The sequence below is a fragment of the Marmota flaviventris genome, chromosome 2 (assembly GCF_047511675.1).
Source record: "Marmota flaviventris isolate mMarFla1 chromosome 2, mMarFla1.hap1, whole genome shotgun sequence".
NCBI lineage: Eukaryota > Metazoa > Chordata > Mammalia > Rodentia > Sciuridae > Marmota > Marmota flaviventris.
In genome coordinates this window covers 202,000,113-202,135,098 of record NC_092499.1, presented here as the reverse complement: position 1 = coordinate 202,135,098, position 134,986 = coordinate 202,000,113, and the positions used below count along the sequence as shown (strand labels likewise).

Here is a 134,986-nt window from a genome sequence, read left to right as displayed (position 1 = left end):
AAGCCATCCCGAGGGAGAAGGAAGCCAAGGGAGTCCCTGACCACAGCTGATGGTCCCAGGAGCCCAAGGGACACCAAGAGCTGCAGTCCCTCACACAGCAACAGTGGCCTGGAGGAGACCTAGCCAGGCCAGGCCAAGGGGTACCACACTTGCCCAGAAGCGACTCTCCACCTGACCAGCCTAGACAGGCCACCCCACCAACCAGCAGATGGCCTGGCAAGTGGCCCTTCCAGACGGGCCGTCAAGATGGAGACACGGCCTCTGGCTGGTGTCCCACCCTGCTGTTCTCCCATCTCTGCAAGCCCTGCCACCTGCCCCACATGTTCAGCTGGGCACCTGCTCTCTCTGGGCAGCAGAACAGAGAGGCAGGGGCAGGGGCTGCTGGGGCCCCAGCCCAGCCCCACCCCTGCTCTTTTGGGCAGCACCTTCACCTCCAGATGCCACAAACCACTCCAGGCCCTGGAGACCCTGCCTGCGGACCTCTCCCAGCCCTTCCCACCAGGTGTGAGCTCCGGGCTTGGTCTCAGGCGCCTCCTAGTGGAGTCCAGCAACGTGGACAGAGGGAAGCCCATGTCTGGTAGAGCCCTCCCGGACAGGGTCCCAGAGCCTAGAGAATAAACATGCGAAGGAGGTGGGCCATCCAGCCTCACCCACCTAGGCAGGTGACCCAAGAGAGGCTGGACTGCACTGGGGTGGACGAGCCGAACTGAGCCAGCCCTCTCGCCGTTGAAGGGACCAGGTGCCCTCTGGGAAGGGCTGGAAACAACAGCAGGGCACCCATCTGGGCAGAGCCCCTTCCTCGCTGGCACACTCTGAGCCCCTGGCCCCACTCCTGCTGCCAGTACACCCACAGAGCAGCACCCAGGACGGTTTTCCTGCTTTTGCCTCTGCCTCTGGCTCCTCCAGGGGAGCCTGAGACTCAGACTCCTGGGCCCTGCTCCAGATCCACCAAACCAGGACCTGAGAGCGCTTTAAGCAACTCCCAGGCATCTATGCACAGCTCCCCTGCACAGAAAGAGGGGCAGAGACAGAGGCCCCAAGATCTCAGCTGGACTTCAGGGAGCCTCAGTTGGGCAACTGGACCAAGGCACAGGGTCAGGGCTCAGTGTGGGGAGAGATGAGGGAGAAGCCATCCCTACGAAGGCCAAGGAAGATGGCATCTGAAACCCAGATTTGGGTTTTGAGGGATGAGCAGGAGTGTGATGAGCAGACACAGGGCTAATGTGTTGTGGAAAGTTTACTAAAATCAGAACTCTAGGAAAGCAGACCAAAAGTCAAGCAGGAAAAACAGGTGGGGGATATGGAGCGATGTTGAGGTGGACACTCAGGGGGAGTCAGGCAGAGGGAACAACTACAAATCACCTGAGGGCTGATCTGCAGCCAGGATACTCCCTACCATGCCCTCAGTGACCTCCAGACACAGCCCTACACATAATGCCTGATAGGAAAACTCTGACCCTAACTGAGTAAGGAGGACCCACTCTGGCCAGGATGAGGCAGGAGTGGCCACAGCATCAAGGGTGTTATGGATGCCCATAGCTGGGAGTCTGAAACTCATGCCTATAGGGATGGTGGGACACGGGTAATGACCAAGGAGGTAAGGCTTGGGCCGCACTAACAGGCTTCACACCTTGCTGACTGTGGCCTGTCTGCTTACTGACCTGAGAGGCCAGAGGGACTGAGACCCAGAAGGGAAGTCCAGGTGTGTGTGTGTGCGCGCACGTGTGAGAGAGAGAGGGAGAGGGAGGGAGAGGGCAGAAGTCTTCCAGTTCTTAATCCAAAATGGAATAAAGCGCAAGCTGTGTCCTCCAACCACTCTGCTGGCCAGCTTCAGCCTCTGGCCACCACCTGTACTCTCTGACTACCACTGGATGGGGAGCACACCAGGCCAGGGAGGGAGCCCCGCTCCTGCCTCTGTGTGCCTCCAGCACCTGCAGGCTCAGCACAGCATCAGCCAGACGCAGAAGAGCCGCGAGCCAGCTCCTCACCACCTGGCAGACCAGCACAAGGAGGAGCCCAGAGCACCCTGAGGGTGGCCCACACCTCCTCCTCCCCACCCCGAGCCTACTGACCCTCCCCAGGGTGTCCTCGTGAGAGCAGCAAGGGTTGAGAGCCGCTGTGAGCCTCACCCCAGGCTCTGCACTCCACGTATCAGCTCCCTTCTCCCAGAGGAGCCCCAGGTATAGGGTTGGCATCCCCCCATTTTACAGAGACATAAAACTCAGGGAGGTGAGCTGCTCTGGTGGCTGGACCAGTGACCACTGGTGGAGCCGGAGGCTGAAGCCCATAGTGGCTGCTGCACTCCCCAACACTGCAACTCTCCACATGCAGCCCTGTTCCAGAAACGTCCCAATCAAGCGGATGCACATCCCCAACAGCCCCTGGGACCAACCCCACATTCTTTCAGATAGCAGAGCTGCTCACCTTCCCTCCCTGGCCTGGCAGAGTCCTGGAAGGCCAGATTGGAAGGGCAGGGGGAGATGCAAAGAGGACTGGACACAGAGAGCCTGCCTGCCCTGGCAAGTGAGGGCAGACCCAGGGAGAGCGCCCGGGTGATGGCAGGGATGGGGCCTGGACAGCAGAACTGGGTGAGGATGCAGTCTTCACCCGCTCTCCACCTCACCCAGGCTGCCTCTGCGACCCCACCCACCCCACACACCTGGCACAGGGGCCTGAGACAGGTGACAGGTGCTGAGTGACTACACAAAGAACATTTGCTGGACTTCCTGCACCTGTGTCCCCTCTCTGAGCCAGGCTCATCCTACTGTGGAGATGAGCCGGACAGGGCAGGGAGGTGGCAGTCCCCTGAACAGCCAGGCCCTGACACAGATGATGTGGGCTAGCCTCCTGACCCAGGAGGCAAACCCGCGGGAAATCGGGCCCAGGGGCGGGAGGGAAATGGAGGCCAGGGCACAGCCTTGGCTCACAGCCGCTTTGCCCCGCACTGTCGGACCTGGCCACCTGGACAGGTGTCTGCTGCCTACAGACCCTCCGTCTCATCTTCAGTCAGCGAGGAAGCCAGGTGGCACCACTGGCCCTCCCTGGAGCGCTTTCGGGACGGGAGACCCTAGAGGAAGCACACAACCTAGAAGGGGAAGTGCACCCGGGTGTGGTCCACGCCCCGGATCTGAACCTACGATGCGCGCTTTCTGAAAACCGAGCCGCACGCCGGCCCTGCCAGGGGTCACGGCCGGCGAGGCAAGGTCTCGAACCCGGAGCACCTCAGGCCGCCCAACGCGCGGCCCCTGCGCGCGGCTCCCAGCTCCCCGGCCACGCGCCCAAATTAGCTCTAACACCCGGGAGCGCGGCGGCGTGGCGCCCGCCCACGACGCCACTCTAGCCAATAGGCGAGCGCAATGGCGAGTTATTTGCATGTGGGCGCGCCGCGACCGATGGGCGGGCGCAACGGCGAAACATTTGCAAGTGGGCGCGCCGCGGCCAATGGGCGGCGCGCGGCGCGCGGCGGCGCGCACTCGAGCATGGCCGCGGCCGCGGCGGGAGGAGCCCCGGGCCCGGCCCCCGGCCCCGCCAGGCCCTCGCCCGCCACCCGCAACCCGCCGCCCGCGCCGCGGAGACGTGGGGACTCGCGGCGCCGCCAGGCCGCGCTCTTCTTCCTCAACAACATCTCCCTGGACGGAAGGCCCCCGAGCCTGGGCCCCGGAGGCGAGAAGCCGCCGCCCCCGCCGCCGCCGCCCGCCGAGGCCCGCGAGCCGCCCGCGCCGCCGCCGCCGCCGCCTGCCGGCCTCCCAGGGCTGCCCGCCCGGCCTGCGCCCCAAGGCCTGCTCAGCCCCACGACGGCGCCCGCCGGCCTCGCCCTGGACGGGCAGCGCCAGAGGTGAGTGGGGTGGTCAGAGCCATCAGCCCAGGACGTTGGGCCAGGGGGGCCTAGACTGTCGCTCAGGATGCACGGGTGAGGGTGACCCGAGCCCCATCAGCGCAGGATGCAGGGCTTGGTGTGACCTGGACCCCATCAAGGTGGCCAGGGCCATCAACCCAGGATGCAGGGGCCAGGGTAGCCGGGACCATCAGTCCAGGACACAGGCATTAGAGTGATCTGAACCCCATCAGCCCAGGTCGCAGTATCATGGTGAACTGGGAGTCCATCAAGCCCAGGACACAGGTGTCAGGGTGATCTGGGGCCCAACAGCTCAGGATACAGGGGTCAGGGTGACCTGGAGGCTAGTAAACCCAGGACACAGAAGTCAGGATGGCCTGGGTCCCAGCAGCATATGACTCAGGGGTGGAATGATCAGGCACAGTCAGATCCAAAATGCAGTAGTCAAGGTTGGGGTGACCTGGGTCCAACAGCCCGGCCACAGGGGTTGCAGTGATCTGGGCTGTCAGACCAATTCAAGGGACAGAGTTTGGGTGACCGAGGGCTCTGTCCAGGGTTTCCTCAGATTTTGTCAACTCCCACATATGGGGTTAGAATGCTCTTAATGCTCTCAGCCCCTGGATACGGGTTCTTCTCTACCTTGGGGAGTACCCAGAACATGGGCCTCAGGATTCCTTCAGTCTTTATCAGCCTCCAGACCCAGAGCCTTGTCAGCTCTGGACACACCCCTTCCCCAGTCCACTTTATCAGTGCTCTGGACATAGGGACCCCAAACATCCATTTTATGCCCGGCCACGTGTCCATCTTATGACTCCCGCCCACATGCTGGGGTCTTCCCCACACTTGTTCATCCATTCTCAGAGCCTTCTGCACCCATCCAGACCTCCCTTCCTCTGTCCATGGCTGCTGGACTCTGCAACCCCATACCCCATTGCCTCTTAGTTCAGCACCCCTGGACCTGCACTTACTCCCTGCCCTGACTCCATTTGGGGAACAACCCAGAACAGCCCCTACCCCTGAACTCTGCTCCTCTAGGCTCTGACCCCTGCCCAGATGGCCCTGATTGCCTGATACCCTGTGTTCTTTCAGAGAATTCTGCCCCCCAGGTGACCCTGTCTCCCTGGCCCCTTCTGAACCCTACAGCTCTCACTCTGAGGAGTGACTACAGGAGTCAGGCCTGGCTACCTCTGGTCCCTTCTGAAAGACTGCTTCTTGGTCCTTCACTGACTGCAGGACAGAGCCCCTGCTGGGCAGCCCCGCCAGGAAGTCCCTGAACTGTGCAGGGAGCCGCTGGTCAGGGTTGGCATGGGTGGACTCAGGGCAGAGACAGCTCTTCACACTTGGAGGTCACTGGGCAGGCCCCTGGGCAGACCTTGTGATGGTGTTCCTCGGAGGTGTTTGACTGAGGAGGTTGAGTCCAGAACCTAGCACTGTTCCCAGGCTCCCAGCCTCACACCCAGCATGTTCAGGAGGCCAGAGGATGAGCCTGTGCTCGCTGAGGCACCCCCACTGTGGCCATTCCGAGGGCTAGAGCCTTTCCACCAGACCTTCACCCAAGGTGAGCCTGGCCACTGCCAGGGGACAGTTAGAGGGACCAGCTGGGGCAGCAGATGGACTTGCCCTGAATGTGATAGCTAAGCACGTGCACATGGCATGCCCAGTGACTCTGCAGACCAGCAGGAGGCCCTGTGAGGGCCCCAGGGAAGGCAGCCCCCTGCAGCCAGGCCCATCTCTGGGGTTGGCACAGAGCTCCTTCCCCGCTCTGGCCATGGGCACACCTGCACTGGGAGCCTTGGGTCCCCTTCAGCCTAGAGTTCACACGCCCTGTGAACACACTAGCAGCCCATGGGCCAGTCCAGGGAGCAGGTGGGACGCCAACACCAGAGTGCGGTCACTCCAAGAGCTGCCCCTCCTCATTCTCCAGCCGTTCAGCTGGAGGTTCACCTCCCTGAGGCCTCTGGGGAGTGGCCACTTCCCCCCAGCAGGCCAGATGTGCTGTGGAGGGATGCCTCTGGTCTTGGCCAGGCCCTCCAGCAAACCGTCCCTCCCTCCTCAGCCTGCCTTCAAGTCTCCACTGGGATGTCCTTCCTGCACACTGCTGGGCCCACTGTGGCAGAGTCTCCCCTCCTTGTGCTCTGCTGCTGAGTTCACAGCCCTTCCCCTGATGAGCAGTGGCCCCTAGGAAGAGGACCATCTGCCCTCCTTTACTCCCAGGCCTGTTGCTAGGGCAGGGAGCTGTGGCCAACCTGGCTAAGGAAGCCACTGGCCGCTGGTTTAGAGCTCCAGGACCCACTGAAGTCCTGGAGGCAGCCCTAAAGTTCGTGTTGTGAGGGTGGCATCGGACCCAGCTCTGGGGACCCAGACTCAAATTCTGTCTTCACCTTTCAGTAGCTCTGTGATCTCCAACAGCTAAAGGGGCCTCTCTGAGCCTCAGTCTCCTCCTCTGTGAGAGAGGTTCACATGAAACACCACCTCCCTGAGGTAGATGATTCCAAGGGCTCAGCAAGGTACAGGACAGCAGTCAGGGCAAGGCAAGCAGGGCCTCCCGCTACAGCAAGGCTGCCAGGATACCTCTGTGTCTCAGTCTTCCAGGAGTTTGCGTTTACACTTGGCCCTCAGCAGCGCCTGCTACGCCAGGGACTCACCAGACCTTTGTTTTCCTCACAGAACTCCTAACACTGTTTATTCTCAGTTTGGGCAATCCGACTACTCCATGCCCGAGAGCAAGCTGCACCCCTGGGCTCCCTCACGGGGTAGAAGCAACTGTTCAGGGGCCCTGCCTGGCAGCCACCTCACCCCACGCTTCTGTCCAGATCCTTTGAAAGGCCTGCGTGGGTCCCCTGGGCATGGCAAAGGCCCACCGACCACAGCTTCCCACAGCAGCAGTGGCCTCCTGCTCCAGCCTCCAGGGCTGGGCAGAGCTGGAATCTCTCTGGGCCCCCGAGCGTCCTTCCTGCCTCTTCAGCTCCGAGCTGCCTCTCCCTGGGTGTCCTCTTCCCGCCTCCTCCCCTCCCCAGGACCCGTTGTCCTCATCTTAACTTGATCACAGCTAAGGTGCGAGGCCTTGAGCCTCAGCATATCTTTCTGGAGGACTAAGTTCAACCAAAACCGCCCTGGTTACTGCCCCTCACAAATGAGGGATGAAGGGTATCCCCACAGGCAAATGGCCTTCTGAAAATCGCAGCCAGATGTGGCTGGGTGCAGCCTTGAGCCAGAGGCAGCTGTGCTCCAGGAGCAGGTCCCCTCTGGGGAGAGGCCTGGTGGCCTCTGCAGGCTGCCGCAGGCCAGGGCCAGCTGGGAGCATCTGGCAGTCAGTGCCTGAGTTGGTTCACAGCTGACTGGGGTTTCTTCTGCCCAGCTGGAGGGGCAGCTGAGGCTGCAGCCCAGGGGCCTGGCCCTCCTGCCCCACTGCAGGCCTTTGATGGAGGCTGTGACGCTCCAGGCCCCTGCTGGGAGCTCTGGAATTGGAGCTTCTGCTATGCCTGGGGCTCAGTGGGACAGGCACCCGGACCACCCACCCATTCGACAGCTGTGTGCAGGGGGCTCTGACGTGCTAGGCCCACTTCTCGGGCCAGGAAACAGTGGTAGGCAGGCCAGGCACTGTGAGTCCCTGGCCAGGTGGTCACATGCCACTGGTGTTGGTGACAGTGCAGGGTGAAGCGCATGGCCTCTGGAGGGCACCCATGCTCACTGAAGCACATCTGCAGCCCCTTCATGTGCCATCCCAAGCTGAGTCCAGCCCACACTGAGCAACCCTCCACTCCCCTGGTTCCTAACGGGGACACAGTCCTCCTTCTCAGAGAGGTGGCCCTGCCTTGGCCTCTCCTGGGCATCTCTAGCCACAGCAAGGAAGCTGTCCCACAGGAGAGCAGCAGTTAAGGAGCAGTGGTTTCTCTGCTCAGCACCCTTGGGGAAGTGTGTTGGTAGCAGGGGTTGGCCACCCCTTATTCTGGGGACATTCAGGGGTGGGGTCGGGAGGTCTGCTAAATGGGTGGGCACACCCTGCCCTCTTGGCCTTGGCAGCCTCCCTCTCACCTCAACCCCCGACTCCAGGCTGGTGGCTGCCACAGGCAGGGAGTGCCAGCAGACCCCAGACTCGTTCCTGTAACTAGTGGAGCTGAGCCCAACAGGGCGAGTGGGCGCAGCAGGCTTTGGACTCACCAAGACGTCAGGGGCAGGAGGTACGTTTGGTGGCCAAGGTGGCAGAAAACCCCAAATACTCTTGTCGGTTTGTTTGTGTGTATTTAGCATTTTTTAAGTTGAGATGTCAACAGATGGGCATGGCAGGGCGACCGTGTGGCATGTGATTGCAGTTTCGTCATTCACCTGGGCAGGGGCCCCTCATGGCCACTATTCGCTCCAGAGAACAACCCCCAGAAGATTTCCTGGGGCCCTCCTTGGCCATCCCCTCACCGACTCTCTGGTGTGTGATACCATGTGACGTGGCTCTTTCTGCCCCAGTCATGTCTTTGCTCACTGCAACTGGATGGCCTGTGTGTGTGTGTGTGTCCGTCCGTGTCCACCTGCCCTCCTGCTGACTGGTGTGCGCTGCTCCCAGTGGGGCCAGTCCAGTTCAGGCTGCTCTGGGGCAAGCAGTCCTGCCCTGTCCCCTGGATGTGGGTCTGCCGGAGGGGCTGGGCCCTAGACTCTGGCCCCTGCTTCCCCTCTTACTGGCTGTGTTACCTCAGGCCAGTTGCTGCCGGGCTCTGTGCCTGTGTGCCCACGTGTAAGCTGAGAGTGAGCACGCTGCCTGCCCAGCAGAGGTGTGAGGACCGGGTTTACACATGAGTGCTGTGGAAAGTCTCAGAGAGAGGGATCTGTGAGGCCAGCTGGGAAGGCTTGACAGGCTGCCCAGAGAATCCCTGGAGTGTCCAGAAAGCGGCAGGAGGAGCCAGCCAGGCAGCAGAGGTCAGTGTCTGCCTACAGCTCCTCTGCAGGCCACCAGGGGCCCTGGCTTCCGCTGCCACTTCTGCAGGCCTGCAAATGAGATCCCAGGCGCACTGGAGTCACCTGGGCATCACTGGGTAATTACCTAAGAGAATGAGCCTGAGGAAGCCACACAGGAATGGCCCTCACGTTTCACCTCAGCCGGCTGCTCCCCAGCTCCAGGCCTGTGCATCCAGCAATCAGCTAGGCACCTCCTCAGGGCAGGCCCAGCCCCTCACCCAGCATGACACTCACCATCGGGCAGTGCTCAGAGGGCATCCCATGCCTCCTAGGTGTCTGCTGGGTGTCTGCCAGACATGGTTTGGCCTGCAGCTGGGCTCCACTGTCTGAAGAGGCCTCTGGGCCCCTCTTCCCCTCTGCCATCCTGGATGGCCCAGCCTTTCCTGGACAGGCTTCCCAGGCCAGGTGTCTAGGGCCCTGGCCAGGCTGGCACCCTGCCCCCCACGAGCCAGAGCAGGCGGATGCACAGACCTCTCTAGCGGTGGCCAGTGAGCGGCTCCTGCACTCCCTGGGTGTGCCTCCGCTCTCAGTCCTGGTTTGTCTTCTGGCAACCTTTGTCATCTAGGAGGCCCACGTCACTACACAGTGAGAAAGGAAGCCTATGCATGTGGGTCAGGGTGACAGCAGGGGCCCACCAGGACCTGGACACTCTGCTGTGTGACCTTGTGCCAGCCTGCATGCCACTGCCACATGATGTGACTAATGTCCTGGCCTCACAAGTGTTGGTGTGAAGTGGTGGCTCTGTCCCTAGCGCCAGCGCCTATGTGGTGAGGGTGTGGTGTGGGCCTGCACTCCAGGATGGCTCTGCCAGAGTCAGAAGGTGGCCTGAGCATGCCAGACCTCGCTCAGGTCAGGGGTCCTGCTGGGAGATGCTGCGAGGAAGGTGCCGGCTCGGCACCCAAAGGCTGCAGCTCCCATGAACTCCCTCTCCCTTCCCCAGGACTTGGCCTTGGCTCACGCTTAGGGAACAGCTCCTGCTGACAGGTGGACACAGGCCCACCCTGCTGGGAAGTGCACACCCAGCAGCCCTGCAGGCAGCCCCAGGCCATACAGCACAGGCTACAGAGCACATCAGCCACTCTGGGTCAGCAGTCAGTGGATAGGTGGACCCTGTCATGTCTTAACACCCAGCCGTGATGCACAGTAGGTGCCCAGCTGTTCTGAATCTTGTGCAGACAGTGGGCTGAGGCGAGGTGAGCTCACAGACCATCTCAGGCCCAACTCCACCATGTGGCTTCCTGCCAGCTGGGTTAGTCAGCTGGGCTGCTATGACAGCGCCTCCACCTGGTGGCTTGAACAACAGACAGACATCCGTTCCTCTCATTCTGGACTCTTGAGGCCAAGACCATGGTGTGGGCAGGGTTGGTATTTCTTGGGGCCTCCTCTCCAGCCTATGGCCTCTCATCCCTCTTGTTATGTTGTGTCCTGATTTTTTTTTATTTTTTGGTACCAGGCACTCGACCACTGAGCCACATCCCCAGTCCTATTTTATATTTTATTTAGAGACAGAGTCTCACTGAGTTACTGAGCACCTCCCTAAATTGCTGAAGCTGGCTTTGAACTTGTGATCCTCCTGCCTCTGCCGCCCGAGCCCGTGGGATCACAGGCATGCCAGTCTGCATGCCACTGCCGTGCCCGGCCCTGGTCTTTTCTTATAAGGACATCCTTCAGGTTGGATCAGGGCTCGCTCTAGTGACTGGTTACCCTCATCATCTCCTTGGAAACCCTGTTTCTAAATGCAGTCATACTCTGTAGTTGAGGGGAACACAGCTCAGCCCCCAACACCCCAGAGCATATTAGGGTCCGTTTCTCCTGCTCGGCTCTGGGTGCTGTCACTGAAGGCCACAGGGCTGCAGCCTGCACAACAGTACAGACACCATGCAGGGCTCTCGCCTTTCTGCAGCTCGTGTCTCGCATGTCAAACCAGTTGTTCCTTTTGTGACCAGAGGTTTGTGCTCTTGTTCCCATGCACTTTTCGCCTAGCAGCACCTCTGTCCCCTTGCAGCTGGCTTGAGGTCTGCGTGGACCCTCATCCAGTCAGAGACTTGCCTCTCGAGTCTCCACTCTGGCTTAGGTCAGAGGGCAGACAGGCTGGGTCACGTGTCTCCTGCACGCGTGCAGGAGTGCCCCTGTCAGTGTGAAGTCTTTGGTCCTGCACAGGAGCTCCCCATCAGTGCCCTCTGGGGAGATGGACGTGGGCAGCCCCAGGCTACAGAGCCAGCAGGTGCTACAGGAGCTGACAAAGCAGCCCTGCAGGGCCTTCTAGCTTAGTAAGCCCTCTGCCCCAGCTGGCCCCAGACCCTGGAGAAAGACGTGATGCTCTGTAGCTCCTCAGGCACAGGCACAGCAGGTCAGCGTCCAGCACAAGCCTTAATGGCATTCTGTCACCTCACTGCCAGTACTGTCATCACCAACAACACCACAGTCACCAATACCATCACCAATACGTCATCACCACCAATTCAGTCAACACCAGACCATCATTAACAACACCATCACCACCAGTACCATTGTCACCATCACCACCGTCACCTGCAGCACTCACTCTTGTCATCATCTTGACTGGTATGCTTCTCCTTATAATGCCGTGTGGTGTGAACCATAAACCGCACTCCAGAAACATTGGGTGCCCAGCATGTTCGTCATGGCTCCTGGGACAAGGACAGGAGCAAAGCTTTGCAGTCTCAAATAGACCTGGGTTCAAGTCCCAGCTTTGCTCTCTGCTGCATGGGCCTGAGAGCCATTTGATCTCTTTGCGTTCCTGTGCCTATGTCAGGAAGACCTCCAGCGTGGTCCTGCGCACCTGGGGGCCAGCAGGTGCCATGTCCTGGCAGGAGCAAGTATGCGGCTCAGCCCTTCACTTATGGAAAATTTCTGGGGGTCCTGGAGTCCAGGCAGGAGGGTGTGGCTCATGTATGGGTCTTCAGATTCTGTTTGGGGGCTTAGCTTTCCCCTTGGGCAGAGCCTAGAATCTCTGGCTCAAGGAGCCGTCCTGGGACAGCAGTTCCTCTAGGGGCCTCCTTGGGGAGTCGTCAGGCAGGAGTGCCGAGGGCTGGCGCGTGCGTAGTGGTACTCAGTGGGCCCAATGCCCCGGGACACAGGGTTGCCAGTCCAGGGCTCTCTCAAAGTGGGACAAGCCCAGCCCACACTGGGAGTGCACCTGACACCAGGTGTGCAGTCTACACAGGGAGGTGGCTGCAGCACGGTCACAGCATGACCCTGAGAATTGCAGTGACCCCGTGTCAGGACAGTAGCACATTGGCCTTGGGAGGAGGATTATGAGTGATTGGGTGAAAGGTTTTTAAATGTTTGCTTCTCTATATTTTCTAGATTTTTCTTTTAAAATATATGCACCACTTGTTTAAAAATGAAAGAATAGAGCTGGGGATATAGCTCAGTTGGTAGAGTACTTGCCTTGAATGTACAAAGCCCTGGTTCATCCCCCACACCACAAAAAAAAAAAAAAAAGGAAGAATAAAGCTAAAAGTAAAGCCCCTCACGTAGTAAGCCTAGTGCTTGAGAGCTATGACAGAGAACTTTGGGAGGGGTGGTGCCCAACTTGGTGCAGCCTCAGCACTGACCCCTGATGTCTCTGTCCTCTCAGTGGGGCCCTGGCTCAGACTGCCCTGGGGCAGACCCACCTGCCTTCCATGAGGTCCTTTCCATGTGCTGCTTGGCCTCTGGGAGCTGCGTTGGTAGCTTTGCTGTGAGCCCCCATCTTCCTGTGAGGTCCAAACATTCTCCCCTGTGAGGACCAGGAGGTCACTGGTGACCTTGACAGTCTTGGTGCAAAATTATGACCATGCAGGGTTTCTGAGATCTCCAGCTTGTGAAGCCCCGTTCCCAGCACCTGGTGCAGGGAGGCCACCTTCTCGGAGCCCTCTTGTGTGCCACTCAAACTCTGCCTCTGCATCCTGGCTTCTGGGCATAGGCACTGGGGGCCAGCAGTGAGTAGATGGCCCCTGCCACATCCCCTGGGACTGCTGCTCCTGTAGAGGAGGCAGGGAGATCCATTACTGATGTTGCCACCAGACGTCCTGTGCCCACAGGACAGCACGGTCCAGCAGTGCTGAGGGGCAGCGTACAGCTAAACCCTAAAGTCCAGAAGTACGGGGCCACCAGCCGAGCTGGAAAAGAATGTTCCAAACCCAGGACTAGCCCTGTGAGGCCTGAGCCAGGTGGGGGTGCTCCTGCGGGAGCAGCTGTCTGTGAGAGGGCTGTGTTGTGCCTGGTGGTGCCTCTGGGCTGGGCCACAGTGTGGGGCCTGCCCTGCAGTGAGGAGAGGCAGGCTCCCTCAGCCCCAGGTGGCCCCCACAGGTGGAGCACTTAGCACCCTCCAGGGCCCGGAAGCTCAGTGTGACTTGTTCTGTTTACAGAGCCTGCCCAGCAGGGCCACTCCTCCCTGGCAAGGAACCCAAGGACTGCTCCCTCCTCCTCCTCTCAGGCCCTCAAAGCCTCTTAGCCCAGAGGTGTGTGGCCTGGCCTCTCCTCACCCCACAGCGGCTCTGCCCTGCACAGCTGCGGCACCAGCTCTGCCTAGGTAGCACAGCTGTCAAGGTGGCCCTGAAGCCTGTGGTGGGTCCTGAGGCTGCACTGTCTTCTTCGCAGGCGGCGAGTCACGTCTCAGCGCTGCTCCCTTGAGTTTCTGGAAGATGCAGTGGGATGTGCCTCAGTTCAGAGGTAGGCATCCTACCAACCCCTGGGATAGACAGGGTTCCAAGAGGACAGGAGTGACCTGTTTGTTTACCTGCAGGACCAAACACGCATCTGGATCACCAAGACACAAAGGGCTGAAGAAGACCCACTTCATCAAGAACATGAGGCAGTATGACACCAGGAACAGCAGGTGACGGCTCCAGGGCCCAGGCCAGGGCAGCCAGGTCTAGCCTATGGTCCCTGGAGGCCAGCTGCAGGAGACCAGGCTCCTGTCCCTATGCCCACAACCCATCCCATGACCATTTAGAAGCAGACACCTTCCCCTGTACCCACAGAGCACAAGCAGGTGTCCCTCCTGCCCAGAAAGCCCACTGCGCAATCCCTGGGGAAGAGCCTCCAGGCCGACTCACGCCTTCAGGAAAAGAATTGAAGGGAACACTAGAAATGCAGAAATAGGCTCAGCGCTGAGATGTGTCCCGAGGCGGGGCTGGTCATATTTGGAAGCACATGGGGAGGCTGAACTGCCCGAAGAGTACCAGGCTGGTCCCCAGGAGGATGTGTACCGCCTGCCCTGACCCAGAGGATCCCAAAGAGCTCCCCTTCCCCCGGAGGCCACCTTGGCAGCACTCCTGAGGCACCATAGCCATGGTGGAGATTTCCCAGGAGACAGTGCACAGGGCAGCTCCAGGCAGACCGAGTGCAGAGCTGCGGACCCCACTGGGAGGCACCCAGTGCAGGGGTCCGAAGTTGTGGGAGCAGCTCTGTCTTCCCTGGAGCCTCATGTTGCAGACACTTCTAATGCCATTAAGCTGTCTCTGCTCAGGACCTCATGCCTGGCTTCAAGTGGACCTTCTGCCTTTACAAAGGAGGCCTGGCCTTCCCTGAGGCGGTGTCCTCTGCCTGCCTGTTGCAGTCCTGCCCACACTCCTGCAGCAGCACCCAAGGGAGGGGTGCCCTGTTAAGCACATCCTAGGGAACGGGGAGCTCGGCCTGGTGCTGAGGTGCAAGATCTGCTGACCAAGGCCCCAGCTTCCTGGGCTGAGCCCCCTTGGGCGGCTGGCGCCATCCCCTCACATGGATTCAGGCAGAATGGAGTTTTCCTTTGGAAATGCCCACAACCCTGGAAAGGACACTGCCCGGCTCTGACCCTGCCCTCCCCACAGGATCGTGCTCATCTGTGCCAAGCGGTCCCTGTGCGCAGCTTTCTCAGTCCTGCCCTATGGAGAAGGCCTGCGGATCAGGTGAGCACTCACCAGCACTCTCATCTGGGCAAGTCTGAACCCCCAGCACAGACTGAGGTGCCAGCTGGACCCTGGATGTGCAGACCCAGGGTCAGCATATCCACTGCTTCCAGAGCTCAGGAACTCTGGCCATTTTGGGTCCTCATTTTCTGGGAGGACCCTTGGTTTCTGCTCAACCTGTCTTTTGTTTTGTTTTTAGTACCAGAAACTGAACTGAGGGGCACTCGACCACTGAGCCACATCCCCAGTCCTATTTTGTATTTTATTTAGACAGGGTCTCACTGAGTTGCTTAGCACCTTGCTGTTGCTGGGCTGGCTTTGAACTCACGATCCTCCTGCCTCAGCCTCCTGAGCTGCTGGGATTACAGGCGTGAGCCACCATGCCTGGCTTCTTTATGTAGGTTGCCTGTGAGGTTCCTGTCCCTCTTGCAGACAGTTGTGCCTCCTTGTGACTAGTCCAGGCAATTGTGTCCTGAGCACACTTCAGGGAAAAAGGAAATGGCTGTTGGGTGGGGAAGCATGATGTGTAACTCTGGCATAAAAACAGTTGGCAACAGGGAAACCTGCGCCCCAGTGGAGAGGCTCCAGTTCTCAGGGTCCAGGCTGAGCCGCACCGAGGGCTGTGGCTGCAGGTGAAGGGGTGGCTGAAGATCGTGCTGAGCTGGGTCACTGCCACCAGCACCCAGGTGTTTGATAATGTCTGAGCCGGGGCAGGAGCCAGGCTCAGCCGGCCTGACAATGAAAGCCTGGGGCCATGCCTCCTGGCCATTCCTGTGCACTTTTCTTCTGACAAGAGGGGCGTGAGCACCACTGTACAGATGGACGGGTGTGCTGAGCTGTCAGTACTTTGTGGGCCCAGCTCCCACCCACCACCAGCCACAGGTAGCAGGGCCACAGCCCCTCCCCTTCTGTGCTTTGCAGTGACCTGAGGGTGGACAGCCAGAAGCAGAGGCATCCGTCTGGCGGTGTTTCCGTTTCCTCTGAGATGGTGTTTGAGTTGGAAGGTGTTGAACTGGGAGCAGATGGAAAGGCAAGAGCCCCAGGGCCAGCCAACGGCCAGCACAGTGAGGGCTGGGTGGGCAGGAACAGCCCTGTAGCCAGTACCCACAGAGGGACATGGGAAGGAGAGTGTGCGGAGTGGGCCACCCAGCCCTGGGGAAATGACCATGCCTGTCAGCAGATGCCCTGAAAAATGACCTGGGGTCAGCCAGGCATGTGCTGCACTGCCCCTCTGCAGCCCAGACTCTCCATACTGTCTGGCCCTACCTCTGGGCCTGTAGGCTAAGGCTAAGGGTCTTCAGAGGCAGGGGATGTCACATCACTACAGATCCAGACTAAATATGGGAAGCTGGTGGCCTGAGACCACCAGCTCTGGGTGAGCCAGTGGCATGGTGCCCACAGCTGCTCCCTGGCTCTGAGATGGGCTCCTTCTCTGTGGCAGCTCAGGTGCACTACAGCGTGGAAAACAACTCATTTGCACCTCTGCTCTCGGGAAGCAGGACTGAACCCCAGTGTGACTGCTTTTCCAGGTTGTCTCTTATGCAAAGTTCCTGTACCCTACCAACGCCCTGGTCGCACCCAAGAGTGACAGCCACGGCCTGTTGTCCCAGCCTCGGCCGAGCATCCCCCGGGCTCTGCCAGGGTCAAGACATAAATCTGCCACTGCCAAGTCGGCACCCGCTGGCACAGAGCTAGGTATAGTAGCCTGCCTTCCCACAGCACAGGGGAGGCAACAGCACCAATAGGCCACACTCAGGCCGGAGCTCATGGCCGTGCCAGGCTGCAGAGCAGGGCAGCAGAGCCTCTCGGGGGAGAGGAGGCTCCAGGCTGCACACAGCTCTGGGCTCTGCCCAGGCCAGGTGGGGAAGAGGCACCCTGCCCCAGGCTGCTTCAGGAAGGGACCTGACCTCTCAATGTCCCTACAGGACACCTGTCCCTTTAACCTGGGCTGGGGACAGGGAGGGAACTAGGGCCTGGGGACCCTCTCAGACCCAAGGTACTTGGCTGTGATGCCTCTCCTGTGGACTGGACAGTTTCCACACAGACTCTGGTGGGTCAGGAGCTGCCTCTACTTACAGGGAGTGACGTGGGAGATACCCTGGAATATAACCCCAACCTCCTGGACGACCCGCAGTGGCCCTGTGGAAAGCACAAGCGGGTCCTCATCTTTGCCTCATACATGGTGAGCACCTGCCACCTGTGGCCTGCAAGCTGCCCACCTCAGGGCACATAGGTGGGCTGTGGGCAAGCCACCCTGGCACCTAGAAGCCCCAGATAGCCAGCCCACAGGGACCTACCCCACCTCAGAACACCAACAGCAGCAGGAAAGGGACCCAGGCCATAGACAGGCAATGTGTAGGGCAGGCCAGAGAGCCAGGCTGGCCATGCTCACCTGGGGTCAGCCCTCAGAGACTGGCAGCTGGGGCCTCCCCACCAAGGACAGATGGGCTCTTCAGCCATTTCATTCTCGGAGATCCAGGTGCCCCTCTGAAGCTCCTCATGTTCATGTGTGCAGACCCAGGCTGTGCCAGGCTACCCCAAGGTGGGCTGGCCCTACCTGCTTCACTTCTGTTGCAGACCACAGTGATAGAGTACGTGAAGCCCTCAGACCTCAAGAAGGACATGAACGAGACCTTTAAGGAGAAGTTCCCTCACATCAAACTGACATTAAGCAAAATCCGGAGGTAAGGAGTGCCAGGCAGATGTCCCAGCCTGCTCCCCAGTATAACCCCAAGGGCACGTGGCACAAGCCGTGGCGGCTGCCTCAGCAGCATCAGAGCCTCTGCCCTTGGACACGTTCTCTCCCACCAGTTTGAAGCGGGAGATGCGGAACCTGTCGGAGGAGTGCAGCCTGGAGCCAGGCACTGTGTCCATGGCCTACGTGTACTTTGAGAAGCTTGTGCTGCAGGGCAAGCTCAACAAGCAGAACCGCAAGCTGTGTGCTGGCGCCTGTGTGCTGCTTGCAGCCAAGATCAGCAGTGACCTCCGCAAGAACGAAGTGAAGCAGCTCATTGATGTGAGTAGGAGGCCCTGCTGTGGTGGCCCAGACCAGTCCAGCCCCAGGAGCTAGGCCATGCCGGAGGGAGGTCTGCCAGCAGCTTGCCTAGTAGGTGGCTGACACCCAGTCACTGCTCAGGTTGGGGATGCAGTCCTGGGGTTAACCTGTTGAACCTCTCTCCTCCACACAGAAGCTGGAAGAAAGATTCCGATTCAACAGGCGAGATCTCATTGGGTTTGAGTTCACGGTGCTCGTGGCTTTGGAGCTGGCCTTGTACCTCCCCGAGAACCAAGTCTTACCTCACTACAGACGGCTCACCCAGCAGCTCTAGGCCAGGCATGGACGTGCAGGAAGGCTGCTGGGCAGAAGCACAGCCCTTGGCCCAAGCATAGGCCAGCAGTCCGCCCACCTGCCCCCTCCCAGCCCACGCAGCTTCTCTTATTCTGGGTTTCCTTGGAAAAGCATGTCACTTTCATTCCAAAGTGCACCACACCTCCAAGGATGTTTTGAGAGGTTTCCTAGAGTACTGCACGGACAGTGTGGGGGTGTGGCGTTTCTCATGTGCCTGAGATGGGCCTGACACCAGGACCTGTGGTTTACGTCACATGGAGGTGAATCCAAGTTCTGGCCTCTCTTTCACCTTGCCTTCCTTGCCAACTTTCACAGCCACAGCACTGGAGATCTGCATGTCAGACCTCATGTCACACCTGAATTGCCATGTCTAACTTACTAAGCATACATATTGGGTATTACGTTTTCCCAGAGGCACCTCCCAGCGTCCATGCCCACTGGCCACTGCTTCCTCCAGAACTCCCCATACTTGCACAGGCAGCTCTTGGTGCTGGGCTGAGCCAAGGGCAGACGCCTGGTTTGTTTTGATCTTTCTTTTTGACTCAGACCTGTTTTTGAGCTTTCATGTCACTGTGAAACCCCATGCTGTGTCACATATCCAAAGGGATTGGCAGACCTCAGCCCATCCCATGCCAGGACCACCTGTGCCTCTTGCCGGGAACACCTGTCTATCCATGACACTGGACCGTGAGGAAAACTGCTGGCTCTTGATTCTCCTAAGCAATATTGTAACAGTGAAAATGTTATTTATTATGACTTGGGATTTGGTTGTGTGGGACTTTTAAGGGAACAACTGGGTTCCTTCCACGAGGTCTGCCAAAGGTGTACCTCAGAACCATGCTTGACCCTGAGGCAGGAAGGCATTGCCACTGCAGAGCCCACACATCCTCAGACTCAGGAGGTCAATGCCCTTCCTTCCTAAGCAGAAAGTAGATGCTGTCTCGACCAGTGCAGCCTGCTGTGCCAGAGGGCCATCGCTGTCCCTTCTGTGCAGGTCTATGCTCAGAGCACAGGGCCATCTTCAGCTTTTCCAGGTTCAACATTCTTGCAGAGGACCATGTACTCCCGTTCCCCAGGCTGCTGCCCAAGAACACTGAGCAACCAAGAAAGGCCATCTTCCTCACAGCCCAGCTGGCCTCAAACACGGCAACTGTGGCTGCTGGGCAGAAGGCTGTCTATCCCATAACCTGTCACCAGCAGGGACTAAGAATTCTGTTCATAATGCCTGTGTTCTTGCAGAAAGGAGACATCAGTCCACTGCTGGAGGCACCCAGTTCCATACCCACCCTAGGAAAGGTACAGCACAGCTGACCACCCCAGCTGAGGAAAAGGAATGGCTGGAGGTCACAGTCAAGGCCAAGGAGAGTCCAGAGACCTTTTATCCACCAAGACTACAGCCTGCAAACACTGGACCTGGGCCCCACCAACTCTGAAAAGCACTGATATTAAGGAAACGGCTGGTAAACACAGTAGTAACTAGGTTTGTGTATTTATGTCATGAGATTTAGTCATTGACCAAACTGGTGTGTCTGAAGCCCTTCCTTCTGTATGTCCTTTTCAACAATGCCCAGAGCTACTGCCATGCGGTACCCAAAGCTGCTGCAAAAAAGCCAGTACTTAAACCAAACAGCTTGAACCTGTAACCTTTTAGCCCAAGTCAAGTCTGGGCTGTGACCAAACAAAGCCAGACCTGGTGTCATGTCCACACCCCGCAGCAGTCCTGGATGTGAATGTGTGTACACGAGTATCTGACCTCAGAATGTTCAAGTTTATGTCACAGATTGTTTTCAAATGGATAATGTATTTGTTGAAGTAAAACTTGGTTTTGCAACACACTTCAGTTTCTCCTTTCAGCTAACTACATACATTACTCATCCTAGTCACCCATCCACAGCGAAGGGCCTGTTCCAGGACCCATAGGGACAGAACAGACCCACACAGGTGGCTTTTCATTATTTATTTATGACAAATATTCTGCATCTCCAATTCTCTCCAGTCAAAAATTCCTACAAGAAAACAAAGCCAGTATTAAACCATGTCTCTGGTGAAGTCCCTGGGCCACTCCATCCACATGCAACAACTGCCTTACTTTGAGACGATGCAATCTGCCTTGGCCAATCGGAGAATGGAGTCATCGGACTCACCCTTTAAAAAAAAAAACACTCAAAGAATGTTTCCACCTGAGCTGGCAGGAAGTTCTGCATGCCCCGTCAAACCCACATTTGTGCCCAAAAACCAGCCAGGAGAAACGCGCTGGCAAGCTCCTAGCCACTGAGTCCTTTCTCAGAGTCGTCCTTTTCCTGGGCTCCAGGAAGGACAGGATCCAGCAAACCTATTCCACGCACAATCCACCAGCCTGAGGCAGAAACCACCGTACACTCATAAGGTCCAGGCCGAAGCACACAGTGCTGGGGACGGGGACCGTGGCAAGCCACGCCGAGGGAAAACTCACCATCCTGCGAATGGCCCCGCAGATAGCGTAAGTCTTAAACTGGCCGTTAAACCTGCCGGTGACCTTGTCCACCTGTTAAGACATGGAAATGCCACTCACCTGGGGTTTGGAAAGCAATGCACAAAGCTAAGCCCAGAACAACGTCCCGAACCGGGGTCCCCCACGGGACAGGCCTTGCAAAACCCAGCTCACCTCGGCCACGTTTATCTGGATGGACGCGTGGTCCTTGGCACCAATGATGCGGTTGCTGGCGGAGCTGCGGGGAACGGGTCGCACAGTGAGCGAGCGGGGCCGCGGGGCACCGACCGCGGCGCAAGGGACGGCAAGGGGCAAGGGCGCTCACCATTTCCGCGGCACGTACAGGTCCACGAACTCGCCAGCGTCGTTCTGCATGCTGAAGCGCGCCTGCGGAGCCACCGCGCGGCCGTGAGGTCGGCGTTCGGGCCCCACCCGGCCCCCGGCCCCGCACGGCCCCGGCCCGCTCGCCCACGCCCCCGCCCCCGGCCCCGCAACGCCCCGGCCCCCGGCCCCGCACGGCCCCGGCCCCCGCCTAGACTGCAGCCCACACCGCGAGGCCCACCTGCTGCCTCCACCACGAGCGCGAGAGCAGAGAGGAAGAGACACGTGCCCCGGCAGCGATATCGGTGGTGGGCGGGGTCCCGGCGAGCGCTTCCGGGTCGGCCACCGCCGCTGGTCTGCGCGTGCGTCCTGCGGCGCGGTCTGGCACGCCCCGCTTCCGCTTCCGGCCTCTCCCGCGCTGTGAGTGCAGCGGTGAGGGCGCGGTTGGTTCCGGCCGGCGAGCTGGGCCGAGGGCGTCTCGGGACGCGGGCCCTGCTGGGTCCCCCGGGCGGCAGGGGCAGGCGGAGTACCCCGAACCGAGGGCCTCGCGGCGGCCTGGGCCTGAGACCCCAGGACGGAGAAGCCAGCGCCTGGAGAATCCGCGGCCTGGGCGGGAGGAGCTCTGCCCGGACCGGGGCAGAACTAGGCCCACAGCCCTTGCCCGGTACCGTCATCGCCGCCTCGAGGACCTCCTTTCCTAGCTGGGCGCGGTGGCACTCGCCGGGAGTCCCAGCTACTCGGGAGGGTCCCGGGGCCAGCCTGGGCAACTTAGGCTGTGTCCCAGAGTAAAGAGTGGGGCAGGGTGCCCGGTGGTAAAGTGCCCAGGTTCAGTCCCCAGGACCTAAAAAGGAAAAGCCCTTCTCCACAGCAGTGTGGACTGAGAAGTGCTTGTGCCAGGCTCTCCTGGCGCCCGGCCGTTAATGAAGAAAATGGAAAACTCCCAAACTGCAAGTTGCATCCCAGAGTCGCCCACCCCAGACACCCTGGAATCAGGGCCAAGGCCTGCCCTGGCCCTCAGCTCCCACGGGCTTTTCACCAGTTTCCCTCAGATCATACTGTTGAGGGCCCTCCCAGAACCACCCTCCCTCACATGCTGATCTGCCCAGCATGGAACTGTGTACCTGAGGTCCTGTCCTGCAGGTCCTCTCCTAGACCTGCTCACCCTGTGGCCCTGTGCCCAGTAGGGCTGCAAGGCCTGGTGTTGATGGAGTGCACCAAGAACTCTCAGCCTGAGGCAGCATCATGACCATTGTGAGAGAGTTTAGCACCTGGGGTTGGTTGGATCTGAGCTGCAAGCTCCCGATTCACACCTGGAAACCAAGTGTTCGTGGTGTCTGTCTGCTGGTGCTTTCACTGGACTACAGCCTGGAGTCAGAAGTGATTGCCCTCTGGGAGTCTTGATTTGTGCAGGCCCTAAAGCATGTGCTCTTTCCAGAAGTCCAGCACCTGTGCAGAGATGACTTGGTGTTTTTTTTTTTGCAGTTGCAAATCTGCAGTTGGCCTGCCCTGTGTCTAGGTTGGCCCAGCAAGGCCTGGGGATCAAGAGAGTGTCTAGCTAAACAGCCAGAGATGCGGCAGCTAGAGTGCCAGAGAAGAGATTGGCAGGATGAGGACCACAGAGCCAGCCAAGAGCTGTCAGCACAAGGCTGGGGAAGAACCATCCTAGCTGGCCTGTAATCCCAGCAGCTCAGGAGGCTGAGGCAGGAGGATTGCAGTTCAAAGCCAGCCTCAGCAACTCAGCGAGACCCTGACTAAATAAAATACAAAAGAGGGCTGGGGATGTGGCCTGGTGGTAAAGCACATCTGGGTTCAATCCCCAGTACCTCCAAAAAAACATTATAAACTTAAGGGGCACAGTATCCAGTGGACCACTGGACTGGACTGGACCTGTGCCCATCAACTACACAGGAAAAACTCAGTCCACAAGGATTAGGTAGAGCCTCAGCAATGGAAAATAATCATACCTGTCAAATGGTAAAAGCAAGACCTCAAAGGGTCTACTCTTTGCAGGTAACTTGATTGCGTCCCAGAGGGAAAAAAAAAAAAAGCTTAAGAGGGGCCGGGGTTGTGGCTTACTGATGGAGCACTTGCCTAGTGTGCTTGAGGCACTGGGTTTGATCCCCAACACCAAATAAAAAGCAAAAACAAAGGTATAAAAAAGAAGCTTAAGAATGAGGGTTGGCCCATAGCTCAGTGGTCAAGTGCTTACCTAGCACAGCTTCAATCCTTAGCACCACATAAAAATAAAGGTATTCTATCCACCTACAACTACAAAATATATATGTGTGTGTGTGTGTGTATGTGCCAGGCACAGTGGCGCACACCTGTAATCCCAGCAGCTCTTAGGCTGAGACAGGAGGATTGTGAATTCAAAGCCATCCTCAGCAATTGCAAGACTAAGCAACTCAGTGAGACCTTGTCTCTAAATAAAATATAAAATAGGGCTGGGGATGTGACTCAGTGGTCAAGTGCCCCTGAGTTCAGTCCCCAGTAACAAAAAAGAATGTGGGATACTGTCACATTGCATGCCTCGCAAGATAGAATGTGTGTCATATGGCATCCAGTAAAAGATGCCTGGCCCTATACACCTGTATAATTCCAGCAACTGGGGAGGCTAAGGCAGGAGGATGGTAAGTTTGAGGCCAGCCTCAGCAACATAGCAAGTCTCCATCTCAAAAAAAGCTGAGGAGGTAGCTCAGTGGTAAATTGTCTTAGGGTTTGAACACAGCATGTCAAAGACTGTCAGCCACATAGAAAAGCAGGGTCACTGCTGCAGAACTGACACAGCATCAGAAATACAGGACACGTAAGGGTTTTCTGAAACGTGTTTCTCTGTAAGAAGGTTTAGAAGAGGAGTGTATAAAGAAGATCCCAGGTAGGGTGATGGATTGAGTTGATCCCAGGTAGGGTGATGGATTGAGTTAATCCCAGGTAGGGTGAAGGATTGGTTGCCTTGCTGCCTCTGTGAAGCTCAGTGACACTGAGGCCGTGTTGGGACGAGGCTCCCACTGCATGCAGTAGCCAGCACCAGGCCCAGCAGACAGCAGCCCATGCTCACCCATGCCCTGGACTCCATCCGCAGCTCAGCTGCACCTGCACAGTCCTACTCTTGTGTGACCATAAGTGACCCTCAGAGGAGAAAACCAGGACAGTGGTACACACCTGTCATCCCAGCAACTTGGGAGGCTGAGGCAGGAAGAGGGCAGCTTCTAGGCCAGCCTGGGCAACTAACTGACACCCTGGCTCAATTTTTTTTTCTTTTAAGTGGGGGGTGGCAGCTGGGGTTGAGGCTCAGCCGTAGAGCGCTCACCTAGCACACGCAAGGCCCTGGGTTTGCTCCTCAGCACCACATAAAATATAAAGGGGTTGTGTCCAACTACAACTAAAAAATATATTTTTAAAAAAAGAGGGGATGGAGACTGGGGTGTAACTGAGAGGCGGAGCAGCGCTGGGTGCGACCCTCAGAACATCAACAGAACAAGGTGAGATGAGGGCCCTCGCTGGGGCAGCCAGTGTCCATGTCGGGCCTTCCTGGGCTGGCTTGTCTGCAAGGTCTCTGCTCCATGTCAACATGGGAGCCCCGTCTGCAATGGACTAGACCTGCTGCAGCGGCTGGAGCTGCTGCCCACCACCACTGCAGTCCAGCTGGAGAGAAGTGGGGCTGAGAGGCCTCGACAGCACAGGCTGGGGGGCTTGTGGTTGTTTGTTTGGGTTTTAATTTTTGGTGCTGGAGATTGAACTCCAGGGCACTCATCACCGAGCTACGTCCCCAGCTCTCCCCGCCCTTTTTAATCTCGAGACAGGTCTCACAAGTTACCCAGCTGGCCTCAGAGTTGTGTCCTCCTGCCTCAGCCTCCCAGTGTAGTGTAGCACCACACAAAACATGTTCTGGGTCTTTTTTGAAGAGGGCAGCTTCTAGGCTGTTTGTTTTGTTCTGCTTTTGAAGTATTGGGGATTGAACCTAGGTGCCTTGCCACTGAGCTGTATCCACAGCCCTTTTCTGTTTATTTATTTCAATTTTGTATTTGTTTGTTTGTTTTGAGACAGGGTCACCCAGGCTGGCCTTGAACTTGTGATCCTCCTGCCTTGCACTTCCTTTCTGTCTTCTCACCATACTACCTGTTAAATGGCTCCAGTTCATTTAAAGTTGTATTCAAAAGATTGATTTTATTTTAAAGATTAATGTGATCTCAAACGGGGTATAATGTATGATCAGCCAAATTCAAGACAGCTGTTACACAAACTAAATATGTTTTTACTCTTGTTAATTTCATTTGTATTTTCCCTATAACTGTTGCCTGTTGATATTTTGCAGAGGTACTGCTTCAAGAACACAAAACCTGGGTTGATTAATTTATTTTGTATTAATCTCATTTCGGTACTCATGTCTTTTTATTTCTTTCATAGAAGAACCTACTCCCAGGTGAATTTACAACTGTTCTTCCCAAACCAGACTTTTACCATGAACCCCTCGACTGACCTGATTTCTAAAAAAGAGACTCCAAACTGCTTGACCCACCACACATGGCCCCTGCCCCCTCAGCTCGAGGCAGCCCCCTTCCCTACAGCAGTAAGAAGTCCCTAGGGGGCTGTGGTTGTGGCTCAGTGGTAGAGCACTCGCCTAGCACAGGCGGGGCCCGGGTTCGATCCTCAGCACCACATAAAAATAAAAGTATTGTGTTGTGTCCATCTACACCTAAAAAATAAATATTAAAAAAAAAAAGAAGTTCCTAAAATCAGAGATTGATAGGTAATTGCATCAAATCACAAAATGGAGCCTGGTTTGGGTCCAGAAAATGTTTGCCATGTTTTTTCTCTTATCAGAATATGTTATAAGGCCTGAACTGCTAAACAAAATATCTTGTCAATCTAGTTAATTTATATGCATGGCCATTACAACCTCTTACTTAATTTAAAAGATAAGGTTTGATTGTTTCTAAAAAAGGGGGGATGTTATGGGCCAGGCTGTAAGGGCAATGACCAAACAGACTCCATTTCACCCTGAGACTCCAAGTCACATGAGAAATGCTTCTCCCATGAGAACACCCCACCTCTGTACCCACCAACAGTTGCTTAGCATAGCATGTTTGGCAACACAAAATGGCAATTCTTTTTTTTTTAATATTTTTTAATTGTAAATGGACACGATGTATTTGTTTTTATGTGGTGCTGAGATTCTAACCCAGTGCCTCACACATGCGAGGCAGGCGCTCTACCACTGAACTACAGCCCCAGCCCAAAATGGCAATTCTTATACAGTGTAAAATTGTCCTCTCTTTGGTTCCCACTTTTCTTGGACAATGTGCCCTGTCAGAGAGTGATGGTCTAGATGTTAGTGACCATTCCGTAACTTATAACTCAACTAGGGCCATTTTGGCCCACTCCCTCTTCTGCTTATGATTTTAGATCTTATGATGTTTGTTTGTTTTGAATCGTAGCAACAGCCACTTATGATTAATTTGGTTTTGTACTATAAAAGGTGTGCTCAAACCCCGGGAGGAGGTGGAAGGGTAGACTTCAGCCTGCCTGTTGGCCCATCAGTTGATGGATGCAGCTGGGGAATACAGGTTTCGTTCCTGCTTTAAGATGGACTGGGTGGGCTGGGGCTGGGGCTCCGGGGTAGAGCGCTCGCCTAGCATGCACGAGGCACTGGTTTTGATCCTCAGCACCACATACATGTAAAATAAAGATACTGTGTCCACCTAAAAATCTAAAAACATTAATAAAAAAAAAAGATCGACTGGGTAATTTATTGCAATCTTGCCATAACAGGATCACAGGCTGCCACCACGCTGTGTCGGCTGCTGTCTCTTAAGTAATAATGTAACAAGGTCGTCATTCACCTAACATGTGATCACTACCTGTGTACAGCTGGAAATGCACTTAATTCCTTCCCCTGAGCAGGAGGCAAAGCTTTCTGAGTGATGCTTACTCTCTCCTGACATCCCACAACCTAAACACTACAGTGTAGATTTAACAGCACCCAGTGCTGATGTTGTCAGTCAATGTCAGGTGATGGGGGCACAGCCTCCTGCACAGCACCTGGACCTGCTGGAGAGCCTCTGTTCCAGGCCCCACTCAAAATGAGGAGGCTTTGGAGTCCCTCGGCAGATGCCCCCTCGCAGTGCAAGATTGCCTCTCACTGGCTGTTTCCCAGGTGTCGGCAACGCTAATGCTTCCACTTGGCCGTTGCCGCCGTAAGAGTGCTCACTCCACAGTGAGGAGCCAATGTGGGGTTCTGCCGAGCGCTCAGCACATCTGTGCTGATTATGTTCTGGGACTGGGGAATAGCAGGATGAGTTCAGGGGTCCTGGACCCACTGTGAGTCAGACTCTGGCCGAAACTTCACTGATCACCTGACTTTCATAAGCCCCTGCTTTTACTGGAGGGTCACAATGACATTGGATGCCCCAGTACCAATGTCAATTCAGAGCCTGTGTTTGGTAGTCCCTGAAAGTTCTGGTCATTGTCTTTTCCCCAATGTACAGTTACCTTCGTAAAAGGCCTTAGGTCCCTTTGTTGAAGGATGAGAGAAAGATTAACAGTAAAGTTTTTTGGTACCATACCAGGGTCTTTCCTCAAGGGGACCTGACCTCCCCTTCATTTAAGGGGTTTGGGGTCTATAAACTGGCTCAAATCTGGGAAATGGTGGAGGGGTGATGAATCTCTGCTGTTGTGATCTAAGGTAGAAATTTGTACATTTGCCCTGGAAATTTTCTGCTTATATAAGTTGAGTAAGAATTTGGTGGGTTTCCCATCTATTTGGCTTCTAGAGACACCCGGGTTAATTAGCCAATGCCAAAGATCTACATGAGTCAGAGCATGTGTCCTCCCTTCCCCTGTGCAGTCCTATGCTAACGACCACCACCTGTCTCTGGTCACTGAGCGCTTCCTCTCGGCCGCTTGCTCCCGGGGCCCAGTGATTCCCAGGGCATGTAAGCGATTGGCAGCAGCTCCACAGCAAGCTCAGGCACACAGAGATGCTGCCGCACCCCAGATCTGTTCTCCTGGTGCTGGGGATGGGCACCCTGTCTGGACCCCCCAGGGTGGAGAGCAAGGTCCGCATGACAGCCACTCCAGCCTCCCAGCCTTCCTGAGCCTGGGCCTCCCAGGCCTCCGTGGAAGGCACACCAGGGGACGTGGGCAGGGCCTCCCAGCAGGGCGCCTTTCAACCTACACTCCAGCCAACCATCCAAACAGACCATCCCTGCCTTTCAACACTGAGCTACCTTAAATCTAGAATCTCTGCTCAGTGGGCGTTTATCAATAAGTTCAGCCTGATCTGATTTTTTGTTCCTTCCACTTTATCCCACACTGTTCCCAGACCTGGGCCTGTATGGATTAGAAAGCTAAGGAGTTGCCGGATGAAGTGGCACGGCTTTGGAATCCCAGCAACTTGAAGGGTTGCAAGTTCAAGGCCAACCTCAGCAACGTAGCAAGGCCTTAAAAAGCTCATCACGACCCTGTCTCAAAGTTTAAAATTTTTAAAAAGGGCTGGAGATGGAGCTCAGTGGTGACCCTTGGATCAATCCCGGTACCAAAAAAGGAGACTCAAGGGGTGGCCTTGGTGTGGTCACACGGCACACCTCACCTCTGCGCCTGCTGAGGTCTGGAGGTAGCGGGGGCCTGGAGGTGGAAGGAGGTGGCGAAGAGGTCCGAGGAGCCACGGAAGGTCATTCCTGTTTCCAGAGGCAAAGCAGGACCCGCGGGGGCAGTGTGAGGCCAATCCATAGACAGCAGAGGTGGGGTGCCCTATGCTGAGGGCGGGAGGCCACTTCCTCAGAATCACCTTCGGGGGCCTCTGCACCCCAAATCACAGGATCCCTCCTTTCCAAGCAGCGCCCCCACTTTGCAGAGGCTCTCTGAGGCTGACGCTGAACTTGCCCTGTAACTCAGCAGCATGACAACCTTGGTTTTCAGCAACCTCAGCCAGTGACCTCAAGTCCTCCCTCAGGGCACACCGAGGTGCCTTTGGCCCGCAGGGTGTGCCTGGGACACTGACCCTCTCCTTGGTTCCTCAGTGCAGTGCAGCAGGGGCCACCAGCCACACCTCAACATGGCTCCCTTTCTAGAAGTGCTCCTCTGTTCCCGCGAACAGGCGGCTCAGCCCCTGGCCTCTCATGAAGGGCGCATCCCAGCACCTGATGCATTCTGTTACCAGTTCACAGCGGGGAGTGCCAGTGCCACCAGCTTAGAGAGCCCACCCCGGTCGCCACAGCCAGCTGGGAGCCAGAGGAGCAGGAGCTGTTCAGGCCCAGACTCTGGAGCCTCGGAACAAGAGGGACCAACCGTGCGGCCCCATCTGGGACTGAAGCCTGGGAGCTCCCTGGGGAGTCGTCAGTCAGAGTCCAATCTGAAGGGCGAGACAGATGTCCTCAGGTGAGGGGCAGTGACCACTCCCTCAACAGCCCAGCTCCAGAGCCTCTTCTGCCTCAGCCTCTGTTCCGTCCCGCCCAGCCTGTCAGCCCCCCACTTTCAGTGCACCTCAGTTTGCAGCCCCATGTGCCCTGTCTCTGGAAACACAGTCATACACACCCCAAGTCTCTTAAGTCCTAGGAGTGTTCTCGATCTGATCAAATTGACAATCCAGATTAACCATCACACAAATTATAGAAAATCAAATGCAAGAACACAGGGAAAGAATGATGTATCATGACTGAGTGTACCCAAGAATGCAAGGTTGACTTACCATTAAAAAGTCAGTCCAGGGCTGGGGATGTAGCTCCGTTGGTAGAGAGCTTGCTCCACATGCACAAGACCTTGGGTTCAATCCCCAGCACCACAAAAAAAAAAAAAATCAATTCAAGCTGGGCAGGGTGCCACATGCCTGTAATCCCAGCTACTCAGGAGGCTGAGGCAGGAGGATCACAAGTTTGAGGACAGCCTCAGGAATTTAGTGAGGCCCAAGACCATGTCTCAAAATAAAAAATAAAAATGACTGGGGATATGACTCAGTGATAGAGCACCCCTAGGTTCAATCCAAGGAAGGAAGGAGGGAAAGAGGGAAGGGGGGCAGGAGCGGTGGTGGGTGGTGCTCTCCTGGAATCCCAGCAGCTCAGGAGGCTGAGACAGGAGGAGGATCAGGAGTTCAAAGCCAGCCTCAGCAAAATCGAGGCACTAAGCGAGAGGGGGCTCAGTGGTTGAGTGCCCCTGAGTTCAGTCCCTGGTACCAAAAAAAAAAAAAAAGGGAGGAAGGGAGGGGGGGTGAGAGTGAGGGAGGGTGAGAGGGAGGGTGAGAGGGAGGGAGGGAAGGAGGGAGGGAGGGAGGGAGGGAGCAGGAAAGCTCTCCTTGCAGGCCTCGGGCTTGTGTCTGTGTGGCTGCCCAGGCGCCTTGGGCATCTGCCTGAGGCTACCACTCTGCTGCTGTCACCTTGAAATCCTCACCTTCCCTCCAGGAACGCCACATCGACCTCCTGCCTGGGCCAGGCTGTCACTGCCCGTGGGAGTGTCAGTGGCTCAGCCTCTGTGGATGGCGGGTGGTGCTGGTGTGAATCTGGAGTGTCCCCCAAAGCTCCAGTGCTCAGAGGTGGCCACCTAGGAGGTGCCTGGGTCACAAGAGCTCCAGCCTAACCGGTGGGTCCTTGGTGACAGTGGGCCCGGCTGCAGGACAGTTGGGGAGGTGGCCACTGGGTGTCTGGGCAGCTGCTTTGCTGCTCTCACCCAAAGGCCTGACAAGAGCAATTTTAGAGGAGGAAAAGCTTATTGGGGCTCCCGGCCTCAGAGTCTCAGTCCCTAGACGGCCAATGCCATTGCTTTGGGGGACACCTAACCGTGGGTGTGCCTGGAGGGGTCTCTCCTCTCTCCTGCGCCTCCCCTCCCTCTGCTCCCCAGCAGCCTGGAGCTCTGGGCCCCGCCCCCCGCTGTGATGCTTCTGCCTTGGAACAGCGGAACAGCGACCACCACGGGCCAGACCCTCGGAACAGCGGACCACAGGCCAGACCCCCGGAACAGCCGACCACAGGCCAGACCCCCGGAACAGCCGACCACGGGCCAGACCTCTGAAGACCTCTGGCCAAAAGGAGCCTTTCCTCCCCTGAGTCGCTGTCCTATGTTGGACACCGTGGTGCAGAGCCGACTAACGGGGCAGCTTCTCAGAGTGCCAGGCACTCCACCAGGCACGTGCCAGGAGCACAGGAGGCTCCGGCACAGACGCTCACTGAGATGTCGGAGAAGCTTTATCTAATAGCCTCCGGTGGGTTCACCACAAATGTCCACTGATAGGCGGCGGCTGGACAAAGCATGGGCGCCCTGCAGTAGGTGGTAAAAGGAGCCCCAGGCCCGCCCAGTACACGGACAACTCTCAAGGTGACAGAGTGAGAAGACCAGGACACCCTGTCCCTCCCACAGACAGCATGCGTGTGACCCATCTGTATCACACCAGGAGGTGCAAGCTGACTGGCGCTGAGGGGAGTGGCACAGGGTGGCCTTGCCGTGGAAGGGTGCTGCACCCGGGGTGGCGGTGGTGGCCTCGCGGCTGCACACGCCCATCAGACTTACCAGTGGGGTGCTGAAAGGATGCGGGCTTCATTGTATGTGAAACAACTGGTGGTAGCTGCTGGGACTACAGGACTCGCGCACACACACACACACACACACACACACACAGCACTCAGCCGTCTCCCCTGGCACAGGATTGCCAAAGCCACGTTCTTTAAAGGGACGGCAGCTCTCTCTCCCCCCCTGGAGTCCATGAAATCCAGATAATCCCTTTTCTGAAACAGAGGGGTCAGTGTCCTGCCAAAGGGCAGCCACCATGAGTCTCCATCAGCCGGGCTTCGGGGAACTCAGCTGCTGCAGCGACACAACTGGGGGGATCCTGAGGATGTCCACGCCTTCCCCTGCTCTGTCCCCATTGGCCACGTGGAGGCGCCCAAGAGCCACACCGGTGCAAGGGCAAGGGTCACCTGTCTGCTGAGCCCTCTTCTCTGCTGGCTGGAGGGAGCTGGGCCCTTTTGCTCCCTTGTGCAGTGAGCTGTTGACAGAGCTGCCTGTGAAGCCTTGGATGGGACAGGGGTCAGAGGCCAAGCGGGAAGGAGGGAGTGGGAGGCCCTGGGACCCAGTATTTGAAAACATGCTCTGGCTGAGCCCTTTTTACAGAATCCCAGAGCATCTAGGGGTAGAGCAGGAGCTGCCTTTGTAGGCAGTCTAGGTCAGGGTCCCCGATGCCCCCACGACCACCCAGAACATGCTCACACACGCTCCTGCCCCTAGTGTACCCCAAGCATCCTATATGACCTTGGCTGTCAATGTCACTTTGGCATTATGAGCTGCTGTGACACCCACCTCTGCCTCTTTAGCTGTGTGACCTAGGACAAATTATTTAGCTGCCTCTTCCTCCCAGGTGTAAACTGGGTGGTTGCAATACAGCCACCCAGCAGGGCTAGGGATGTCTGCATTCAACCAGGCTAACAAATTTCCAATGCTCTGAACAGGTGAGGAACTTAGAAAGTACTCAGTATACCAGCATTCAGCATTACCATCACCACCACCATCACCACCACCACCATCACCACCATCACCATCACCACCACCACCATCACCACCACCACCATCACCATCATCACCACCACCACCACCACCACCATCACCACCACCACCATCATCATCATCACCAACACCACCATCACAACATCACCACCACCATCACCACCACCACCACCACCACCACGACATCATCACCACCACCATCATCATCACCAACACCACCACCATCACAACATCACCACCACCATCACCACCACCACCACCACCACCACCATCACCGCCTTCACCATCACCACCACCACCATCATCATTACCATCACCACCACCATCACCACCGTCACCATCACCACCATCACCATCACCACAACCACCATCACCATTATCATCACCACCACCATCTCCAGCACCATCACCATCATCATCAGCATCACCACCATCATCATCATCACCACCACCACCATCATCATCACCACCACCATCATCACCACCACCACCATCACCATCACCATCACCACCATCACCACCACCACCATCACCATCACCACCATCACCACCACCACCATCACCATCATCACCACCATCATCACCACCACCATCATCACCACCAACATAACCATCATCATCATCATCACCACCATCACCATCACCACCATCATCATCACCAACACCACCAACAACACCATGGCCATCACCACCACCACCACCACCACCATCACCACCATCACCATCACCACCACCACCATCACCACCACCACCATCAGCATCACCATCACCACCACCATCACCATCACTACCACCATCACCACCATAATCACCATCACCACTATCACCATCACCACCATCACCACCACCATCACCATCACCATCACTGTGATAATCATCATCACCACCACCACCATCACTATCACCACCATCACCATCACTGTGATAATCACCATCACCACCATCACCATCACCATCACCATCATCACCATCATCATCGTCATCCATACGTCCGAGGTCAGACGGCTAGATTTGAATCCTGCCTGGGTTGGTGACTCTGGAAGTCATACTGTAAGTGCCCCAGCCTCACACAGGTCCCCATTCAGACTGCCTGGATGTCAGTGTGCAGCAGCCCCTGCCCCACTGCTAAGTCCCTTCCCGTAGGTCCATCTCACACAGACACACTGAGGCAGTCTCTGGAGAACCTCTTTCCTCCTCCACAGAGCAACTGCGTCTGGGCCAAGGGGGGCCCAGGCCACCTCAACACGGATTGTATGCAGAAGGGGACCAGCCCAAGACAAGGCAGTCCTCCTTCCAGGCCTGGGTGGGGGTCAGGGTGAGTGGTAGGCCAGGGTCAGGAGGCAGGCCTTTTTCCTGGGTCGGTCTGAGCAGAAACTGCAGCCACCCTCACCCTGCCACCTCAGCAAGCCTGCCCTGAGTGAAGGCCCAAGCCGTCCCAGTCTTGGAGCCGGGACCCAGGGGGTGAGGACAGAACTGTCAGTGACCATGGGCAGAGCCGGGGCCGCCACTCCAGCCCTGCAGGGCAGGTCTCTGGCCTCTGACAGCAGGTCCCTCCCCAGGGTGGGAGAGCCCTGGCCAGGTCCCCTGGGAAGTGCCTAGGGAGGGTCAGGCCCCACTGGCCAGAGCTCAGGGACCAGCAACAGCCTCAGACACGGTTGTGGGAGACGGAGGTCCAGGCCGGCCCTCCCTTCCAGCCTTCCCCATGACTTCACCTCGTTTTGTTATTTTATTGTCCTTTATTGGATCTGCTTCCCAGCTCCCAGGGGACCTGTCCTGGGCGGCGGGACAGGTCCCAGTGCGTCCACCAGCACAGCTGGCCCAGCAGAGAGTCTGTGAGGTCAACACACCCGCCATGTCCTGTCCCCACCCTTCCCTGGGGGCTGCCCACAGGCTCTGGGCCAGCAACGGGAAAGGAAGGAGGCCTTCCTCCCAGCACCCTCAGGGCTCCCATGCTGGCCAGGGGCCAGCGAGTTCCAACCGACCCCATCAACAGGTCAGGTCTAGGGGAGAAGGTGGCGGGGCCACACCCCAGGCCAGGCCTGACCTCTGACCCCTCCAAGCTGACCCGACCCCAGCCCCAAGGCAGAGCAGCACAGCAGGAGAAGAGAAGGCACACAGGGGCCTGCGGCCAGCAGTGTCCCATCCCCAGACTCCTCCGGGGCCTCCGGTTCCGGTCAGGAGGTGGCCACTCTTCTCCGTGACCCTGAGGGTAGAAGCAAGGCTTCACCAGGAAGGGGCCGGTGGGGCTTTATTGGGACACCTTAGCAAACTGTGCAAGGGCCACTCGGCGTCCACACTGGGAGCAGGGCAGACCACATGTGTGTCCACCCTTTGCTGCTGCTCCCCAGGGAACAGGTCTGGCTGTCCACCACCACCATCACCACCTGAGTCCCTCCCAGAGGTGGCTTTGGTCTGGCTGTCCCTGTGGGCTCCCATCGGGCTGGATCCAGTAGCCTGCTCCCGAGGACAGGAGGAAGAGGGGGGTGAGGTCAAAAGGAACACCCTCAGCAGCGGCACTGGCAGAGGGGCACTCGCAGAAGCCACCGAGGTCTTCCAAGCCTCCACAGCAGGTGTCCCGCCTGCTGGCACCAGGGCGGGGGGCTCCATTCTCAGCCTGAGATGAGAGAGGGCAGGGAGGCTGCACAGAGAAGCCGTCTAGGGAGCGGCCGGCAGGACCCGCAGGACCGGCGCTGGGACGAGGAAAAGCCGCTGAGGCTGCAGCATTCCTAAGGCACAGCCCTCTTGTCCGCCGGCTCTTCCTGCGCTCCAAGGAAGGTGCGGGGCGTCCACGTCAGCAGCAGATGCGGGCACTGAGGAAGTGGGCCTGCCAGACCAGGCTTCAGGGCAGCGGGCCCGCAGCCTGAGGCTCCCTGGCAGCCCTGTGGGGAGGTAGAGTCTTTAGCCCTTTAGCAGAGCAGGAAGCGGAGGCTGCGGGAGGAAGTTGCTCCCCCAGGCAGGAATTAGGAGGCAGGGAGGCCCCAGCTGTGCGAGCCTAGAGGACGGCCCATGGGAGGAGTCAGGACTTGGGGACCCCCACTACCTCCCTGGAACACCCAGCGAGTAGGAAGGCACCCAGAGAGCTTGCTCGGCACCCCACCGCCCCCGGGGCCTGGCCCAGCTGGCGTCTGAGCACCGGGCCAGCCTGCAGCTGCCCAAACACCCCCGGGGCAAAGGCTTGTTATCCTTGAAAGCAGGGAGCACAGTGACGCATCCAAATTCCTGCCCAGGTGAGTGGCCTGGGCTTGTCCTGCCCGCCTGCCGCCGGCCCGCCCCAGGCCCTGGGCTGCCCACCCTGCCGCTGCCTCCCACCAGCAGGACCAGAGGACTATCCCCTGAGCGCCAGGCCTAGCTAAAGGGCACCTGGGCCCCCGTGGGCCTGCCTGCAGGTGCCCGCTGTGGGGTCAGAGGCCGCCCTGGGCCCTAGGCACAGTGCACTGAGCTTGAGGACCACTTGCCCCTGCCAGCACCTGTGCCAGCGCCCTGGTGGGCCAGGCTGGGCAGCAGGGGAGGGAAAGCAGGGGCTGAGGGGACAGCCCAGCCACTGTCATGCCACCTGGCCGTGCCTGGGGGCCCAGGGGCCACACTGCAAGTCCATGAGCATACAGCCGAGCATGTCACCTTGCTCTAGCATTTCCACTGCTGGTGCCCCTGGGCCAGCGCTTCCTGTGGTGGTGTGCCTACCCCACATGGCAGCCTCAGTGACTATGTGGCCAGGGGACACCAAGGTCCCCCCCCCAAGAATTCCCCAGGCTTAGCCAGGAAGGGCCTGAGCTCAGCTTGGGTTGAGCTGAGGCCAGGCCACTCCTGTGCCTCCACTGTCTGGCCGGGGCTTTGTGCGGCCCCTGCTGCCTGGCCACGGCGTTCCTCCAAGGAGCACTTCTCCAGGGCTGGGACCCTCTGGACGCTCACTAGTGCTACCTGAGCACCTCCTGTGTCCATCCCTGTGTGGGCACAGATGCCCTGCAGCTGTAGCACAGACGGCATCTCTGGGGGCCTGGGGTGTCTCATGGGGCAGGTTTCCCAGGACATGTGGCCAGTCGCGGTTGTCATAGCCAGGGGCAAGTGCTACGGCCTCCAGCCAGTGGGGGCCAGGGCTGTCGCTCAACCCACAGGGTGCAGGCCGCCCGCTACGTTGCGGAGCTTGCGTTGGCCGAGGTGGCCAGCAGTGCCTGCTGGAAGGCTGTGGTCTGTGTCCTTACGCCGTCTTCGGGTCAGGGGGGTTGAAGGGTCATGGCCACATGAAGGGCTGTGTGGGTGGGTGGTCAGGGAAGACCTCTCTGAGGAGGTACTGAGTAAGAGACCTGAGATGGCCCCATGGCTCCCCACAGGTCACCCCGCAGCTGTCAGAGACAGGAGGGCCCGAGCGCCCCGGACACAGCACGGCCCAGGCAGCGGAGCCTGGTGCCAGGTCTGGGGAATTCCCGGAGCAGGCCTCCCACGGGCTGGGCTGCGTCCCTCCAGCTGGGTGGGCCAGGAGGGGGCTCTGAGCAGCCCGGGGAGGGGGAGACCCCCAGTCTGTGCCAGCCTCCTGGGGGACCCAGTAACCTCCCCAGCTCCTTCCAGAGCTCGATTTCATGGAGCTGGAGCTGGGACCTGGCTGAGGACACCAGGGTCAGTGTTGACTGGAGAGCGTGGGGCAGTCCCCTCCTGGATTGGGATGCAGGTCAGGGAATCCTCGGCCCTGTGAGGTGGCAGCAAGAGCTTTCCTGACCAGTGGTGTCACCTGGCAGGGACAGGGCCATGTCACCCCGTGCAGCTGGCCTCTCTGATCCTCAACCTCTCATCCATGAAGCTGGGGTGGTTAAGAGCAGCTACTCCGAGGGGACTGACCGTCACATCAGGAGATGCACGCAGAGGGCTCCGTTGCCCACCTGGGGGCTCCGGAGTCTGGTCACATCACACAGCAGGCCCAGATGGAGCTAGGAGCAGGGGCCAGCAAGTGACTAGGCATCCCAGCCCTGACCTCACTGTGGGGGATACCTGACGCCCTGCAAGAAGGAGCCTAGGCCCCTAGTGGACCCCATCACCCTCTGCAGCTGGCAGGAACATCCTAAGTCTCCGTGGGTTTACATTCCCTGAAAATGTCCCCCCAGGAGAGCCACAGGACAAAAGCCTGGAGCTGAGCCCCGCCCTTCCCCTGGGGCAGGGGCCCAGCTGAGCTCCAGGGGACCCCCTCACTCCCAGCTGCACAACAGTGCAACTTGTCTCCAAATAGCTAACCATGACAGATATGGCCCTTAAACAGAGACCCAGGCCAGAGGGACCCCAGCTGGGGGCACAGGGCAGGTGACTCTCAGCCCCCATCGATCACCGAGGTGGGAGGGGTCTGGGCCTGCCCGTGCCCCTGCCTCCTGTCTCCTGCTGCCCTGACTCAAGGCCAGGGCAGGGGCACAGAACTGCATCTGCTGCCCGGCGGGTTGGCAGGAAGGTCAGTCTGGGGACATGCTGGTCTGAAGCACAGTAGCCAGGCAGGGCCTGGGGGCCGGCTGCAGAGGGCCCAGGCAGCTGCAGCCCACCTTCACCGCCAGGGCTCACCCCGTGAGCACGCACCTCCCAGCCCCTGGGGCCTGTGACTCCCAGGCAGGGGCGGGGGCAGCACCCCAGCCTCCTCTGCTCAAGTCGGGGCTGGGGGCTCGGAAGCTCCTTGCTCAGGGCCACACGGGCAGCAGCTTAGCACAGCGCGTGAGGGACAGTGGGACACGTAACTCCTCATGGTGTCCCAGGGCCTTGTGGCAGCGGTGCAGTTGGGGCCTGTCACTTTGGGGACCCAGCCCAACACTGCAGGGGCCACCCAGGACCCAGGACCCTGCCACTAAGCTTGGCAGCTCAGGGGCAGTAGGCGGAGGAACAGGGAAGGACAGAGACTGAGAGACAGACAGACAGGGGACAGAGAGCAGTCTGAGGGAGCCCCTGGAGAGTGAGTCAGGATAGACAACGTGGGGGGCCACTGGGGGGGGACCCTGGCACTGAGCAGGGGCTGCTGGGCCCAAGCAGAGGGTGAACCCCGTGGGGCGTCAGTGTGGCCCGGGAGCCAAATGGCTGTGGCGCTGCTCTTGCAGGTGTGGGTGGGGGCCTGCTCCCCCCATGATGAGGGACCTCCCGGAGCTGCCCGTGTCCCCTTCCTTCCCTCCTAAAGTTGGGGAGGGGAATGGCTAGGCCAGCTATCACTCGTGACCATTGGCCCAGGAGGCCCCGGTTTGTGGGACTTTGGAAGCCATCAGCTTACCAAGCCCTGGCCCTGCCCGCTGGGCCTTGCTGGGGGGTGACATTCCTCCTGGGCTCCAGGCCTCCTGGCCATATAAGGCTGCCTATGGGCACCTCTTGGAGAAGCAGAGCCCTCCCCGCCACCCTGTGGGAACCAGATTTGGCCAGGCCCCCAGGATGGGGGAGGGGCCTGCTGGAGCCTGGGTCCTGGGGGGGAGGGCACAGGCCAGTGGGGCCCCGGGGCTGGACACAGGGTCCCTGGGTGCCACTGGCCTCCCACTGTGCTGGAGCCCCCTCCCTACCCAGGTCCCCCACAGGTCCTAATCTGGAGAAGGAAGGTGGGGAGGGGCGGGAGGAGGACCCGGGAGGGAGACCAAAGGTTAAATAGGATAAAACTGTATGCGTTGCGCACGGGAGTGGGTGGCTGTGTGTGCTGGGGAGGGCTAACAGGGTGTTGCCCTTCCTGGGGGCCGGGAGGACCAGATCCCCCAACTAACACCCTCTGGATCCCCGACCTGGGCTAGGTCCCAGGAGTAGCCTCCTCCCTGGAAGGAACAGGCCCTTTCTCTCTTGGAGCTGGGGGGGGGGGTGCGCTGTCCCCAGGCCACCTCCTTACTGGTGGGTATGTCTCTCAGGCCAAGGGCTGGGGACAGGAGGGGAAGTGTCAGAATGGACCCATGGGGATTAGGGCTCCCTGGTGAGGGTCCTGCTGGAACCAGGCTTGCTCTGAAGCCCTCCCTAGCTGCAGGGCCCTCTGGCCAGGAGCAGGTGTGCCCAGCGGCCAGACCTCCATCCCAGGCTCTCTGCCTGCTTGCTGCCAGACAGGTGGCTGATCTCCTAAGACCCCCAGGCTCCTCTGTTGTAAAAACTGAAACAGCAACCGAGCTGTGTGCAGTGTCCGGTGGAAGGTTCCGAAGAGCCACGGGGCCCCTGAAGGGTCAGATACCCTGTGAGCTGGACACACCCTGCAGGCAGAGGCAGAAGGATGGAGTGGAGTCTCTGAGAACCTGGCCCCAGGTCAAGTGGTGGGCAGGTCAAGGCCTCCATTCCTGATGACCATCAGCCCAGAGCCCCAGCTCCCGGGGTCAGGCTGGCTCTCAGTGCAGGGGCCAGCTGAGAGCCGTGGCACACTCCTCAGGGGCAGAAAGGGCCACCGGAGGGCAGAAGCACTGATCTGCTGGGCTGAAGACAACTGAGGAGACCTCCCAGCTCATCAGTCCTCCTCTTAGAGGACAACGCTGGACCATGCCCACAGCAGCCTCTGGAACCTGCCCCACGGCTCCCTCCTGGCTTCTCTGCCCCAAAGACAGGTACAGAAGTCCCCACTGCTGGCTCCTGGAAGGGCATCAGGGCAGCCCTGAGAAAGGGGATGTGGCCTCTAACACCCCAAACTCCGGTGCCCTGGAGCCGGAGAGGCGGAGAGTCCTTCTCTACCCGGCTGGGGAGGTTTGCCTCTGGATCTGCAGTCTTCCTTTGCAGCTTGTGACACCTGGCCATGCCGTGGAGGGGTGTCCCCAGAGGTTAAGGGTTGAGTCAGATGTCCTGTGCCCCGCCTGATCCCCGACAGCTGTCCCAGGTGGGCCATGTGGGGCTGAGGCTCTTCCAGGAATGCCCTTAGAGGGTCAGCAGGGGCTCTAGTGAGGGGGCTGTCCCCAGGACAGAATCACTTGGCTCAGGGGCCCCTGTCCTAGGGCTGGGGGATGATCTGCCAGATCTTTTCCCCTCGGGAGTTGTCACTAACTTCTGCCTGCCCCCAGGTCCCTTGCCACCTGGGGCTGGTGGGGGCGAGGCCTGGCAGGACAGGGATGAGCTGCCTCCACAACTTTCCTGGCCCCTCTCCCTGCCCGCCTCAGACAGGGCGCTCACTCCTGTGGAGCTGGGACAGAAGGCACTGGGCACTGGCGGAGTGCGGGGAGGAAGGAGACCACACTGGGACTGATGGGGGAACAGGAGGGGCTGACCCACGTGTGCTCCTGACCACCCTGGTCCTTCTGGCTAGGTTCAAGGAGGAAGGTGGCAGGTGCCCATGAGTGGGGGGGAAGGCAGGAGAGTCAATGGCCCCTTTGGTGATGATCAGGCAGCTGACCAGTCCACGGGTGGGGGGGACGAGACCCACCCCTCCCCCTCTCTGCCTGGGCCTGTATGCTGCCCCTGGGACAGTGCCTCCACCTCCCCCAGCCCCTCCGAAGCCCTGGCACACCGGAGGGCCCAGTGTAGGGGCAGAGCATGCCACCCCACCAGCCCTCTTGCCACACTGCCCTCAGCCCACTCATCCGCCCCTGCCAGCCACCAGTTACTGGGCAGCTGTCTGCTGGGAAGCAGCAACTCAGGCTGACCCTCCAGGTGCCATTGGGGCAGGCTGACTCAGCGCATTCCCAGGCAGCCTGCCCTCCCTCTGGCCTGGCCAGTGCCCTGGGATGGCAGAGGCCTGGACTGGCCACTAGGAGGCTCAGGGGCCCTGAGCCCAACCTCTGTCTGTCCAAATCTCTGGCGACTCAAGTTCTCAGAAGCCTTGCCAGATCTTGGCCTGGGGAGTGGTCCTCAGCCTCTATTCCCCCAGGCTGTCAGAGCCCCAGCTGTCAAGAGGGGCCCACAGGGCCAGAGAACACTGCCCAGTGTGTGTGTGATGGGGAGGACCTCTGGGCAGTACTAAGGGAGGGGCCAGCCAACCCCCCATCTGGGTACCAGCTACTGCCCCAGCTGTCCCTTGCTGGGGATCAGAAATCAGCTCCTGAGCCAGCCTGCCAGGACTCCGGATTCCTCCAGGTCTTCCGCCCACCCATCCTCCCCGCCCCTCCTCCACTCCCAGCTTTGGCTAGAGAATGGGCCTCCGTGCCCCACCCCCCAGGTGGGAGAACTAACAGGTTAGGGAGGAGCCAGTAGGGAAAGCGGAAGGCTCCCCGCAGCCTGTGTCCAAGCTGTGTCCACACAGCTCCTGGGGATTTGAGATTTGTAGGTGGCCAAGGGTGGCCAGGACACTGTGGATGGTGGTACAACCTTCCGATAGAGCTGCCAGCTCAGGATTCCCACCAGGACATGCTGACCAGCACCCCACAAATTCAGCAGCGCCCCGAGATGGTCCAGGGAGCCTTCAGCCCAAGAGAGGCCAGGGCCAGCTGGCCTGGCTCAGAGACCGGGAGCTGCCAGCCCAGCAGCTGCATCCCCACCCCCACCCCCTGAGGGCTTCCCTCAAGGCCAGTTTGGCCCAGGAACCCAAGGGGAGGAGACCCAGTAGCTGCAGCCACCCCAAAGCAGAAACCGGAACACAGCCCTGAGATCTTTGCCTAGTGTCCTTCAGCTGCAGGCATGAGCAGGGGAGTGGCCCTGAGCATGGGTCCAGGGTCCCCCGGAGAACGGGAATCCAGGGTGCCGGGAAGCACAGGTGCTCACAGGCACCCAGCCACACTCAATAGAGAGCCCGTGTTAGCATCCCCGGTCCACTTCCTCCCTCCCCATTCCCCTACTGGAGTATGGGACAGGCAGAAGCCGGGGGCTTACTCTAGACTGGCTGCCCCAGGAAGCAAGGGGGTTTCCAACTGGACTCTCACTGTCCCCCTGCAGATGAGGATCCTTCCAGGGCACCCACCCTTGGCCCCTCACAGGTAGCAGAATGCACCTTCCCGGCACACGCGCAGAATGGGGCGACTCGGCAGGGCAAGGGCAGCACGCAAGTTCTCAGGAGCCCCTCAGGTGACTGAAGTTAGGGAAACAAAGGGGGGATGCTGGACGGGGAGAGGCAGGCCCCTGCGCGTTGTGGTTGGGGCACCCCAGGAGGGTCCCATCTGGGGTCCGGAACCACGGCCTCGGGGAGCAGGGAGGCGCTGCGGCACCAGATCCTAGGGCCTGGACCCCGGCCAGCAGGTGCCCCTTCCGGTAGGCCGGCAGGGCCGGGGTCTGAAGGGTTAAGGCCGCCCGGCGCCCCTCCCCCTGCCCCCTCTCCCCCCCAGCCCTCTCCCGGGGGCACCGGGCTCGGGCTCCCGGGCGGGCCGGGGCGGGGCCTGACGTCTGCGGGCGGAGCGAGCCGGGCCGGCCACCGCGCTTCAGACCCGCCGGGCTCCCGCCGGGTGCGCTGTCCCTGGAGCACCGAGGCACTGTCCGGAGCCGGAAGATGGCTCCGCGGGACGCACGGCTCCGCACCCGGAGCGCACTGGGCGCAGGCGGCCCCCGGGGTCCCACGCCACTGCTGCTGGCCGGATTGGTGCTGCTGGGCGCGGCGCGGGCACGGGCCCCAGAGGACGGCGACTTCAGCCTGCACCCGCCCTACTTCAACCTGGCCGAGGGCGCCCGTATCTCCGCGTCCGCGACCTGCGGCGAGGAGGCCCCGGCGCGCGGCCCCCCGCGCCCCACCGAGGATCTCTACTGCAAGCTCGTGGGGGGCCCCGTGGCCGGCGGGGACCCCAACCAGACCATCCAAGTGAGCGCGGGGCGGGGGAGTAGGGGACACCGTCCCGAGGCTTTCGGGACCAGGGCGCACCGGGCTTGGATCCGGAACTCAGCCCGACTCCTTGGGGAGCGCCATGGGCGGGGAAGAGTCCAGGTACCGACTCTCCCGCCGACTCCCTGGCTTAGCATCTCGGGGGACCGAGAGAGACCCCAACCCGGCCACTCAGGCTCGGACGGGAAACCGCGTCCCTCCGGAAGGACCCATGAAGTGTCCTTGTGAACTTGGGGGCTGCGGGGGACGTTCAGTTCGGTGGCGGTGAGCCGGGAGGGAGGGTGCTGGTGCCTAGTCCCTGGCAGCCCTAAGTCCGGGATCCCGGCGAGGGCGGGACTTGGCCTCGGCGCTGGCTGCCTGTGGGGAGGGGGCGGGCGGCTCCGCCTTCCCCCGGGACAGGCTGGAACCTGCTGGCCTCCGGATGGGGACGGGATGAAGGCGGGAGGGGCCAGGGGCCCTGCTCAAGTGTTGGGGCCCTCATTGCCATCATCCTAGGGTTGAAGCCTCCCCTGCCCTCCCCCGCGGTGGGCAGAGGACCTGGGTGGGACATCCAGGTCAGGGAAGGCAAGAGCCCAAGCTTTCACTGGGAGTGGAACACCTGTGGGCAATGCTCTGAGCCTTGCTGCCCAGCAGGCGGTGGGTCAATCCCTGAAGAGCTCTGGAGGTTTTTCCCCAGGTGGTGAGCCTTTGGTGGGTCCAGTTTCTGGCCCTGTGGTTGGACCCCAGCCAGGACAGTAGGGTCGAACAGGTCTTCTGGATTTAGGTTGGGGCTGGGTCAGCCTAGGGGACAGGCAAAGTCTGCTCCAGGAACTCTTTGATAGCCCACCCTGAGTCAAATTCCAGGTGCAACCTTAGCCTCTTCCAGGGACCCTGGTCCACCCTTCTGGAAGGAGATGACCAGGGGTCCCACCCTTGGGGAGGAAGGCGCTGAGAGGTGGCCAGCCCCCTGTGCCCCTGGGCCCACATGCATTCTCTTCAAGCCCAACACAGCTCTAGGCGTTGGAGGGTGGAGTCCACCCTTCAGGTGGGGAAACTGAGGCCTGGAAGGGTGTAGTCACCTGCCTGAAGCCCCAAAGCCAGAACTGGGTCAGCTGCAGAGAGCCACAGTAAGCCTTCTGCCTGGGTTCCCATACTGCATCTGGTTGACATCAAGGGTGCGGGTGTCAAGATAGAGAGCCTGCGGGTCCCTCCGGACCTGCCCCAGGGGCCTGGCCAAGCTCCCCAGGACTCTCCTCTGCTCAGCTGGGAGTTTGCACTGTACCAGGGAGGGCCCAGTCACTTCCAGATCCCAGACCACTGCCCTACTGCCAGCAGTGCTGCCTGGCTGGGGACCCCTGCTTGTATGTGTCCCCTCATGGCTGCTATCACCTCTGCCTAGTGCTTAGGCCTAGTCCTCTGGGGTCAAGGCCCCTCCCCCGCCTCTCCTCAGCTGTGTTTCCTCCGAGATTCGGTTCCTAGTTGGTGGGTGACGCACACCTTGCCTGAGGCTGGGAGCCTGGCCTAGAGCCTGGAAGACAGGCGCACAGTGACCACTCGACAAACCTGGGTCTGGCTTTCTGTGATGGCATGGGCTGTGCCTCACCCGTGCATGGCACGCAGAGGCGTGTGCAACACTGGGCCATTAGTGACCCTGCTCCAAGGTTACGTGGCTGACAGGACCACTGTGACCTCGGAAACCTTCTTTTCTGAGCTCAAAGGCCTCAGATTCCCTGCCTCGGATGGGTCAGTGATGGGCCTTGCCCACAGCACCTGGCTGGGTGCTCTAGGCAGGTGGGCATAGGTGTGGAGGACAGGAAGCCACAGCTGCTCTTCCATCCTATGAGCAGAGCCTGCCCCAGTGTGGGGTGGCAGTCCCGTGGTGGCAGGGATGGTGGAGGAGATGGGACATACGGAGGCTTGGGGCATCTCACCTGGGAGCCTGGGTGCATCCTGCTGGGCCTCTGGACAAGGCAATGAGTGGGCAGCAGGGACTTCCACCTTCTCTCTCTCAGGTAGGCATCCGAGGAGCCCAGGCTGGCCTGGGGCCAGACTAGAGGTGACTCACTGGAAGGGGAAGTCCTTATCAGTGTCTTGCTGTTTCCTAGCTCTGTTCCCAGCAGGACCCTCTGCTGCGGCAGAGGGCTCAGGGAGCCTGTTTCCCAGCTCTGTCCACTGTGAGCCAACCCAACAAAGAGGCCATCAGGGAGGCCCTGGCTACTACCTGGAGCTCCTGCTGTGGATTGCTGCTGAGTGGGACCAGGGCCATCTCTCCCTGGCCCTCCAGACCACCTCTGCTGCTGGCAGGGCTGAGCATGTGCTTCCTGGGCTCCTGGAAGACCCTAACCTTTGACCCTGGGCCCAGCCTCCCTGGGTCAGCCAGCTCGGCTGCATGGTGCTCCCAGGGAGGCCCTGGGCCCTTTGCTCAGCCCTGGCTCAGCAGGCCAGGGAGCCCTGGGTTCCAGTTTGGGGTCACCGTTTAAGCTTGGTGGTGTGGCTCATGCAGGCCCCCACTGCCCTAGCTCCTCCGTGTGGCTGCTCTCGGGGGTGGACTGGGCCGTGGCAAGGAGTGAGGTCCAGAACTCTGGGCCTCAAGGGAAGTAAGGCCTCCAGTGGGGACTAGCCAGAGAAGTCGCAGGGTGGAGTAAAGCAGTGAAGCCTGGCAGGGTGTGGGTCAGCACCTGGGTGGTCCGGAGTGCAGGCCCGTCTCCAGCAGGGTTAGTCTGCCCACCTCCCTCAGCCCCAGCCTGGAGCCTGGGAGGACAGCCACCCAGTTTCCCAGGCTGGGCCTCAGTCAGTGTGAGTCTCCAGGGCTGCCTTTGTGTGCAGAGGGACAGCAGGTCTGGTTTCCTTGTGGGGGTGGGTTCCACTGGCCTGCAGCCAGGGCCCTGCCCCTCCCCCACCAGGGACAGCAGGACAGGCTCCTAGTGGAGCTTCCTCCTCGTCCCCCAGCAGGTGGTTAGACCATGACAGGAACAGTTGCCAGCCCTGAATGTGATCTGTTAATCCTTGTTCAGCCAGAGGCAGGTGCAGCGTCCTCCCCACTCTGCAGATGGGGACACTGAGGCTCCATGGTGTGGTCGCCATGACTTACTTGGCCCTGTCCCAAGCTGGAGGCCCAGGCTTCACCTGCCGTGGCGCCCACACCTGCCCTCTGAGCCTGCCTCCCAGGCTGCCCCTGGCTGGAGGAGGACCCTAGTCCAGAGGGCTCTGTGTGAGAGTTGGGCAGGGGCGTGGGAGACAGGTTGGTGGAGCCAGCGCCTCTCTCCCACCCTCCTGGCCACCAGACGCCCTCCCCGACAGGTGAACTTTCTGTCTGTGGCTCTTCCCCCACTGACCCTGCCCAGGCCCTCTGGCAGGGTGCAATGGGCAGGCCACCTGCCTGCAATCGTCCCCTGGAGGTCTTCTGTGGTGCTGCCTCCTCAGCCCCAGCCTCGCCTCCCCCCTGAGCCCTGCCCCTGCCCCTGGTCTTCCTGTGACCATCTCATGTGAACCGCAGCCTTTAACCGGAAAGTGGCCGCACTCCCTGGCCCTGGGGACAGGTCTGGAGGTTGGGGGTGGAGCTGCTGTGATGGGACCCCGGGACCCTCTCCTGGCCGTCTGACCCTCCTCTCCCTGTAGGGCCAGTACTGTGACATCTGCACAGCTGCCCAGAGCAACAAGGCACATCCTGTGAGCAATGCCATTGACGGCACCGAGCGCTGGTGGCAGAGCCCGCCGCTGTCCCGCGGCCTGGAGTACAACGAGGTCAACGTCACCCTGGACCTGGGCCAGGTAGGTCCCTCTGGGCCTGTGCGGCTCCCACCCTGCTCCTCTGCCACAGGCTTACCTGGGGCACTGACAGTGAGGAAATGGTCCCAGGGCTGGTGGCCAGGCCCAGACAGGCCTGCGGGGGGAGGCCAGCACCTGTGAAGGCAGCAGCGCACCTTGGTTTTCTCAGTGTCCCTGGACACAGGGAAGGAAGGGCCAGTGGGGGAGGTGTGTGGCAGGGGCGGGCAGAAGTGCTCGGGCCTGGTCCCCTGGTGCTCTGGGCACCCTGGTGTTTACTCTGAGGAATTCCTGGCGGCCGTGGGAGGGGCTGCAGGAATGCCAGAGGCCGGGCTGAGGTGGACATTCCTGGAATACCTGTGCCCTGGCCTGGTGGCCTGAGGGTAGGTGGGCGCACACAGGCCTCTAGTTCCCATCCATCCTTAGCCCCAGGCCCCGTGCAGGCAGGTGGGTGGGGCCTGGTGCTCCTTGGAGATGAGTCAGCCCCATAAGGGGGACAGGGCCTGGGACCTTGAGAGGCTCCCTGGCTGACGCACATTGTGTCCTCCCCTAGCCCTGGGGTCCTGGCCTGTGACATGGGCCAGCAGCACTGTTCTTCCCTGGGCGTAGGAGTGAGGAGGTGGTGCCAGAGCCCGCAGACCTACCCTGCATGCCCAGAGCCTGTGTCCTGGCCTGCTTTCTGCCATCCTGCGGTGTGACCCAGGACTCTTTTCTGAGTCTGTCCTCCCCACAACCTAAAGGTGTTGGGAGGTGACCAAGTCTCCTGCATGCAGACTCCTGCAGGCCCGCTGAAAGGACAAGCCCCAGGCGGGTCCCCGCTGCCTGCTTCTGGCAGCACATGGACCCAGCCCGGCAGGGCAAGTGTGCTGGACTCCCAGTAGGTGGCTTGGGGTTGCCAGAGGGACCTGGTTTTGCTGTTCTGTCCCTGCTGCCAAGGTGGGGAGGAGAATGGGGAGGGGCTGACCATCAGTCATCTCACTGGTTTTCACCGTCTAGTCTCCCTGTCGCCTAGGGAGGCTTCGGCAGCCCCAGTAGGACCCTGGGGCACCCTAGTCTCTGGCACAGGGTCGGGCAGTTCAGTGTGTGAACTCTCACCTGCTGGGGGCTGAGGGGTCTTCCTTCCTCCCAGGGACCAGCCCGCCTGGGCTGGGGGAGGGAGAGGGCCTGGTCTCCATGGCAACCTGGGTGGACCAGGTGGGAGCACTGAGGGTGGGCTCTGAAGCCTGCTGGCCTCTCTTGTGTGAGTGGCACCTAGAGATCTGCCTTCAGAGTCCTCCTGGCAGGGAGAGGGTCCACTGCATGGACATCTTCCTCTCTGGGCCTCGGTTTCGCCAAGTGTAGGGTGTAGGGAAGTGTTCAGGAAGAGGCCACCCCCTCCTCCCTCCCCCTCCTCCCCCACCCAGCCATCTCCTGTCTACCCTTCTCTGTCTGGCTAGATGCGTCCACCAAGGCCTCTGTCTTGGCTGGCCCAGGGGCTACCAGTCTTAGTGGGGGCCTGGAGCCCTGCCTTGTCCCAGCCATTTCTGAGGTGGGGGGGGGGGCTGTGGACCCAGTTCCAGTTCTATTGCTGGGGGAAGTTCTTCCTGGGGTTTGGCACCATGGGGGTGGGCCCATCCTTGGAGATGCCGCTGGCCCTGGGCTGGGGCTGGGGCTGCGTCAGGAAGCTGGGCTCGGCCGCTGCCTTTGTTCTGGGATTGGAGCGGATGCCCTGGGAAGGGGCGGGGGCGGCTGGCACTGGCACAGGCCTGCTTCCTGCACCTCTCAGGCCTGGGAGGTGGGCTGGCCGCCTGGACACTTCTGTCTCACACCCCTGTGGGTGGGACCCAAGGGCTCTCACACGGGGCAGTGGGGCAGTCCCTGTGGCCTCTGTCTGGGAACAGCCTGTCTCTGGACAGGACTCCTGGAGGGCCTGGGCCTGGTGACTCTTTCTGCAGGGGAGTAGCCCCAGGAAGAGGCTCCCGATGGTGCCTGGTGACTCAGGAGCAGTTTCCTGAGACGCAGCCTGACCTGCCTGGGGCTCAGTGGGGGTTCTTGTGCATCTCCTTGTTCTTCTGGAAGCTTCTAGGGCTGAGTGGTCAGATGACTGGCCCAGATCCTCATGCAGCCCTGAGTCCAGGCAATGGAAAGCGCCTGTCAGGGCTCCGGCCAAGAGGCAAAGGGTCCTGGCTTGAGTGTCCATCTCTGGGCTCTGCCACAGGGTCCCAGGTCCTTGTCCTCCACCCACACGCCAGCCCAGTAGGCCCAGTTCCTGCAGAGTGGGCAGAGGTGAGCTGGGCCGGCTCTGGCCTGTGCCCCTCCCTCTTCAGACGCCCCCCTGGGTGACCAGGCCAGCAGGGACTCTCCCCGGCAGCCCCTCCCTTTCCTCAGGTTGGGTCAGATAAGCAGTGGAAAGTACTTGGGCCCTTCCTGGCAGGGTGGCCCTGGCTTTGACCCTGCTGCCTGCAGTGGCTCAGGGGAAGTAGCAGGCTTGTCCCAGCCCTGTCCCAGCCACAGCTGCAGAACAGGCTGGGGGGCTAGGTGGCAGGTAAGGGTCAGCAGCAGAGGGGCTTGAGGGCTAGCCCTTGGGATGTGGGCGGGGCGGTTGGATGTGAGGCCAGGGTGCTGGCGGAGGGCTGGAAATGTCAGGGAGGCTTTGCCCCCAAGGTGGGACCTGCTGGCAGGAGGAGGAGGCAGGGACGGGAGGGGTCAGCTGTGCCCCAGCCAAACAGGATCGCTGCGGGGCACAGCTCTGGCGAAGCTCCTGACCATGGCGTGAGTGTCCTCCCTAGGTACCTGGGGACGGAGGCACAGCACCAGTGTGGCGTGTAAAGATCCCAGGCTGTTGTCGAGGGAGACCTTGGGCTTGGCTGTGGCTGGTCCCTGGACCCCTCCTCCCGGGCTGTCTTCCACAAGCCAGGGAGTGAGAACACGGGGCTCGGTGGGGTGCTGCCCTGGCTGTCGGGGTGTGCCCTTAGGCCCAGCCCGACCTGCCCACCTTCAGGATGGGTGGCTTGGGCTCCTGGTCCCAGTGCTGAAGGCCTGGTGGTTACAAGGTAGAGGCCACTGGCATGTCCCTCAGCCGGGTGCTTGGCCACGTGGCCAGTGCCCTAAGACCATCAGTGGGTTGTCGGGAGGTGACAGGAAACGCAGCTGTGACTGGACTTCAGTTTCAGAGCGTGGCAGCATGGACAGTGCGCGGCTAGGCTGACCCTGGCTCTTCCAGCTGGGTTCTTGTGGGGGTCCCTGGCTACCCTGAGGCAGCAGCCCCTCCCCCTGCCTCTTCCCTCAGGAGGGTTCCTGCCCCTTCCTGTCCCCTCCCTCTCCCTGTCACCCAAAGGAAGACCTGGCCCAAGGGGCTCTTGTGGCCTTTCTCCCCAGCCTGTGCCTCCTGCTGCTACCACAGTGACCCTTGGTAGCCCTAAGCAGCCATCCCCTGCAGCTGTCCCCATGTCTCAATCCCAAACAGCCACACCCTGTCCAGCCACCCCACACAAGGGCGCTCTGCTGGACGCAGGCTCTGCAGACCCTGGAGGCTCCCAGGGCTTCCTGTTGTCTGCATTTTTAAACAAGCCTAGGGTGCCGGTGTCACCGTGTCTCAGCACAGACTAAACTGTTTGGTTTCAGCCGCGGGGTCCCCTGGGGGTAAACTGCACTTCCTGTGGCCCTGGGCTGACCATCTGGCCTGACCTGGCTGGACCACAGGAGGAGGGCAGGGACCTTCTTTGGCTGGTTGGTGGGTCACTGGTCCACCCCAGGTCCAGCTCTGTTGAGGTGCAGGGGCCACAGGGGCCATTTGCCTGGCTGGGATCCCCAGGTTTCCCTGTTCTGCCAAGCCGTGTCACTTGACTTCTGTCCCTGTGACTAAATACCCAAAATGACCAAATGGAAAGTTTATGTGGGCTCATGGTTCCCATATGTGGCCTGTGGCTTGGCCCCGTGGCTTGGCCCGTGGCTTGGGCCCGTGGCAGCACAGAGCTTCCCAGCAGGAGCCCATGGTAGAAGAGGCTGTCGCAGACGGGTTACCCCAAGAGGTCCCCCACCTCTGGAGAGCTGGCTGGCAGCTGGGGCTTCACCACCTGAGCCTTGGGCAACCTTCCAGATCCAAACTCCACAGGCCCTCGCAGCCCTGACAGTTCCTCGACAGTCCGCCCACCTGCTTTGGACCCCCAGTAGGGTGGGCTCCTGGCCTGCGCCTGCCCTCAGTGGGCTTTTCCTGCGTGGCGGTGGGCTTGCGGGTGCACCCTGCTGTTTCACTGCACTCTCTCTCGGGTGGGTTCAGCTGAGGCCTGTTCTGTAGTGATCAGTTCAGGCGATGGCTGTGCTTCTTCGCCTAGTTGGGGACCTGAACGGACCGCTGGCCTGCCTGCCTGGCCTGTCCATGTTCCTACCAGGTTTTCAGCAGTCTCTGCTGAGGGGGGGCCGCCATGGGGAGAGGAGGCACGGGCTGGAGGCTGGACCAGGCAGACTCCAAGGCCACTGCAGGTTCTGGAGCCGATGGGGTCCTGTGGGGGTCAGGGTGCCCTAGAGTTCAATCTGAGAGGAGTGGCCAGGGCGATGGGGACCGTGGAGGTCAGGGCTGGGGACCGTGGAGGTCAGGGTGCCCTAGAGTTCAATCTGAGGGGAGTGGCCAGGACGTTAACCCAGATTGGGACGAGGACAGGCTTCCTGCCTCCGCCAGCCCTGCTTGGGACCCGGGCCATCCTGGGAATCAGCATGGGGCCTTCTTCCTGTAGGCTGAGTCACAGGCTGCCTGCTGAGTCACACCGTGGGGGTGGACCAGGCCCCCTCAGCTGGGATGTGTGCTACAGCCAGCACCTGTGCCCTGCCTTGGCCCCCAGACCCCGGGGCCAGGCAAACTTAGACTGTGGAAGCAGATGGAGCCCCGTCCCCTTCCCCAGAGGTCCCAGCCGTAACCTACCTGTTGGTGACATGTAGCTGAGCCCTGGAGACTACTGGCCCTCCCACCACCCACATCCCCAGGGCCTGTGGAGAGACCCAGGCTGGCCATCGCATCCCTGCCAGCTGGCTGCTGCTCACCCACCAGGGACAGGTGTCACCTGCCTCTGAGCCTCTTGAACCTTCACACTGTCATGAAGACACCTCACCCTGATCCCTCCTCTCGGAACCTCTTCCCACTGCCCTGTGCCCAGAGAGGGGCAGTGCCTTCCCAAGGCCACACAGCCCTGGAGCCTGCCCTGGACTCCTGCCCCGGCTCTGACCCTGTGCTCTCACTGGCCCTTGTCAGGTGGGGGTCACCAGGACAGAAGCCCTCCTCAGGGAGCCTGGACCCTCTGAGGTCAGGCTGGGGGTGGGGCAGGGGGCGTAGTGACAGGCTGCTGGCTGCTGCCCTGGAGATGTGCCTGCCCCAAAATAGCCAGATTTTTAAAAATAACCGGCGGCTTTTGTTTGGCTTTTGCTTTAAAAGACATTTTTTTCCTTCTGCCCAGAACTATGTAGCAGCGGAAAGGTCAGCTGGCGCTGGCCGCTGAGTGGAGCAGGCTAGGAGGGGGCGGGCTGCATCCAGGGAGGCCAGGGGTCTGTGCCCCTCCCAGGTCACAGCAAGGGTGCTGCCATGGCCCTGGGAGCAGGGACCAGGTTGGGGACAGACGGGCAGCACTTAGGCACAGCCTTTCCTGCCTTCCGCCAGCCGGGAAGCAGGACAGCTGTCCGCGTCCTATCTGACAGCCGTGGGTGGGCGGACAGATTGCAGGCCGAGATCTTAAGTGCATCCCAGCATGGGGGCAGAAGTTTCCGTGCCCCCCTTACCCTGCCCATAGCGTCTTGGAGTCAATATTTGTGAAAGTGCTCTCAGCTTGGAAAAATGCAGGGCCGGCTGACCAGGACGGGACGAGTGGCCCGCAAGGGTGCAGCCTGGGGCGCTGCTCAGGCGGGGGGTGGGGGGGGTGGGGGGGTGGGGGGGTGGGGGGGGTGGGGGTGGGGGGTGGGCGGACCGGCTCCCCGGGGGCTGTTACTGGGGCTGGGCTGTGGCCCCTGGGAGCAGCCTCTGTCTGTTTCTGACACGCCCACACGAGTGTCCACTCCTCCCCTCTCCCTGCAGACCCCTCCCTGCCCCCCCCAAAGTCTTAGACACCAGGGAATGCATGTAGGGTGGGCCCAAGGGCATTGAGGCTGAGGTGTGGGTCTGGGCGTGAGGTCTCCCTTCCCCAACTGGGTGGGCTGTCTTCCCTCAGGGAAGGGGAAGATGACCTCAGCACTTGCAGGGGTGGACAGGCCTGTGCCCCCACCCCCACCGGGAGCTGCCCTTGGCTCCCACCTGCCGTGCCTGCCACACTAGACTTTGGGGCAAGGGCGGCACCCAGCACCACTCCTGGGGTCCTGGGGCCTGCCCCACCTGAGCCGTGCTGCCTGAGGGGTGACTGGTCCCCCACCCTGCCCTGTCCAGGGTCAACAGCAGCCCATCAGGTTACCTGCTGCAGTGAGAAGGGGGTGCCCTGGGGCACTGCCCCATACTACTGGGTCTCCGTGGCACGAGCAGAGCGTGGACTAGACAGTGGCCTTCCCTGTCTGCTCCAGTTCCCAGGCTGGCCCTGGAGGGAGAAGGTGGATAGGTCAGCTGCAGCCCTGGCGGGCTTCCCTGAGGCCCAGAGGTCTGTGAGGGCTGGGCCAGCTGGGGCTGGGGCCTGGGGCCAGGACTTGCCAGGGTGCTGAGGAGTGTGCATGGACATTGGGATGCCCTGGGAAGCTGTGCCCTGGCCAGGAAGACCAGCACCGAGGCTCTGGGCACCCTCCTCCCAACACTGGGAGAGAGCAGGGAGAGACGGGCTCCCTGGGCAGGGCCTGCGGGTGCGGGTGCCTCTGGAGAGGCAGCACCCCTTGCGCTTGGCTAGGATCTACCCTGATGTGCCCAGGGCCACAGAGAAGCCATAGCCCCCAGTTCCTGGCTGGGGAGGTCTCCCCTGTTCTGCTCAGCTCAGCTCTGGGGGTTCTTTTCCTATGTCCCTAAGGGGGCCCCAAAATGGTGCAGTTGTGCCCCAACTTGCTCCATGGTCCCCTCTGCCCTGGGCCTCCATGGGCTGGTTAGAGAGTAGAGGGGTAGGTGCTGGGGGTGGTCAGGGTACAGCTGGGGTGGTCAGGATACGGCTGGGGGTGGTCAGGTTAGTGCTGGGGCTGGTCAGGTAGGGCTGGGACAGGGGCTCTGTCCGGGAGGCAGGCCGCTGTCAATGTGCCAGTCTCACTGGGGTGTTGGGGCACTGCCAAGCTGATATCCTGGCTAGACATGGGGCTTTGGGGGACCTTGGTGTGCTTCTCTCTCTACCTTGGCCAGCCCTGTTGAAGGCGGCTGCTCCCCCAGGGTGCCTTGTCCACGGCTCCCGAGCTCCTGGAAGACGGAGGGTGAGGGCTGGGGAGGGGGCTGCTGAGCCCTGGGCCACCCCGGGATTAGGAGAAGAGCCCTTCAGAAGGGGCCAGTTCCCATCTGTTCACCCCTGTGGCCACACAGGCCCTCCCACTGGGTCCCTCTACTCCCCTGGCAAGCCCACAGCCCCTGAGTGGTGAGGGGCTGTCACCTGCGGTGGCTCCCAGCACCCACGCTGTCCCCCCTGCAGGTTTTCCACGTGGCCTACGTGCTCATCAAGTTCGCCAACTCCCCGCGGCCAGACCTCTGGGTGCTGGAGCGGTCCACGGACTTTGGCCACTCCTACCAGCCGTGGCAGTTCTTCGCCTGTGAGTGTCCCTGAGCTGGGGGGCCTGGGGGACCCTGGAGTGGGCTGCCATGCCATGCTTCCTCCGAGTCCGAGGACTGAGTTCTGGGTGCTGTGGTGTCAACCCAGCCACCTGAGGCAGGTAGAGCGGCTGGGGCAGGGCGTCGGTGCCAGGAGGCTCCTCTGGACTGGCCTTCTGCTCAGACAGCTCTCTGGTGACAAAGTGGCCCTGGCAGCTCTGGGCGTACTTCCTGCCAGCTTGGCTGCCTGTGTCAGGAGAACACGGAGTCACTGGCTGTCCTGGCCACGTGCCACCCTGACCAGTCATGTTGGCAAGAACACTGTGGTTGGACAGGCCTGGTCACATGTCCTCCAAACTCCTTGGCTTGTGAGTCTTCAGAAAGGGGCTGGGTGGCATCCCAAGGGGCAGTGTTCTCCAGCGTGTTCCAGGGAGAGGGATGGGCACCCAGGAGTGGACTAGTGGGGCCTGTGGATGTCCAGCTTCACGGGCAGGGCCAGCGTTCCCTTATCAGCCAGAGTTCTCTCTTTAATAAATCCTGCTGGCCCGTGGAGCGTGGGCAGGTGCCCATCCGGGAAGAGCGCCCCACCTCAGAGAAGTAGGGGTGTGCCTCTGGGGCCAGGGTCTGCGGATGTTTGATGGCTCCTGCCCTCACCTTCTGGCTCCTTAACCGCAGCCTCCAAGAGGGATTGCCTGGAGCGCTTCGGGCCTCGGACGCTGGAGCGCATCGCCCAGGACGACCATGTCATCTGTACCACAGAGTATTCGCGCATAGTGCCCCTGGAGAATGGCGAGGTGGGCTGCAGGGGTGGCCGCCCCAGGCCCCTTGGGCCTCACGGGTCAGCTGGTGGTGTCAGAGGCTTGTGGCCTCCATGTGACTCACAGCCCATGCTTGCTGCAGATTGTGGTGTCCCTGGTCAACGGGCGCCCGGGAGCCAGGAACTTCTCCTACTCCCCGCTGCTGCGGGATTTCACCAAAGCCACCAATATCCGGCTGCGCTTCCTGCGCACCAACACCCTGCTGGGCCACCTCATGGGCAAGGCGCTGCGGGACCCCACCGTCACCCGCCGGGTAAGCATGTGCCCTGGCCCCAGCACCAGGCTGGCCCTGCGGGAGGGGTGGGTGTGCTGGGGCCCTGCCCTGGGGACGGGGTGGCTGGCCCCACGCTCACAGGCCCTGTGCAGTACTACTACAGCATCAAGGACATCAGCATCGGAGGCCGCTGCGTCTGCCACGGCCACGCGGACGTTTGTGACGCCAAAGACCCCGCAGACCCTTTCAGGTGAGGCCTGCTCCTTGCTGTCCTCATCAGCCCCTGCCCACCTGGAGAGGAGCCTGGGTTCCATTGCCACCCCCGCTCCCCATGGGGCCTGCAGCCTGCTGCTCCGGGGGCCCTGGTGTCCCCTTCTGCACAGAGAGGTGGAGGGGCCAAGCCGGGTGGACCTCTCTGGTTGCTCTCCTGGGCAGGGCAGGCTCTGCACACCTGTGTCCCCCGGAGGTTCCTCCACTCACTTTGGGAGAGCCCACCCCAGCTCCACCGGCCCACCCCAGCTCCGCCCCTCCCCCCCAGCTCCCCAGTTCTTCCAGACACACTTTCTGCCACCCCCACTCCTGAAGTTCACCTCAACCAAGGGCGGGGGGCCAAGGCCCAGCGTGGGGAGCGGCCAGCACCCCTGTGCCATCTGATGTACCTTACTGTCATGCCACTGAGGAGGACAGCTGAGGCTCTGACCTCCTGCCTTGGAGGGTCCACTTCTTGGGAGCCCTTCAAGCTCTGACTGGCTTTGGCCTCCGCCCGGGCACAGGCATGTTTCTGGGACACCCTCAGAGCCAGCCAGTTGGCAGGGCCCAGTGCCTGCATCTTCGCTAGCTGCCAGCAGATTGGTACCTGAGAGCAGATCCCTGGTGGCCCAAATGGCCAAGTGGAGCCTGGCACTGGGCTGGGGCAGCCGGGCCGCGTCAGTTCCTTCCTTCCTGCCTTGGGGTGCGCTCAGGCAGCAGCTGTGTGTTGAGCTGCTGGCACCCGGAGGGCTCTCCTGGCACCGGCTCACCTGTGCTGGGAGGCAGCTCGCGTCGCACTGGCACGGCACTCCCCATGGGCGAAAGGAGCTGAGGGGAAGGCAGGGTGGCGTGGCCAGGCTGGGGCTAGGTAGGGCCATCGTGGAGCCGGGATGGGCGCCCATGTCCCCACTCAACACGGGGCAGCCCAGCAGGGTGCAGGCAGGCTCACCCTGATATCTGCACGGCCTCCAAGTCCTTTGGCCCCTGCTTGTGCTCAGAGGCAGGACCTCCCCATAGCCCTCACCTGGGCCCTATTGCTCGGTCCACTCAGCCAGCCCGTGGGGAGGGACGTCCACCCCACACTGTGGCCATAGCTGAGGTCTGCAGAAGGAGCACGATCACCCCCGACAGAGGGCTCAGGCAGGCTGCTTTCCTGATACTGAGGGCCCTGAGGACGCCCTGGGGACACCCTGGGTATACTCTGGGAGCAGGTCCCTGCCAGTGCAGCGTCAGGGCTCCTGACAGCTGGGAGTGGAGGCTTCTGGGTAGGCAAACTGGCCTCTGAGGAGAGAGGGCCTGGCGCCCCAGGAGCTGGGGCCTGCCCTCACCTGCTGGGACCCGGAGAGGCATTGCATGGTCCTGACTCACCTGCTCGGCCAGCCCTGAGCTCAGCCCAACGTGGGCCTGGGGGTGGTGCGGATTGGGCGTCTGTCCCAGAGCCCCCAGCCCTGGCAGAACCCCCTCTCCACAGCCGTCACTCAGCAGTGGCCCAAATAGCTCCCACCTCATCCTCTCCTGCAGGGAACACGGCCCGTTACCCAGCTGGCCTTGCCCCTCCCTCCACGCCTGCGCCCTCCTCCGCCCCCGCCAGTCTTGGCCCGCACCTCACAGCCACCTGTGTCCCACCGTCTCGGGGCACATGTCCGCCTGGCTGGAGCCGTGTTGGGTCTCTGTTGGGGGCTCTGCTGGTCATGTGGCAGCCTGCACTTCTCACAGGCCGTATTGACCCCTGATGCTCTGTGGACCCCGTGATGGATGGGACTAGAGCTAGATGGGTGATTTGAGGTTCTGGGTCTCAGATCTGCAAAGATGGGCTTCTGGGTCCTCCCCAGGAATCGTGCGACCTCAGAGCAGAGTCAGGATGGGCTGAGGCCCCTGCACCTCTTGGCCGAGTGGCTGGAGGTGGGAGCTGGGGCAAGCATGTGGCATGGACCTTCACTCCAAGCAGGAAATGGTTCCAATCTCAGTCCTCATCTCTGACCAGCTGTCCCCCTGCCCACCAGGACAGCAGGCAGGATTCCAGCCTTCCGACCTGGTGTCCACCCCCAGCTGCAAGAGGAAGCAGTTCTTGGCCTCCTGCCCCTGGGGAGGTCCTTCCTGGACACATGGGGGTGTCTGGATAAGCTTCTGCTAAGTGTGATCGAAGCTTCGGGCAGCAGACGTGGCCTTTCCCCTTGGAGCTGGCTCACGGAGCCCTGGGCTTGGGCCTGGGCTGGGCCAGGACTCTAGGCCCCGCCCACCTGCCAACATACCCCTTCCCAGTGTTCACCCTCCACAGAGGCCTCAGAGAGCTGCTGCCACTGGGAGATGCCTGCCCTGTCTCCTCTCACCCTGTGCCCCTTCCCCGAGTTGGGTGACTGCAGAGCCACCAGGGCAGGTGGCATCCGGACGAGAGTTTGCAGGAGACCTTTGTCCACATAGCAAGCCACCAGTGGCCAGAGGGGAAACAAAGGCCACTCAGGGTAGAGGCTGAGAAGCGGCCACCGTGTCTCCAGCCTTCTGCCCCTGTGTCCCTGCAGGCTGCAGTGTGCATGCCAGCACAACACATGTGGGGGCTCCTGTGACCGCTGCTGCCCTGGCTTCAACCAGCAGCCATGGAGGCCAGCCACCTCTGACAGCGCCAACGAGTGCCAGTGTGAGTGTCCATGCACACGTGCTACCGACGCTGTGATCCAAGGGACGTGTCCCTGGGGCCTATCACCTTGGGGGCATGCTGACCACAGGTCCTCTCCTCCAGCCTGTAACTGCCACGGCCATGCCCATGACTGCTATTATGACCCTGAGGTGGACAGGCGCAATGCCAGCCAGAACCAGGACAACGCGTACCAGGGTGGGGGCGTCTGCATCGACTGCCAGGTGGGCCAGGGGTGAGGGCTGTGGGGCTCCCCGAGGTGGGACAGGGACAGGTGGGCCGGGGGGAGGGCCGTGGGGCTGCCCAAGGTGAGGCTCCCCGAGGAGGGCCGTGGGCAGGCCTGGACTCAGCAGCCCTGCACCCCCAGCACCACACCACCGGCATCAACTGTGAACGCTGCCTGCCCGGCTTCTACCGTTCCCCGGACCACCCTCTGGACTCGCCCCATGTCTGCCGCCGTGAGTGGGGTGTCCCAGGCCCTGGTTCTGCCCAGGAGGGGTCTCAGCTCTCTGTGTCCCTAGGCCCTCACACCCCGGAAGGCCTGTGCACAGCTCCCACCCCGGTGGCCAGGTTGGGGAGGGAGACTCCTGGAATCTGGGCTGGGCCTCACCTGCCCATCACCTGCCCCTCCCAGCCTGCAACTGTGAGTCGGCCTTCACTGACGGGACCTGTGAGGACCTGACTGGCCGCTGCTACTGCCGGCCGAACTTCACAGGGGAGCAGTGTGACGCATGTGCCGAGGGCTTCACAGACTTCCCGCACTGCTACCGTGAGCTGGCCAGGGCAATCCCGCGTGGCTGCCTGCGGGACCCTGGGGCGGGGTGGGGCCCCTGGGCTGCTGGGGCCAGAGGGTTCCTCCAGCCGTGGCTGACACCTGGTGCTTCTTCCCTCAGCCGTGCCCGCCTCCCCCAGTGACACAGGGGAGCAGGTGCTACCAGCTGGACAGATCGTGAGTAAGTGTCCCAAGGGCCTCAGGACCCCTCCTTAGTGGCAGGAAGGGGCCACGGGCCAGCACTCCCTCCACCTAGGCCCTGCAGGAAAGACGGGTTTTTATGTCTCCTCTCTTTTCTTTCTTTCTTTCTATGCAAATAATGTGAAATAATGATCACGGAAACCTGCAGAAACTGGATAAAGTTGGAGGGACCACCACTGACCTTAACCTTGACCTTGCGCAGGGCGCTGGGTGTTTCCCACCCACAGACCCTGCTTTCCCAGTCTGTGCGGTGTGGACAGAGGGGCGCTTCCTCCACCAGTCCCGAGTTGTGGGAAGCGTGGGCTCTTGTCTTTCCTGTTATTTTTTTTCCATTCATTTCATTTTTATCTATTTATTTATTTATGTTTGTGTGGTGCTGGGGATGGGACCCAGGGCCTCACGCAGGCCAGGCAAGCGCTCCACCACTGAGCCCCAGCCCCAGCCCTCCTTTCCTGTTTTAATGCTGTGGATGAGCATCTGGGCGCCCAGAACTCAGCGCCATGTCTTGATGCGTCCGGTCCTGGGAGGGTGCTCTAGCCCACCAGGCCTGTATGCTGTCCACTAGTGGCTCTGGCTGTGGGCACGGCTGCTGGCCGGAGCCCCGCCGTGCCCCTGGCAGCCCTACTGCAAAAACATCTTCCTGAGGAGAGGGCTTCCTTCCTGCCTTGGTGTTGGTGAAGTCTTGGTCGATGGCGTGTCCTGCTCCAGTTTTTCTCTGCTGACAAGACGTGCGGCCACGTGCGGCCACGGTGTCTGACAGTGGGCGGGTCTGAGGTTTGCTCCTGTGGTGTCTCGGGGCTTTTTTTTTTTTTGCTGTCCTGGGGACGGAGCCACGTCCTCAGCCCCTCAGGTGTCTTTATCTTGAGACAGGGTCAGTTGAGTTGGCAGGCTTCCTGGATCTCGCCCCCTCCTGCCTCAGCCTCCCAGCAGCAGGGTCGCAGGTGTGGCTGCAAGTGTGCCCTGGGCTCCTGGCTGTGTTTCTCTGACTTGTCAGGTCCATGGCCGCCCCTGAGTCCTCGCCTTTCTCGGGGCCCTGGTTTTCATGGCTTGTGGGTGCGGCTCCCCCAGCGTGTGGCCGATCCTCCCCGCCCCGTGTGTTTTTCTCCCAGATACCTGCCTCTTCTGAGTGTTGTGCTGAATCCCCACGTTTTGGGTGCACCTGCCAATGTTGCTCTTGGTCTCTGAGTTGCTTGCTTTGGGATGCAACTGCTCCCCGAGTCCAGATACTCTCTCCTATCTTCGGGTTCTCAATAGCTTTCTTTTTCACATGGTAATGCTCAGATTCTCATCAATAGCGTGAACCGGGGTCCACCAACTTTGAACGGCAGCGAGGTCTTGGACTTGGAGGGCCACCAGCCTCTGAAGGTTGCCCAGCTCTGCTTCTCTGGGTTGCTTCCAACCACAGACCATTTGGGAACAAGTGGGCTGGGCTGCCTTCCAGTGAAACTGTATTTACAAAAGCAGGCGAGGCCCCTGCACTGGGCTTCCGCACAGGCCTGGGCGAGGCTCAGTGACTGCCTGTGGTGTCTAGCATCCCACTTCTCTTGTGTCCATTGTCCAGTGGATTATGTCAGGGTCTTTCCTGATGTGGACCCCGAGTGCATTTCTTGCCCACACCCACAATGAGACCTTCTGCTTTTGCCCCTGTGCTGCCTTGTTCTGGTTTTGAGAACCACTTGGGAACATTCCACGCCTTTCAATGCTGCAAATCCATTTTCAAAACCACAGGAGTGGTCCATCCATTGAGAGGGGAGCTGGGCACAGTGGCACTGACCTGTCGCCCCAGCTCTGTGGAGGGGCAACAGGAAAGAAGGTCACCTGAGCCCGGGAGTTCAGGGCCAAGCTGGGCAACATGGTGAGACCCACATGTTAAAAAAAGATAGACAAACATGGAAAACTTGATAGAAATCACCCATAAAACTACCTAGTGCTGGCACCTGCTTCCCAGTGAGATCTTAGTCCAGGTTTTAATTTCCCTGCGGTTACTGTATGTATTAATTTAGTTTTCTACCTCGTCTCACATCTTTTGGTCACTTATAATTCCTTGGAAAACTGTTTATTTCATTTGGAATTTTAATTATGGCATAAAAGTTATGCATAGCATTTTGTTGTGGTTTTAGAATTTCCTCTCAATCCTATTATCGTCTGTTCTTTCTTTGCTTTGTTGATCAGACCTAACCAAGGTCGCTTTCTAATAAAACTGGAAATATCTTAGGTTTTTAATTAACTTTAAAATCTAGTTCCTTCTGTCTACTGTCTTTTGACTTGTTACTGTTTCGATTGTCTGTTTGCTTTGTGGCACTGGGGGCTGGACCCAGGGTGCTCTACCACTGAGCCACATCTCCAGACCTCTGTAAGTTTCGAGACAGAATCTCACCGAGTTGCCAGGTTGACCTCCAACTTGACCTCTTAAGCCTTCCAGGTAGCTGGGGTGACACAGGTGACGCATGGCCTCTGGTCCTGGCTTTGGTGGCTGTGCAGGCAGGGCCCCTGTCGGTGGGGCCTGGGACGCGCTGCCCCGCTGTCAAGCCATCTGGCCAGGACTGTTGGTAGAGCTGGGTGAGACCCTGGCTGAAGCTTGGTCTGCAGCCTTGGCTCGGTGGGTCTGCTGGGCCGTGTCCATAAGTGCTGGCCATTACTCCTGGTGGTGAGATCTCCTGTCCCTTTTTGCTGTGGCTTCCTCCTGGTTTTTTGCATGATGGTCAGATAAGGCTAATGATGTCTTGGCACTGGAGAGTTCTCTGTGGCCACCTGGAATACGGCCCCCTCTGGGCTGTTCTGTGGACGTTGGTGGAGATGAGCCCCCACTGGGTGCTGGCTCCACGGGTTGGGCAGGCTGGCTAAGCTCATGTGAATCCACTGGCCCGACCCGGGTGGTCTCTTTGAGCTGGTTCGTTCTGATAGTGAACTCAGACTCTCTGTGGCTACGACTTCACAGAACTCTCCTCACAGTTGACAGTCTCCGCTTATTTGCCACTTCACACCGCTCCTGGGAACTTCTGCTTCTTCATCTCCTGGCTGCTGTGTGTGTTCTCATCATGCACCCACCCTCTCTGTCCCTGCCAGTCCCGTGGCCTTGCATCCTGCTAGGGCTGATGCTTGCCTTGATCCGGTCCTCATCTCCTCCGTGTCAGCGTCAGCCCATTCCCTTCCCGCCTGGTCAGGTGTCCCACCTGCCCGAGTCCCTGGCTCTCTTGCTGTCACCTAAGGAAGGGGACTCGCCTGGCACAGCGAAGTCCTTAACAAAACGTGTTTTGGTTTTGGATTCTGTGATGCTGCTGTGTTGGGGCGCCCTGCTCCCCGTGGGTTTGCAGTTTCTCTATTCTGGTCCAACCAGTGGTCACCCTCAAGCCATTATTTCTATCAGCAACAAACACTAGATGGCATGCACACTAGACACGGTGGCCACGCCTGTCATCCCAGCGACTAGGGAGGCTGAGGCAGGAGGACCAAGTTCCAGGACAGCCTCAGCAGCTTAGCAAGACCCTCTCTTGAAATACAAAGGGCCAGGGTGCAGCTCAGTGGCAGAGTGCCCTGGTTCAGTCTCCAGTGGTGAGAAAAACAAGAAGCCCAGCCCCTGGTATCAAGGGCCATGGCTGCGTGGCTCAGAGCAGGGTGCTCTTGCCCTTCTCCCAGCTCCCAGAGTTGTTCATAACGAGGCCCTGCGACCTCCGTGTGGGTCGGTTCTGTCTTCGCGGGCTCTGGGTGGAGGTGGCCCTGGGCTCTGCCGCGAGGCCAGCGTGGTGCCGGGAACTTGCCCTGATCCCCGTGCAGCTCCCCTGTTCGGGGTTCTCTCCTTGAGTTTCCGGTTCTTGTGGGGAGACTGGCCCTCCGGGGGCCGGCTCTGAGCACCACCCCTCCTCTAGACTGTGACTGCAGTGCCGCAGGGACCCAGGGCAACGCCTGCCGGAAGGACCCGCGGGTGGGACGCTGCGTGTGCAAGCCCAACTTCCAGGGAGCCCACTGTGAGCTCTGCGCCCCTGGGTTCTACGGCCCAGGCTGCCAGCGTGAGTCCCGGGGGATCCCTCGCTGAGCACTGAGCAGGGGTTGGTCATTTCCGGCTGCCCTTTCATGACCACCCTTCCCTGCAGCTTGTCAGTGCTCCAGCCCTGGAGTGGCTGATGGCTTCTGCGACCCTGACTCAGGCCAGTGCAGGTGCCGTGTGGGTTTTGAGGGGGCCCGATGTGATCGCTGTGCCCCTGGCTACTCCCACTTCCCTCTGTGCCAATGTGAGTGACACTCTCCAGGGGGCAGGGGTGGGCAGGGCACACCTGGCCAGCTCAGGTTCCCCTGTGACGCACCCTGCTCCGCAGTGTGTGGCTGCAGCGCTGTGGGGACCTTGCCTGAAGGCTGCAACGAGGCTGGTCACTGCCCTTGCCGGCCTGGGTTTGATGGCCCTCATTGTGACCGCTGTCAACTGGGCCACCACAGTTACCCCGACTGCCATGGTGAGCAGAGGGCCTGGGCAGGAAGGGGCCAGGTTGCCGCATAGTGCCAGGGCCTGACCCCACTGTACCCCTGCAGCTTGCACCTGTGACCCCCGGGGGGCCCTGGACCAGCACTGTGGGGCGAGTGGTTTGTGCCGCTGCCGCCCCGGCTACATGGGCGCCACTTGCCAGGAGTGTAGCCCCGGCTTCCACGGCTTCCCCGCCTGCACTCGTGAGTGTCTTGGGAATGAGCAGGGCGGGGCGGCAGGCTGTGCCATGCCTCCTCATGCCCATGCCTGCCCTGCTCCACAGCCTGCCACTGCTCGCCCGACGGCTCTCTGCACACAGCCTGCGACCCCCGGAGTGGGCAGTGCAGCTGCAGGCCCCGTGTGACTGGGCTGCGGTGTGACACGTGTGTGGCTGGCGCCTATAACTTCCCCTCCTGCGAAGGTAACTGACAGTGGGCAGAGGCCTGTCTGTACGTGTGTCTCGGTCACCGTCTGCGCCTCCCTGTGCTGTGTCCATGGCGGTGCCCCGTGCACAGTGGGGGTGTGGGCACAGGGCCAGGTCTGTGCTGTGTGGGCGACTCCTTTGAGCTTCGTGTGGCCCGTGCGTGTGTTCTGACGTGCACGCCCACACGTCCTCACGGGTCGCAGGTGAGTTCCAGTGTCCAAGTCCTGTGGAGGCTCTTACATGTGTTCACAGGCACATGCTGTGGGTGGGCACGCACCCTCCCTGCTGACCCCGCCCACGTCTCCACGCCCCTGGTAGCCACAGAGGCCTGCCCCACGGCTCCTGTGAGGACATGGCTCCTGGCCGGGCTTGGGTGGCCTGTGGCTCAGTGTATACACTGAGCATTGACCAGGCTTGGTTTTTTCTACCTAGCTGGCTCCTGTCACCCTGCTGGCCTGGCCCCTGCTGACCCCACCCTTCCTGAGGTGAGCCCAGGTCTGCCCATGCTGGGAGAAGGTGGGGGGCCAGGCCCGGCTGAAAGTCCCAAGCCCAGTGAGACCATGGCTCCCCACTCTCCTGCTGGTCCTTTGCACCCATTCCGGGTGCCTGCTGGGCCTAGGCAAGGTCAAGGGAGGGGCCCAGCCCCCACCGCAGTCAGGGCTCCAGGACGGAGGGTGGGAAGAGGGTGGGCCTGTTGTGATCTGCGGGGTTGATCTCTCCCAGGCACAGACGGCCTGCACGTGCCGGGCTCACGTGGAGGGACCCAGCTGTGACCGCTGCAAACCTGGGTTCTGGGGGCTGAGCCCCACCAACCCTGAGGGCTGCACCCGTGAGTCTGTCCTGGAGGGAGGAAGGGGGGCTGGGGCTGGGGCGTGGAGCCTGGGCCCTCCTGTCCCCATGGCCCTCAGGCCCGCTCTGCCCTCCCCAGGCTGCAGCTGTGACCCCAGGGGCACCTTGGGTGGAGTTGTCGAGTGCCAGCTGGTAAGTCTGAAGATCAAGGTGTTGGGGTGCAGCAGGTGGGTGGGCACCTTCCCCAGCCTGGTCCCACTGTCTCTCGTGGCCCCAGGGCAGCGGTCAGTGCTCCTGCAAGCCCCACGTGTGCGGCCAGAGCTGTGCAGCCTGCAAGGACGGCTTCTTCGGGCTGGATCGGGCCGACTACTTTGGCTGCCGCAGTGAGTGCCCATTATTGGCCTCTCAGACCACATCCCTGTCCTCTCTCAGTTCACACTAAGGCCCAGGGAGGGGCAAATGGGTCAGGGACCCCAGCTGGGGCCTGAACACAGTGAGGCCCCCATGTTGGACTCGCATTGCTGGCCAGGACTGTGCTGGGGGCAGACTCAAAGAGGAGCCCTTTCCCCCACATGTGGCCTATGCCCCGACCTGCAGCTTAGAAGGCATTAATCCACCCAGGGACCCTGAGCCTGGCTTCAGGGAGCCCCAGGCAGCACCTAAGTGGGCTTCTCAGCCTGGTTGCTCGTTGCCCAGGGTATGAAGACCAGGGGTTCTGCCTGTGGTGTCCAGGGTGGGTCCTGGGCTGGGGCTGTGGGGGACCCCAAAGCTGGGTGGAACCGGTGCCCTCTGACCCCGCCTCTTGCTATCACAGGCTGCCGGTGTGACGTTGGTGGTGCACTGGGCCAGGGCTGTGAGCCGAGGACGGGCGCCTGCCGGTGCCGCCCCAACACCCAGGGCCTTACCTGCAGCGAGTGGGTGCCCAGGCCACCTGGGCTGTGGGTGGGAGGCGGCTTGTCCCGGGCTCCTCTGTGTCCCTCACCCACAAGACACAGGCCCATGGGGTCTGCTGTCCCTGGGGATCTGGTTGGTTGTGCTGAGCCTGCACACTCAGATACCTGTGTCGTGGCCAGGCCAGCAAGGGACCACTACCTGCCCGACCTGCTCCACCTGCGGCAGGAACTGGAGGACGCAGCCACACCCGAGGGCCACGCCGTGCGTTTTGGCTTCAACCCCCTGGAGTTTGAGAGCTTCAGCTGGAGGGGCTACGCACACATGTCGGCCATCCAGGTGGGGCCACGCCGCCCCTCCCCTCCCGGGCCAGCCGTGTGCCCGTGTGGCAGGTAGATGGGGCAGCCCTCAGCCACAGGTGTGGCCAGGAGGTGATGCTGCTGTTCCACACCCCATAGCCCAGGATCGTGGCCAGGCTGAACGTGACCTCCCCTGACCTCTTCCGGCTGGTCTTTCGCTATGTCAACCGAGGGCCCATGAGTGTGAGCGGGCGGGTCTCTGTGCGTGAGGAGGGCAAGATTGTGGCCTGCATCAACTGTGAGTGGAGAGCTACAGCCCCCCCCAGCCCCCCCAGCCCGCCCCCAGCCCCCTTCCCTGCTGCCTCCTCCCCCTCCTCCTCCTTCCCTTCCTCCATCTCCTCTTCCTCCTCCTCCTCCTCCTCCATCTCCTCTTCCTCCTCCTCCTCCTCCTCCTCCTCCATCTCCTCCTCCTCCATCTCCTCCTCCATCTCCTCCTCCTCCATCTCCTTCCCTCCTCCTCCTCCTCCATCTCCTCTTTCTCCATCTCCTCCTCCTCCATCTCCTCCTCCATCTCCTCCATCTCCTCCTCCATCTCCTCCATCTCCTCCTCCATCTCCTCCTCCTCCATCTCCTCCTCCATCTCCTCCATCTCCTCCTCCTCCATCTCCTTCCCTCCTCCTCCTCCTCCATCTCCTCTTTCTCCATCTCCTCCTCCTCCATCTCCTCCTCCATCTCCTCCATCTCCTCCTCCATCTCCTCCATCTCCTCCTCCATCTCCTCCTCCTCCATCTCCTCCTCCATCTCCTCCATCTCCTCCTCCTCCATCTCCTCCTCCTCCATCTCCTCCTCCATCTCCTCCATCTCCTCCTCCTTCATCTCCTCCTCCTCCATCTCCTTCCCTCCTCCTCCATCTCCTCCTCCATCTCCTCCTCCATCTCCTCCTCCCCTCCTCCTCCATCTCCTCCTCCTCCATCTCCTTCTCCTCCATCTCCTTCCCTCCTCCTCCATCTCCTCCTCCTCCATCTCCTCCTCCATCTCCTCCATCTCCTCCTCCTTCATCTCCTCCTCCTCCATCTCCTCCTCCATCTCCTCCATCTCCTCCTCCTCCATCTCCTCCTCCATCTCCTCCTCCCCTCCTCCTCCATCTCCTCCTCCATCTCCTCCATCTCCTCCTCCATCTCCTCCTCCTCCATCTCCTCCTCCATCTCCTCCATCTCCTCCTCCTCCATCTCCTCCTCCTCCATCTCCTCCTCCATCTCCTCCATCTCCTCCTCCTTCATCTCCTCCTCCTCCATCTCCTTCCCTCCTCCTCCATCTCCTCCTCCATCTCCTCCTCCATCTCCTCCTCCCCTCCTCCTCCATCTCCTCCTCCTCCATCTCCTTCTCCTCCATCTCCTTCCCTCCTCCTCCATCTCCTCCTCCTCCTCCTCCTCCTCCTCCTCCTCTGTCTACATGGGGGAGGGGTGGGCCCAGCTGCCCTGCACCATGGCGGGTGCAACCTGGGTTGTCTTCTCCAGGCACAGAGCAGAGCCAGCTTGTGACCTTCTTGCCCAGCACTGAGCCCTCCTTTGTCACTGTGCCCCAAAGGGGGCTCGGGGAGCCCTTTGTGCTGAACCCTGGCATCTGGGCCCTGCTGGTGGAGGCTGAAGGGGTGCTTCTGGTGAGGTGGGGGCCGTGGCAGGGAAAGGGGTGGGTCCTGGGCCAAGGAGCCTCTCGCCCACTCCTGCCTCCACCAGGACTACGTGGCCCTGCTGCCGAGCGCCTACTATGAGGCAGCCCTCCTGCAGCTGCGTGTGACTGAGGCCTGCACCCACCGCCCCTCTGCTCAGCACTCTGGCGAGAAGTGAGGGCCCCCATGGGACTGGGGAGGGGGCTGCCCAGACCCGCCCGGGGACCTGGTGCAGACCTCAGCCTCTTCCCCTGCAGCTGCCTCCTTCATGCCTACCTCCCCCTGGACGGCTTCCCCTCGGCTGCTGGGCTGGACGCCCTGTGTCGTCTTGACAACAGCCTGCCCCGGCCCTGCCCCAGGGAGCAGCTCAGCCCTTCGCACCCGCCACTGGCCGCCTGCCTGGGCAGTGATGTGCGTGTCTGGGGCCCGCGGGGGGTGGGCACCAGAAGACCTTAGCCTCGGGTACAGGTCCTGTCTCAGTGGCAGGATGCAGGTGCCGGGCAGTGGAGCAGACATGCACAACCACTGCCTGGTCCGGGGAAGCCGTGGCTCCTGCTGAGTGGGAGCTGCCCCAGCCTCCACCCCCAGACCTGGGTCAGTGTCTGCCCCCAGCTGCCCCAGCACTGGCACCTGGCCGTGATCAGCAGGCCCCCAAGACAGAAGTGGGAAACACAGGGACTGTGAGCCTCTGGTCATGCTGTCCTCCCCCAGGTGGATGTCCAGCTTCAGATAGTGGTGCCGCGGCCAGGCCGCTATGTCCTGGTGGTGGAGTATGCCAATGAGGATGCCCGTCAGGAGGTGGGCGTGGCTGTGCACAGCCCCCAGCAGGCCCCCCAGCAGGGCACACTCACCATCCACCCCTGCCCATACAGGTGGGCCGGGAGCGGGGTCGGGCTGGGCTGCGGGCTCTGCCAGATCTGCCCACCCGCTGACCACCCCTCTCCCCCAGCACCCTGTGCCGCGGCCCTGCTTTGGACACTCAGCACCACTTGGCCACCTTCCTGCTGGACTCAGAGGCCAGCGTCCGGCTCACAGCTGAGCAGGCGCGCTTCTTCCTGGTAAGGGGCCCCTTGGCCCCTGGGTACTAAGGAGCCCAAGATAAGGGGTGGGGGTGCCGCCAAGGAGCCAAAGGGCCCGAGGCACCAGGAGCCCTCCTTTCCTGTCCAGGGCGAGGTCCTATGCAGGGCAGGGTGCACTCCTGCGGGGTGGGTGGGTGGTGGGCTTCACCAGCACCGGGCGCGGCCACCACGCCTCCCTCCGCCCACAGCACAGCGTGAGCCTGGTGCCCCTGGGGGACTTCAGCATGGAGCTCGTGGAGCCGCGGGTGCGCTGCGTGGGCAGCCACGGCACCTTTGGCCCCGGCAGGTAGTGGGGTCGCCAGGGATGGGAGGCCGGCAGGGACCCGTGGCTGGGACACTGGACTCACCCACGGCGCCTCCCCAGTGCCGCCTGTCTGCCCTCCCGCTTCCCGAAGCCGCCGCAGCCCATTGTTCTCAGGGACTGCCAGGTGCTGCCCCTGCCTCCCGGCCTCCCCCTGACCCACTCCCAGGAGTTGACTCCCGGGGCACCCCCAGCAGGACCTCAGCCTCGGCCCCCCACTGCTGTGGACCCCGACGCAGAACCCACCTTGCTGCGCCACCCCCAGGTGAGGGCCCAGGTGGGCCGTGGCCCCTGGAGGGATGGAGGTGAGGGTCAGGGCCGCACGCCCGGCCCTGACTCGGACCACCCAGGCTGTCCACTCACTGGAGCTCCCCTGCAGGGCACCGTGGTCTTCACCACCCAGGTGCCCACCCTGGGCCGCTACGCCTTTCTGCTGCACAGCTACCAGCCGGCCCACCCCACCTTCCCCGTGGAGGTGCTCATTAACGGGGGCCGCATCTGGCAGGGTGAGTGCCAAGGACAGACTCACGGGCGACGTGGCCAGCCATGTGCACCACGTGGCAGGTTGACACATCCATGTCCTGCTGTCAGTTCTCAAACCAGGTGCTCCAGGGCCACTGTGGGTGGCAGCCCCACCTGTCACCTCTCCCCTGGAAGGTCTTGTCCCCATGTCAGAATCCCTGGCTGGCTCTGTCGCACCTGGAGGGGGCCTGCTCCTAGGGTCCATGTGCCTCGTCCCGAGGGCTGTGAGGTGGAGCACTCAATGTCACAGTGCACTCTCCAGCATTGGCCTTGTCCTGGCGTGTCCTCCCCTGGTGTCCCCATAGTGCCCAGGGCCCACGACAGGGCTGTGGAGCCGGGGTGGTCAGCACTGACACTGCCTTCCCACTGCAGGCCACGCCAACGCCAGCTTCTGCCCCCATGGTTACGGCTGCCGCACGCTGGTGCTGTGTGAGGGCCAGGCCGTGCTGGACGTGACTGACCCTGAGCTCACTGTGACCGTGCGCGTGCCCGAGGGCCGGTGGCTCTGGCTGGTGAGTCCCAGGACTAGTGTCCTGCTCAGGGACTAGCCATGGCTCAGCCCAGGTGTGTCTCCTACCTGCTGTAGCCCCCAACCCCAGGTGCCAGGTGGGGTAGCCCTTGTCTCTGGAGACCACCACATGAGGCCAGACGGGCCCTGGGAGTTGAGACAGTGTCCGACTGTCCCTTGAGCTTTCCCAGAGAAGCCTAGCCTAGACAATGGGGAAGGGAGGGAGAAGAATGAGTGAAGAGCCAGGCACGAGACCCTCCGCCCTCTCCCTCTGCCCCTGCCTCTGCACACTCCCCAGAGGTGTGCCGCCTGGCCACCTTCCTCCAGAGTGACCAGGACAGACTGGGCTGCCCAGCCTCAGGGGCGACCCCTTGCATACCTTGGCTGCAGGCCCGGCCACACTCCCCCAGCCCGGCCCTCAGCTGGGCTCATGGGAGGGAAGGTGACCAGGCCTCTGCCCTAGGATTACATCCTGGTGGTCCCTGCGGAGGTCTACAGCTCCAGCTACCTCCGAGAGGAGCCCCTGGACAAGTCCTATGACTTCATCAGCCACTGTGCGGCCCACGGCTACCACATCAGGTGGGGCAGCACCATGGTCCAGGGTGGGGTCCGGGGTGGGGTCCAGGCTGGTTGCTGGCCTCACCACCTGTCCCCCAATTTAGCCCCAGCAGCTCATCCCTGTTCTGCCGAAATGCCGCCGCCTCCCTCTCCCTCTTCTACAATAACGGGGCCCGGCCTTGTGGCTGCCATGAGGTGGGAGCCACAGGCCCCTCGTGTGAGCGCTTTGGGGGCCAGTGTCCCTGCCGGGCCCATGTTATTGGCCGCGACTGCTCCCGCTGTGCCACTGGCTACTGGGGCTTCCCCAACTGCAGACGTGAGTACCATGGTGCTCAGGAGACCGGCCGCTGTGAGCGCTGGACCCCGAGGGGCACTTGCTGGTGGAGTGGGGTGTGCTGGGGAACATGGGCCGACGGTCAGCAGAAGGTTCTGGGGTTGTCTGTGGACCTCCGGCAGACAGTGGCCTGCACACAGGGTGCCCCTTGCAGGGTTGTCCAGAAGGCTCCAGGGACCGGCAGGTTGCCTGCAGCCCCCGGCACTGGACGTGGACTCTAGGCAGTTCCTGTGTGTCAGAGAAGCTGCCCTGGGTACAGGGGCCCAGCAGGGCAGGACTGGCATGGTCTTGAGGACTGCAGGTGGGCCTGAGTGGGGCAGAGGGCTCAGCCACTTGTGTCCCCCTGCAGCCTGTGACTGTGGTACCCGCCTGTGTGACGAGCGCACAGGCCGGTGCATCTGCCCCCCACGCACGGTGCCCCCCGACTGCCTGGTCTGCCAGCCCCAGACCTTCGGCTGCCACCCCCTGGTGGGCTGTGAGGAGTGTAACTGCTCAGGGCCCGGCGTCCAGGAGCTCACCGACCCCACCTGTGATGTGGACAGTGGACAGTGCAGGTGAGCTGGGAGGGCCCTGGCCTTGGGCAGTCGTGGGCCAGGAGTGACACTCACCCTTACCAGTGGGGCCGGCGTACCCTGCCCCCTCCAGCTCTGGGCGACACTGTCCAGACGGGGACCCTATGAGCTCTTGCATATGGGCAGGGTGAAGGAGGCTCAGCTGCTTCTGCCCACTTGCAGGTGCAGACCCAACGTGACCGGGCGCCGCTGTGACTCCTGTGCCCCCGGCTTCCACGGCTACCCCCGCTGCCTCCCCTGCCAGTGTCACGAGGCAGGCACGGCACCCAGCATCTGTGACCCCATCACAGGTCACTGCCACTGCAAGGTGAGCAGCCACCAGGCCCCTGTCCGGCGCCTCTTGGCCGAGATGTTGTCCTCGGCAACATTCTTGGGTGCTTAGAGCTCCCTGGAAGTTTTTGTGGGTGAGGGGGCGACAGTGACCCTGGGGCCAGGGCGACTGACCCCTGTTGCCTCCTCCTCTTCCCCAGGAGAATGTGCAGGGCCCACGGTGCGACCAGTGTCGCCTCGGAACCTTCTCCCTGGAGGCTGCCAACCCCAAGGGCTGCACCCGCTGCTTCTGCTTCGGGGCCACAGAGAGCTGCAGGAGCTCCGTCCATGGCCGCCACGAGGTACCACCTGGGGACCAGGACCGAGGCTGGCACCTCCTTGGGGAGAGCACACATCCCTCCCCAGGGGGACTGGAAAGCAGGGTGGGGCCACGCCGTGGGCACCCACCTTGGGTGACCCACCGTGTGCCCACAGTTTGTGGACATGGAGGGCTGGACACTGCTGAGCAGTGACCGGCAGGTGGTGCCCCATGAGTGGCGGGCAGCGACGGAGCTGCTCCATGCAGACCTGAGGCGCGTGGACGACACCTTCCCCGAGCTGTATTGGCAGGCGCCCCGCTCCTACCTGGGGGACCGGGTGAGCAGGGGCACTGGGCCAGGGGGAGGGCAAGTCAAGGATGGCCGTTTCCTCTGGAGGCCTGGGAGGGGGCGGTGAGGTGTGGTCCAAGGATGCCCCCCCTTGAGGGGCACCTGAATGCTGGCCTGTTGCAAGAGAAGAAACCAGCAAGGGGCCAGCCCACGGCAGGGCTGCTGCGAGAGCGTACCTGGCCCAGCCTCAGGACCACTCGCCAGTCTGTGGCCAGGGTCTAGTCAGGTGGTCCCCTCTGTCCTGCCACCAGGTGTCGTCCTATGGTGGGACCCTCCGCTATGAACTGCACTCAGAGACCCAGCGCGGTGACGTCTTCATCCCCACAGAGAGCCGGCCAGATGTGGTGCTGCAGGTAATGACATGGTGGACATGGCCAGGTGAGCAGGAGGGTGGGCGCCAGCTGCTGGCCCTGACCCAGCCCACGTGTCTCCAGGGCAACCAGATGAGCATCATGTTCCTAGAGCCGGCGTACCCCGCACCGGGCCATGTTCATCGAGGGCAGCTGCAGCTGGTGGAGGTGGGTGGCGCTGGCCTGAGACCCAGCACGGCACAGCGGGCCCAGGGCCACTGCACCCACTCTCTAATGCAGAAGGCCCAGAGCAGGTGGCTGGGCAGGCAGGCTTCCTTCCCGGTCACTCGTGTGACACTGTCTTGCCGCTCCCTGGTGGTGACGGTGATGGGGTTCCCACCCTCAGTGGCCAGCCGGCTCCCTCCTTGTTTCCTCTAAGGCTCCAAGTGATGGACAGCCCTCTTTAGTGCCCCAAGTGGACCCATTTTTCATGTGCAGTTGATGTTTTGGTGTCCTGTTGAAGGGGACGGAGGGAGGTCAGGAAGGCCTGGCCTGCGTCCTATTCTAGAAGCGCAGCCCTTCCCTGCACCCGAGCGCCTGGTGTACCTGGTGTACCTGGTGTACCTGGTGTACCTGGAGCGGCCCGGTGTGTGCTGTCAGGGAGGGTCCAGTGCTGGTTCTGCAGAGCGTGTCCTGTGCAACCTCCTCCTTCCTGTCCCTGTAACTCGTGTGCGTCTGTCCCGTCACGAGGGTCTAGCCTAGGCTCTGCCCACTGGGTGTGGCCCACTGAGGTCCTTTCTCGGTGCTGCAGGGAAACTTTCGACACCTGGAGACCCACAGCGCTGTGTCCCGGGAAGAGCTCATGATGGTGCTGGCGGGCCTGGAGCAGCTGCAGATCCGTGCCCTCTTCTCACAGACCTCCTCGGCCATCTCCCTGGGTAGGGTGGTGCTGGAGGTGGCCAGCAAGGCAGGCAGAGGGCCTCCGGCCAGCAGTGTAGAGCTGTGCATGTGCCCAGCCAACTACCGTGGGGACTCGTGCCAGGTAGGCACTGGGGGTGGCTGCCCCTGCACACACCTCCCCCTGAGCATTCTCCCTGTCTGTCCCCACGCTGCCTGCTGGCCCGTATGCCTGCCCGTGGTCAGCTGTTCTCCCCGCTGTCCACGCCCATGCCCCTGCACACAGCTGCTGTTGATGTGTTCCCTGCACGCTGCCCCCGCCAGCCGTCCACCCTGCGTCACGTACCACCTGTCCTGCCCCACATCTTAGCCACTCCTCTCACCTGTCCTAAGTGGCACCTGCCCCTTCAGGGGCTGGTGTCTGGACACTCCCTGGAAAGAGATACTCTGTGTGGAGGGGCTGGTCACCAGCCCCAGTGCCCAGCTATCCCTGAGCCAGTGCATCTGCCTGGCTCTGGGGTGTTCTTGGGTCTGGGGACCAGCGCCAGACACTTGCCCTGCCTCTAGCTGCCCAGGCCAGCCTCTGACCCCGTGGTGCCCATGCTGTGCCGGCAGCCTCCCTGCCCGCCCTGCTCCCTCGCCCATCTCCAATGCCCCCTGCACTCCCCCAGGAATGTGCCCCCGGCTACTACCGGGACATCAAAGGCCTCTTTCTGGGCCGCTGTGTGCCCTGTCAGTGCCACGGCCATTCAGACCGCTGCCTCCCTGGCTCTGGCATCTGTGTGGTGAGTAGGCCAGGGAGAGCGGGCTTCCACTGAGGGCACAGTCCGGGGAGGAGGGCCTGGGGCCTCCACTGTCTGTGCCGACTGTCCCCTTTGCCCTAGGGCTGCCAGCACAACACCGAGGGGGACCACTGTGAGCGCTGCCAGACTGGTTTTGTGCGCGGCAGCTCAGGGGACCCCACAGCCCCCTGTGTCAGCTGCCCCTGCCCCCTGGCAGTACCTTCCAACAAGTAAGTGCCCAGCACTCCCCGCTGAGACCCCCAGCCTGGCTCCAGAACCCCGTGTCTCCCTGGTGAGGCTCATGCTGCCCCCTGGAGGCCCAGGGCAGAGGGTGGGCCCCTGAGGTAGGGCTGCTCCCAGGGTGGAGGGGCAGGCACATGGTGAGCGGCTGATGTCCTTACAGCTTCGCGGAGGGCTGTGTCCTGCGAGGTGGCCGCACCCAGTGCCTCTGCAGACCTGGTTATGCTGGAGCCTCCTGCGAGCGGTGAGCTGGGGGTGGGCCACATGTAGACCCAGGCTGCTCCTGGGGGGCCGCGGGACACTGACCAGCCCTCCATCCCTAGATGCGCACCTGGCTTCTTCGGGAACCCTCTGGTGCTGGGCAGCGTGTGCCAGCCCTGTGATTGCAGTGGCAACGGTGACCCCAACGTGATTGTCAGTGACTGCGACCCCCTGACCGGGGCCTGCCGCGGCTGCCTGCACCACACCACAGGGCCCCGCTGCGAGCGCTGTGCCCCGGGATTCTACGGCAACGCCCTGCTGCCTGGCAACTGCACCCGTAGGCCCGGGGTGGGGACGTGGGGTGTACCGGGGGCAGGCTGCAGCTGGCACTGAGCCCCCTGGGCTGGCAGGGTCCCTTCCACCTCATGGGCACGGTCAGCTTCACGGTCAGTCCCCACAGTTCCCCTGCGTCCAGGGAGGGCAGCCTGGGCAGGGCTCAGGGAGGAGGGCCAGGTCAGACAGCGAGCTGGTGGCCGTGGGGGTCTGAGCAGCCTGGGCCAGTCGGCAGGGTGGCGATGGGCATAAGGCCTGGGGGTGGGGCCAGGGCAGTTGTCACAGCCACCTTTCCGCAGGGTGTGACTGCTCCCCCTGTGGGACCGAGACCTGTGATCCCCAGAGTGGGCACTGCCTCTGCAAGACAGGTGTGGCTGGGCAGCGCTGTGACCGCTGTCAGGTACTGCTGCTGGGAGCCGGGAGCTCAGGGCTGGAGGCGGGTATTGAGGGCCATGCAGGGCTGTGACCACAGCCTGTGCCCACAGGAAGGACACTTTGGCTTTGAGGGCTGTGGGGGCTGCCAGCCTTGTGCCTGTGGACCAGCTGCAGAGAGCTCCAAGTGTCACCCCCAGACTGGACAGTGCCAGTGCCAACCCGGGGCCGGGGGACTCCAGTGCCGCGAGTGTGCCCCTGGTCACTGGGGGCACCCAGAGCAGGGCTGCAGGCGTAAGTATGGCCAGGGGCCAGTGGAGGGCGTATGAATGGTCAACACCCTGAGGTCAGGGAGCCCTGTTCACCCTGACCTCTCCACAGGCTGCCAGTGCCCAGAGGGACACTGTGACCTGCACACAGGCCGCTGCACCTGTCCCCCAGGGCTCAGTGGGGAGCGCTGTGACACCTGCGGCCAGCAGCACCAGGTGCCGGTGCCTGGCGGGCCCGGGGGCCATGGTGTCCACTGCGAAGGTGTGTCCCACCCTGCACCTCTGCCCTGTCTCTGTCCCACCCTGCAGTTCCACCCAGCAGAGTGGGAGTCCCAACTCATATGGACCTCGCCGTGCAAGGGACCCCATGCCCGTCCTTAGGTCTACTGAGTCCTCCTGACCCCCATGATGGCCTTAATTGACCTGGGACCCATACCGACCTTGGATCCCTATACCAATCTTGGATCCCTATTACCTGGACACCTCCTGCCCAGCTGAGACTCGTCCCAACTGACCCAAGGGGCACTGTTGTCACTGCCACTTCTCTGGCAGAACTTCTGGCTCCATGTTGACCTCTGACCCTGTCCCTAGCTCTGGTGCTGATCCCTTTCTCTGATGACCCCATGTCCTTGCCATAACCCCAGACCTCCCACCAATCCTGGGCCCCTGTATTGGTCTCGTGACCCCTGGCTGACCCATGCACACCGTGCTGACCCCACGATCTCTGGCCCCTTGCTACCACAGTGTGTGACCACTGCGTGGTCCTGCTCCTGGATGACTTGGAGCGGGCTGGCGCCCTCCTCCCCACCCTCCGTGAGCAGCTCCAGGGTGTCAATGCCAGCTCCGTGGCCTGGGCCCGGCTGCACAGGCTGAACGCCTCCATCGTGGACCTACAGGTACCAGCCACTCCAGGGCCCCTCCACGGCCCCTCCAGGGCCCTGCAGGGCAGGCACCCACTTCCTGCTCCCCACAGAGCCAGCTCCGGAGCCCATTGGGCCCCCGCCATGAGATGACACAGCAGCTGCAGGCCCTGGAGGAGCAGAGCACGAACCTTGGGCAGGACGTGCAGCAGCTGGGTGGCCAGGCAGGACCCCGGGAGACCCCTGGCCCAGTCCCCTGGGGGGCCCACCTCTTGGGGAGACTCTGGGAGCCTCCAACACTTTGCCATCCCAGGCCGTCCCCTGTGCCCCTGTCCAGCCCTGCCCCTCCCCACAGCAGAGCTATGGGCTGAAGGACATGTCACCCACAGGCTGCAGGAGCCCGAGACTGGGCAGGCCAACTGCTGGGCACCACTGAGGCCACCCTCAGCCGGGTGCAGGTGCTGCTGGGGACCCTCCAGGCTGTGGACCACACCCTGAATGGTAGGCTGGAGCCCAGGCTGGCTGGCCAGGGCTGCCTCAGGGTGTGCGCCCTGGGTCTGCATCTGAGCCTGGCCTTGAAGTGCCGTGGGCAGACTGGAGGTGGAGAAATGGCACCTCTGGAGGGAACAGCGGAGCGTCAGGAGGTGGGCGAGGGGCTGACCTCACCCAGCCTCCCTGGAAGAACCTGGGTTGATAGTCACACTTGCAGACTGGTCACACGTGAGATGTGAGGCTGCGAAGTAGCCCCTGAGCTCCTGACACAGGAGCTACCCCAGCCAGAGGGTGGAAAAGAGGGGGTTTCAGCTGCAGCTGGTCAGCGACCAGGAGTCGGCTTCGACGAGGGGCAGAAAAGGCAGCTGAGGATGCAGGCTCAACAGCTGTCGGGGTTACTGGGCAACAGGCCAGCCGCAGGACCTGACAGCCCCCTCCCTTGTAGAGTTGGCATCCCAGATGGGCCACCTGTCACCAGCCAATGCTTCAGTCCCGTCGGGTGAGCAGCTGCGCCAGACGCTGGCAGAGGTGGAACGGCTGCTCCAGGAGATGCGGGCACGTGACCTGGAGGCCCCCCGGGCAGTGGCAGAAACTGAGCTAGCTGAGGCCCAGAGGCGTAAGTGTGCTGGCCCCTGTCAGGCAGGACTGGGAAGGGGCAGGGACATGACTTGGGAGCCCGGCTGAGGTCAGTGTGGACTGGCACTAGGCAGGGACCAGGTGAGGACTAAGGGTCACGAAGGAAGCTGGCTTCCAGAGTGACCGTCCTCACACCCCTGTGTTGGCCAGTGCTGGCCCGCGTCCAGGATCAGCTGACCAGCCGCTGGGAGGAGAATCAGGCACTGGCTACACGCACCCGCAATCAGCTGGCCCAGCACGAGGCCAGCCTCATGGACCTGCGTGAGGCCCTGAACCGGGCAGTGGACACCACACTGGAGGCTGAAGAACTCAATAGCCACAACCTGGCACGCCTGGAGGAGGCCTTGGTGAGAACTTAGCCCTCCCCCCCCAGCAGCCCTCCCCTCCCCCTCCCCCCAGCAGCCCTCTCCCCCCACACACATCTTTTAATCCCATCCTCCCCTAACTTTTCCTTCAGCAACGGAAGCAGGAGCTGTCCCGGGACAATGCCACCCTGCAGGACACTCTGCAGGCTGCCAGGCACACCCTGGCCCGTGTCTCTGAGCTTCTGCACGGCATGGACCAGGCTGAGGAGGTTAGCACAGCTGTCCTCTTGGCCCTTCCTGCCCAGGCTCCTGTAGGGCTGCAGCCTGAGGCTAGTTTGGGGGCTCACTTATATAGAGAGTGAGGCCCTTGGGCAGGTGGGCAGTGCATAGGTTTCAGGAGGGTCCCACTGAGCCCACCCACCCCTAGGACCTAGAGCACCTGGCTGCCAACCTGGATGGGGCCCGGACACCACTGTTGCAGAAGATACAGACTTTCTCCCCAGCGGGCAGCAAGGTGGACTTGGTGGAGGCTGCCGAGGCCCACGCACAGCAGCTGGACCAGCTGGCCCACAACCTGTCCAGGTGCGTGGTCCAATGGGGAGAGCCCCAGTTTCACCTGGGGCTGCAGCCAGATCTCCCTGGGGGAGCCAGGCCTCCCTCAGCCCACAGGAAATCGGGGTCCAGCCTGGCAGGAAGCAGCCGGAGAGGCAGAGGGTTCACTTAGATGCCCTTTGATCCCCCCTCCCCGACCAGCATCATCCTCGGTGTCAACCAGGACCGCTTCATCCAGAGGGCCGTGGAGGCCAGCAATGCCTACAGCAGCATCCTGGAAGCCGTGCAGGCTGCGGAGGTGGCCGCTGGCCAGGCTCAACAGCAGGCAAGCCGTACATGGGAGGTGCGTTCCCAGCCCTCCCCTCAGCTCAACCGGAGCCCCTGAGCCTGCCCACCTCCCCTGCAGTGTGGCCTGAACCTGTTCTTGTGCCTGCAGGTGGTGGTGCAGCAGGGCCTGGCAGCTCAAGCCCAACAGCTGCTGACCAACAGCAGTGCCCTGGAAGAGGCCGTCCGTGGGCAGCAGCAGAGGTTGGGCCTCGGTGAGTGCTGGGGTCTGATGCGGACGTCCAGGCTCTTTAGAGCCCCTTGGCTTCTGGGCTGCATCTGTGTGGGGTTTGAGGTTGCTAGAGTGTGGCTCAGGGTGAGTGGGCTCTGCACCACCTGTCCATGTCCACCTGAGGCCCCACAAAGCCTGCCACCCTCTGGGGTGTGCGTGGACCAAGGAGGCGCAGCCAGAGAGGGTTGAAGCTGGGCCCCGCGTCCAGGTGGCTGTCCACCTCGGTATGTGTGGCTTGGTCCTGGGGTCTTGGGGGAGGGCTCCCCAGTGCTGAGCTGCCTGTCCTACAGCACGGGTCACCCTGCAAGGTGCCAGGACCCAGCTCCACGATGTCCAGGCCAAGAAGGACCAGCTTGCAGCCCAGATCCAGGCCACCCAGGCCATGTTGGCCATGGACACAGGTACTTGGTCACTTGTCCTGCCGCTGCTCCCGTTCCTTCATCGCCATGGTGCCCAGGCAGGGGTGGATGTTGGGCATCATGGGAAGGGCGTCCTGGGGGCTGGGAGCAGCTGGTCAGTCTATGAGCACAGAGGCCAGAGTGGGGCCAGTGGGGCTGGAGCTGTGGGCCGGGCGAGGGCCTAGGAGGTGCAGTGGCCAGGTGGGGATGGTGGAGGGCACGCGTCCTGGGTCGGGCGAGGCGGAGCCTGTTTTCAAGGGTACTGAGCTGCAGGGTGTGGGGACCAAGTCAAGCAGAGGGGCTTGGTAAAGCCGAGCCCAGAAAGTGCTCAGCCGGCTCCTGCCAAGCGTGCCCTCTGCAGATGGGACTGCGGAGAAGATCAGCCATGCTAAGACTGTGGCCAGAGAAGCACAGGACACGGCTGCCCGTGTGCAGTCTCAGCTCAAGGACATGCAGAGGAACGTGGAACGGTGGCAGGGCCAGTTTGGGGGCCTGCAGGGCCAGGACCTGGGCCAGGTGGTGCTCGACACAGGCCGCTCAGGTGAGCAGCAGTCCGTGGAGCTCCTGGGGTAGAGGGAGGAGAGCAAGACTCTCAGCCCTGCCCTGCCCCACAGTGTCCACCCTGGAGAAGACTCTGCCGCAGCTGCTGGCCAAGCTGGGTGACCTGGAGAACCGTGGAGGGCACAACGCCAGCCTGGCTCTGTCTGCCAACATCGGCCGCGTGCGGGAGCTCATTGCCCAGGCCCGGGGTGCCGCCAGCAAGGTGGGTGGGAGTCCCAGGACCCGGCGGGTGGCCAGGAGACCAGGTGCTGACCACTGACTTTCCCGTTCCCACAGGTCAAGGTGCCCATGAAGTTCAATGGGCGCTCTTGGGTGCAACTGCGTGCCCCGCGGGACCTTGCTGATCTCGCCGCCTACACTGCGCTCAAGTTCTACCTGCAGGACTCGGAGCCAGCACCGCCACCCGGGCAGGATGCTGGGGACCACTTTGTATTGTACATGGGCAGCCGCCAGGTACTGGGCAGGGGAGAGGGGGAGAGACTGGGCTGGGCATCAGGTTGGCAGTAGGCGGAGCATGGTCCCTGCCCCAACTGTCCTTCCACTGCCACCACAGGCCACTGGAGACTACATGGGCGTGTCCCTGCGCAACCAGAAGGTGCACTGGGTGTACCGGCTGGGGGAGGCCGGGACTGCAACCCTCAGCGTGGACCAGAACATCGGGGAGCAGTTCGCAGCTGTCAGCATGGACAGGTGGGGGGCCCGCAGCGGGGCCAGGACCTCCACTGCCGCGCGGGCCCATTCTCACACTCACCTCTGTCCTCAGGACCCTCCAGTTTGGCCACATGTCTGTCACGGTGGAAAACCAGATGGTCCACGAGACCAAGGGGGACACCGAGGCCCCTGGGGCAGAAGGTCTGCTCAGCCTGCGGCCTGATGACTTTGTCTTCTATGTGGGAGGGTACCCAAGCAATTTCACGGTAAGCCTGGCCCAGGCTCAGGGAGCAAGCCAGCAGCTCTTGCTTTTCTTGCTCTGGGAAGTTCTTCTCAGTGTTTAGCCTCAATTCATCATACTGTAGTCTGAGTTCCCATCAGTGTCTCCCGGGTAGGGGTTTCACTAACTGCGTGCTGTGCCTACAGCCCCCTGCACCTCTCCACTTCCCTGGTTACCGGGGCTGCATTGAGATGGACACTCTAAACGAGGAGGTGATCAGTCTCTATAACTTCGAGAGGACCTTTTTGCTCAACACAGCCGTGGACAAGCCGTGTGCCCGGTATGTGTGGCCTGGTCTCACCTGCCCCCACCCACCCACCCACCCACCCTCCACTGACCCCGACCCTCTGACCTGCAGCTCCAAGTCGACTGGGGACCCATGGCTCACAGACGGCTCCTACCTGGATGGCACGGGCTTCGCCCGCATCGGCTTCGAGAGGCAGCCCAGCAGCACAAAGCGCTTTGAACAGGAGCTTCGCCTCGTGTCCCACAGTGGGATCATCTTCTTCCTGGAGCACCAGGCACGGCCCAGCCCCAGCCCGGCCCCGGCCCGGCCCCAGCCCGGCCCCAGCCCCAGCCCGGCCCCAGCCCGCCCCCTGCCTCTGTGCTGACCCTCCCTCTACCTCCAGGGCCAGTTCCTGTGCCTGGCCGTGCGCGAAGGCAGCCTTGTGCTCCTCTTCGACTTCGGCGCTGGGCTGAAGGAGGCCATCCCGCTGCAGCCCCCGCCCCCACTGACTGCGGCCAGCAAGGCGGTAAGGCCAGCTAGGCGGTAAGGCCAGCGCGGGGCGGGGGGGACAGGTGGGCTGGTGAGGACCTGCTCACAGCCACTGCCCCTCCAGATCCAGGTGTTCCTGCTGGCCGGCAGCCGCAAGCGCGTGCTGGTGCGCGTGGAGAGGGCCACGGTGTTCAGCGTGGACCAGGACAACGCCCTGGAGCTGGCCGACGCCTACTACCTGGGTGGGGTGCCTCCAGAGCAGCTGCCCCCGAGGTGACCATGGCACTGGGCTGCGGCTGGAGGGAGGGGCGGCCCCCGTAGCCCGAGGTGCCTGACCCTGCCGTCCCACAGCCTGCTCGGGCTCTTCCCCTCCGGAGGCTCCATCCGCGGCTGCGTCAAGGGCATCAAGGCCCTGGGCAAGTACGTGGACCTCAAGAGGCTCAACACCTCGGGCATCAGCTTCGGCTGCACCGCGGACCTGCTGGTGAGCGCCTCCCCTGGGCGGGCAGCCTGGCTCCAGGCCTGGCGGGCACTCAGCAAGCCCTCCACAGGTGGGACGCGCGGTTGCGCTGCACGGCCACGGCTTCCTGCCCCTGGCCCTCCCCGCCGTGGTGCCCCTCACCAGCGACGACTTCTACTCTGGCTTTGGCTTCCGCAGCACCCAGGACGACGGCCTGCTCTACTACCACACGTCCCCGGTGAGCCCGCCCGGGGCCCACTCCTGCTCCCGCCTGCTGTGGGGACTGGCGGGTTGGGAGTGGCTGGGGGGAGTCTGAGCCCGTGGCCTGCTGGCTCACCTGGCCGTTGTCTGCAGGACGGGTCCTGCCAGGTGTCCTTGCAGCAGGGCCACATGGTCCTTCAGTTTCTGAGAACAGAGGTGAAGATAGACGGGGTCTTTGCTGACGGAGCCAGCCACTATGTCACCTTCTACCGCAACGGCACAGAGTGAGCCCGCCGGCCGCGCCTCTGCCTCCATGGGTCTGGGCCAGGCCAGGGGGGCGGACAGGCCTGGACACCCCACACTCTCTCCCAGGCTTATGGTCTCCGTGGATGACCAGCTGCAGCCGACGATGAGGCACCAGGGACCCAGGCTCCCCACGCCCGAGGGCCCCCCACAGCTCTTCCTGGGAGGCCAGCCTGAGTCTGGTATCTTGCCCAACTTCAGTGGCTGCATCAGCAACGTTTTTGTTAAGCGGTGAGCGCGTGGGCAGTGGGCCGTGGGGCGTGAGCCGCGGGCCGCCTCGGCTGCTGACGCACCTGCCCCACAGGCTCCAGGGGCCGCAGCGCGTGCTCGACTTGCAGCAGAACTTGGGTGGAGTCAACGTGAGCACGGGCTGTGCGCCAGCCTCCCCGCGCACCCAGACCCTGGGGCAGGGACCACGAGGACTGCGGGCCGCGGTGCGGAAGGTGGGGTGTCCAGGGTGGCACGCGGGCAGAGCTGGGGTGGGTGGGCTGGTGGCCCGGGCAGGTGGCCTGCATCCCTGTCCATGTCCCCAGGCCTCCCACCCCAGCCGTCGGCCCAGCCAGGGATCTGCCTGCAGGCCACCCCTGCATCTCCGAACCATCCAAGACGCCTACCAGTTTGGGGGGCCCCTGCCTAGTCACCTGGAGTTTGCGGGTGTCCTGGTCCCCCAGAGGTAAGGGCTGGCCAGTCTGGGCGGGTGCGAGAGGCTACCGAGGCTGGGCTGACACCAGGCTGGGCTTTCAGGTCCCGCATCGCGATGCTCGTCCGCCCTGACGCCCCCCGGGGCCTCCTGCTCTTGGCTGCCCCCTTGACGGCTAGCAGCCCCTCCCTGGCGCTCTTCCTGAGCCACGGATACTTGGTCGCACAAACAGAAGGCCCTGGGCTGCAGCTCCGCGTCCAAAGCCGCCAGCGTTTGCGGGCAGGCCGGTGGCACACGGTGAGGGCGTCTGAGAGGGGGGACTTGGGAGGGCCCAGGAGCACCTCTGACCAGCTCTGCCTCCCCAGGTGTCTGTGCGCTGGGAGGAGAGTCGGATCCGGTTGCTGGTGGACGGAACCCGGGCCAGGAGCCAGAAGGGACGCCCCCAGAGGGTGACAGCCCCCTGGTCACACACCCTCTTTGTGGGGGGCCTCCCGGTTGGCAGACACAGCCCCAAGCTCCCTGTGAGAACTTTTGCCCTCACCCGGTCCTGGCCTCACCCAACTACTGTCCCCTGCTCTCAGGAGCCTGCTGACCCCAGCCACCTCCTCTTCACAGGTGGCCACCGGGCTCAGTGGCTGTGTGAAAGGACTGCAGCTGAATGGGGAGCCCCTGGGGGACCCCACACAGATAGTGGGGGTCACACCCTGCCCCTCAGGCCCCCTGCAGGACGGCCTCTTCTTCCCGGGTGGTGGAGTCCTCACTCTAGGTTTGTGGGGACGGGAAGGCCCCGGGGGGTGCCGGGAGGCTCTGGGCCGGCCCTCCTCTCCCACTGCGGCCTTCCCTACAGACCTCCCGGAGGCCACCCTGCCCGACGTGCGTCTGGAGCTGGAGGTGCGGCCCCTGGCAGCCACTGGCCTGGTCTTCCACCTGGGCCGCACCCAGGATGCCCCCTACCTGCAGCTACAGTTGTCCAAGGAGCAGGTGAGCAGGGCTGCTTTAGAGCTGCAGTGACACTCAGGGGGACTGGGGTGGCAGCCCCTGACCTGTCCCCGACCCCAGGTCCTGCTGCGGGCAGACGACGGGGCAGGCGAGTTTGCCACGTGGGTGACACACCCCACTGTACTGTGTGACGGGAAGTGGCACCGACTGGCAGGTGAGTTGGCTCCTTCATGGCCAGGGAGCTGGGGTGGACTCAACAGGGGCAGCTGGAGAGCCTGTGCCTCGGCTGGCACTGAAGGGAGGGCAGGGCGGAGAATGGCACTCAAAAGCTGGCCCTGCAGCCATCAAGGGCGGGAGCGTGATCCGGCTGGAGGTGGACACACACAGCAACCACACGGTGGGCCCCTCGCCGGGCACCCTGGCTGATGCCCCAGCACCGCTGCACCTTGGAGGCCTGCCTGGTGAGTGTGGCCTCAGCCAAGTGGGGGGACCTCCCTGCTGGGGCAGAGGTGAGTGGGCGGGCAACCATGGGACTTCCTGCCACCCCAACCAGCCCTCCTCGTCCTTCTGCACCTGCCCCAGAGCCCACAGCGACAGCGCCTGGACGCCCCACCTTTCAGGGCTGCATGAGGAAGCTGATGGTGAACGGGCTCCCCACTGCTGGAACTCGCTCTGTGGGGGTCCAGGGGGCCGTGGGGGGCAGGGGCTGCCCCGCCTGGTAGTGCAGACCTCTCCCCAGGCTGTCCCTGCTGCCCAGCCCCCCTGCCCATGCCTAGTGGTGTGGGTCTGTGAACCACTGTCCTCCTTAAAAGCAAAAATTAAACGTTGTTAGTTCAAAACTGAAACTGGAGTGATGCATGTCCTGCAGGCAGAACGTGGCGGGGGGTCTCCCCGGGCACAGAGACCAGAGGTGGCAGGTAAAAGAAAGGACCTTTATTTATCAGTAAGTCTGAAGGGAGGAGCGGTGGTTGCGCAGGACCCCAACCGCCACCAAGGAGCAGGAGTGCGCACGTGGCTGCACGCTGACCCTGCACCCCGCCCATAACTTAGTCTAGACTCATGTCCTCCTCCTCGTCCTTCTTGTCCTTGGCGTCGCCCTCCTTCGGCTCTGATTTGGCGCTGTTCTGCATGGCTTTGGCAAACGCTTCCACATCTGAAACGCATTTCAACAGGCCACTGACTGACCCTCCCCCAGGTCTGCTGCCCAAAGGGACAGAGGTGAGGGAGGAGAGGCACTCACCACCCTTGTTGGCGGCCTCCACGGCCTCCGCTGGAAGGCCGAACTGGCACATGAGGGGCCCCAGCTGCCCCGAGGCCAAGGCTGCGCTGAACATGCCCAGGGCCTGCAAGGAGAGTCCAAGCTGAGTGGGTGGGTGGGGGGGCTGCGCCCCCAGCAAGGCCTCGGGGCCACCTCGCTGGCTGCCAGCTCTGTGGGTACCCTCCTCAGGGCCCAGGGCCTGGCCTGTCTACCTGCTGGAACTGGGGCGAGGTCAGTGTGTTCTGGATCTCCTCTGCAGTCTGGGGCAGCGACTCCCCCGAGGGCAGGTACGGCAGCAGGCGCTCCTGGACGTCTGCGTTGGCGAGGATGGGTGCCATGATCTCTGGCGTCAGCACGCTGGCCAGGTCCACTAGGGCACAAACGCACAGCCCTCAGTGGCCCGGTGCTGGCTTGGGCACCCACGGCGGGCAGCAGGGGGCAGGAGAGCTGAGACTCCTCTCCAGGGCCCAGGCCTCAGCTCCGCCCCACACTGTCCTAAGCCAGAGGGGCTCCTGTGGCCTTACCTTGCTGGCTGCTCCCTGGCCCGGCCGGCACGCTCATGGTAGCTAGGATACTCTGGAGGTCGCTCAACTGGATGGGCTGGGCAGGGCTGGCTGCCGCGCTGGTCCCAGTACCTGAGCTGGGTGCAGGGCTTGGGCTGGTCGCGGCGGCAGCTGCTGGGGCAGAAGGGGCTGGGGTGGCACGGGCGGAAGAGGTGGTGGAGGACGGGGTGACCGCTGCCGACTGGCTCCGGGAGCTGGGAAGAGCGAGCGCTGTGCTGGAGCAGCGAAGCCTGCCCGGGGCCACCATCCCTGGCAGGAGGCTCCCCGCCATGCCCATCTGTCCACCCCATCATTACTGACGGCAGCTGCACGGCGGGCAGGGTGCTCCAGGCTCACCTGGACGAAGAGCTGCTCGCAGGAGGCCCACCGCTGCCCAGTAAGCTGGCCAGGCCCGGCCCAGTCAGAGCCCCAAGCCCACCTACAGGAGTAAGGAGATGTGTGCTCAGAACTCCCCTGACCCCAACCCACCGACTACAGAAAGGGAGGTCAGAGCCAGCACTTCCTCAAGTCTAGCAGGTCAGGCTCCCAAGTAGCCAGCTGGGGTCCTCCCTGGTGGCCTGGAGGGCCTCGCCCCCCCACCCCCCAAGGTAAACAGGCCCTGCCCGGGAGGAGCTGGGCAGAGAGCCGGGGCCTCACCCAGTCCTCCGAGGCCGGCTGGTCCGATGAGCTGCATGAGCTGGCTGTGGCTCATGTTCCCCAGCAGGCTCTGCAGGCCACCCTCACCTGGAAAACACAGGGCTCAGACGGGGGCCTCCTGTGCCTTTGTCCCGTGACACCAGGGGAAGTCCCGAGCCCAGCTTCTCCCTGGAGACTTAAACACAGCATGCTAACTCAGAACTCCAGGTCCACTTAAAACTACTGGCCTGCTCGCGGTGGCATGGCGACCTTACCGCCCAGTGCGGAGAGCTCGTGGCCCCCACTCCCACTCGCCCCCAGCGCCCCGGGCATCGGGGGGTTGTTCAGGTACTCGTTGACTTTCCGGCAGTGCTCCTCATCCTGGTCGGTCTTGGGCTCCTGTGGGGAGACCACGCAGCGCAGCTGAGCCCCCCAGGAGGTGCATGCCCTGCTGCCTGCTGGACCCTGCACAGCAGCAGCCCCCGGCCCCAGCTCAGGAGACGGCATCCCAGAGTGGCAGCAGGGTTCAGCACTACTCTGCCAACTGCCACTGACTGCTGAGCTGGAGGTGCCCACTTCACAAGGGACACCACAGCTCGGACAGCACTTAGCACCAACACAGCCGCGCCCTCGGCTGAGACTCCTCGTGGTCTCCTCCCCTCCAGCTAGGCCTTTCCAGCCCCCAGCCTTACCCACCAAGGAAGCTGAGAGAGGGGCCCAGGGTGTCTCCAAACACCTACTACAGACCTTGCCGGGCACAGGGGACCCAGGTACTGCCCCGGAGGCACAGGGCAAGACGCACTAAATGAGTCAAGTCAAGAATAAAGGCAGTGACGGAGGGGCGGGGCTCCAGTGGAGCACTCCCTGGCACGCTCGAGGCCCTGGGTTCCTGGGTTCCGTCCTCAGCACCAACCACAGGAAAATAAATGAATACAGACATTGTGTCCAACCCACTAAAGGGGAGAGGGCAGTCTGCACCAGCATGGGAGCCCCACTCACCGTCCCCCCTGGCCCCCAGGCACACCTGAGCAGTGGAGGGCCCCTGTCAACTGCAGCCACAGCTGCTGCTCTCTGGACAGTGCTGGGAGGGCACAGCCCACAGTCTGCAAACGGACATGGCCACCTATGTCTGTCCAATAAAAGGGGCACGCAGGCCCTTCCCATGCCCGACCCAGGGAGCAGACCCGCAGGCCCACGACGACACCAGGTCCAGGTCACCCTGTGCAACTCCGCCTGCAGGAGCTCAGGACAGGGACCTGTACCAGGGCCACCTACAGAGGTAGAGCCAGCAGTGGCTCCCCGACTGGATGGACCCAACAGCTGTGGGCACAGGAGGCCGCGGGAGCATGTCCCTCTCCTCCAGCAGCAGTAGGGGGCTGTGTGTGGCCGGCTGGCCCTGCATCCCAGCCCAGCCTGGGCAAGCTGGCAAGATCCTACCTCAAAATAAAAGCGAAAGGGTGGGCGTGGCCCTGTCTCTGCAGAGTGCAGCCTGTCAAGATGCCTCAGGGAGCCAAGGTCCTGCCGGTCTGCCCAGCCATGTGCCTCAGGGCTTAGAGACGCCTCACTGTCCCCACACACTGAACCAAGCTTCACTCAGACTGCCAGCGCAGCACCAGGCAGATGCGAGCAGCGTCTAACCTGACCAGTGCCACCTGATCACCACCACACAGCAGGCAGGACACAAGCCCTCCCGAGTACCTGCATCCAGAAGAAGAGCCGCTTGGACCCAGCCTTAAACTTGAGCACGTAGACCCTCCCGCTGGGGCACTGAGGCACGCGCTTGAACTCACAGTCATCAGGGAAGATAATCAAGTCCTGGTGACCACAAGGAGGCCAGGGAGTCACACACCTGCCCTGCCAAGGCCCAGCCTCTCAAGAATCCCTGCACCCCAAGAGAGCGGGCCTCTCCAAGCCCCTCACCAGCAGGTCTCTGCGGGTGGATGAGCCAGGGTCAGGGTGAAGGGCAGGATGCTAAGGGCCAGGCGGAACAAGGCCTCCAGATCCTGAAGGACACTGGGGAAGGCGCTCCGAGATGGGACAAGAGGTGACTGGCTTGCTCTGATTGTAACACAGAGCAGCCTAGTGTGAAGACAAAGGTCCCTACAGAGAGCCCTCCTGGCCGTCCACAGTGCCAGGCAGCTGACCTTAACGTTCAAAGTCAGGGACTGGGTCTCGGGATGTGTCACCAGTGACCAGGGTCGCTGTGGCACATGACCCTACGTGGTGTGGCTGGAAGAAGCACCAGACAGCAAACCCCAGCAGATCCCTCCAAACCCGTGTGTGCCCAGGGGACCCCCACTGCCATCCAACTGCCTCGGCCTCGGGCAGCTCAGGCTGGCCGCACTTACGTCTTCCACGGTCCCAGATGTCCTGTCCTTCCAGCAGAAGTGAATGAGAGAGTCGTCTGTCTGCTGGATGTACACGAGCCCTTTCCGCTTGTCCGGAGTGACAGTAGTGCCTTTCAATGACATTTTCCCTGCCCGAAACTCCACCAGATACTTATTGGAGGACCCCCGAGAGCCTGGCACCAGGCTTGGGAACAGCGCGCCTGAAGTCGTCATCCTGAAAAAGCAAAGACGGGCACGAGGCCCAGCGAGCTGCGGGCGGGCACGGTCCGGGAAAGCTAGCCGCCGCCCCCTGCCCCCCCCACCCAGTGTCGGCCAGGCCCACGGCGCCCGGCCAACGGGCCAAGACCCAGGCCGGGCCTGCGGCTTCTCCGCTTCTCAAGTGCACCCAAGCCGCGCCGCCCCTTCAACCCGCGCGCCCCGCGACGTCACCGCCCGCACTCTCGGGCCTCGCCGCGTCAGGCCGGGCAGGGAGACCCGCTGACCGTCTCCGCGGGGCACCGCCTCGGGGTGCCGCGCGGCTGCCCGCGTCCTGCCCTCTCGCCGGGCCGGGGCGCCCTCGCGGCGGCAGGCCCGTCCGGCCACCCTCGTCCGGCTTCGCGGAGGCCCACAGAGCCCTCGCCAGCCGGAGCCGAGCCAAGAGGGGTCGCGCGTTGAGCCCGCCGCCCGCCACCCGCGCCCGGCCCACCCCGCACCTGGCTGCGCCCACCCTTAGCTAAGAGGCGCCGTCCGGGTTCGCTCTTCCTCTTCGGCGCCTGCCGGGCCCCGCCGGAAGCCCGCTCTCGGCCCGCCCCGTCCGCGTTCTGGCCGCCAATTGGGCCCCATCAGCCCCTCGGCCGGATCTATCCCGTCCACGATTGGTCCACTCGGCCGTCTGTTTTCCCGGCCCGCCCCCGCGCCGGCGGCTCCCTTCCGGCGGAAGCGCGGTCCCGGGGCGCACGGGCCAGAGAGGCCCCTATTGTTGCTGTGTCATAGGGGAGCGGCGGCGGCCCCTGGCGGCGGCGCCGGGAACGGCGGGCCGCGAACCCTGGGCACCGCGTCCTCACCCCGGGAGAGCCTCACCCCGGGAGCCGGTGGCTCTGCGCCGCTCTCCGGGCCGCCCGCGTGCGGGTGCGCCCAGCTGTGCGGGCCTGGGGCAGGTGTCGGCAGCGGCCACCAGCCGACCCTGCGGAGCCACCGCGCCAGGCCCGCAGGAAGCCAGCCCGACCCTCGTGCGTCCTCAGCGACGTTCCAGGGCCTTGGACCCAGGAGGCGCGGGTGTCACAACGGCCGCACGGTGGCCTGAGCCGTGGCGGCCGATGGCCCGGGTGCCCTGGAGGGGGCGGCGCGCCTTTCCGCGGCCCGAGCGCCCCGCCGTGCCGCCCTCCGCTCCTGCCATGGACAGCGGGCGCGGGGCCCTGCGAGGGAGACCTGTAAGCTGACCTGGCTCCAAAAAGAGCCCAAGCGGGACGCGGCTGTGCGGGGCAGCGCCCTGCTTCAGTCCCCGGCGCGGAAAGAAGGATCCGTACAGAGTGGGCCAGTGCCCTTCCCAGCCCGGCCTCCGCTTATCCTCGACACTGCCCGGAGTCGGTGGCGCCCGGTGCCATCTGTCACTTCCTGAAAAGTACTGATCCACTCGACGTTGCTTCCGAGCTGTGTCCACCTCACATGGCCCTGGCGCGGGCGACTCAACCCCAGCTGTTCTGCTGCGGGAAGCGCACCTCCTTCTCCGGTCTTGGTGAACACAGGCATTTGCTTCGTTTTTTTACTACAGTGTTCCAATTTTAGATCAAAATTTAACTGATCTAAATATTCACTATTTTTTGTCTGAGAAAATAGCTGTTTTCGTTATTATGATTATTATTATTGTACTTGGGATTGAACCCAGGGGTGCTTTACCACTGAGCCACATCCCCTATTTTGAGACAGGATCTTCCTAAATTGCTTAGGGCCTCACTAAATTGCTGAGGCTGGCCTCAAATTTGTAATCCTTTTTTGCCACAGTCTCCTGCTTCCCTAGGATTCCATCCTGTGCTATCATGCCTGACTTCACTCAAGTTTAGCTTAGACTCACCAGAGGTGGGTCTGTGGTCTGGATTGTCTGCAATGCTGAATATCTCCAACCCAGGGCTTCACTTACCCAGAGAAGCTTTCTAACACTGAGCTACACCCCCAGCCCTACTTTAAATTAGTTAATATTCTTAATGTCTTCCTCTTAATCTTTTAAAAATATTTTTAGTTATAGGTGGACACACAATACCTTTATTTTATCTAGTTTTTTTTTTTTTTTAACGAGGTGTTGAGGATCAAACCCAGGGCCTCACACATTAGGCAAGTGCTCTACCACTGAGCCACAACCCCAGCCCCCTTCCTCTTAATTTCTAATATGGTAACTATCAATAGATAAAGCCCACATGAGCAAGAGTTCTTTGGGGGTCCTCCATAATCGTGTGTGTGGTGCTAGGGATGCAACTCAGGACCTCACACCTGCTGTGTGAACTGTCAGCCAGTAAGCAACATTTCCAGCCTCTGTGATTTTTAAGAATCTACAAGTGTCCAGAGACCAAAGTGGCTTGTGCCACATCACTGACCCAGTGTGTTCACGCAGAACAGGGAACAAAGTGAGACGACCCCGCCTGGCTCTCCAGGCATGTGGCCAGCAGGCAAGTACCACTTGTTCAAAGTCATAAGACTAAAATGTGCCACCAGCGGCCATAGCTAATGGCACTCTGCAGGATCCAGAGTCCACCCTGCTTCCTCAGGGCCATGGGCACCAACAGCCCTGGCCACCAAGGGCTCTGGAGTCAGGGTTTGCTCCAAAGGAGCAGGAAGCCTGTGGCCAGGGCTTCAGAAAGCAGAATGCATCATGCATGCTTCAAGAGGTGTTCCCCCTTTCCTCCTGTGGGCACTACAGTGAGGGGAGGACAGGCATTAAGGAGGCTGTGCCAGGGTCCTGCCTCCAGGAGGGTGGCTGGCCTGGCCTGGCAGAGGGCCTGGGCACAGCTGCGGCTGGTAGGCTCTGGCGCCCCCTGCTGACACAGTGCTGTCAGGACTCCTGCACCCTGGAGCACGGGGCCTGTGCAAGGAGGCTGCCTGGGAGACGGGCATGATGGTGTCTGCAGAAGCAGCTCTGCCAAGTCACCCTTGAGCTGCAGGGTTCAGACTCACCCATCAGATTTCCAAGGAAGTCTCTGTTAGTCCCGTTTGACAGCCCAGGGCTGGGGCAGAGCCCAGAGGCAGAGCACTGCCCAGCATGTGCGTGGTGCTGGGGATCAGACCCAGGACCACACAAAAACAAAACAACAAAACCCAGCCCCCACTGCAGAGAGCAAGCCCCCCCCCCCCCCCCCCCCGCTCTGGGTACCCTTGGTGAAGGAGGGCAAGCAGCCACACACACAGGACGCAGCCTGCAGCTCACCAGAGCTTGTCCAGACTGCCAGGGCAGCATGGCGGGGGGGGGGGGGGGGGACACAGGGCTCCCCCACGCTCCTCCATGAGGGGAGTGCAAATTATGCCTCACCCTTTAGAATGACTACAAGCAGGGGAGAAAGTGCAGGTGCTGGGGACCCCCGGTGGGACCTGGGAGACACCTTGGCAGGTGTGGGCTTTTTCTTAACACTTTTATTAGCAGACTTGAGTTCCTAGAGCAATTTTAGGCTCCCGGCAGAACTGAGCAGAAAGTGCAGACGGTTCCCACTACCCCTCCCCACACTGCCGCCTCCCCAGCTCAGCACTCTTGTCACTCGGACACCTCCCTGGGACATGGGGCCATCGCCCACACCCATATTTACATCATGTTCACCTTTAGTTTATGCTACTGTAGCAATGCCCCAGACGGAGGTACACAGAACAGAAACTCACTTCCAGCAGTTCCGGAGGCTGGAAGTCCAAGAGTTCCATGTCTGGAGGCGGCTCTCTGCTTCCTAGATGACCCTGGTGGCAGAGTCCTCTGGAGGGCAGGAACACTGCACCCCCACATCGGGCAGGCACAAGAGCTGTCCAGAGACCACGGCAGGACATCTCCTCCATCAGGGCCTTATTCCCTGCCACAAGGGAGAGGCCCTCTTCTCAATCCCATCACACTGGTCATTAAGCTCTAATACCTGAAGTTTGGAGGGACACAGGGAAGCCTGGCAGCTTGCACGTTCCCTCCCCTGAGCACTCACTCTCGTACTTTTCACGTAGAGGTGGTACTGGGGGTTGAACCGGGCCTCAGGTGCGCTAGGCAAGAGCTACGTCCTCGGCCATTCTTATCACCAGCCAGGGCCTCGCTAGGTTGCCCAGGCTGGCCTAGGACGTGCCTCCTCCGAGTGGCCGCTGTGCCCAGTGCCCCAGGTTTCCGTGGTTGTGTCTTTTCTGGAATGCCGCATAGTTGGAATCAGACGGCGTGTGGCCTTTTCTTGCTGGCTTCTCCCAGTAACATGCGTATGGCTTCCTCCACGTTGCTCGTGGCTCAGAGGTGCGTCTCTTAGCACGGACTAGCACCCCAGCACCTGGGTCTCCTGCTGAGGGTGTCCTGGTTGCTCTGAGCTTTTGCAATGATCATGAAGCCCTGTAAGCATCTCTGCGCAGGCATCACATGTTTGTGGGTGACACCAGCCTGGATTCCGTGGCAGGAGCATGTCCGTTTCCCAAGGAGCTGGCTGTGATCTTCCAAAGCTGCAGGACACTTTGCACTCTTGCTGGCTCAGCTGAGAGCCACCCTCCACTTCCTGTCAGCGCTGGTGTGGGTGGGTCTCAATGTGGCCTCGGCCAGGTGTGTGGAGTCCTTCCCTGAGGCCATCTGTGACTGGCCGTGACTGCTGCCTCCCGTGCACCTCTGACACGGTGGCAGTGCTGTGCTGTTCGTGGTGAAACATCCAAGGCCCACGTGTCCCAGCTCATGCCGCCTAGGTATTTCCCCAGAGAAATGAAAACAGGTGTCTACACTAACACCTGCACCCAAATGCCCGAGGTGACCTTTTCCACGACTGCCCCGAGTGCAAGACTCCCCACGTATGCATCAAGGTGCGTGAGGCGTGGCAGGACACCCTGCCAGCCCACATGCTCACGGCAAGCCAGATGTGCCGTCCCGCAGCTGGACTGTGGCAGGGAAGAACCCCTGGGACCAAAGCCATACTGGGGGGCCAGGGCTGGCAAGGCCTGTGACCAAGGGCCCCCATGGGGCTCGCCACAGGGTCAGACTGGGGGTAGCTGGGGCATGAAACCCTAATGGCCTGGTGAGGGCAGTGACATGCTCTGCGAGGACAGCAAGACACAGCAAGTGGGTCCTAAGAGTAAAGCCTCCAGAGCCGGGCCACCGATGGACAGCTGCCCCACTTGGCTCACCTCCTGGGTGGCAGGCAGCTGCTGGGCCTCCTGGAGAGAGCCAGGCAGCAGAACTCTGCAGCCAGTGGACTCCACAACTAACAGCAGCCTCTGGGCCCCAGAGGCACAATCAAGGCTGCTGCCCCCCAGAGCCTGGACCCTTCGTCGCCCAACAGGAGTGGCGAGTGCCCCCCACCCCTCCACGATAAGCAGCTTTGACAGACAATCCACCTGCTGACGCTCCCAAGGAGCACGTGGTCCAAACACCTGACACGGGCACGAGGACTTGCTGGTAGCCATCTGTAGCCCCCTTCAGAAAGGCCAGGGCGCAGAGACGGTGAGACGCGGTTCCCGTCAAGTAAATGTCAGCTGCGGCCCCTTTTCAGACTAGAAGCTAACATTTCAGGACTGCAAGCTGACATTTATATTCACGGATCTGCCCAAAGTCCTCAAAAAACACCACCAAGAATGACGGAGCCTGTTAACACAGGTGGGTATCGACAGCGCCACCGACCCCGTCGACGTGGGGGCCGGCAGTTACTGAAGACCATAAAGACAATCCACGTTGCCACGTCCCCTCTGCCTGACATTTTCCTACCCCGTGGGCAGGATGAGGTGTTGGTGAGGGCCAGCCATGCACAGCAGTGACGAGGACGCTGAGCACTTAACAGCCTGGGTGTCCTGCCTTCCCGAGCGTCTGCCAGGAGAGCTGTCCTCAGAGCAGTGCCTGGGCAGGACCACTGTCCCCCAGCGTCCCACCAGGAGAGTGCTCACATGCAGCGTCCCTCTCAGAGATCTCAGCTGGCTTGCAGAGGCCTACCAGGAGCTGTGGATACGGCCCGACAGAACACGGCGGGGAGACCAGGCCCGGCTGGCTCCCACTCCACGTGGAGAGCTGTGGGAGCACACAGGCCTGCCGGGCGGCTTCCAGAGCACTGTGTCCGGCAGCGGCCAGATCTCGCTGGTGCTGGTGGCAGAAGCTCCCTCTAGGGAACAGCAGCATTCTGAGGGGCTGGTCCTGGTGGCAACCTAAAGAGGCCAGATGCTGGGTGCCACCAGGGACCGGGCCTGCTCCTCTGAGCCTTCTCATGACCAGAGGACACCTGGCAGGAGGATGCGGGTGCTGGTGCCACCTGCTCCCGACTCCACCTGGAGACGTGCCAGAGCGGAGGTGGTGTGGCCGACACCTCAGACGCCACCCGTCCGTTAAAGACCTCTCCTGTCAGGCGGGGGCATGTACCTGGAAACCCACCTACCTGGGAGGCTGAGGCAGGAGGGTTGCAAGTTGGAGGCCAGCTTAGCGAGACCCTAGGGTTGTAGGTCTGTGGCAAAGCACCCCTGGGTTCAATTCTCAGCATCACAAAAACAAAAACAGATCTCCAATGTGCCTGAGCCTGTGCACTTTTCGGTCAGGAGCACCTCAGGCCTTGAGGGCTGCAGGGGGGAGTCTGCCCCCTTTCCCGGAGGGCCTGAGACACCAGCTGCTCTCAGGGTGCACCTGTGTAAGGCTGCACTCCCAGGCAGAGGGGGACCAGAAGCACCTCCTACGTCCTGAGGAGCTCGAGACCAGACACGGGCATTCCACGGGTGTGCATGGTGGTTTGAAGGTGCCACCAATGACTGACTGCCTTGGCACACAGTTGTCTCTGTCTTGTTTTGGGCAGTCCTGGGGGTTGGACCCAGGGGTGCTCTACCACTGAGCTACATCCCTAGCCCTTTTTCATTTTTTTTAAAATTTTGAGACAGGGTCTAAGTTGCCCAGGCTGGCGGGGAACTCCTGCTCAGCCTCAGAGCCACTGGGGTGACAGGCAGGGACCCCATGCCCGATTCACGGCTCTTTCCTATCGCCCTCCTACCTGTCCCCTCTGGCTTTTGACTTAGGCACATGCTCAAAGGGACTGGGAGTGGGGTCGTCTGTGTGGCTGAGGAGCCCCTGCAGTGCCAAGAGCTGGCCTTGGAGGGGTTGGGAGACGCAGCCAGCTGCAGTGTTCTCTCAGGCAGAAAGAGATGGAGCCCTGGTAAGATACCGCGGGACTTCTCACAGCAGTCATCCAAACGCGCCTCAGAGCAGTACCCTTCCACCTTCTTGGCTTTCTGAGCCCAGGCACGACCATGGCCTGGAAAAGCAAGCAGCCTCCACCAGAGGCACCCAGGGTGCCCTGTTCTAGGCACCCAGCAATCTGGACTCCTCTCCTGGAATGTCGTCAAGGCCACTGTGCCCTGGATGCACCTGAAGTCACCAAGTAGCTCTGCTGGGTTCTGAAGGGGTGCTCTACAGATGGGGGCCAAGGCTGGAGTGTGGCCTTGTGTGCACAAGGCCCCAGAGGATGATGGGGAGGACACAACACCCTCACTCCCAGTTTCCAGAGCTACAAACCAAGCTTCCAAACCCGCGTTGGCTTTTAAAAGAGTTTTAATAGCAAAGGTGTCTCTGAAGCCTGGGCACACGGGGGCACCACCTCTGCTCAGAGGGCCTGACTCCGTGACCCGCACTCATGCATGGCCAGGTGTGTACCGTGCAGGGGCGTGTGCACACACAGCAAAGAGCTCCTTGTGACCCATGGTGCCGACACTTCCACATGAAGGAACTGTCCCTGACAGAGGGATGTGGAGATGGACACACCTGCTGTGGTTAAAGGACTTTAATGACACAGGAAAGCAGGTCCTGCCTCTAACCCTCAGGCACAACCCAATGCGACTCACTTACACTGCAACATGCATGCTGGGAACACGGGGACACGAGACTGCTGTGGGCACGGGGAGGTGGTGAAGAACGAGCCCTCAGAGGTGTGGGTGAGGGCACGGTGCCCGCCGGGCCTCGGGAGCACTGTGGCCAGAGGAGCTCACCCTCACAGCAGCACCCCTGGCCGCCTCGGCTCAGAGGCTCGTTGGGACGGTCCAAACGGGGAGAGGAGCGCATTTCTGCTTTTCAGCAAAACACCATTCAAGTAGCTTTAACTTAAATATTTTAAAATTAATCTTTACGTTTCTCAAGATTGGTAAAAAATACAGACTCTGACAGCTTTCATGTCACTGGCCTGGCCACTCGGGGAGCCTCCACTCCCCCTTGCTGTGATCCTGATGGCAGTCCCTGGCCTCCTGGTTGCTTTCAAGATCCACCTGCCCCTCTTTTCAGAGGAGCACACGCCGCCCCCCCCCTTTTAGCTACCGATGTTGTGACCCAGCGAGCGCGGCAAGCCCAGCCAGCCTCACTCGGCCCCCCAATGGGAAGGCAGGGTTTCCTTCTGAGGCCTCGGGTGGCACTCTGTGAGGGACTGCCACAGCGAAGTGGGTCAGATCCTTGGTCAGGGATGAGGTCACCTCCACCACCTTGGCCAGAGAAGTTGGGCTCTGCCGTGGCAATACTCAGAGCGCCACTCGGGGTCCGGCTTGCAGGCCTCTGGGCTGGGCCTCCAGGCCCTCAGTAGATGTCGGGGCAGTCCGAGAAGTTCCGCTCGAAGTAGTCCCCTGTGTAGAGCCAGTCCGGAGTGCCCGTGTGGGGGTTGTCGCCCGGGTGGAACCACCTGTGGAGCACAGCGAGGTGGTCGCAGGGCCCGGCCGCCACCTCTGCCCCCAACAGCAGCCCAGGGGACTTGAGAAACGCGGCTCAGGGAAGCACCTGCCACTGAGTTCCCCATGTCACCCTCGTTCCCCAACAAAACCACCAGGATCTATCTCACTTAAAGCCCTCCCCAGCAGGCCATCCTCAGAGAGTGGCCCTGGAGCAGAGAGGTGGTGCTCCGCAGTCACAGCACCCTGGCCTTGGGCCAGCGTGTCTGCCCTGCTCTGAGGGAGCTCACGGAATACAGGGTGCTGTGTTCCAAGGACAAAGTCACCATTATTCTCACAACAAAGGTTTTTATATTCTTAAAAACAAGAAAGGAGGGCTACGTTCAACTGTTCTTTCCTGGAGCAAGGCAAATTCAAAAATAAAGACAGTAAACTAAATTGGATGCCTCAGCATCAAGAATGGGCTTCAAAAACCCCAACCTCATTGTTAAGGGGCCTTGAAAACAAAGACCACAAAGAATGAAGCCTGTGGGCTCAGTGGCCACACCTGTCATCCCTGCTACCAGAGGCCTGAGGCAGGAAGATGCAAGTTCCAGGCCAGGCTCAGCAACTCAGGGAAACCCTGTCTTAAAATTTAAAAAATTAAGGTCTAGGGATACAGCTCAGTAGTAGAACTCCCAGGCCCCCATACTGAAAAGAAAGGAAAAAAGAATGGCACCCAGTGGTGGCGCCTGTGGCCAAGGTCCTGGGGAGGTGGAGGCTGGCCACCCAGGGAGACCCTGTCCCAGAAAACAAGAAGCCTGGTGAGAAGTACCTGCTCTCAGGTCCAGGGGTGTCTGCAAGGACTGAGACTTCCACACGCACTGTGCTTAGTCTCCCTGTGCTCAGTCACCATGCACCTGAGTCCTCAGGGAACAGGCCCCATTCATGCCAGGACCACCACAGGAGGAAGCAAGGTGACAGCTCTCTGTACCCTGTGCACAAGGCCCCTGGGCTCCACCCAGTCAGCACAGCAGAGGGGCCACGGCAGGCTGCGTGCCTCATGTCCACAGCTCTCCGAAGGACCTGGGCTTTGGTCTGGAGCTCAGCTGCAGGACACAGTGGGGCATGGCCTCTGCCAGCCTTGCCATGGGTGCCAATGGAGAGCGTCACCAACCCTCACGGACCCTTTTGCTTCAGTGAGTGGCCGAGTCTGAGCTACGTTTTATCCTTAAATTGGCCACATTGGACAAGAGTGCTGTGTGAGGCTATGAAGCAGGTCAGCCAGGCCCAGGTCTGAGGTGACCTGGCCTTCGTGCACAGCCTGCCCCGGTGGGTGACTACAGGTTGGTGCGCCACCCAGGGGCTCAGGCCCTCACCTACGTGTCGAGACCAGCACAGTCAGGGGGTGGGGGTCACTGCACCTCACCACCAGGCGTACAGGGCTGAGGCCCCAGGAGTGTGCGGGCCCTCCTCCGGCCCCCTCACCTGGTCCGCCACTCGGCCTCTTCTTTGGCACGCTCCCTGCGGGCCTCCCTCTGCTTCTCTTCCAGCCGATCCTTCTCCTGGCTGGCCAGATCTAGTCCAAGCAAACGGAACTGGCTAAGGGTGAGGCTGGCTCAAACCTTCTGAAGATGCCAGAACCTTCTGCCCGGCCTTGGGAGGACCCCTCCCAGGTGGCTGCCTCCGCCCGCCTGTTACAGTGTGTGGGGAACCGAACACGGAGCCACCCGAAGCCCAAGCAGGAGAGCAGGTGCTGGCGGCCATCAGCCCCCCCAAAGCATGCACATCCTGAGCCCAGGGCATGGCTGCCTGCTCTAGACAGGGATGGAAGTGGCCCCCGCAGCACCCTCATGGGGTGGGTTCTCTGCTGAAGCACCAGGATCACAGCAAAGCCCGGGAGCCCGCTGCACAGGTGTCCCCCTGGGGGTCCTGCTGTCACCCGGCCTGCACTGGGGGGCAGGGAGCAAGTGTGGGGTCAGGTGGAAACCTGAGGCCTGCCCGGCACAGCGAGGGGGTGGCAGGGGCCGCTCAGGGGCTCCCCATCAAGGCTCAGCTGAGGGAAGAGCACAGACGGACCATGCGGGCGGCCTGCGTGGACGTGGAATGAACTCAGACCACCCCGCATCCACCCACACCGGCACTGTGAGCCCAGCCCAGCACGTACCCATGTTGCCGTTCTCCATGCCGCGGATGTCGGGGCGCAGGCGGCAATCTGTGGGTGGCAGGGTCTTCTCCATGCCGGACTCCAGCTCGTTGAGGCTCACAGTGAAGCTGGTGAAGTTGTACATCTGTGGGGACGTGGCGGCACGCGGTCAGCACCACAGTCGGTCAGAGCCACAGGCACTCTGGACCTGCTGCCAGCAGCCACACAGCACCCGCTCTCTAAAATGCCCTGCCAGCCCGCACCCCGAGGCCCGCCACCCTGTGACCACCCATGCCCAGGGCCGCAGGCTGACTCCCAGCATGGACAACGGTGTGTCGACAACCGCAAGCTCTGCTCAGCAGAGGCCAGACTGCCGTCCACTGCACGCACTGCACCCCTGCACTCGCCCCTCCGGGTTGGCTCCTGGCTCCCACCTGGCCTCCTCTTCTCTTCCTGTCACATCCAGCAAATGGCTCGAGGGCCATAGGAATGCGAATCCCCTCTCAAACAACTCCCAGGGTGCCCACGTCACTCCGCAAAAGCTAGGGTGGTCAGAATCCCCTGCATCCTGCCCACACGGGCCCCGGGCCTATGGCCCTCTTGCATACTCTGCTCCTGGCCATCCCCTCTGCCTCCCTCCTGGACCCCTACACTGCAGCCTCTCTGCTGTGCCCTGTTGTTTCCCTGGGCCACGTGGTTCCCAGCCAAGTGCCCACTGCCTGCCACCAGACTGTTCTTCTTGAGTCTGCTCCCAGAACCCTGAGCCCACTGGCAGGCAGGAGGCACTCGACCAGCACCACTGAATAAAGGATGAGGGAGCGAGTGTTGTTCTTGGGGCTGGAGATATAGCTCAGTGGTAGAGTGCCTGCTTTGCATGCATGAGGCCCTGGTTCGATCCACAATACCAAACAAACAAAAAAAAAGAGGCTGGCCTGGAACCTGTGATCCTCCTGCCTCAGCCTCCCATGTTGCTGAGATCACAGGTGCACCAATTATCATTCTTAAAGAATCTCCCTCTGAAACAAACTATTTCTCTAAAACATAACTGAAAATAGTGCTGCTGAGCTGGCCATCCCTCCCAGCCCAGCAGCGGTGGCTGTGGAGAGGGGCTGTGCTCCCTGTCCTCTCTACAGAGCTGGAGATTGCACTGGGGGCCTGCGCTGCTCTGCCAGCACCCTGCCACCAGGCTACGGCCTCAGTCTCCCTTTTCTTATTTTACACACCCTGTTATGTGTGCAGGCCACAATACCACCACAGAAGTCGTTAAATAGCACATAGACCTCATGCCTATATAATTTATGATAGATATGAAGTAACAGAGTGTGTTATGTATTTTTTGGCTTGTTATATGTAGCAGTATGGTTTATTACAGAATAAATCCTAAGTGAGGTTTTCAAGGGTAAACGCCACAGTGCCCTGAGCATCTGCATAGGTGAGGGACTGCACATGGTGGTGCACACCTGCACTGCAGCTGCCAGGAGCTAGGGCAGAGGTCCCTGCACCCAGGGATTCAAGGCCAGCCTAAGCAACACAGCGAGACTCTGTCTCAAAGAGGGGTCAGCAAAACAGACTCTACAGAGAAACTTGGATCCCTGCCCTCCGTGTATGTGTGGGGGGGTGCTAGGGACAGAACCCAGGGCCTTGTGCATGTGAGGCCAGCACTCTACCAACTGAGCTCTAGCCCCGGCCCGGGAGCCCCCCTTTTTCTCTTAGCTGTAGGTGGACACAATACCTTTGTTTTATTCGTTTACTTTTATGTGGTGCTGAGGATGGGACCCAGGGCCTCACACTTGCTCAGCAAGGTCTGTACCACTGAGCCCCAGCCCCAGCCCTGGAGCCCCTTTTTGATGAAAGGCAGTCACTGCGGACCTCAGAGGGCAGGTGGGGCATCTGCTTGGTGGAGGAACTGGCCGGGGCAGCCGGAGCCGCCGCACTGTGAGCTGTTGGGAAGACGCAGCGCTGCCAGGCCGCCAGATACCAGGTCTCTCGGGAGCTCTGCAGTGGGGAGGCCCTGTGGCTGCATCACGGGCACCTGCTAGGGTGGCCGCTTGGAAGGCCAGCTGTGGAAATGGTGCAGTGGTGTGATAGGGCTCCCTGACCCAGGGACAGCCAGCTGAAGCCATAGGCAGGAAGGCACGGACGCTGGGCAGGGGAGGATGAGGCAGCAGCTGACTAGGCAGTGGGCAGGCTGGACCTAGAGGAGGCTGCAAGGCACAAGGCACAGACCTGGGCTGAGTTGGGGGGCCGGCTGTTGACCCTCCAGAGCAGCCTGCTGCCGGGAATGACTGGCACGGTCTCCTGGGCCATGGGCACGTCATCAGCTGCGTCCCCAGCCACCTCGCTGGTGATCTCAGGTCCGACGTCCTGCAACACAGGACCCCTCAGAAGAGCCTCCCAGACACTTGAGACCTGTTCCCAAGCCCCCAGGAAAAACAAGGGTCAATTTTTTTCTTTTCTTTTTTAACTAAGAAGAAAATCAAGCTGGGCATCATGATGCATGTCTATAATCCCAACTACTAAGGAGGCTGAGGCAGGAGGATCACAAGTTTGAGGCCAGCCCCAGCAACTCAGCAAGACCCTATTTCAAAATAAAATGAAAACAGGGTTGGAGGTGTAGCTCAATGATAGAGCACCCCTGGATTCAATTTCCAGTTAAAAAAAAAAAATATATATATATATATATATATATATATATATATATATATATATATATATATATATATATATATATAAATGATTTAAATTTTTTTTTAGTTGTAAATGGACACAATACCTTTATTTTGTTTACTTATTTTTATGTGGTGCTGAGGATCAAACCCAATGCCTCACATGTGCAAGGCAAGTGCTCTACGGCTGAGCCACCCTAGCCCCTATTTTTTTTTAAGTCAAATTGTCTCCCTAGTTGGTGACACCACCCACCCTCCAGCTTATGAAGAGGACTCGGGCTCCTGCTCTCTGCAGGGCCAGCACACTGGGCTTTTCCTCCTCCTACAGAGAAGACAGGCAGGGTGGCAGCAGGTGTGCTGTGCCCTCCTCTGCATGTGAGCTAGACCCTGTGGGGGCCACCTGCCTAGCAGGGGACTTGCCACACCAGTGCCAGGGGCTTCCCTGGATGCTGCTGCTACCCTCAGGCAGGAAGCTTCCCCAAGGCTGAGCTCATGGTGGCTGGGCAGCTCGAGGTTGAGCCCCAGGGCCCATCCCTCCTTGGGAGAGACACTGCTACGCTGTCTTCAGAGCCCGTGGGTCCTAGGTGGAGAGGACAGTGGTCACTGGATGCAGCTGTGGACCCACTTACACCCAGTGGTCAGCACTCGGGAGACTCCCATTCCAGGTCACCCAGGGCAAGTGCAAAGCTGGTGAAAACACCCCAGGACCGCACCAAGAAGACTTCCCACTCCAAGTCTACACCAGGGTGCTCTCCACCAAGCTACATACATTTACGTCCCAGCCCTTTTTCAGAGACTGGGCCTCAGTTGCTGAGGCTGGCCTGGAACTTGCAATCCTGTTTCAGCTTCACAAGTTGCTAGGACTACAGATGTGTACCACCGTGCTCAGCCCAATCCTATGTGAAATTTTCTTTTCTTTTTTTTTTTTAATGAAAGAGAGTTATTAGGGGAGCTGGGATTGTGGCTCAGAGGTAGAGTGCTTGCCTAACATGCGTGAGGCACTGGGTTCCATCCTCAGCACCACATAAATATAAAATAAAGATATTGTGTGCACCTATTACTAAAAAATAAATATTAAAAAAAGAATTCGGGAGATATTAAAAAAGAAAGAAAGAAAGAGAGTTATTAGGAAAGATGTGTAGCACCATGCATGAATATCATAACATGAAAACACTCAGACTCCTGGAAGGGGCTGAGGAGGTTCAACATTTTTGTGAAATAAATACTGAAGATCTTGAGTTGGGCACATGGGTTCACATCTAGGAAACATACCATCCCTTCTGTACTATCAATGTCTGCTTTTTTTTTTTTTTTTAGCATTTATTTGTTGTTGTTGTTGCAGCTGGACACAACACCTTTATTTTATTTATTTATTTCTATGTGGTGCTGAGCCCAGTGTGGCTGGCCCTGCAGAGATAAACCCAGCGCCTCGCACGTGCTAGGTGAGCGCTCTACCGCTGAGCCCCAGCCCCAGCCCCAGCCCCCTCAGGTCTGGTTTGAATCTCAGGAGTAACCTGTCTTAAGATCACTGAATTCCCAAGCTCTGGGAAATCCTTGGCAATACTCTGACTGCTGAACAGATCACCTGGTTCCCAGGATGGGAGAAGCAGACATGTGGCTCATTTGGCTTTTCACACAGGCCTAGGGAATGTACCTGAGCAGGACCCTAAACCCAGAGCTCCCAAAGACACGGGCTTGCATGAGGCTCCAGCGGCTGCTCCGGCCAGGGAGGCAACTGCAAGCCATGGTCTAGGAGAGCAGCCGCGACACCACAGGACACAGGAGACCCACTGCCCAGAGCCCAGACAGACAAGCATCTCAACAGATTCCACACACTCGTCTCTCCTGGCTGCGGCCAGGAAGGTACCACAACCCCCCCGCCACAGGCAAGCGGAGGGCGAGGCTGACCCCAGAGCTCCAGGGAACAGCACGGCCCTTGCCACAGGCTCCACCCGCCCAGAGTCTGCCCAGAGAGCCACTCACCAGCCTGGCCTTCCTCTGGTGGTCCCCTCTTCTCTCCTGCTTCTTGAAGGACTCATAGGAACTGGGGTCGATGCCCCACAAGCACTCGGTCCACTTGCCGTAGATCATGAAGAGCTTCTTTTTGCTGTAGCAAAGGGTTGGGAGCTCGGTCAGGGCAGCCAGCAGCCACTCTGCGAACACAGCTCCCTGCCTTTGCCCGTGGGGAACGTCCCCTTCTGGCATGTGCTCTAAACTGGGGGACACCACTGGGTATAAATGCAAAGACGAAGATGGACTTTTAGGACACTGCTCATGTCACTTGAGAAGGACTCCTCCTAACCCTGATGCACCAAAGCAGAAAAGAGGGGAAGCCACAGAAGGCTAAAGGGGGCCTCAGGCTGTAGGAGGCGGCAGATGCACACTTCTTCTCCAAGGGCAGAGCTGTAGGTACCCATCTCTTTTTGCTGTGGGGATGGAACCTAGGACCTCACACACGTCAGATAAGTGCTCTACCGCTGAGCCACATTCCCGAGCCCTAGAGTCATTCTCCAAACACACTGGACGTTTGCATGCTTGTAGACCTTCCATTGACCACACCAACAGCACTTGCTTCCTCCGTGGCCACTGCCTGTCAGTCTCACCTCATGACAACCCTGGGGGCTCTCCGATGCTGGACCCTTCCCATTTTCCTCTGCCTGGGAAGAGCATGTGGTGGCTGTGCTGAGTTCATGCCCTAGTAGAGCAGGCCTGTCTCAGGGGCACCCTGCAGAGCCAGCCTCAGACAGCTCCCCATCTCTAGAGGAATTGTCCTCAGGTTTAGGATGGCTTTCTGATTTGGATCCTAAAGATCTCCAAAAAGCTCATGTGTCAAAGGCTTGGTCCCCAGTGCAGAGGTAGGGCCTTTAGGAGGTCACTGGATCATGAGGGCGCTCACCCCATCAAGGGATTAACCCACCAATGACTTCATGGCTTCATGGGCTGTTGGCCAGTGTGGAGACTGTCAGAGGTGAGGAAGCAGGTCACTGGGGGCATGTCTTTGAAGGGTGTGTCTGTCCCCTCTCCCCTCTCCCACCTCCTGGCCACCAGGAGCTAAGCAGCTTTTCTCTGCTGGGCCCTTCCACCACAATGTGCTGCCCCCACAGGCCCAGAAGCAACTGGGTCAAGCAACCATGGACTAAAACCTGAAATCAGTAGCCAAATCGTCTCCTGTTCAAGTGGTTTCCGCAAGTATTTCATCACAGCGACAGGAAGCCAGCCCACAGATGGAAAGCCTGGGGCCAGGCCCACTGTACACGCTCAGCGCCACAGGTGCCAGCCCCAGCCTGGCAGCCCACGGCCCCACAGACACAGCAGCCTCAGGCAACTCCACAGGAGACTGCCCGCAGTGCTGGCCACTAAGATCCCACCCACGGGGCCGCTGTCCTCTAAAGTCCACGTGCTGGGTCCTGCCATGCGCCAGGGGAAACACTGTCCGTCTCAAGTGTGACGGCATTTTACAGACAGGTTAAACAGGCAAATTCTGGTACTCGGGAGAAGATGGAGCAAAACTACTATTTTAAGTTGGAAACTAGAGTTTAGGAGCTAGAAGTAATCTCTTGACATTATATGGCCCTAATTCCTTGCTAAAAAAAAACTGATAAATTAGAAATCCAACACATAAAGAAATCAACACAGATGGGTTAAAAAATCATGAAAAATCTGTCATAACACCACCAACCATTTGTCTGCTTGCAAAAACTTGTCGAAGTCCCTGGTGTAGAGTGGAATGCACCAGGCCTTGCCAACAGCACCACACAGGCACCACCCACCCGCCTGGGGCCTGGCACAGCTGCAGCAGGGAAGGGACACTGGCTCAAAGTCTGAACCGCGCTCTGCTTGTAAAACCGCGCTTCTCTCCCGAGAAAAATCTCTCATTTCTCAGGCCAACTGGATATTTTTCCTTCTGGAAGGGAATGGGCTCCACCTCCGGTCACCAGAAGCTGCTCCCAAGATGGTCTTGATATGGGCTGGGTGGGGCTCAGTGGTGGAGCACCTGCCTGGCACGCGGGAGGCACTGGGTTTGGTTTCAGCATCGCATATAAATAAATACATGAAATAAAGGTCCATGGACAACTAAAAAAAAGACTGTCTTTATTTTCTCTTCCTGAACAAAGCGTCTGCTGTGACAGGCGCCTGGGTGGGGCACGTACGGCCACTGGCGCCCACTCAGGTCACAGCGCCAGCCTCCCAGGCTCACTGTTTTTTCTGAGGAGCTGGACTGAGCCCAGGGCCTGTGCGTGCGAGGCAAGCGCTCCCACCAACGAGCTGCGTCCCAGCCCCCAGACCTACTTTTTGTCTTGAATGTGCCCTTCCACTCTGTGAAGCTCTTTCCCAAACAGCCCGCATGGCCTGAAGTTCAGCACACACTTGTCGCCGGTCCTGTGGGAAACAAGCACGGGCAGGCGTTCACGACGTGGGAAGTCCTGAAAGGCCAGCCTGCAACACAGCAGGGCCAGAGGCCGGGCCGCGAGGACAATCAGTGCCACAGGAGGCCCAGGCACAGAAAAAGATACCACAACTTTGGGGTGAGAACTATGTGATCCGGTAAATCTACTAAAATGTCACTTAAGTGCTCATTTCAACTCAGTAAATTTTATGATTAGAAATTATATCTCATACTTAAAAAAACAATGAGTCATGAGTTCCCAGCATAAGGTATTACAGCCTGGATACTGGGTGATGCCAGGTGGTCACTGGTTTTTCCCAATAATGACACCACTCTTCAGTTTAAAATTTCAAATAAATTAACCACTCAGCCAATGTGGCACACTCGCCCTGACCTCAGCACTGGCCGGGACCAACCTAGCCAGCCAGGGCAGGGGCCCCTTAAGATGAGTGATGGGAAGGTGGCTGGGCAGGGCCTGGGCGTCACCTGTGGTTCAGGATCTCCACTGTCCCGTACTGCTCTATCCACAGCTTCCCAATGATGACATTGTGCACACAGCAGGTGGGATTAGTCCAGGTATAGGCTTCGCCATGTCTGGAACACAGAAGAGAACGTCAGGCGCAGCGATGCACAGGCCTGTATGACCCGAACGCCAGACCAGACATCCAGAGCATGACGCCAAGCCTGCCAAGAGCCGCCCAGGGCTTTGAAGTCTCTGCAGTGCGGCCCGTAAGCTCAGTGTGCTGGTGGAATTTATTTCTTCTTTCCTTTGTAGCATCAACAAAGCTTTCTACTTAAATGTCAAGACAAGTTAATAAGCAATAAAAGAAGACTGAGACAAGAGAAATGGCTTTCCTGTGAAGTTGTCAACAGAAAACCATTTCACAGACACACCATGGTAATGCAGTCCTGAGAAGCCCCGGCCTGCGGGGGGTGCACCCAGCCAGGCAGGGACACAGGGAGCGGGCATGCTGTCCACGCTCTCCACTCCTTCCCTTTGACTCTTCCTCCTCCCAAGCAGCCCTTCCCAGGAGAGACCCCCACATGTGATGCGGCTGACGGCTGCAGCACGGAGCGGCAACAAAGAGCCGACGGGGCAAGACCAGTTCAGGGCAGGACAGTGCACCACACCTGCACAGAGCCCCTGGAATTTCCTAGGGGGACCTGAACGCACTGACCCAAAGGGCCTGCCACTTTTCAATTCTGTGCACCTCACCCCAAAAGAAAACAACACATGAAGCAGCTCTGGCAGCCAAAATTTACAACAGGGACTACCTGCAGGGCCTGGTGGCCACATTCTGGGGGCGGCAGTGGGGGTCAGTCCCCTCCAGGTCCTCAGTGCACTGTATGGAAAGCAGCTAGGTGGGCCAATGGCAGGAACTGCACTGGGCGCGTGCTTGGAGCAGCTGCCGTCAGCAAGACCATCTCAGAGGACTGGCCGCCAAGGAGGGCCTGTCTGCAGTGGGCCTCGAGCTCCAGGGTGAGCTGGAGGCTTGCTGCCCTCTGGCACGTTCGGTGGGCGCTGGACTAAAGGAGGGCGGCTACTTTGCACTGTGACTTCCTTCCAGGGAGGGCCTTTCCCGGGGCCTTTCCAGATAGAGGCAGGAGACCTCTCAGAGGCCCTCCAGCAGTCCTCACCGCCACACTCCCCCCTGTGCGCACAGACAGTGGCTGCCGCAGTCTATGTTGAGACGCATGGCACACGGGGGCTGGGGCTACAGGGGCCTTTCATGGCTGCTGTCTCCCTAGGACCCCCTGATAGAGGCCAGCGCCACGCCTAGGCAGCCCTGGGAGGAGTTCCTGACCAGGAACGAAGTCCCTGCCAACTTGGGAGCAGGCGCTGGCCAGGCTGGCTCAGGTGCAGCCTGGTGGGTGCTACAGGTGAGGTAAGGAGCTGTGCTGGTCCAGGCTGGACGAGAGGACCAAGACAAGGAGTGAGAGAAGCACACTGGTGTGGAAAAGGGCAGTGGGCTCCAGCGTCCTGGGACGCAGCACAGTCCCGACAAACACTGTTGAAGCATCTCCCGTGGGCAGGCTGCCCATCCTGGGAAAGACCTCCCTGGAAGGAAGTCCCAGTGCGAAGCAGCCGCCTGCTCCTGTTACTCACTTGAGAAGCTCCAGGGTGATGGTCCCCCGGGGCTCCGCCTCCACACTCTTGCCCCAGAACTTGAGCTTCGGGTAGATGGAGCCATGGAACACGAAGTCCTGGCTGAGGCCTTCTGAATAGAAAGCGCTGATGGGAGGGTGGTGACTGACTTGTTCAGATATAAATCTGAACCCTAAATCTTCCCTGGGTTCAGAAATAAGGAGAGGAAGGAAAGGAAGAGAGAGGGAAAGAGTCACATTAGTGACAACAAACCCAACGGAAGGACAGCTCGCCTGTCGGGCTCAGGGCCCTGCCATCCCACTGCCCAGCAGGTCCAGCCCTGCTACTTCCAGTCTGGTCTGGCGGAGGTGCTGGGCACTAGGAGCCCCCAGGCTGTGACAGGCAGCAGAAACACAAAACAGGTGTTTCTCAGAAGGCACAGTTTGCCTGACAGCCACGGAGTGTCACTCCTGAGCACACCTGGCCAGCGTGCAGAGCAAGCGCTGGTTGGAGGCCTGCCCCCGGCCTGCTGCTCGTCCCCGGGGGACGCCTGCGCCTCACAGCTGCTCCCACTGCAGGCCAGCGTGGTCCAGAATACTCGCTTCAGCTCTGCAGACCCCACTGCAGCAAAGCCAGGGCTGACTGTGGCCCCCGGAGGGGCGTCCTGCCCGATCTTGTTATGAAGTTCCTGGAACTTCAGTGATGAAATGTCTTGCACCCCAAAATGTTCTTGGCCAGGAAGCAGGGCTTTGAGCAGACTCTCTTATTCAATAAAAATGTCAGTGTTTAATTGTTCCGGAACTGTGGATACACCTACAGTTGTAGTCATTAAAAATTATAAAAGCTAAACCACATAATTACTAAGTTATCTGGAATCAGAATTCCCAATCATTACAGAGGAAGGAAAGGTGAAAAATTAGGTTTTAAAAGGTTGCCTACCAAAGTCTGTAATTTACAAGATGAATACTTGTCTAAGAAAAGAAGGTGTATTTTTAGCCTCACTGAGGGATCTGCGGGATGTGAGCAAGGGTGCAGGACGGGGTCTGCACTGCTGCTGAGCGGGGCTGCTCGGCCCGCTTGGCCAGCAGAGGTGTGGGGGAGACGCTGCCCAGTGGGGCACGTGTGCTGGGACCTGGAAGAGCTGGTGCTTTCAGGCTGTGAAACTCCAGCTCCACCCAGACGGCACCCGGAAGGCTGGACCCCGTGCGCTGCGTCTCGCGCCTGTTCCTGTTCTTCTCACTCAGAGCTTCTTTCCATGTCCACAACCTCTTCCCTACTCTGGCTCCCCTGCCCGAGGCATTTTAATGACTCCAGCGACCACACCGCCAGCATCTGGAACACAGCCCTGAGCACGTGACTGGGGGCTTGCAGGCCCAACGACTAACCGACTAGCCGTGGCTGCTCAGGAGATCTAGAAAGGGAGTTGCTCTCCATGACTTCAAGACGGAAAGATGCCATAAGTGTACCTGGCGGGCGGCCCTTCCCTCCTCCCTACAGCCCCTCTTGCTAGGAACTGGACAGCCTCTGGGGGACGGTCCTGCCTCTCCCTGCGGGCCTCTGCATCACCATGCTCTCTGACCAGCTCCGCTCTCTTGGAGGCAATGTGGCCTGGACAGCAACAGCTCCAGCACTCAGTACTGCCAACAGCCGATCAAGCCACAAGCTCCTGGGGCGGGGGCTGGGCTGGGGCACAGTGTGGAGCGCTCGCCTGACACGTATGAGACGCTGGGTGTCATCCTCAGCACCACATAAAAACACATACCTAAATAAACATACTGCGTCCATCTACAACTAAAAGAATATTAAAAACAAACCAACCAACCAAAAAAACCCCACAAACTTCCGACAGTCCCCACAGCAGCAGAGCAAGGGGAAGGCCGAAGCTGAACCCTCCTGAATGGGGTGGGAGCAGAGCGGAGCCTCAACCACTGGCTCCGACACGCTTTCCCAACTGTAGCTGCTGCATCTCAGCAGACGCTCAGGAGGGCCTGGGTTGACAGTCGGCCGGCCCCCCAGATGGTGGAAGCCAGTGCTGGCACAGACAGGCAACCGGCCCCAGCCTGAGCAAAGCTCTTCACAAACAAAAGGAAACCTACCAAAATGGTTTCAGCAATGGGTTTTCACGGAGTTATATCTGACTTACATTTTCTACTTTTTTTCAAAGTTGCACATTTTCTAGGAAGAGTATGCTCTTATAGTTAAAAAACAGACTTAATAAAATATCCCAAAGGGTCATCAATTAACTCACACCCCAAATAGGAGGCTAACTGCTTTAGCAGGTTCCACTTTCCATGGGAAAGAGAACTAAAGCAGGACACAGGGGCCCCCCACTAGCACTGGGGCTCTGGGCAGCACCACCTGCACACAGCCTGGCACCCTGTGGCCAACAGCTACAATGCTCGTGGCAGGAACGGCCTGACTGACTGACACCCCGTCCTCCACGTCCTCCCCCACCGGGGCAGTCTCACTTGCTAAGCGCACCAAACTCAGAAAAGAGGTCAGTTTCCCTTCCCTCTTTCAGCCTCCCCCTCAGCATCCGGCAGACACTCACCTGCTCACCCACAGTGCCTGAGGGCAGCAGACTAAGAAGGTCCCTGGACACACAAACAGCCCCATGTCTCGGCTGGGCTGAGGGCACAGTGCTCTGGCACGGCCTTGCACCTGGGTAGTGCCCTGGAGTGGGCATTCTCACAGGGCACAGGACGGTTTCTCATAGCCCGAGGCTGCACAGTGTGGAGAGCTGCCCAGCCAGCCAGCCCTCTAGAGTCCCGGGCAAAAACAACACAGCCTCTGGGCTGGAGTCCAGGACCTGTGCCCAGTCTTGGTCTGCACTAGGCACAAGGGCAAGACTGAAAGGGAGCATGACCTGGAGGGTCCCAGGAGGGCAGGGACTCTGCCTAGAAGGAGCTCCCCAGGCAGGAGTCTCAGCCCACGCAGACGAGGCCTTATCTGCACCCCTCCTGGCCAGGATGCCCAGCCACTCCAGGGCCCGTGTGGCCGGTGGTGGTCAGTGGGGGCTGCATCGTGAACAGCGCCTCTGCAGTTACCCTTCTTTTTGGATTCACCTCTCTCTCTTTTTCCCCTGAGACGTGGGATTGAACCGGGGTGTAGTACCCACGAACTACACCCCAGCCCTTTCCTTTTGTTTTGAGACAGTATCTTACTACGTGGTCCAGGCTGACTTCGAACTTGTGGTCCTCCTGCCTCAGCCTCCCAAGTCACCGAATTATATGTGTGTGCCACTGTGTCTGGCTTGGATTTTTCTCTCTTCTAACAGTGTCCCCAAAGTGCTGCTGTAAAACGGCCTGGCTTGCTCATTAGTACCTGGTTTTGCCAAGGTTGAAAGCTAGCACTCATCCACGCTTCTCCACAAGCACGCACATCAGGACCAGGCAGCAACAGGCTCTTCTACAACCCGCCGCACACGACCCTCTGGTTCGCCCTGGTCTTGCCTCACTAGGGCAGGGCCTTGCCTTGCCACCATAGCACTCTGGGTGTTAAACAGCTTGCCCATAGCATCCCAAACCCTCCAACAGCTCCTCATGAGCCCAGACACCAATGCTGGAGAGAACCAGGCTCGCCTGTCACCCAAGAGCCCAACTTGAGTATTCACGACAGTCCCCCCCGCCCTTTTTTAAATATATTTTTTTAGTTGTCATTGGACCTTTATTTAATTTACTTATATGTGGTGCTGAGAATCGAACCCAGTGCCTCACACATGCTGGGCGAGCGTTCTACCACTGAGCCATGACCCCAGCCTCTACAGCCCCCTCTTACCTGACCAATTCATATGTCTCTCCCAGGAGCGGGTTGAATGGCTTGCCGGTCCTCTCCCACTGGGAAGCCACGGCCGAGACGGCAAAGGCAGCCACACACTGCGGACAACACATGGCAGTCAGAGCGACTTCAGCTGGAGGGCAGCACTCTTTCAGCCCGCGACTGCTCAGCCTTCTGCTAGAAACACTCTTCACAGTTACAAAACTTCCAGGGAAGTGCCATTTGTCACCCCTCACTTCCTCAAAGTCACGTCAAGGACCGTGCTGCTCTCCACCCCCACAGCTGGGCTCCCTGCAGACACTGGCACAGTCTGCCTCTCACATGATGTACCTGCAAGCGCTCAAGCACACACACCTGTGCCCACGCACACACACATAAAACACACGTGCACAGACACACACGTCCACACAGTCGCGTGTGCGCGCACATGTAGGGCAGTGGTGCTATAAGGACCTATGCGCATCACCTCCACCAGAAGGTGGCACCAGGAAGCTCTCAGGGCCAAAGGGCCACTGGAGACACGCTATAGAACAAATGCCGTGGCCTCCATGGACCTCCCACCCGTGGACACCCAGGACTCTGACTCCACGGTGTCATGTGCACCAAGACTGCTGTGGTGCCCACCATACACTCTGCCCACCTGCATCCTCTCCAGGGGCTGGGGCTGGTGGGAGGCCTTGTGAATAAGGTACACATGCTCCATATACTCCGTGATCCGCTGGAGGAAACTCAGGGGCTCGTTGAAGGCTATTGGCATTGTGATCTTGGACAGCTCCTGCAAGGGTTAGGGAAGACTGCACGGTTAGCTTCCTGCATGACCTGCCACCTGTGCCGTGAGCCTTGGCTTCCATCAGACCCTACATGGAACCTGATGCAACACTTCAAGGTCTTCCTATGCAGTGGCCCTGAATCCATCCCACACTACAGTGGTGATGGCAGAGCTGCTCCCAGACTGCTGCCCTCCGTGGTCCCTCCCGCCTCTACTTCCAGATGAATGGCGCCAGTGCTGAGCTTCCCACATCATCAAAGATCACGCCTGCTGGTGTACTCGCTAGGCTGAGATGGAGGACTGCCTGAGCCTGGAAGGTCAAGACCCGAACAAGCAGCTCAGAAATGAGACCCTGTCTCAGAAAAAGAATCACCCCTAGCTTCCATCACCGCCAGGAGGCTGGAGAAAGGCCTTGCTGCCTGCCAGGCCCTTCCACAGTGTGGTCCACCCACACCTTTCAGAGGTGGCGAGGTGTCTCTCGTGCTCCCGGGCAGCCCATGCAGAAGTGAGGCTAGGGATGCTGGGGGGACAGGGTGCCCACAGGGGCCACACATGAGCCAGGATTCTAGGAAGGAGATCCTGACAGTGAGGGCTTTCAGGACACACCTGCACACAGCAGGACAGGCTCCTCAGGGGACAACCAGGGTCTGAGTTGGTCAGAGCATGGACAGGCTGAGGCCTGCAGAGGTTCCAGGGACAAGGATGGGCTGTGGCTCACAAGTGGCCCAAGTGCTCAGAACATCTGGGGCAGGCATCGTGCTTGGCACAGTGCCACCAAGACAGGCCTGTCAGGCAACACCTGGGACATGACATCCTGGTAAAGGGCAGGGCTCTGCTTGCAGCCTGGTCCAGGAAGACCCTGCAGGCCAAGCCTAAGCACACAGGGCAGGGACAGCCCCAGAGCCAGGACAGCGAGGATGCTCCTCAGGCTGTGGACACTTGTAAACACTGGGAACTTGGGGACACTCAGGAGGCTTCGGCTGGAGTTATGGCAAAGGCCACTCTGGCACACAGGTTAGCTGAGACCACACGAGGGAGCTGCCCGCACACGAAGGCAGGAAGAATAGCAGCTTGCGACGCTGTACTCACCCCCTTAGGAGCAAGTGGAGGAGACCTGAGACAGCAGGTGAGAAGCGGGAGGACGGAAAGGGGAGGAAACACTGAAGGTCTGCCCCCGGCCAGGCTCACGTCCCTGCTACACACCTCAGAACCCACCACAGCCAGACCCCAAGGTGCAGGCCAGGGAGGCTGACGGTGACAGGACAAGGGCAGAGGGCCCAGGCAGGAGAAGGCTGGTCTTGCTCAGGTGGAGGGCGGGGTCTTAATCAGGTGGCATCCAGCAAAATCCCACAGGCAGTGTCCTGTGGCCAGCAACCCCATTCCTGGGAATCTGTCCAGTGCCTCAGCAGACCCATGTTCAGGGCCAGTCACCGAGACCTGCTCGATCAACTGAAGAGAAGTGCCAGGTGTTCAAGAGCAGAGCCACATTCCTTGTGGGGCATGAGGCAGGAACTAGACACCTGGTAGGGCCTTCTGCCGAGTGAGGGCAGAGGTGAGGGCCCAGAGCAGAGGTGCTGTCTCTCTTCCATCACCACCAAGATGCTGGAGAAAGGCCTTGTCTGCCTGCCAAGGGGCAGAGGTGGGGGACTGGGGCATGTGGGGGCCTGGGGCATGTGAAGCCACTGGGGATCTGGGTCCACCAGGGTGTGCAGCATGGGGCACCTTGTGGGCAGGGCCAGCCTACCTGCAGGAATGTGGTCAGAGTCCCCTAGGCTTCATGTGATGTGGGGACTGTCACATGTGTCACTATGGGGTCTCTGGGCAGGGTCATGGGGTGGAGCCCCCTGACTAAATCTGGGCAGTCATGTAGGAACAGGGGCCAGGCAAGGTGGCCACACCTATCATTCCGGCAACTTGGAGACTAAGATAAAGGATTACAAGTTCCAGGCCAGCCTCAGCACCTTAGGGAGGCCTTCTCAAAATTAAAAATAAAAAGAACCGGGGACGTGGCTCAGTGGCAGAGCACTGCTGGGTTCCACCCACAGAACCAAAAAAAAAAAAAAACCAAACCAAACCCAGGAAGAGAGACCACAAGGGGTACAAACGCTCATTCACATATACACACAAGTGTGTGTGTGCACACTCTCTGTCTCCCACCATGTGATGCCTGCACGGCTTTGGGACTCCGTCACCAGACGCCCTCAACCTTGAAACTTCAGAAGTTTTAGCAAAACTAAACCTCTTTTCTTTATAACTTTTCTAGTCTATGATATTATGTTACTGACAACACAAAACAGACTACTTTGAATACCTTATTAAGTAAATCTGATTTTGGACCCATATTTGAAAACTAAATTAAATGTATAAAAGCAATCTCTAAACATTAAAATGAAACAAATGAACCTATCTGATTCCCTCAGGGCATGATCACCCAGGGGAGAACCAGATACCCTCGCAGCAATTGTGCAGTAGACACTAGGATCAAGTGTTCAAGGTTAACATCCCCAGTAAGAGGAGTGGACAACGCACAGCCTCAGACAAGGGACTGAGGGCCCCTGGCCTCTGTGTGTTCCTGCAGAAAGTGCAGAACCTCAGTCTCATCACAGGAAAATGCCAGACAAACCTAAATTGAGGAACACTCTGCCAAACAGTGGGCCAGTAGCCTGCAAGGCGTCAAAGTCATTCATTCTGTAGTGAAGGGCACAAAGGAGATGTGATGGCCAAATGCTACCAGGGATCCCAGAGAGGGTCCAGAAGTGGGACCTCATAAAAAGCAGGAAGCCCGCGGAGCGGGCAGTCTGGCAGAGCTTCACCACCACAGAGCCCTCGTTCTCATCACCACGCGGCAGCTGCGCTTCGAGCCAGCGCCAGGGGCTGCCAGGGAGTGGGAGGGTGCCCTGTAACTTTCTATGAGCCTCACATCACTTCCAAGTAAAAAACTGAGTACAAAGATGAAGCTTCCTCTGGAGGAAAAAGGACTAAAATGGACAACAGTGAAAGAAACTGACGTGTCTCAGGAACCAAGTGCACGGGAGCTGAGGAAGGCGTGCGCTTCTGGCCTCAGCCCCAGGCTCCCATCGCGGGCGCTGCCAACGCAGGGCAGGCCAGAGCCCCAGGACGTGCCAGACTCCGACAGGCAGCCAAGGTCACAGCAAAGTCCACAGCATATGGACGCTCTGACCGTCCCACCAGTTTTCAGTTTTCCTGTTACAAATCCTGAGACCCTGACAAAGGCTGCCTGCAACCTGGAAGAACCTCCTCTGTGATGGGAAGAGCCCACAGCAGCCCCTGCCCTGCCCCACAGAGGCGGCCAACCACGAGGACCCGCACGCCCAGGCTTCCTGCTCCAACCCAGGCTCACCAGGCCGATGCACTTCTTCAGTATGCTCCACACGCTGAAGTCACTTCTGGTGAACATGGGGGCAGGCAGTGCTGTCCTGTGAGAAGCAAATGACGGATGACACTTGTTATTCGTGGGAGGGCCCTTTCCTAGGACGGCTGCTCCACGACCACCCCTGCACCTTCAGACCTGATGTGAGCCTCGCGTTCTGACAGACCCAGGGGAGGAACCTGGCTGCTGCCCCAGCCTCAGGGAGGTTCCTGCTTTGCTGTGCTGGAGGCCTCCTGAGGGTGGTTATGTCACCTTTAGAGTCCTGACCCTGACCCTGCAGTGGCAGGCTATGGCTTCCTTCTCAAGGCAGGGGGCGAGTGACAACTAGGGACCCCGCCGGCAGCTCTGCTGCCCACTCAGGGTCTCCAGCCCATCCTCAAGAGGTGGCTGCAGGATAAGGAACAGAAGTGAGGCCACTGGGCATGGAAAGCATTGAGGAAACCTCTCCGGAAGCCAGCTGCGTCCCCGCCTTCAGCAACCGCCAAGGTGCCTGTCTCCCAATGTCCCCCAGCCAGATGGGCCAGCTGTCACACCTGCACCCCCGTCTTTAACCCAGCTCTTGCTCATGGGTGGCCCTCTCAGGATGCAAGCTGCATGCGCCCGTCTCCACCTGTGGGAACTGCCTTTGAATGTTGGGTAGCCGCATGCCTCAGGCAGGGTGCCGCAGAGTACGGGCACAAAGAGGTGCCAGGGAGCACGCCTGGGGACCCTGCCACCACCCTCAGCCTCAAGAGGCCACCCCAGCATTCTTCAGTGAAGTTCCCATTTCATGGTGGCTGCTCTGAAGGAGCAGAGGAATCCCAACGGGGGCCCCAGCCCTCAGGCAAGGACTCCACTGGAAGGGACCACTGGTCAAACACTGTTGTCCTCTGGTCTCCAGGACCCAGTCCTCGCCCACGGTGGCCCGGGGAAGGCACATTGGGCAGCTCTTTTAGGGCACACTGCTTATTTCAAGTGGCAAGAGGAAGAAGGGAATGGGTTGGGGTTTGGCTCAGTGGTAGAGCACTTGCCTAGCAGTGTGAGGCCCTGGGTTGGATTCCCAGCACCGCATATAAACAAATAAACAAAACAAAGGCTCATGGACATCTAAAAAATTTTTTTAAGTAAATAAATAAACAAACAAATAAATAAAGGTATCGTGTCCAACTACATCTAAAAAATAAATATTAAAAAAAAAAAGAGGAAGAAGGGGGAGCAACTGTGAGGCAAAAAGGAAATGGAAACCAAGGCCGACTGGGCACGGTGGCCAGGCTGCTGGAAGCTGGCCCCTCATCGCCCCTCTGAGCTCATTACCAGCAGCCTTGGCACGGCACGGCACGGCACGCAGTGAGGGCCCCACAGGAGGGGCACATGCTGCACGGGTCAGAGCATGCCCAGGGACAGGAGCCCTTGTGAGATGGGGATGAAGAACGGGAACTGAGACGTGCAGGGGAGGGGAGGGCCTGAGCCAGGAGCAGAGTGGACACCCGTCGGGCAAGGGCAGGGCTCGATGGACCCAAGACCACAAAAAAGGACCCTGTGTGTGGGGCCCGAGGAGCAGAGCTGGAGTACAGCCAGCCTGAGGACAGGAGGTGGGAGGATGCTGGCCCTCATGCTGAGAGCACCAGTGTCCAGAGAAGACAGTCCACAGGCAAAGGGCTGCTGTTCTGAGCCACTCAGGACGATGTGGCGTGAGCTGAAGGAAGGCAGAAGGCGGAGGTGGTGCCTTTAGGTCTGACTCTGAGAAGTGCCGCTGCACATGGCAGGAAGAGATGAGAGGTGTAAGAGGTGCACCAAGTGGACTGGCACAGCAGAGGCAGGCGAACTGAGGGGCCAGGATGCATCTAAAGAGGCCAAAGTATCAGCACAGGGTGTCTGAGGCAGGGAGCAAGAGCATCGGGCTAACTGCTGGAGAAAGGCCACAGGGCGCGGTGCAGAGGGAAGGGCGGGGTCCAGAGGGTATGGCTGCTCTGACACCCAGCGCAGCAGAGGCGCCCTACTGACAGCTGAGCACACAAATGAAGGGTGAAGAGAGGGAGGCACCTGGGGCATGCTCAGAAAAGAGGCCAGGGTGAGGCTGGAGGCCCTGTAGTCAGCACGCCTCAGGACCCACTGCCACCTGAGGGCTGCTATCTACCCAGGGTCTCGCCTCTCCTGAGGCACTGAAGCCTGCTGGTGAGGGCCGCTGGCCCCAGAACCACTGTGCAAACATGAACGTGTTGGCAGGAGGGTGAAATATGGTCATGTCACAGCCAGCTGACCCAGCCCCTGCTGTCCCCATGGGGATACCAGCCAATGTAGCTCAGTAGGACACAGACAAGAGGAAGTCAGCAAGGCCCAAGTCACGCCAGGCCATGTGGATCCTGGGCAAGGACTCCACTGGAAGGGACCACTGGTCAAACACTGTTGTCCTCTGGTTTCCAGGACCAAGCAGAGAGGTGTCATGCCTCTGTGGCACAGGCTGGCCAGACAGCAACAGCTATTGGAGGAAGGCCTAGAGCCTGCAGGTGGGCTGCCCCTCCAGCTGGACCCCCATGAGACCCATGGGGGCACTGCGGCGAGTTCTGGGAAGGACGACAGATACACTGTGGACAACTCTGAAACAGTGCACGGAGACCACATACCTGTGCTTCTGAACCCCATTCTCTCGAGGGGGCCTCTCCCCACTTTTCCCAGTCCTTGAGCTGTTGCTGGAGTCCAAGTCGATCCTCCCAGTGACCTTCTGATTTGCCTCTGAAAATTCCCCAGAAGAGTTATCAGAATCAAAGCCTGTGCAAGACAAGCAGAAGAGTCATTTGGATGGATGTGGATGTGGAGGATGGGAAAGCCACTCCCCAGATCCCGCCCCCACTAGCACACCACCAGCGGCTCACAGGTTTTGTGTTTTGTTTTCCCAGAGCTGGGGATTAACCCAGGGCCTTGCACCTGCTACACAAGTGCTCTGCCACTGAGCTGTAACCCAGCCACCCAGAGGGGCTTTTATGGGTCTTCCTTTTTTCTTTGGTACTGGGGATTGAACCCAAGGGCTCTACCATGAGCCACATCGCAGCCCTTTTTACTTTTTCTTTTGAGACAGGATCTTATTAAGTTGCTGAGGCTGGCCTCGAACATGGGACCCTCCTGCCTCAGCCTCCTGAGTTGCTGGGATGAGGTGTGAGCCACCATGCCTAGCTCACCACACCCAGCTCCTCTTATACAGCTTTTAAGTGATACATTTGGAATAATAAAGTCTGCCTCTCAAGCAATCAAGGTCATGGGCCACTCAACGTGGGGACACACAGAGAAACACTGCTGTGGAGCAGCCTCTGAGCTGCTGTGCCACAGGGAGGGAGGAACCATTCAGCCTCACGTGGGACTGACGCTGTTTCTGGGGAAATGAGACAGACTACAGAAGAGCTCAGAAGCATTCAGAGGATTTTGCCAAACGTGTCCTAAGGTGTGGGGACTTCCCAAGAGATTCCTGGGTGAGGAGGGGCACCAAGTCAGCCTCTCTGTGCCTGCACAGCTTCCCAGGGGAGGGCCAGGTAGTGAGCGGGTGTGACAGCCCAGTGACCCCTCTGCAGAGAGGGACTTTGCCCCCGAGGACGGCGGAAGGGCGTGCAGGCCGAAGGGCCTGGAGCACATCTCCAGGAGCACACGCAACAGGCAACTTCAGCCACAAAATTCAGAAAAATGACCACAATTTCACCTTGGAAGATGATAAGAAGCTCAGTGTCCCTTTTTCCAAAGGTTTTAGACGAGAGCAAGTCAAGCCAAGCTTGGTGGCACACACCTGTAATCCCAGAGACTTGGAAGGCTGAGGCAGGAGGATTGCAAGTTCAAGGCCAGCCTCAGCATAGGCTCAGTGAGGCCCTAAACAACTGGCTGCCAGATGCAGGAGCACAGCCTGGTCGGCTGCCACCTCCACAGAGCCCAGGGTGCACGAGGACGAGGCACGGCAGAGGCCTCAGCCAGGCTGGGGTAGCTGCTTCCACCAGGGTGACCCCTGTAGGTGGTAGCCTCACAGAGCTTCTAGGGACTGCAGCCACAACCTGGCCTGCTCAGTCCTCCCACCATTGTGTTTGTGTTCTTAGCTGAGGTCGAAGTCCCTCCCCATTGGCAGTAGACCTTCACAGAAAGGATGGAGTGATATTCCCGCTGACCCAAGGGACAGAGGAAGGGGATGAACATAAGGCTGTCACTCCACGCGCAGCTGACCTGAGAGGCCAGGAGAGCCTCTGGAGAGCAGAGGGCTGCTCTGTGGCACACTCCGAGCAGCTCAAAGCCAGACATGCTCATGACGCCAGCAGTTTTTGATCATTAAGTATAAATAACATTAAAAGACTGACCGCCTCATTCTAGTTCCAAAGAAAACCAGTATCACCAGGATGCTCTTCCAAAGACTTCACACCCCACTGCGCTGCCATGCTGTCTTCCAAGACTCAAAGTCCAAGTTTCCCACGTCCGAGACAGAATACCACGTGTTTCCGAAGAGCGGGTCTCCGGCCTCCGGAACATGCCAGACCACCTCCCAAAGGCCAGACCCACCCTCTGGATCCCACAGATGCCTGCACACCCTGCGGTTTCTGAGCCATTTTTTCTTTCAACTCACCTGTGACGGCATCAAAGAACTCTTCCTCCCCGTTCATCCTTCAGTGGCCAGGCTCCGTCACTGCCTGGGTGTGCTCTTCCTACTGGATCATCTTAGCTGAGCTACATGCACAGCACAAGCAACTCTGCGCTACAAACTTCTCGGTAAAAACCCAGCAGACACAGGAGATCTGAGGGGAGAAACATTTTGGTATACTTAGCTTCTAGAAGGATGTAGTTTCAAAACAGATTTAAATAGCTATTCAGCACTCTAGAAATCAATCTCAACCACATGTGAGGAAAGACACAAAGCATGCGATCCCACAACAGACACACAACTCTTCCAACAGTATCAGGGAGAGGAAGCACTCCCTGCCGGAAGACGGAAGGGGTACGTTTGAAAATCATCATCCACGTGTACAGGCAGACATGAAACACTGCTCTGGGAAGACGCAGAGAGCTCGAGAGGACAAGCTACGTGAGGCCATCAGGCTCCAGCCCATCTCAGGAAGTTCTGCTCAAAGTCATCAGAAGCTAGAACCAAGTGGCTATAAATAAATGGAAAACTGTGTCAAAATAACCCAGTAATAGCTTTGGGGACTTTGCTCTTTAGAAGGACATCAGTGAGTCAATGAGGACGCTCAGACAATGCCGGTTGGGAAGGCCCCAGGCCCACAGGGCCCACCACCTTGCCCTCAAACCTGGGGGTTCCCTGCCGCCCTACCAAGAGTGCCAGCTCTGGGTTTGGCCCCTTTGCCTACCAACACATGGAAGTGAGAAAAGGATCCTGTCAAGCACACCAGGAAACACAATCGGCAGCACCCACTCCTCAGCCTTAGAGCACAGACGGGTCTTCCAGCACACAAGCCGTGAAGGAAAGAGCGCAGAACACTAGGGAGAGCGCCACTGTCCTGGCTGAGCCTGGCTTCTCCAGCTTGCACACAGGACCACATGCATGTGAAGCCGTTACGCACATCATGAGGTGCATGACGTCTGACTGTGTGCCTCAAACGTGCAGTTTGTTTACATGCAACTACACCTTCAAAAAGCTACCTAAAAAAGACATCAACAAACATCAGGATTCAAACAAGGAAAAGCACATTGTCAGGGGCGGCAGCCACACCTGTCATCCCAGGGTCTCAGGAGGCTAAGGCAGGAGGATGGCAAGTTCCAGACCAGCCTGGGCAACTTAGCGAGATCCTATGTGAAAAACTGAAAGAAAAAGAAACTAGGATGTAACTCAGTGGTAAAACATCTGCTTAGCCTGGGTGAGGCCTAGGGATCAAACCCCAGCACCAAAAAAGTCCTAATGTTAGAGGTAAATCAATCGAAACTTATGGAAAGTTTTTGAATGAAGGTGTGAGATGCTACTCTGCTACCCATACTATGGCGACACTGGTATTGCTGCGGCATGTGGACCACAGGGTTCAGCAGTGACCATGGGCCTCGGAGGCCTTCCCCTACAGGCTTCCCAGGCAGCCCAGATGCTCTGCCTGTGGCTGCCAGCAAAGGATGCACCTACCAGCAGGTGTTCCATGCCTTCTTCACGTCACCAGGCCCCATGAGGGGCGCAGACCACCAACTGCCACAGGCCAGGCCCCTGTAGCTTCCTCACCCTCAGGAGATGGAAGCCCATGGGCCCTGGGCAGGAGCATGGCACACTCCTGGGAAGCCTCTACTGGTTGGGCCCTGAGAAACAACAGGGAGTCCATAGAGGCCCTGGGCCAGCCAGTAGACTACCCATCCTGGCTGGTCCTCAGTCCTTCTTCACAGCTACCCACCCCTGGATTCTCGGAGGCCTGGTTCAGCACACAGGCCTCAGCTGCCCAGAAGCTCACAGCTCTGGGGTATCTCTGATTCCTGACCCCCTGAGTCAGGCCAGAACACCACAGGTGGCTGGGGGCTGTGGCTCAATGGTTCAGCACCCAGAGTCGAGGCTCTGCAGCTGGGGAAGGAAAGACTGGCCCCAGGGCTCACCCTCTGCAAAGCTGAGGATGTGGGGTGAGCAGCTGGGAAGCCAGCCAGTGGCTCTGGAGTGCGCCATGAGCTTCGGCTCCCTTTCAGAAACAACCCGCAGGACAGCGCCTCGGGAGAGGGCTGCAGGGTTTGTTTTTCTTTAGTCAGCTCTTTCTGGCCAGCATTATCCTTTTCTAGGTCCACAGAAAAAACAGGAAACTTGCAAGGGTGTCCTCCTATTCTTGTCCCTCCCCAGGGGCCACTCTAGCCAGGGAAGGGGGCTTCTTCCTTCCACATGGTCCCCAAGCCCACCCTCACTGCAGCCACACCACCACTGTTCCCACTCCCACAAAATGCCCACCCCCTTGCAAATTGCCACCACTGTACCCTCTTGAAGGTGCCCGCTCTGCTGTCCCTCTCCCACCAGTATGTGGCCCAACCAAGCCCCAAATGTCCTAGCACCTTATGAATGCTCATACTGCAGCCTGACAGAGGCATCCTCACACTGTCCTTACAGAAGCAGATCCAGCAGTTGGGCAGTGAGTGAGCAAGAGCCAGGGGCCAGCCAGGCATTGTGGCCATGCCTGTAATCCCAGTGACCCGGGAGGCTGAGGCAGGAGAATTGCAAGTTCAAAGCCAGCCTCAGCAACTCAGTGAGACCCAGTCTCAAAATAAAAAATAAAAAGGACTGGGGGTGTGGCTCAGTGATTAAACCCCTGGTTTCAATCCCCAGTACGAAAATAAAAAAGAGCCAGGGACCAGTGACCACCATTGTCAATCACTAAGAAGCCCAATCCTGTGAGGATTCTACTCTATCAAAAGCAGGCAAGTGAGGCAACCTGGAAGAATTCTCATGCCAGACAAGAATACAAACAATGTAAATGTGCGAAAGTCACGTTTGAGGCTAAATATTAGTTCTAAATTTAAATTATTCCAAATAGCACACGTTCTATTCCATAACTTTAAAGTACACGAGCAGTACAACAAGACACTCTGTGCAGACACATCCACACCTGCGCTCGCCTCGGGCCCCATCCTGCGTCAGGATGCCAACAGCCTTGCCGCAGCACGGCTCGCCACCACAGTGTCTCCTCCTGAGTGCTGAGGTCAGCCACAGATGGCTCAGTGGCCTCAAAAGGCAGGAGGAAAAAAGCCAGGCAGCAATTGGAGCAGGGGACTTCCCAGACCCACTTACATACAGGCCTGTGCCAGGAGGTGGCAGCAGGGCTGCTCAACATGCCACCCACACTGACGGCCTCAAGACCAGTGCGTGTGACAGGATGTGACAGAGGACAGTCAGGCCAGCGGCCTTCATCCTCACTCCAAACCTGCCCAGGCTCCCGCCCCTCGGCTCACTGTAGCATGCCCTCTGGGGCCTGGGAAGGAGGGGGCCTGGGAAGTCCATTGCTGGGAAAGCTTTTTTACAGAAATTGTATGAATTAAGGATCCCATGAACAATCCCTGCTCGGTCTTTTTTCAAAGGGCGTGTGTGTGGTTGGCAACAGATCACCACTGCTGAGACCGCATGTGGCACCACTCTGCCCGAGCACACTGAGTCCTGGAGTCAGGCGGGTGAGCGGGGTGAAGAACTGAGTGAACTTTTCTGAACACCTGTCCCTCATCCATAGGCTAAACATAGTTAAGTCCAAATGCGTGAGAAGTGCCATGATACTGCTCTTTCCTCGGGGCAGGACAAACACAAGCCAGGCTGTCTGGCTCTGCCCGGCCATGTCTAGGGTGGTCTTCCCAGTCAGGAGCTGTACTGGCTCCTCACCGAGTGGGCTGCCTGACTGCAGGCCAGACGTCAGCTCTCCACACTAAGAAACAGGTGCGGACACAAAAGTGGCCGCCTGCTAACTGAAGGCACCAGCCAGGCAAGTTGATCAGCCACCAACAGGGACTTAGATTCTCACAAGAAACACTGCACCACTCGCCCGCGGCCCACCGTGCTCCACATTTGCAGTGTGGCCTTGCCGAGGCAGGCAAAGGGCCAGCCCAGCAGGGTTCCCGGGCAGCAGCTGGCCCTGAGGGGAGTCTCAAGACCACTGTCCAGGCCAGAGTCCCTCGACTGCTGTCCCCAAATTGATCAAACTGCTCAGTACTGAAGAGCAGGTGCCAGAGCGTGTCCCCGCTTCCAATCCAGCGCAGGTCGTCCACACACAGGTGAGCACAGCTCTTCATCCACACGTGTCTGCTTTAGTCAACCTCATCATCATGCAACAGGAAAAGCCATCCAAACGTGCCCGAGGGAGTGGTTGCATGGCTCTGGACGGCACCCGCAGCCCTCCCTCACTGAGGCGCAGCAGGCAGACTCGGTCAGTCTGCCCCTCGCAGGACTGCTCGCGTGCAGCTCTGCCCCAGCAGCCACTGCACACCTCCAAGCCCGTGACCAGGTGAAAGGCTGCTGTCCTGCAGGGCTCCTGGACACCCTTGCCCTTTCGTCAGCTTCTCTCTCTATGGCCTCCATCCAGGGCCTTCTTGTTATCTTGCCCAACTCCACACTGCTGGTCCCCTGACCGGTTTTACTGTGTTGAGAAACTTATCATCCTAACATCAGCCCTGCCCAAGTCTCGCCCAGCTGTACTTCCTGAGCACTTCAGGGGTGGTGGTCAGACCAAGGTCAGGAAAACCCACAAATCTCCCCCCCACTGCAGGCCTCCAATCAAGAAAAAAGAAAAAACTGCTAAATTCTGTTGGTGACTTTTTTCTCCCCCCGAAAGATGACTCAGACTATTCATCAATTTATCAAAGGGGCCTTGATCCAAAAAGGGTTCTGACCCAACCAGAGGTCCCAGGACTGTGCAACCAAAGGTCCCAGGACTGCCTGGAACTCTCTGCAGACAAGCCACGGCCACATAACCACAGGAAGCCTGGGCTTGCAGGCCACCTGGCTGGGCACCTACACTTGCTACACAGTTCCTCAGTTTCCTGATGAGAAGCCAGATGACAGCCTCCCACACTGACTCAGGAGCTGTCCACCAAGGCCCAGCCAGCCTGCTGCAGAGCTGGAGCCAGAGCCACAGCCCCAGGGCCCCTCTCCCTCCTTCCTGTCTCCCCGACCTGCCTGACACCTCTCAGGGCGACAGTAACTATTAACCCTACTGGTTCTGCCACAGGTCACTGGCAAAGGCTGCTGTGCCAGCGCACACTCAGGAGTGAGGACACCCACCGTTTCTGGAATGACTCCATGCCCCAGCTCACGTCTGACACCTGCTGCCGTCAATGCTTCTCCAGGGTGTTCTGGCCTGGCCACCAGATCAGACATTCACTTCAGTTTTAAACAGCAATAGACATCATTTCTGGTCGAGCACAGTGGCACCAGCTGGCCCTGTCGCAGGAGCAGCCCTTGACCCGGCCTTCTCTGATTCAGTGAACCCAGCCAGCTGTGTACCTGCACGCCAGCACTGCCATTCCTCCCACAGCTGCCTCTGCATATTACGGAACAGCCTCCCCAAGACCCTCCTCCTCCCTGTCACGTTCCCCAAGAGCACCCCATGCCACCTGGAACAACTGCTGTCTGAGCACCACCCATGGGGAGGTCTGAGCTCCGGCCCTGTGTCCAGAGACCAACCAAGAGCCCCTGGGACCCTCCCAGACATGCCTCAGCATCAGGGACAGAGTCCCAGACCCCAGTACCAGGCCAGCAGGCCCAGGCCGGGGCCAGGCATAATCAGTCCACAACAGGTGGGCACCCTTCCCAGCTACACCAGAATTTCTCAGGCTTGGGCTACGAAGCCCAGAGTAGGTTTCTCAAAATTAACCAAACAGGTATGCTGCTTAAAAAAAGAAAAGAAAAAGAAAAAGAGAGAAGGTAAGCAAAGAGAAAGAGACACACAAAACACCAGGCAACCCAGGAGACTGTGCAGGAGGATGCAAGTTCCAGGCCAGCTTGGGCAAGACCCTGTCCCAAAATAAACAATAAAAAGGACTGGGGGTGTGGCTCAGTGGTAGAGTATCCCCTGGGTTCAATCCTATACCCCCGCCCCCCCCCCCCAACACACACACACACAGAGCACAGTCCATACACATGCATTCTTGAATCTGGTCCCTTCTGGAGGTCATCTCCACTACTGAGCCCAACTCAGGGACAGCAGTGTTTGTGCTACCAGACGCTCTGACCTGCATGCTTTGAAATTCTATCAAGTTATCCCATGTTCTTTCCTGAAGGAAAGGGAAGTGTCGTAAAGTTTACGGAAGCACAATGAACCACTGAATCACGTTTGTTAATAAGAGCCAAGTAGGGGCCTATGGGAGACTCACTCCCACATTGGGACTTGAGCCCAACCAGCAGTGACACCCAGAGATGAAACTTCCTCGCAAAAAAATCACAGCAACAAATTACTTACTGTAGGAAACTGCATTTATGTCAAATTAGAACCTAAAATACTCTTAGGATTTAAGTATTTTTAGTAGTCACATTCAAATACTTTCAGTCTTGATAAGGTTATAAATCAGCCATAAAATACACTAAGTTTTGGAACTAAACTTTACCCTTCACAGTGCTGCAAACTAAATCAGAAGTCTCAGGGCTGGGGATGTGGCTCAAGCAGTAACGCGCTTGCCTGGCATGCGTGGGGCGCTGGGTTCAATCCTCAGCACCACATAAAATAAAAATATTGTGTCCACCGAAAACTGAAAAATAAATATTAAAAAAATTCTCTCTCTCTCTCTCTTCTCTCTCTCTTTTTTTTAAAAAAAAAAAAAAGGAGTCTGCACCCACCAAATAGAAGTACAGTAATGACTGGGACAGCCTCGGTATTCAGGGATCTTTTCCTACATCGGACCTCACTTGATGGTTCCTGATGCCATGGTAACTTGTTTCAAACAGAACACAATAACCTATTTCACAAGCAAAGACTAGAGGCCAGAGCAAATGGTGGCCCAGAGGCCCAGTATGAGCTTCCCCAGGTCCCCCCACAACTCTAAGATGCTGCAACTCACGAACACAATGTCAGCTCCATCCTAGCAAAGTCACCAATGCATCTACCCCAGGCACCCTTCCACTGCCACAGCAAGATGACTGACACCAGTTTCTCTCCCTCTTTACAGAGAGCACAAAAACATCCTCATCGAAATAAAGAACACCATAATTTCAATTAGCCAAATGCAAGGAGACTTGAAAGTCAATCAAGTTGTTTTGTTTTGTTTTTTGGTACCCAGGATTGAACCCAAGGGCACTTTACCACTGAGCCACATCCCCAATCCTTTTTATTTTGAGACAGGGCCTTGCTAAGTTGCTGAGGCTGGCTTTGAACCAGTGATCCTCCTGCCTCAGCCTCCTGAGCCGTTGGGAAGTTTTAAGAACTATCTAAGTCTCATTTGCTAGCACTGCCAGAATTGTGGAGAAGACAAGCTAAGAGTCAAGTGGCACTCTCTAAACATTAAAGAACATTGCTTGTTAAGATGGAAAACCCAAGTGTCTGACGGCTCTGCATGCACTTGGAAGGAGGGAAGAAAATGTAACACTGACTGCCTGAAGCTCATGCAGGCCTACCTGAAAGCAAACCCTCACTCTTCAAACTGCATCCACACCTGCCCCCCCTTCCAGGACTAACATGGACAACTTCACTAGTAACAAAGACACTGTGCAGCAGGTGGGCATTGCAGCAAGATCCTGGATGGCCAAATGTAGAATGACTTTATTTAACAAGAAACAAAATGATTTTATAAACACTCAGGCTCACAAAAAATGAAAACCTGTTACATGTGCTACAGGAGACAAAGTCTGACACAGTAACAGTACGACTGGAATGTCTTCAGTGAGTCTGTCAAACAGATCAGTCTGAAACAGCAGCATGGGCTCTGTGTGAGAATGGGAACTCAGGGCTAGAGATGTAGCTCAGTGGCAGAGCAGTTGCCTAATATGCACAAGGCCAGGGCTTGATCCCAGTACCACAAGGGGAAAAAAATGAACCCCAGAGCCACACTGCCTGGGCTCAAACCCCTGCTCTATACTTTACTGCTATGTGGGCTAGAGTAAGCTATGTTCCTCAGCTTCCTCACCAATGGACTAAGGATGATGTCAGTGCCTGTCTAACAGATCCCTGTGAGACACAGAGCCTCACAATGATCTGAGGCAATGGTTGTTAAATACCATCATCCTCTCAGGTAAGAGCCGCTCCTAACAGAAGAACCTGCAAGGCAAACAAGGTGAATTCTGAGCAGATCCGGCCACCTTGTCTAGTCATGTTCTAAGTGACAACACCATGGCAGGTACTGTGCTGCAAGGGAGGAAGTACCATCTTCAGGTTCTCTAGGTTCCTGTCCCAGCAAGGGAAAGGGAACTGACACCTTGGAGCACTTATGTGCCTGAGGCTGAAGCAGCCAGCAAAGCAGACGTCACCTGCCTCAGAGGGAACTGAGGCCCAGAGGGAGATGCCCCCTTGTACTTAGGAAGGCCTCTCCTCTGTCCAGGCATCAAGGGCCATGAGAACCCTTGACCCTTAACATATGGTACTGCACAGGGCATCTGCACTTTTGAGCTGACCCCTCAACAGGATGCCAGGCCACACACAGCACCCACCCAGGTCTGCAACTGGCCTTTCATAAGTATCTGCCAAACCCCACTCAAGAAGACCACATCTCCAGTGTGCAAAGGAGGTCCCTGAAAAGAGTGTAACCCAACAGCTGCTGGTCCCCAGCCCAGTGCCTGTCCTCTCTCCGGCATAACAAAACCCTGAAGGGGGTGACATCCCCTTGTGCACCACCACCACGCGCCTGCTGGCCAGGTACACTCAGCAAGGCTGACTTCAGGAGTACCCGTAGGTCTTGGTCCGGCTCACCTGGGACCACCTGCCAGTCTTGGTCTGAACTCAGAACTCACTCGGTCTAAGGACGCGTCCCTGCGTCCCTGCGTCCCAAACTCCGCTGCGGAGGGAAGGACCTTAGAAACCAGACTGCCGAGGCCCGCGCGGCACAAAGTTCTCAGAGGCCCGCGCGGCCAGCTCGGCCCCCCGCGGCCAGCTCGGCCCCCGCCCGGCGGAAACAAAGCGGCGGCCCGGCGGCGCCTCGGGAGGCCGGGCCGGGACCGCGGGGCCGCCCAGCCGCTCCACCCGGCCCGGCCGGACCCCCGGACCCCCTGGCTGCGGCGGGCGGGCCGAGCGGATGCGGCCCGGCGCCCGCAGGAAGCGGAGGCCGCAGCACCGTTCGAGGCCGCCGCCCAACTCGCGCGTCTCGGCGCCCGCGGCCCAGCCTGGGTCCACGGCGACCGCACTCACCCCGGCCCCCGCCCGGCCCGGCCCGTCCCGTCCCGCCGCACTCACCCCGGCGCCGTGCCCGCCGGCCGCCGAGCCGCGCCGCCGCCCCGCCCCCGCCTGCGGCCGCTGACACCGAGGCGGAAGTGCGGCCCGCCGCCCCGCGACAGGCAGCCCGCGCCGCCACTCGCCGCGCCCCGCGCCGCCGCGTCGGCCGCCGCCAGCCCAATCAGCGCCCGGCCCGAAGGCCGCGCCGGGGCCGAACGACACTGATCACGTCGCCGGGGCGGCCTCTCCCTCCGCCCCGCGAAGTCCCGCCCCCAGGAAGATCGACGGCAGGAACAGCCAATCAGCGCATGGTATGGGCGGGTTATGCAAATACAGCCCCGAGAAGGACGGGGGAGAAGGAGGGAGGGGCGTGGCCTCGGGAGAGGCGGGTTTGCAAACAGTGAGTAGGGTGGTCTTGGCATGGGCGCTGGGGCGACCGGAGAGTGCGAGGCACCACTCCGGTTACAGACCCAGGGGATATTTCCCAGAGATGCTAGGCACCCAGCGAGTGCTGAATATCGTCCTCCTGCCTTTGCATGACGCTCCTTGCTCAATAAAATTCGGTGCATGTTTACCTCTCCATCTGCCACCCTAGCCATCTCACTCCCCTTAAAAAGCCTCCAGGCGCCCACTGGCCTGCGGCCCTTAGTTTCGCCCAGAAGCTCTGGATACACACCTGGAGCTTGTAGTTTTTCCAGAGCCTCTGAGCACCCAGTTTCCTTGGCAAACAGGGTCCCTGTACTTGAGTCATGGGTCTGGTTTGAGATGAGTAGAGTGAGGTTGACTAGGCTGGCTATGAACTGCTTAGGGGTGGGCATGTGGCCTTGTTCTGGCCCAGGAGGCTCAGTGGCAGAGAATTCAGACCAGAGGGGGACTGAAGCCAAGTGGCTCTCATCTGCCTACAGACCTCTGCAGAACCCAGTTATGTGAAAGAATGATTTGCGTCTGGGGCGACTGATGGAGGTGTGTGCCGGAGGAGCATGGCACTTGAGATGCATGGGCCAACAACACCCAGTGCCTGGAGCAGCACAGGAGTCTGTACCATTCAGTGACCTGAAAAACTGCATGTGATTTTCTGCTACAGCCACTTTGAGGTAGGGCCAAAAGGGTACTGGGCCCCTGCAACCACAAGACCCTGGATGAGTCAACCATGATCCCACAGCTCATTTTGAAGGCCCTGCTCAGTGCTGCCTCTTCCACTGCCTCTGGCAAGGGGGGTTCTCACACAGGTCTCCCCTAGCAGGACTGAGGAGCTCAAGGCAGGGCAGATCTTGGGGACTGTGGCCCTGTGGCAGACACACACCCTTGTAAATACTGGGTCCTCGATGGGCGGCAGGGCCCAGGCCACCTCTCTGGCTCTACATCCCAGGGGCTGTCCCAGTGCACTGGTGGGTCCATTGTCAGCTGGGCTGCTAGGGACTAGGAAGGAGCCCCCTGCGTCCCTTCTGAAAAGAGAGATGGGAGGGCCTCCGAAACAAAGGCGTTGCCATGGTTACCCCTGAAGAGAGAAAGAAAGAGAGACAGAGAGAGAGAGAGACTGCAGCCTGCAGAGGGAAGGGTGCAGGCACAGCCCCCAAGCCAGGACAAGGACAGGCTGGTTGCCAAGGAGATGGCCAGGCTGACCAGGCTCCAGCTTCCCCACCAGCCTCCAAGCCCCTTCCCCTAAATCTCTAAGGCTGGCCCTTGCATAAGGACATGCTCCTAAAGGGCTCACCTGCCTGCCCACCCCTCCACCAGGAGTTCTAGGCGCCTCAGACAAATGTCTATGCAGCTGAGCCTGATCATCTCACCCCAGCTGTGGGGAAGGGTGGGCTCTGACCTCAGATGGCTTGGTGCAGGGATGGGTTTCCCCCACTTTAACAGATCCATAGCTGGACCCCAAGGACTGGCTGCTGTGTAGCCAGGTTTGGGCGGGGGCAGCCCAGGTGAACACCCTCAGTCTGTGATGGGGGTGCTGAGAACCAACTTTGGAGGGTATTTTAGGGTCTTCACTAGTTCAAAGGCCAATTCCAGAAGGAAAATTCTCTAGGAATAGATGGAGGGAGTGGAAAGGACAGAGATGGCTGGGGATAATGCCAAGCAAGGGTGAAGGTAACAGAGGACAATGACAGCTGAATGCCCCGTGATTTATGTGCTTCATCTGGTTTCCCCTCGTGGCAGCCAGTCTGGTGGGCACTGCATTGTCACTGGGACCCCCTGGACCCACAATGAGGAAATGCCCTGCAGGCCCCAGGCATAGCACCTCCTGTGGGCCAGTTCCCATCCCCAGGCTGCTGGAGAGGCAGAGCCCTGCCCAGACCACACACCAGAGCCTGCACTTGAAGGAGATGCCCAGGCGTTCCCGCTGGGCTGGGGCTGCCTGGCCCACAGCAGGCCCACTGGCAGCCACTGGAAGGGCCTGGGAGTTGCTGGTCGGGGGGTCATTTGGAGTCTCTGTGCATGTAGTGGTCTGTTTTGGGGGTGTGCTCCCACCTGAAATGCTCTGAGACTAAGCCGAGTCTCAGAGCCCCATGCCCCACCCCCACATGGCATGGATGATCATCCAGTCAACATCAGTGTCCCAACTTCTGAATTTGCCGGTGACCATATGAGCAGACCTCTGCGGTCTTGAGAGGACCCCGGGAGCCAAGCCAGGCCTGAGTGCTTCGCATGGAGTGTAGGGCTCTCTGACCAAATTCCCAGGATCCTCCCTCTGTCCTCGTAGCTAAGGAGGAGGGATCTGTCCCTTTTCCCTATAGTCAGTGGATACCATGCTTTACCCAGGGTCTGCTCCTGGCCTGCCCTTGGGTGCCCACTCTCCCTGTGGGCAGCCATAGCCTCTAGGCACACAAGCCTGCGTCATCCGCCTCCTGCCCTCTCCTGTGGGCAGGCAGAGAAGGTATGACAGCCCCCATTCTGGATGGGCAAACTGAGCCTCTGAGGGCAGAAGCAGCTTTCCAGAGTCAGGCTCCCAGCGGGCAGCAGAGCAGTCCTGCCCATAACCTGCTGCCCTCTGCCCCACATTCTCTTTCCTCCTCTCAGGCCTCTGGCCTGGATTCATCACCTTGTTTGGGCCTGGGCCCAGAGCAGCCCCATTAGACCCACTGGGTCTTAGTGTCCAGGGAGGTGCTGCCCCCGTTGCAGCCCCACCCAGCCAGCTCCGTAGCCTGGTCCCAGCTCTGGCTCAGATCTTGGCAGAGCACTCTTCGCCACGCCCTTCTGGGGCATGCCCTAGAATATTCTCTGTGGACACAGCCAGAGGAGGCCCGGCCGCGGGGGCCTGGCCTCAGCCTCACGTGGCTGGGGCAGATCCCTCCCACCCAGCTCTGGAGTCTGCGGCGTGACAGCTCAGCTCCCCTGTTGTCGGGAGGAGGGTATTTTTAGGCTTGAACCCGCCTCGTGAAGAGACAAGTTATCAATAGCAGCAGCAAAGGGCTTTTTCTTGTTCTTTTTCCCCCCCATGTATTTGGGACCTGAACAATCTGCACCCATTAAATTCTGCCAAAAGGAAAAAAAATGGTGTTCCTCTTATAAACTTTTTACCCCACAGCTTCCTCCCTGCTTCGGCTTTGAGAGCCAACTCTTTCTGGGGTCACTCCCACCCTGCTCCCCTCTCTGCAGGTGACGTTGAGGTCAGTCTGCTCCACAATGCCAGCCGTCCCCACAGAGAGTGAGGGGAGGCGAGCAGCAAGGCCCCAGATTACACTTTCATAGGTGGACGTGGGCCATCACTTCTGAGCTCCATGGTGGCCCTTGCGTTTATTTGGGGCTGGCTCTGTGCCAGCCCTGGGCGGAGTAGCTTTGAAGGCCCTGTTGCCCATGATGAGGAAGCCCTTCGCAGTCCCAGGAGCTCGCTGGCCGCTCTTCAGGTTTCTAGAGGAAAGGGCTCCACAGTCAAGGGGTGGAAAACTGGAAACAGGGCTCCCAGGCCCCTCCCCGCCCTGGCAAATGGGATGCCTGGGAGCCCGGGGCAGACCCAGGACCCCGGAACTGGGAG

At 60.0% G+C, this 134,986-nt stretch overlaps 6 protein-coding genes and 1 long non-coding RNA gene across 14 annotated transcripts in view; 4 read left to right on the top strand and 3 right to left on the bottom strand.

Moving 5' to 3' along the window:
• Positions 1-123, top strand: part of Rbbp8nl (RBBP8 N-terminal like) — a 7,398-nt gene extending 7,275 nt beyond the window's left edge. The window contains exon 13 of the mRNA XM_027954178.2: positions 1-123. This exon is cut by the window's left edge and continues 8 nt beyond it. Coding sequence (XP_027809979.2) covers positions 1-123 — 123 coding nt within the window.
• Positions 124-3,476: 3,353 nt separating this feature from the next.
• On the top strand, positions 3,477-19,863 carry Cables2 (Cdk5 and Abl enzyme substrate 2). Its single transcript, XM_027954244.2, has 10 exons — positions 3,477-3,835; positions 13,391-13,462; positions 13,536-13,628; positions 14,602-14,679; positions 15,601-15,709; positions 16,209-16,374; positions 16,758-16,861; positions 17,257-17,363; positions 17,491-17,695; positions 17,868-19,863. Exons 1-10 carry the CDS (start codon positions 3,480-3,482, stop codon positions 18,006-18,008), a joined length of 1,431 nt encoding a protein of 476 aa, XP_027810045.1. The 5' UTR covers positions 3,477-3,479; the 3' UTR covers positions 18,009-19,863.
• Positions 19,864-19,970: 107 nt separating this feature from the next.
• Rps21 (ribosomal protein S21) lies at positions 19,971-21,152 on the bottom strand. The gene is made up of 6 exons (XM_027954246.2): positions 21,061-21,152; positions 20,824-20,885; positions 20,673-20,736; positions 20,481-20,552; positions 20,118-20,173; positions 19,971-20,034 (listed from the first exon to the last, which is right to left on the bottom strand). The coding sequence occupies exons 2-6, from the start codon at positions 20,871-20,873 to the stop codon at positions 20,025-20,027; spliced, it is 252 nt and encodes an 83-aa protein (XP_027810047.1). The 5' UTR covers positions 20,874-20,885; positions 21,061-21,152; the 3' UTR covers positions 19,971-20,024.
• Positions 21,153-21,249: 97 nt separating this feature from the next.
• LOC139704795 (uncharacterized) lies at positions 21,250-25,192 on the top strand. Its single transcript, XR_011706820.1, has 2 exons — positions 21,250-21,483; positions 22,302-25,192. It is a non-coding gene; the product is annotated as an uncharacterized lncRNA (long non-coding RNA).
• Positions 25,193-42,558: 17,366 nt separating this feature from the next.
• Positions 42,559-85,332, top strand: Lama5 (laminin subunit alpha 5). 4 transcript variants are annotated; one of them, XM_027954177.2, is made up of 80 exons: positions 42,559-42,924; positions 46,543-46,695; positions 54,234-54,351; positions 55,025-55,143; positions 55,250-55,420; positions 55,534-55,631; positions 58,150-58,265; positions 58,368-58,486; positions 58,630-58,720; positions 58,897-59,031; positions 59,156-59,215; positions 63,102-63,242; positions 63,327-63,464; positions 63,549-63,683; positions 63,760-63,894; positions 63,975-64,112; positions 64,548-64,600; positions 64,839-64,944; positions 65,044-65,096; positions 65,182-65,287; positions 65,719-65,818; positions 65,978-66,134; positions 66,254-66,392; positions 67,612-67,754; positions 67,831-67,937; positions 68,021-68,174; positions 68,475-68,635; positions 68,713-68,821; positions 69,031-69,128; positions 69,207-69,408; positions 69,523-69,649; positions 70,038-70,177; positions 70,637-70,752; positions 70,836-71,047; positions 71,415-71,619; positions 71,800-71,944; positions 72,108-72,248; positions 72,382-72,543; positions 72,806-72,907; positions 72,989-73,072; positions 73,656-73,886; positions 74,413-74,526; positions 74,626-74,753; positions 74,927-75,007; positions 75,087-75,301; positions 75,597-75,697; positions 75,783-75,963; positions 76,051-76,200; positions 76,683-76,834; positions 76,912-77,022; positions 77,188-77,299; positions 77,736-77,906; positions 78,077-78,273; positions 78,384-78,500; positions 78,659-78,813; positions 78,985-79,126; positions 79,220-79,322; positions 79,630-79,740; positions 80,099-80,278; positions 80,352-80,500; positions 80,575-80,751; positions 80,852-80,988; positions 81,062-81,215; positions 81,376-81,509; positions 81,588-81,750; positions 81,859-81,981; positions 82,069-82,217; positions 82,296-82,428; positions 82,496-82,642; positions 82,759-82,889; positions 82,978-83,139; positions 83,213-83,351; positions 83,442-83,581; positions 83,653-83,845; positions 83,914-84,069; positions 84,164-84,314; positions 84,396-84,529; positions 84,608-84,701; positions 84,829-84,948; positions 85,070-85,332. In XM_027954177.2, exons 1-80 carry the CDS (start codon positions 42,619-42,621, stop codon positions 85,207-85,209), a joined length of 11,073 nt encoding a protein of 3,690 aa, XP_027809978.2. In that variant the 5' UTR covers positions 42,559-42,618; the 3' UTR covers positions 85,210-85,332. The 4 variants fall into 4 exon arrangements, with proteins under 4 accessions (XP_027809978.2, XP_071465166.1, XP_071465167.1 ...); XM_071609065.1 differs by having other exon boundaries at positions 82,054-82,217; XM_071609066.1 differs by having other exon boundaries at positions 82,054-82,217; positions 85,041-85,200.
• A 68-nt stretch (positions 85,333-85,400) lies between these two features.
• Positions 85,401-90,078, bottom strand: Adrm1 (ADRM1 26S proteasome ubiquitin receptor). 2 transcript variants are annotated; one of them, XM_027954272.2, is made up of 10 exons: positions 89,978-90,078; positions 89,272-89,485; positions 88,622-88,738; positions 87,199-87,322; positions 86,945-87,031; positions 86,645-86,726; positions 86,270-86,502; positions 85,958-86,115; positions 85,728-85,830; positions 85,401-85,640 (listed from the first exon to the last, which is right to left on the bottom strand). In XM_027954272.2, the coding sequence occupies exons 2-10, from the start codon at positions 89,482-89,484 to the stop codon at positions 85,534-85,536; spliced, it is 1,224 nt and encodes a 407-aa protein (XP_027810073.1). In that variant the 5' UTR covers position 89,485; positions 89,978-90,078; the 3' UTR covers positions 85,401-85,533. The 2 variants fall into 2 exon arrangements, with proteins under 2 accessions (XP_027810073.1, XP_027810072.1); XM_027954271.2 differs by having other exon boundaries at positions 89,964-90,072.
• Positions 90,079-96,949: 6,871 nt separating this feature from the next.
• Osbpl2 (oxysterol binding protein like 2) lies at positions 96,950-131,118 on the bottom strand. Of its 4 annotated transcripts, none has more exons than XM_071609061.1 (15): positions 131,032-131,108; positions 122,937-123,025; positions 121,836-122,004; positions 119,869-120,013; positions 117,236-117,311; positions 113,746-113,880; positions 113,106-113,203; positions 109,350-109,532; positions 107,729-107,836; positions 107,146-107,235; positions 104,839-104,962; positions 102,416-102,553; positions 100,211-100,334; positions 99,532-99,622; positions 96,950-98,078 (listed from the first exon to the last, which is right to left on the bottom strand). In XM_071609061.1, exons 3-15 carry the CDS (start codon positions 121,870-121,872, stop codon positions 97,976-97,978), a joined length of 1,452 nt encoding a protein of 483 aa, XP_071465162.1. In that variant the 5' UTR covers positions 121,873-122,004; positions 122,937-123,025; positions 131,032-131,108; the 3' UTR covers positions 96,950-97,975. The 4 variants fall into 4 exon arrangements, with proteins under 4 accessions (XP_071465162.1, XP_071465164.1, XP_071465163.1 ...); XM_071609063.1 differs by having other exon boundaries at positions 119,869-119,977; XM_071609062.1 differs by lacking the exon at positions 122,937-123,025 and having other exon boundaries at positions 131,032-131,118.
• Between the last annotated feature and the right edge of the window lie 3,868 nt (positions 131,119-134,986).

Excerpts from the sequence above, each read along its gene's own strand:
- Osbpl2 (XM_071609062.1), bottom strand. The coding sequence starts at position 121,872 with ATGAACGGGGAGGAAGAGTTCTTTGATGCCGTCACAG. Across the intron at positions 113,881-117,235 it reads TGAAGAAGTGCATCGGCCTG|GAGCTGTCCAAGATCACAAT; the intron begins GTGAGCCTGGGT and ends TAACCCTTGCAG. Across the intron at positions 100,335-102,415 it reads GGCCCCCCAACTCAGCCCAG|ATGTACAACTTCACCAGCTT; the intron begins GTCTGTGCCTTG and ends ACGTCCCCACAG.
- Adrm1 (XM_027954272.2), bottom strand. The coding sequence starts at position 89,484 with ATGACGACTTCAGGCGCGCTGTTCCCAAGCCTGGTGCCAGGCTCTCGG. Across the intron at positions 87,032-87,198 it reads CGAGCTCTCCGCACTGGGCG|GTGAGGGTGGCCTGCAGAGC; the intron begins GTAAGGTCGCCA and ends TGTGTTTTCCAG. Across the intron at positions 85,831-85,957 it reads CCTCGCCCCAGTTCCAGCAG|GCCCTGGGCATGTTCAGCGC; the intron begins GTAGACAGGCCA and ends CTCTCCTTGCAG.
- Lama5 (XM_071609065.1), top strand. The coding sequence starts at position 42,619 with ATGGCTCCGCGGGACGCACGGCTCCGCACCCGGAGCGCACTGGGCGCA. Across the intron at positions 69,409-69,522 it reads CCTTGCTGCGCCACCCCCAG|GGCACCGTGGTCTTCACCAC; the intron begins GTGAGGGCCCAG and ends GCTCCCCTGCAG. Across the intron at positions 75,698-75,782 it reads AGCGCTGTGACCGCTGTCAG|GAAGGACACTTTGGCTTTGA; the intron begins GTACTGCTGCTG and ends CTGTGCCCACAG.
- Cables2 (XM_027954244.2), top strand. The coding sequence starts at position 3,480 with ATGGCCGCGGCCGCGGCGGGAGGAGCCCCGGGCCCGGCCCCCGGCCCC. Across the intron at positions 16,862-17,256 it reads TCATCTTTGCCTCATACATG|ACCACAGTGATAGAGTACGT; the intron begins GTGAGCACCTGC and ends CTTCTGTTGCAG. Across the intron at positions 17,364-17,490 it reads ACATTAAGCAAAATCCGGAG|TTTGAAGCGGGAGATGCGGA; the intron begins GTAAGGAGTGCC and ends CTCTCCCACCAG.
- Rps21 (XM_027954246.2), bottom strand. The coding sequence starts at position 20,873 with ATGCAGAACGACGCTGGCGAGTTCGTGGACCTGTACGTGCCGCGGAAA. Across the intron at positions 20,737-20,823 it reads CTGTACGTGCCGCGGAAATG|CTCCGCCAGCAACCGCATCA; the intron begins GTGAGCGCCCTT and ends CGTTCCCCGCAG. Across the intron at positions 20,553-20,672 it reads TCCAGATAAACGTGGCCGAG|GTGGACAAGGTCACCGGCAG; the intron begins GTGAGCTGGGTT and ends ATGTCTTAACAG.